The sequence below is a fragment of the Aedes albopictus genome, chromosome 3 (genome assembly GCF_035046485.1).
Source record: "Aedes albopictus strain Foshan chromosome 3, AalbF5, whole genome shotgun sequence".
Classification (NCBI taxonomy): domain Eukaryota; kingdom Metazoa; phylum Arthropoda; class Insecta; order Diptera; family Culicidae; genus Aedes; species Aedes albopictus.
Genome location: NC_085138.1, coordinates 357,165,694 through 357,309,872, shown reverse-complemented (window position 1 = coordinate 357,309,872; position 144,179 = coordinate 357,165,694). Strand labels below are relative to the sequence as shown.

At 39.2% G+C, this 144,179-nt stretch overlaps 1 protein-coding gene across 2 annotated transcripts; it reads right to left on the bottom strand.

Moving 5' to 3' along the window:
- Positions 1–32,962: 32,962 nt before the first annotated feature.
- On the bottom strand, positions 32,963–112,629 carry LOC115268227 (titin-like). Of its 2 annotated transcripts, XM_062859845.1 has the most exons (5): positions 111,706–112,629; positions 47,290–47,447; positions 46,999–47,219; positions 33,653–35,682; positions 32,963–33,586 (listed from the first exon to the last, which is right to left on the bottom strand). In XM_062859845.1, the coding sequence occupies exons 2-5, from the start codon at positions 47,422–47,424 to the stop codon at positions 33,288–33,290; spliced, it is 2,685 nt and encodes an 894-aa protein (XP_062715829.1). In that variant the 5' UTR covers positions 47,425–47,447; positions 111,706–112,629; the 3' UTR covers positions 32,963–33,287. The 2 variants fall into 2 exon arrangements, with proteins under 2 accessions (XP_062715829.1, XP_029708109.1); XM_029852249.2 differs by having other exon boundaries at positions 32,963–35,682.
- Positions 112,630–144,179: the final 31,550 nt, after the last annotated feature.

The window sequence follows — 144,179 nt, the reverse complement described above, 5'->3', positions numbered from 1 at the left end:
TTTACTCAGAAATTCCTCCAGAATTTTCTCCTGGAGTTCATTAAAAAAATTGTATAGGATTTTATTAGTGGATGCCTTTAGGATTTTTTTCCAATTGGATATATTGGACTCGAAAAAAATGAGACACTCAAAATAAAGTATAACTTTTGATTGCATTCACAAAAATATCTGATTTTTTAACCAGGAATAGCGGCTCTACCCCATTTGGCATAATGCCATTTGGCATAACGCCGTTTGGCATAATGCCATTTGGCATGAAAGCCATTTGGCATAATGGCCTTTTGGCATAATGGCCATTTGGCATAACAAATATTATGCACATTCTTACCAAGAAGGCTGTTCTTTGTGTTATGCCAAACGGCATTATGCCAAATATCCATTATGCCAAATGACCATTATGCCAAATGGCATTATGCCAAACGGCGTTTTGCCAAATGGCATTATGCCAAATGAGGTAGAGCCAGGAATAGCATGTTATGTGTTGTTGATGTCCTAAAAATTTCATCAAAATCGGTTCAAATATTGTCGATACAATAAAATGTAATTTTGGAAATTTTGGGCTTCCATTTTAAAAGTTGTTTAGGTTATAACTTGGCTGTTAGCTCATCAAGACGTCTGAAAATTTGTTGTCTGTAAGTTCTTCAAGTAAGTCATGATAAGTGGTGAAAATTTCATTATAATCGGTTCAGTACTTTTTATTAAATAATTCAAACAACGGGGTTTTCAAATTTTGGGCACTTTTTAACATTATAAAATCAGTGTGTATTATTTTGACTGTAGTATTGGCAACACTGTCCCATTTTTTTTTAAACTTGGAAAGTGTAAAATCGTAGTGTTAATCTGTTCTCAGTGAAAATTTAAGCCATTTTGATTGAACATTTTAAAAGTTAGAGCGGTTTGAATGTCACTATACCAAAAACCACATCTGCTTATTGTTACATAGTGCTACATATATGGCTATAACTTTTTAAAGGTCAATTCAAATTGAATGAAATTTTGACACAATACATCTATATACATACTTTTTGTACAGAAAAATTTTCATTGAAATCGGTTCAGTATTTTTGGCTCTACAGTTTTTGGTAAAAAATGTGATATTTTTTAAAGTGTTTGTTTGGCCCAAGGCCAAGATTCTCAAATGGTAAGTCTCTTGTTTCGACGATATCTCCGCCAACACTTAACCGATATTGATGAAATTTTTATGGTATTAGCTACACATAATGTACTATTCCTGGTCAAAAAATCAGCTATTTTTGTGCATGCAATCAAAAGTTATACATTATTTTTTGTGTCTCATTTTTTTTTTTGAGTGTAGTCTTTATCTCTAGATTTTTTGTTAGGTATTCCAACAGGGGTTCCCAGATGTTTCGTCACGTATTACACTGGAATTTTCTTTGAAAATCTATCTATGGATTCTTGAAATATTCCTGTTTTATTTTCAGAATTTTTTTCGGAAATAAGTTTTGATTTTTTTTTTCAGTTTGTTTAGGTTCATTCTGAAGTTTCTACAGCGAAACTTTCGGAAATATCTTTGGAGACTCCTTCAATATTCCTAGAATAACTTCAGGAATTTTATCAAGGTTTTCTTCAAAAATTGTTCCATGGATCTGTAAAAAACGCCAGAAGGGGAAGTATGAGATTAAGGTGAATATATAAAACTAAGTATGCCCTGAGGTATGATTTAGCGCTATTATGGTTGCAGCACAAAACAATTGATTGATATGAAGTGCTCCGCGTGTCAAAATACTGAGAACCCCTGCATTATAAATCAAGATAATACAAACTGATTGGATATTTAAAATGTACCTAACCATTAAAAAAATGTACTTTAAATCGAAGTAAAATGTACATAAAATCAGATAAAATCGAAGTATATGTGTAGTTATCCTGCTAAACTTACAAATAAGTTGTCAAAAAATTTGTGAAAATAAAGCCAGACTGAAATGATCAAATAAAATAAAATGTCAGTTTTCAAAACACAGATGTTGAATTCTCACAGCCTGCCGACAGGGATGGGTTATGATCCCAGCTAACTACGTCCATGACGATATTTATTCAAATAAACACCGTAGCATGGCATTTGCATGATTCAGACCTGGCATCGCAGATCAACAAACTGAAGAAGATGGCATCTTCTGAAATTATTGTTTTTGCTCGATGCCGGAGGATGACGGTAGCAACACAAAATTAATAATCAGCTCTTTGAAACCGTTGGATCTGAACGACAACATCGTCAAACATGCAGCATCATCTCTGATGTCGGTAAATTTTCGTTTGAATATTAATCCATTAGAATAAAATTCAAGATGTTTACGTTAAGGCAATGTGCAAACTACATTCAGCGCTATTAACGGTTAAAAGTACTCCATAGGCGAATCTGGAGTGTACGCGTGAGATGAACATAGCGGTCGCGTTGAATGAGCTGGCATTGTAAATGTAAAGTGGTTGCGTTTTCAAAATCAACTGGACGAAACCGTATGGTCTGTGCAAATACATTATTTGGTTCTTATTTGCAATTAGGACCGGGTTATAAAGAGCCGCATTCGGTTCTTTTGAAGGATGTCGAGAAGAAGATGGAACCGTTTTGTGAATTGCATGCCGATGCGAACTCCAAACACTAGTACACGAATGTTGTATCTTCTATCTTCTGTTTACTTTTTCTGTCTGAAGTTTTTTTCGTTCTCTTTATCATCCACCCCTTTTTCGTTTTTCTTCTTATTTTTTTAATACTTTTGTTTTCGTTTTTTTTGTGTTATGTATTATGTTTTATGCGTTTAGTTTCGTTATTTCCTTCTTTTATTTTATCCATTTTCCTTTTTTATGCTTTATTTCGATCTTGATTATTTATCCTGTCTTTTATTTTGCATCTTTCCGAAACATTGTGTTCTCCTCTTTGTCTACTATCGAACTTATTGTCACTTAGCATACATGGTTCCGGGAGTTCATGTCTGGTTAACCAAGTTCTGTTTCATATATTGAAAGCAATAAATACATCAACATGACTTAATCCCACAACAATCGAAACAAATCCTTCTCCGCAAACTTGTTCCAAAGTGCAACATTATTGCATAACTCGTTCATCGTTAACTGCTCCAGCACATAATTATTATGCGATCGTCATCGACATCCCACCGATCAGCAGGGAAAACCGGCCAAGCACCAACCCCGCTGCCTGGTAACGTAACGACTCACGCACTTGAAATATGTATGTAGCCTAGCTGCAATGTTCATACCCCTTCGAAACCCGTTGTTCTCTGATTTACGAAGTCAGGTCCCGACTTGCATCGAAACGTAACCATCATTTCCACCTTTTTCATTTTGCAACAATTTGCACTGATCCTGATTTGAATTCATTATCGCCGATCGATAAACCGTCCGTCGCTGCTCCGGTGCGGTGGAGCCCCAACGTTTTGACCGTCTTTTTTGTCATGTGCACTTTTAGTTGCTGGTGGCTGCAGTCGGCAACAACCAACGTGAGAAAGTGGCTCGACTGGTACTTCCGACTGACTGGTCCCGTGAACATTCCAGTTGTTGTCAGCGGCTGACAGTAAACACTGACTTGGGATTCGAAAGGGAAAGGCTGCTGTCTGTTTTTTTTTTGCGAATTCAATTGTCAAGAAAACCTGACACTTCCAGAGATGCTTGGAAAATGAAAAGCATTTCCTCGTTAAAGCTTATTATTTTTAAATAATTTCATAGTTAAATTTATTCCTTTATGAATTTCTCAGATAGTTTCTTCGGAAACTTATCAAGATCTTTTGGGGATTTCTTCTTTATTTCCCATGGATTAGGCAACTCTTTTTGGAAATGATTCATCAAATTCTTAGGACGAATTGCGACGAATCATTCAGGATCTCATAAATTAATTTGTTCGGAAATTTTCAACGCAATTTTTTTAGAATTTGTTTGACTATTTGTTTCGGAATTCCAAAATGCCATCCCATCGCCAATGTTTTTTTGGAACACGTTCGGTTTTGCCTTTAGCATTCTTTCTGAATATTTCGGCAGTTTAATTTTTTTTTCAATTTCTTAAGCAACAACTTTGAAATTTCTTTCAAACTGTTTTGGGAATGATACAGTAACTTCTTTGAAAAATTCTTCGATAAAGTAGAATGACACAAATTTCGATTTTCTCTTATGTCGGGAAAATTCCAGCATGGAGAATGCTCTGTCCATAGAACCATCTCTTGGGGATGTTTCCCTTTTACAAAAGTATGCATATCCTACTATGATACAGTTTTGGAAATTGGACAATTTTTCGAATTTTTACACCAGCGGCGGAAAAATAACTCGAATTCAACACACACACACACAAAAATTTTTATAACTAAAAATTAAAAAGACTTTCGGCGTAACTTTGTTCAGCAAAGTATATACTGACGGATGGTAAAGTCTCTGAGCGGTATTATTTTGTAATCATCTTTTCCACTTTTTTGGGAAAAAATGAATATTCATCTTTAGTCACACTTTTGCCCGACCATTCAAAGTTGCTGTTCGCCGATATCCAGTTTTCCGAGTTCGATAGAGTCATACAATCAGGAGCCATACGCTCAGGAAAGGCTAAGGGTCAATCTATCAACTGAACGAAAGATTGCATAAGCAATGTAAGGGAAAAACCATGACCGTCCTTTTATGAAGCGAGTAGCTTTTTTTCCAGAATGAAATCCATAAAGTCATCAATTTGTTCAACCCAAGCCATTGTACTCGGTCGCTCACGTCCTGAAGCTCTAGAAATTATGAAAAAAAAAAAACAAACATACGGAGCATGGCCAAAACGTTTGGGATAGGCAACTTTTTTTCTCTCTGTTTTGATGAATTTACAAGCATTAATATATTGGTAATAAACGTTCAAAATTTCATTCAATTCAGTTAACTGATCTCCGAGTTATGACAGCTCGAAAATTAGTTGTCTAAAAAGAAAAGTTTTACGAGAACGGTTCTAGCTTCGCGAAAGATTGACCTATCGAGCTCAAATTTGTACTAATGAAGCATATATAATAGGTTGACCAACAGTCAAAGCTTGAGAATTTTTGATGCACTCTATGGAAAGTTACAGCATGTTGAACTTTTTTGTGAGAGAAAAAAAAAGTTGTCTATCCCAAACATTTTGGCCACCCCCTGTATTTGCTACAATGCAGTAGGTTCACAGTCAAGTCAAAGAAGCCCTAACTCAACATTCAGCGGAAAATGAAGTTCCGACTATGCCGCTGTATACCGATACATAACATTTCCTAGAGGTTAATGTCATTTATCGTAATTGTCCAGTAAATAGTTTAATGGAGAAAAAAAAAAACAATACAGACAAATTGCAATTTCGCACTCAGCATTGCAATTATTCCCTTATTACTGGCGTTCTTTCTCCAACAGAACAATTCCTCCAGCAACCCAGCAACAAAAGAAGCTAATGATAGGTACAGCGAATCGCAAGCACTCAAGTGCTCGCAGGCAGCGTGACTTCCAATTTGCTCGGCTTCGATCAACAAGCCGCTTCTTTGTTTTTGGTCGCAGACCATGCACCACCACCGGGTACCCTAGTTTACCATCGCACACGCGCGGTTCAAGAAGTAGAAAGAAATCGAAGCCGGAATAGCAATCATTATCATCTCCGTTGGTGAAGAGACGACCGGAACAGATCCGGCAACGCTCGCACAGAGAAGCAGACAAACCGTCGTCATTGCGGTAGAATAACACCACTAAATGATCAAAGGCCACCAGCACTGCCGACGTGATGGTGGTCATTGGTGGTCAGCAGGCAGGAGTGTGTGGTTAACAAAGTGTCAAGGCCAACAACGATCCGGTCACTGTGTGGTTCATAATGTTTTGCTCTAACCGATTCGCGGTCGTTGAATTCGATATCATCCACCAAGATACGCACTTTGCTTGCGGTTAACCTTCATCCAGCCAACGTACATTTTCCACCTTCGGAAAAGCACAAAAATGGTCATAACTTTTTTTGTTTTTCGATGGATTTTGATGAAATTTTCACAACTTCCCGAAAAACTCTTCTAGTTTATGATGCCGGGGACATGGGTGCCTGGTCCACATGTTTCCGGAGTTATTCCGGATTGTCTTGGGGTACCAAAATTGGCCACATACTTTGCGCAACGTAAATCTCAAGATCCCGATGAGGTAGAAGTATAGTGTCTTCGGCGAATTTGTTCAGCAGGTTAAGAACTAACTGGCAACGGCGACTTTGGTTCGCGATTTGGCCGCTAGGCGGCGCCAGTGTCAAAAATGTTCAAATCCTCATATCTCAGAAACCTGATAAGATAGAATGATGCTGTCTTCGACAAAATTCTTCAGCAAGCTCAGAACTATCTGATAGTAAAGTCTTTGGTTTGGGATCTATCCGCTAGGTGGCGCATTGTGTCTGTAAAATTCAAACTCGTATATCTCGATACCCTAATGAGGTACAAGCATGCCGTTTTCAGCAAAGTTGTTCAGCAGGCTAAGAACTATCTGGCAATGGCGTCTTTGGTTCGAGAATCGTCCGCTAGGTGGCACCAGGGTCAAAAATCTTCAAACTTCTATATCTCAGAATCCTGATAAGATAGAATGATGCCGTCTTCAACAAAGTTCTTCAGCAAGCTAAAAACTGTCTGATAGTTGAGTCTTTGATTCGTGATTTATTCGCTAGGTGGCACCTTGTGTATAATATTTAAACACGTGTATATCGTTACTGTAATATGCTAAAAGCATGGCGTTTTCTATAAAATTGTTCGGCAAGCTGAGATCTATCCGGCAATGGGGACGCTAGGTGACACCAGCAATCAAAACACTCAAACAATTTTATCTCAAAAAACGAAAAACGTGCAGCAAATTGTTCCGAAAGTTAAGAGGAAGTAAGACGTATATGGTTGTTCAGCAAGCTAAGAGCCATTTGGCAGGATAGTAGACGGTCGAGTACGGTGGTACAAGAGGCAAAACTATAACACCGTCTTTGACCCCCTGCAGACAAGTTTTGTCGCACTACAATATTGCTACTTTTGCTCCGTTTTTTTTTCTTCCGGGAATGTCTCCGGGAATTTCTACAGGAACTCTTCCGGGATTTTTTCCAGGAATTTCTCGGGAATTCCACTGGGAGTTTATCCAAGAATTCCGCTGGGAATTCCTCAAGAAAATCTTCCAGAAAATTCTCCAGAAGTTCCTCTGGGAAATCCTCTAGGAAATCCTCCAGGAATTCCTCCGGGGATTCCTCCGGAAATTTCCCCAGGGTTTCATCTAGGACTTCTATCAGCAGCCTTCGGCAATTTCTGCAGGAATTCTTCTGGGATTTTTTCCAGGAATTCCTCCGGACTTTTTTCCAAGAGTTCCTCCGGAAATTTCACTGAGAATTTCTCCAGGAATTCGTCCATGAGTGCCTCCGGGAACTTTTCCAGAGATTCCCCTGGGATGTTCTATAGGCGTTCTTCCAAGAATTTCTCTAGGAATTTCTTTGGAAATTTTTCCAGGAATTTCTCCAGGAATATATCCGGGAGTTTTCTAAGGAAAACTGTCGTTTTTTGTTCAAGAAAAACCTCTAGGAATTTCTCCAGGAATCTCTTCGGGAAGTCTTCCGTGATGTCTTTTTTCACAAAACCCTCGAGAATTTTTCCCGGAATTCCTCTAGGATTTCCTTTACGAATACCTCCGGGAATTTATCCTGTAATTCCTCCGGGAATTGCTCCAGGAATTCCTCCGAGAATGTCTCCGGGAATTTCTCCAGGAAATCCTCCAGGAATGGTTTTGGGATTTTTTTCTTGAAATCTTCCAGAAAATCCTCCGGGAATTCTTTCAGGAACTCCTCCGGAGACTCTTCTGAAATTCCACCGGGAATTTTTAAAGGAAATCTTCGGGATTTTCTCAGGAAATCCTCTGGAAATTTCCCAAAGTATTTCTCTGAGAATCCCTCTAGGATTTGCTCCAGGAATTCCTCAGGAAATTTCTCTAGGTATTCCTCCGATAATTTCTCCAGCAGTTTCTCTGGAAAATTCTTCAGGGAATCCTCCTTCCTTGGGGATTCCCCGAAGTAAACTTCTGGAAGAATCTTAGGAGGAATCCCCTGAGGGAACTCCTGGAGGAATCCCCGGGATAATTCCTGGAGCAATACCCGAAAGAATTCCTGGAAATAATCTGGAGGAATTGCTGAAGGAATCAGTGGAGGAATTGCTTATGGGAGTCTTAGAAGAATTACCGGAGATATTTCCTTGAAGGAGTCGTAAAGAAATTCCTAGTGGAATTCCAGGAAAATTTTTGAAAGGATTTCCTGAAGAAATTCCTAGTTGAATTTCTGTAGAAATTCCAGAGAGAATTTCCAGAGACATTCCCGAAGGAATTCCTGGAGAAATTCCCGGCGAAATTCCCGGCGAAATTCCTGGAGAAAACAAACGAGGAAGTCCTAGAGAAATTCCCAGAGGATTTTCTGAAAAAAAAAAATCACGGAAGACTTCCTGAAGGAAGAGTTCCTCGAAAAAAATCTGAGAGGATTTTTTTTAAACCGGAAGTTTTCCTGAAGAAATTTCCGGTGGAATTTCTGGGGAAATTCCCGGAGGAATTCCTGGAGGACTTCCCGGACAATTTCTTGAAGAAATTTTCGAAGCAATTCCTGGTGGATTTTCTAAAGAAATTCCAGAAGGAATTCCCGAAGGAATTCCCGGATACATTCCCGGAGATATTACTGGAGGAACTCCTAGAAAAATTCTCGGAGAAATCCATCCTGGAGAAATTCTTGAAAGAATTCCTGAGGAAAATCCCGGAGGGATTCATGGAGTAATTCCCGGAGGAACTCATGGAGGTATTCCTGGGAAAATTCTCTGAGGGAATGGGGAGGAATTCCAGGAGAACTCCTGGAGAAATTCCCAGAAGAATTCCTGGCGATATTACCGAAGGAATTCCTGAAGGAATCTCCACAGGAGTTCCTGATGTTGTTCCTAGAGGAAATCCTGGCAAAACAATCCGGAAGAATTACCGGAGACAATTCCAAAGGGATTCATAGAGAAATTCCCGGAGAAATTCCTGGAAAATCCCCGGAAGAGTTCCAGTAGAAATTCCCGGAGACATTCCCGGAAGAAAAAGCGGAGTAATATTGTGGTGTGACAAAATTTGTCTGCAGGGGGTCAAAGACGGTGTAGCGAATAACCTAGCGCATAAATCACGAATCAGAGACTCAGACAGTTTTTAGCTTGCTGAAAAACGTTGTTGAAGACGGCATCATTCTATCTTATCAGGATTCTGAGATATAGAAGTTTGAAGATTTATGACTCTGGCGCCACCTAGCAGACGATTCTCGAACCAAAGACGCCATTGCCAGATAGTTCTTAGCCTGCTGAACAACTTTGCTGAAAACGGCATGCTTGTACCTCATTAGGGTATCGTGATATACGTGTTTGAATTTTTCAGACACAATGCGCCACCTATCGGATAAATCCCAAATCAAAGACTTTACTATCGAATAGTTCTGAGCTTGCTGAAGAATTTTGCCGATGACCGCATCATTCTATCTTATCAGGTTTCTGAGATATAAGGGTTTGAACATTTTTGACACTGGTGCCGCCTAGCGGCCGAATCGCGAACCAAAGTCGCCGTTGCCAGTTAGTTCTTAACCTGCTGAACAAATTCGCCGAAGACACTATACTTCTACCTCATCGGGATCTTGAGATATACGTTGCGCAAAGTATGTGGCCAATTTTGGTACCCCAAGACAATCCGGAATAACTCCGGAACCATGTGGACCAGGCACCCATGTCCTCGGCATTATAAACTAGAAGAGTTTTTCGGGAAGTTGTGAAAATTTCATCAAAATCCATCGAAAAACAAAAAAATTATGACCATTTTCGTGCTTTTCCGAAGGTGGAAAATGTACGTTGGCTGGATGAAGGTTATAACCAAGTTAAGGTTATAATCAAGTTAAGGTATGAACTCTTCCTGTAAGGTAATTGGGCACAAATGAGAAAAACTACAGTGCACCTGTTTATGTAGTAGTGCGTATGCGTAGAGGTTAAGCTAAGGAGCTATTGCAAAGGTTTAAACCTTTACGACCGAAGAGGTCATATATGACCTCAAAAAAAAATGACTGTAAAATCACCCATTCGATAAGAGTGAACTCTGTCTTCGGTAAAGTTATTGCAAATTGTATAATTGTCCTTACCACACAATATACAAGCCCATGTAATGGCAAGCAAAGAAAACCCTTCAATGAATAACTGTGACCGTGTTCAAAGAAAACTTAGTTAGAGAGAGGCAGGCCAAGTTTTAAGCAAAATTCTTATCTTTCCACAAGTAATTTTGACAACAAATCTAGTATGAGGAGTAACGTAACTTTAGATTATGGCTGGTTTCCACTTTTTGAGTACTGTGAATCATTAAAGGACAAATGAAGATTCCGCATCTAAACTACTTGAGCAGTTCAGAATTCAGATTTGCAATTAAGGAAAAAATCCGTAACGCTTACGCCTTGCGTGCAAACCAAATGGAGCCGTCACTTTTACGTGTGAAAAAATTTGCTGCTCTAATATTACTTGACCTATCTTTTTGTACAGTACTCACGAAATAGAAACTAGCCATTACATTGAACATCCTTTGAATTTTCACATTAAAAAATAGCATGAAACGAGCTCACCTATTAAAGCCAAGCGTTCGAATGTGAATCTTCTGCTGCATATAAAGATTTATTTCTGCATCCCTTTAAAATACATCCTTGTCCGTGCATTTTCAGGAAATTTCTCCGAAGATTCCTCCAGAAATTACTTCAGAAATTCCTCCTGGAATTTTCATTTGGATTTCTTCAGGAGTTTCTCAAGAAATTTCTCAAACAATTTATCTTAAACCGGTCCACGGGTTGGGGTCTCCAGTTAGTCTAGTGGTTAAGGCTATGGATCGCCAATCCGGAGACGGCGGGTTCGATTCCCGTTCCGGTCGGGAAAAATTTCTCGGCTCCCTGGGCATAGTGTCTTGCCCCACAATATACAAATTCATCCAATGGCGGGCAAAGAAAGCCCTTCAATTATTAACTGTGGAAGTCCTCAAAGAACACTAAGTTGAAGCGAGGCAGGCCAAGTCCCAGTGGGGACGTAGAGCCACAGAGAAGAAGAAGAAGTGGTCCATGGGTTTCCTCCGAAATTATTCTTTGGATTCCTTAAAGAATTCTACAGAAAAATCCTTCAGGGATTGGTACATAAGCTCATGTTTGTGTTCCTCCGTGCATTTCTTCAAACAATTCTTGAGTAATTCGCTTAAAATGGTGTCAGAAGTTTTACTTTGGGATTGCTCCTGAAATTCTTTTAGAATTTTCTCTAAAAAAAACTTCTAGAAGTTTCTCTAGGGTTTTCTCGAGGAACTTCTCTCATCTTTTCTCAAAAGAAACAATTCTTGGAGATACTTTTTAACAAAGTTTTTACTTGTAACGACGGGGAGTTCGACTGGAATTTGGTATTACGTGGGTTTTGGCTTCTCAGTCATGAATTTTGCGTCGACTACTTGGTTATCTTCGCCTACGTTTCGACCCGGGATGGGGCCTTCTTCAGGGCTCGATATTAAGACGACAAGTTAAAATATTTTTTTCAAAATATAAAAAGTCGGTAGCCAAAGGGTTGATTTCTCTCCACAACGGGCATCGGTCTGTCTTTACCGGAATGTCTCAACGGCTTCATTTGATTTTTAATCAGCTGTTTTTCGAAAAAAGGGTTCTAGGGATTTGGCACTAGTTGGTTACACCGGGTTTGGGTATGGCTCACTAATAAAACTATTATATATTTTATTAGTGAGCCATACCCAAACCCGGTGTAACCAACTAGTGCCAAATCCCTAGAACCCTTTTTTCGAAAAACAGCTGATTTAAAATCAAATGAAGCCATTGAGACATTCCGCTAAAGACGAACCGATGCCCCTTGTGGAGAGAAATCAACCCTTTAGCTACCGACTTTTTATATTTTGTAAAAAATATTTTAACTTGTCGTCTTAATATCGAGCCCTGAAGAAGGCCCCATCCCGGATCAAAACGTAGGCGAAGACAACCAAGTAGTCGACGCAAAATTCATTATTTTTTTACTTTTTAATAATTATTTCTCCAGAGGTCTTTTTAGGTTAAATAGAGTTATTTATTCAGGGATTTCTTTGTGCATTTATTTGAGGATTTCTCTAGAAAATTCTCAATAGAATTTTCAGAAAATTCATTCCAATAGCTCCTTCAGCTATTTCTCCAGGCATTGCTTCCGAATAATTTAGACCATTCTTCGTAGATTCCACAGATTTGTTTTGTCAAAGATTTTCACAGCATTTTTTTAAGAAATTATTAAAGATATCTGTCCACTTCTTCTGCAAGAGTTCACAGTACTTACCGTCTCCATTCCACTCGGTCCATGGCTGTTTGTCTCCAGTTCCGCACTCTGCGTAGGGTCCGCAGATCGTCCTCCACTTGGTCGACCCACCTAGCTCGCTGCGCTCCACGTCTTGTTGTACCGGTCGGATGACTCTCGAGAACCATTTTAGTCGGGTTGCTATCCGACATCCTGATGACGTGACCCGCCCACCGTAGTCTCCCGATTTTCGCGGTGTGGACGATGGTTGGTTCTCTCAGCAGCTGATGCAGCTCGTGGTTCATTCGCCTTCTCCAAGTCCCGTCTTCCATCTGCACTCCGCCGTAGATGGTACGCAACACCTTCCGTTCGAAAACTCCAAGGGCGCGTTGGTCCTCTTGATGTCAGCGGAAGACCGATCTAATCAGCGTTTTGTAGATGGTTAACTTCGTGTTACGGCGAACTTTATTCGATCGTAGAGTTCTGCGGAGTCCAAAGTAAGCACGGTTTCCTGCCACAATGCGCCTCTGAATTTCTCTGCTGGTGTCGTTTTCGACGGTCACCAGTGAGCCCAAGTACACGAATTTTTCAACCGCCTCGATTTCATAACCGTCGATATAAATTCGGGGTGGCGGGCGCGCTGATTCCTCCCTGGAGCCCTTTGCCATCATGTATTTTGTCTTAGACACATTAATGACTAATCCGATTCGTCTGGCTTCACTTTTTAGTCGGATGTACGTTTCCACCATCGTCTCAAATTTACGAGCAATGATATCAATATCATCAGCAAAACCAAGCAGCTGAACGGACTTCGTGAAAATCGTTCCACTAGTGTTTATCCCTGCTCTCCTAATAACACCCTCTAAAGCAATGTTGAACAGCAAGCACGAAAGACCATCACCTTTCTGTAACCCTCTGCGAGATTCGAAGGGACTCGAGAGTGTCCCTGATACTCGAACTACGCACATCACTCGATCCATCGTCGCCTTGATCAACCGTATCAGTTTATCCGGAAATCCGTATTCGTGCATAATCTGCCATAGCTTTTCTAGATCGATTGTATCATACGCCGATTTGAAATCGATGAACAAGTGATGTGTGGGCACGTTGTATTCGCGGCATTTCTGCAACACCTGGCGGATGGCGAACATCTGGTCCGTTGTAGCGCGTTCACCCATTAATCCAGCCTGATATTGCCCCACGAACTCTCTTGCAATCGGTGATAGACGGCGGCATAAAATTTGAGAGAGTATTTTGTAGGCAGCGCTCAGTAGTGTGATCGCGCGGTAGTTCCCGCAATCCAACTTGTCGCACTTTTTGTAGATGGGACACACGATACCTTCCATCCATTCCTCCGGTAATACTTTCTCCTCCCAAATGTTGGTAATGACCCAGTGTAGTGCTCTCACCAGTGCTTCTCCACCGTATTTTAGAAGCTCGCTTGGTAGTTGATCTGGTCCAGCGGCTTTGTTGTTTTTCAACCGGCCAACCTCCTCCTCAATCTCTTGGAGGTCAGGGGCCGGAAGTCTTTCGTCCTGTGTACATACTCCTAGATCTGTTACCACGCCACCTTCGGTACTTGCACCGTCGCCATTGAGGTGCTCATCGTAATGCTGCCGCCACCTCTCGACCACCTCACGCTCGCTCGTGAGAATATTCTCGTGATTATCTCGGCACATGTCGGCTTGTGGTACAAAGCCTCTGCGGTTCAGCTTCTCGTAGAACTTTCGTGCGTCCTTGGCGCGGTACAGCTCTTCCATCGCCTCGCGATCTCGTTCTTCCTGCTGGCGCTTCTTCATCCGGAAGACTGAGTTCTGCCTGTTCCGCGCCTGTTTGTAACGTGCCTCATTCGCTCTCGTACGGTGTTGCAGCATTCTCGCCCATGCTGCATTCTTCTTGTTTTTCAACTGTTCACATTCGCCGTCGTACTAGTCGTTTCTGTGATTCGGAGTCGCGAAGCCTAGTTCTGTAGCCGAGGTACTACCTATGGCGGATCGGATGTCCCTCCAGCCATCTTCAAGTGTAGCTGCGCCAAGCTGCTCTTCCGTAGGTAGGGCCCCTTCTAACTGCTGCGCGTAGTCTTGAGCCACTTCTACGTTGCGCAGCTGCTCGATGTTGAGCCGCGGCGTTCGACTTCGACGCGAGGTATTAACTGTCGAAAGTTTTGAGCGCATACATACAGCGATTAAGTAGTGATCCGAATCTATATTCGCACTGCAGTATGTGCGGACATTGGTTATATCCGAGAAGAATCTACCGTCGATTAGAACGTGGTCGATTTGATTCTCTGTTTGTTGGTCGGGTGATCTCCAGGTGGCTTTGTGGATATCTTTGCGGGGGAAGAAGGTGCTTCGGACTACCATACCACGGGAGGCTGCAAAGTTTACGCATCGCTGGCCGTTATCATTCGATACGGCGGGCAGGCTGTTTCGCCCGATTCCACCTCCCTTCCTACCTGCGCGTTCATGTCGCCGACAACGATTTTCACGTCACGCGGCGAGCAACCATCGTCACGGTGTGTTTTTAGAGCAACTTTAAAACAAAAAAATAAGTAAGTCTGAAATTTTGCCCAATAATACTTTGGACCATTCCCTTCAATTTGCAGGGTCGGTGGAAAACATCCATCGGGGGGTCTACAACAAAAAATTGTTTTGAAGGTTTTTCATGCAAAAACTGTTAAAAGCGCATAGTTTTAATTATTGCATCTCCTGTCACAACGTTTTTGTCTTTGAAGATAGAACCATAAAATTTTCAGGCGTTTCGCAGTAGTATGCGAAGATGACTGTGTGAAAATTTCATTGAAATATGTTGAATGGTTTTCAAAAAATAAGCAAAACTGTCAATCGTATTCTAAAATACTAAGCTTAGTAGCAAAAGTGCAACAAAATATCTATATTTTTATATAATAATACATAAACAATATTTAATTCTAAGCACCTTGAGTCACTTTATTATGACGGTGGTACTTTGAAAACTTGTTTTTCAAATGATGAACAGATACATGGTCAAATACATGAAAGGAAAACACATACACTGCCATTATGTAGCTTTTCAATAAAGTATTAATTATTTATTTCAAGAACGTGGTTTTGCGTATACATGTTCACAAGTACAAGTATGCCTCTATTACGAATCCTATAATAAACATAATTATCATGATTGCTGAGCATGCCGGGCTTCCCTAAAAAAAATATATATTTGAATGTTATTTGGTAAGCCAAGAAAAGCACTCGAGGATTGGGAAATATCTCTGTTTTGGGGAAAAAGTACAGAAACTAAATTATTTTGGAATTAATGTTTACAAGCTCAAAATTAAATAGTATGTCACCTTAGTCAAAGAATAAAATCAAGTTAGCTCAGTTAAAGACCTCATAATAACATTGAAGTTGTGGGTATGAGTCTACATTAAACCAAGACAGTGAAGAACACAATAACGTGAACTTAATTCAAAACTGAATACAGTTGGGCAATGTTCGATCAAGGGCAACTTCACGATACTAAACATAGTTTTTGGATTATTCCACGATATTTGACATAGCTGTTGGACCTAAACTTAAGTTTGACTTTGAATTTAATAGCAATATGATACTTATTGCTTATGCCATCATTTACTAACAAATAACTGATAATAAGTACTGAAAGAATAGTTGAAAGAACGGAGTACTTATTGAAGCATGCAAATAAGGTTGTTCAGCATAAAGCCAAGGAAAAACAATTTGATAACAATGATTTGTAACACGACGAAAAACGGAAGAAATAAACTAAGTAAGAAACAAAATTTAATAAACAAAAACATATAACAGTCAACCGTTCCGCGCGTTATCGTACACTAAATTATCATCTGAACAATCTGCCCACTTGTCGTTGTTCCTGACACGCCGTCGTCGCTTATCCCAACGATCGGGAACCGATGGTTTGCGCCACGGTGGGTGAGCAGATCTAAATCTGTTTCGCAGTAGTATCTGTGATGTATCATTTGAAAAACAAGTTTTCACAGTGCCACCATCATAATGAACTGAATCAAGGTGCTGAGAATTAAATATTTTTCATGTATTATTTATATAAAAAATATAGATATGTTGTTGCACTTTTGCTACTAAGCTTAGTATTTTAGAATGCGTTTGATAGTTTTGCTATTATTTGAAAACCATTCAACATATTTCAATGAAATTTTCACAAAGTCATCTACGCATACTACTTTGAAACGCCTGAAAATTTTATGGTTCTATATTCAAAAACAAAAAAGTTGTGACTATTTGGAGGAGATGCAATAATTTACAACCATCCAACCAACCAACCATCGTCCATACCGCGAAAATCGGGGGCTACGGTGGGCGGGTCACGTCATCAGGATGTCGGATAGCAACCCCACTAAAATGGTTCTCGAGAGTCATCCGACCGGTACAAGAAGACGTGGAGCGCAGCGACGCAGCGAGCTAGGTGGGTCGACCAAGTGGAGGACGATCTGCGGACCCTACGCAGAGTGCGGAACTGGAGACAAACAGCCATGGACCGAGTGGAATGGAGGCGGCTACTATGTACAGCAGAGGCCACCCCGGCCTTAGCCTGACCGGTAAGGTAAGGTAAGCAATAATTTACAATATGCGCTTTTAACAGTTTTTGCATGAAAAACCTTCAAATTTTATTTTTGTTCTAGACCCCTCGATGGATGTTTTCCATCGACCCAGCAAATTGAAGGGAATGGCCTGAAGTACCATTGGGCAAAATTTCAGACTTACTTATTTTTTTATTATAAAGTTGTTCTGCACAACACACCGTGTATCGTATGTTTGCTCTAACTGCGCGTAGAACGCTTCTTTCTCGTCATCAGGTCTCCCTTCGTGTGGGCAGTGAACGTTAATGATGCTGTAGTTGAAGAAACGGCCCTTAACTCTCAACATGCACATCCTTACGTTGATCGGCTACCACCCGATCACACGTTGTCGCATCTTGCCCAACACTATAAATCCTGTTCCCAGTTCATTGGTGGTGCCACAGCTTTGGTAGAAGGTAGCCGCTCGATGCCCGCTTTTCCACACTTTCTGTCCAGTCCAAGAAAGTTCCTGCAACGCCACGATGTCGAAGTTGCGGGGATGTAGTTCGTCGTAAATTATCCTGTCACATCCTGCGAAACCTAGTGACTTGCTATTCCATGTTCCAAGTTTCCAATCGTAGTCCTTATTTCGTCACGTGGGTCTTTGCCGATTGTATCGAGTCGTATTTTCTCCTATGTTATTCGCAATCGGGATTTTTACGGGTGGCTTATTGGGCCTACGCCAACACTCCTGTCTCGCCGGAGGGCCATCGTGCCAGTTCTGTTTAACGTCCCAACCAACACTGGGACGACCCTGTGCTGGTGCAGCGTTTCTTACTCAGCCGCTGGATGCCAGAACAGACGCTGCTTGAGCCGCACCTCCTTGGTGAACAGACGCTCGGATCGTACCTCCTCAATCTAGCTGGAGTCAGGAGGACTAAAGTGCCCAGGCTGCACTACCAGCTAAGCAGATAAGTGATAGCTGGCGGTCTTTGTCATCGCTTGACCCGTGGAAGCATAAGATAGGAACTTGTGAGGACCAGAGCTATGTTGGACGCTCTCCTTATCGACTCACCGTTTTGCAGCCCGCAAGAGTTCACAGAGGATTGCCCAATTCTTGCAGGTATTGTTTCAAAGACTCCTTGATATTTTTTTTTCAGTGGCTCTCCAAAGAATCCCTCCAGGATTTTTTTGTTTCTGTAGGGTTTCCTTCAAATATTTCTCCAGATAGTAGTTTAGGGATTTTTATGAACAAAAAACTTCATAAATTGTACATGATTTTTTGTGAGAAATCCTTCAGAGGTATCTCCTGAAGTTCGTTCAGGAGATCCCGCAGAGATCGCTAAGAAGTTATTTACGGAAATTTTTCAAGTGTTCCGCCGGTACCTTTGCCTATGATTTCTGCAGACATAAACTGAGACATTCCTTCAAGAATTTCTCTACGGATTTTTTCCAGGAATCCTTCCAGGAATTTTACGAACATTATACCTTGGAATTACTTGCAGAGTTCCTACAGAAGCATTTCAAGGGCGAATCTTTAAGTGTTTTAGTGTTCCCTTATAGGCATTCATCAAGAAATTACTCTGGAGATTGTTCCTCCAGGAAAAATTCTGAAGTTTTTCAAGAAGTTTCTAACGGTATCTCTAAGGTATATTTAAGGAATTTCTTTAGGCAATTCTACATGAGTTGCTAATAAAGTCCGTCAGAGTTCCTTCCAATTTCTGGAAGAACTGTTGAAAAATCCGTGGAGAAATATCTAATCAAATTCAGCAGGGATCTCTAAAGACATCCCAGGAGATATTTCTGATTGAAGCACGTGAGCAATGTCTAAACAAAAGCATTGTGGAAATTGCTGCAGGAATTTTTGTAAGAATTCTTGAACAAAATTTCCGAAGAATTTGCAAAGATTTTTTTTAATCATTTCTAAAACACTCTACGGAAGTACTTTCGACGAAATACCTAGCTCCCGAATTCTGAAGAACACTGTGGTGATAAAAATATCTCCAAAAAGAAATTCCTGAAGAAATCTTCTCTACAATCCCTGTAGAAATCTTGGGAAGTACTTTTGAATGAGTACTTTGAATGAGAAATATCTGAAGAAATATTAAGGATATTTTTGTAGGAATCTCAAGGGGATTTTTATTAGCTTCCTTTAAACCTGGGATGCTTCATGGAAAACCTTTGGTGGAATCACATATTAAGCATTCCAAAGGAAAATTCCTGGAGAAATCCTTTAACAAAATTAGTGGAGGATTTCCTGAAAGTATTCCTGGAGAAATCTGTGGATAAATTTCCGAAAAAAAAATCCTGCAGGGATACCTGGAAAAACGCATAGACAAGCGTCTGCAAAGATCCCTCTAGAAAAAACTCTTGTTATTAAATAAAAATAAAATCGGGTTAAGTACGGTTCCTTTGAATTCCACTAAGAATTTGCATACGTATTTTGACCTCAACTGTAAGGTCGTCTTCAGTGTCTTGTACTTGACTCGACTTTTTATTTACAGATATTCCCCTAACAAGCCCAGGTTAATCATCATCACTCTTGTTATATTTATAAAGGAATTTCAGTAAAAATTCGTAGAACATATTTTTGAAAAAAAAAATCTTAAAGAACTCGTGAATGATTTGTTGGTGTTATCCTTAGAGTGAGCTTCGTGGCCGTGTGGCTAGAGGCGTCAGCCATCTGGGCGTATCGTAAGCCTCAAACTGTAGGTTCGATTCCCGCTCCAACCGGGGAAAACTTTTCGTCAAACAGAAAATTTTCCAAACGGCCACTGGATGTTGTCCATTGTCTAATGTTAGTGCTTGTTCAGTTTGAACAACCTTTAGACCTGTAGACGGTGTAGTGTATTTTTTAGAGGAAATGTAGGGGAAATTTCAGGGGAAATACATACAGGAATATCTGTGGGCAACCCTGAAAGAATCTCCGTATGAACTCCTGCCGAATTCCTGAAAGAATTTCTGCAGAAATCTCATAAACTAATAATGCAAGAATCTCAGAAGAAACTTCTGCTGGATTTTCTTGATAAATCTCCCTAACCCTCTCCATCACAAATCTACCCAAAAGAATTCAAGGAGAAATTAATAGAGAAATCCACGGAGGAATATCTAAAAGAAGCTCTGGAAGCATTTCTTAACCCTTCAGTAAGCGCCATTGTAAAAAGTACAATACTACCAAAAAAAAAACCTCGCGAGCGTGGTGCAATTTCAGGAACAAACAGGTGCGCGTCCTGAACGTTTAAAGAAACCCTGGAAGAATTTCTGAAAAAAAAAAAACGCCATTGGATTTTCTGATAGAAAGCTTTGTTGAATTGCAGGAGTATTTTCTGAACAAACCGATTGAAGATTGACTTGAGCTTGGAAGAGCAAATTAGACAAATTTAAAGAGAAAACTCATTAGGATTTATAAGGAACCTCCAGAGTAATTTATGAAGGAGTCTGTGGAAGATTTTGCAAGAATTTCTCAAGAAAACTGTAGATGATTTCCTGAAGGAATTTTTGTACGAGTTTTTAAAAAAGTTAATGGAGGCCCGACTAAAAAAATATATCAAGTTTATAACACATTGCGTTATGATGTTATAAAATTTTCATATAACTTATTATGTTATAAACTAGATGCAGGATGATGTTAAAACAACTAAAATTGTCACAAAAAGAACACCGGTCCAATCAAAATGTTATCCTATTTTGTTATAATAAGATCCAAATTATAACACAATATGATGTAAATTTTAGCTACAAGAAAACTAGTTTCTATCATGTTTTGATACAATTGATTAAAATGATGTTCTGAATGTCAAAGAATCAACACTACATTATTCCACAATGAGTTATTGCACAACATTTATAACATAATATGATACATTTGAGTTATAATATTTTTAAACGCCAAAGATGTTAAACATGATTATATCACTATGAGTTATAAATATCATGGTTTGTTATATAACATAATTATATTTTTGTTAGAATTTGCTAGTCTACAGGATTTTCGGAAAAATTTCTGCAGGATCCTCTATCGAAAATTCTGACGGAAATTCTAAAGAAGATTCAGAAACAATCCACAGAAAATGTCTAAAGAACTTCGAAACAAAAAAACTATGAATACTTTCCGAAAGGAATTTCTGGACGATTTCTGAAGGAATTCATGGAAGGGATTCAGAAAAGGTTTTTCCTGTAATGTTCTCAATGGGGTCTGTATTACACGTAACCAAGCCTTTACCTTGCATTTGTAAATTTAATAAATTTGACTATTGACACGGCATATCTAGAGTGTAATCAGTTTTGTACCTTTTAAATCCTCCCTGTTACGCATATTTGGTAGTCTTGTAATGTTCCTCAGTATTAGTCCAGTGGATAACTGACACTGAGGAAGATTACAAGTGGTAGTCGAAATACGCGTATCTGTCAAAGGATAAGCATATCAGGGCTAATTACACTCATCCGAAGAGGGTTTTCTTCGAATGAGTGTAATCAGTTTTGTATCTTGTATTGTAATATGTAGTTTATCCACGAATACTCCAACACTTTTATGTGATTCTCAAACCCCTTTATAATAGTTTTTTAAGCTCCCTCCCATCTCTAGCCCTTTCGTACTCAGTTTTGTGTATTTACCACTGTTAGCGTTTCCAGATTCTGTTAGTCATTGTATACATCAGACATTATGCAATATGATGTTTACTGTCCATGGTCTCTATATATAGAAGATAAAATAAAACAACTTGTAAAGTCATAACCATTACATAATAAGATTTAATCATATAACAGCACCTGAGCGAAAATCTTCCGCAAAATGTGCCATACAAGCGTATTTAGGTCACCAGTGCCAATGAAACCGGTAATCGCCAATCATAAACGCCAGATCACTTGGCAATCTCTGAAATACCAATGCGTCCTGCCATATCAACCAGTGCGCAGCTCTAAAGTTTTCCTCTCCAACAGGTGACCAAAATTGGCAGCAAATTGCGCCGACAGACGCGCTATCAACTTCAAACGGAGGCAACGATATCCGATTTCCGTACCATGTCGGAACCTGCCATTTGACAACACATTTTGTTTGATGACTCCAATTAAATGATAGCGTGTCGTTATCGTTTGCGCGGTGGTGACCACCTCGTTGAGGATGCTATCTTGATCGGTTTTATGTAAATTAAGTGGCTTGTAACGGTGGTGGTAGCCACGACTTTATGACACCTTTGATTCGCCCAAGTTGGATCGCGCACTAACAGAGACACTAAACTCCGTAATCGATCGCGAGGATATTGAGACTCTGGGCGTTGCATAATCGTCTGATGGCCTTTTGAAACCAGATGGGAAAAATGGACGGTTGTTGTTATCTGCGTTGCCAGGGGTTCCTAATTTGTATCAGTTCACTCTAGCTCAGCTCACCCAGTATTTACACAGCTATTGAGAAACCCATGCTGAGTGTCTGGGTTCGAGTCTCAGTACGTTTCAAGATATGTTTGCAAAAAAATTCTTCGACATCCCATATAATAGAAACAGGCTGACAAGTCAGTCGAGAGCCACTGCACTGCCTCGGAGGATCCGTCTCGTGGTCATGTTTTTCTTCCTACTCAGGGAGCTTAAACTTTCCGACTTGTTTTCCAGTCGATCGATCCAATGAGGAAACTGGCTCACACGTCATTTAATGCGAGCGATCATCGATCGCATCATCATCGTCTTTCTTGTTGACCAAAAGGTAGCAGCATGTTTCTCCCCGGTATGGACACGCGGACATGAGCATGGGCACCGATGACTATGTCTAGTTTCGGGTGATCGGTTTGCTCCGCAAGTGGGTAGATATTCATCGATGATGGCTTGTTTCAGTATCGATTAATATATTTTTTCCTCCCTTTGGTAGCGGTGATTAGCAAAGCAATACCGAGCTTAGTGTGTTCACTCAGCATCTTTGCATCTTTAATCGTGATTAGATTGAACATTTCAATAAGAAAAGCCGGTACTGGAGCGAGGCTAGGGTTATTTGAATGGATGACGTCGTCGGACTGTTGGGTGAAGTAAGAAATTGAAAAAAAGGTTCGCAATCAATTGCATGGCATGGCACGGGTTTGAGACCAGGAAAGTGAGCCGTATGGGATCAAGTATCATTAATCAATTACTTTGTTTTGGGTAATAGAAGCCGAATCGGTACTGACTTTATTGATGATATACTTAACCTGAATAAAATAAGATGATGACCACATTGTGTTTTCGTAAGGTGTTATTTCTTATTCAACAACTTGAACGCGTTGCCTAATAAGAAAAATGATTCAAAAGGTTGCCTCAAAGAATCCATGCATTCAATTTATTTTAATTTACTTATGTCAATGACGCATTTCTCACTGTTAGGCTATAATTTCTAATTTGGTTCAATGTGATGCGAGGAGCCTCGTCAAACAATTTGCAGGGCTATTTCTCGAAGACCTTTTTGGCCTCAATCATCATCGAGGATGATTCGTTTAGATAACGCAAGGTTTGATTGATGTGTTTGGGTTTCGGCCCATGAGGAAATTTCGTCTGGGATCAATCATAGGTCCATGTTGCATCTCCATTCTGAATCGTTATTGAACCTAAAAAAATGTAATTGGGAAATGTCTAGAAACTCTAGCACATTTGTACAAGATTGTAGACGAATTGGTACACTCAATCCTCCATTTAGGTCGAATCCATTTAGGTAAAATCTATTCAGGTCTCTCCATTTAGGTAACGTTACCTAAATGGAATCTGATTGTGTTTAGAGTAGTTGGAGTGTTTTAGATTAGGGATAAGGTTGGTTTAACTCTCCTTTGGCGTTAGGGTCATTTTTTACCCAAACCGTACACTACGTCAGCGAGCTGTTGCCAACGTCAGAGGCGTTGGGAGGGGGTCGTCAGGGGTATTTTCGGGGAGTTTCAAATGGTCTCAGGTGCGTTACATGGGGTCCGAGGAGGTTTTAGGGTGATTCCGAAGGCATTTCAGACTGCTTCAGATGAATTTTGGTGAGTTTCAGAGGCGTTACTCAGCCGTTAAGTAGGCGTTTTGGGGGGTGTCAGGTGCGTTACATGGTGTCTGACGCACTTGCAGCTTAATGTCCTTAAACCAACCTTAACCCTAATCTAAAACACTCCAACTGCTCTGAACACAATCAGCTTCCATTTAGGTAACGTTACCTTAATAGAAGGACCTAAATGTATTTTACCTAGATTGAGGTTTGAGTATATCACAGAGTCTACAATTTGTTGTCATAATACCCGGTTTGCAGCTGCAGCTCTGGGCCTGTACATCAGCTACGTAGACTCTTAATGTTATGGTGTTGTTGCGAGATTATTGTCCGGCATTCTCACAACATGCTCTGCCCACCGTATCCATCCAGCTTTAGAACCTTTCAGAATCCGACAACGCGGTAGTCCCAAATTGAAAAAGAACGAAATCTTGTCAGTGACTAGGCCTTAGTACCGCGAATCAAACTGAACTACTTCGGTTACACACGAAGTGGCACAAAATCAACAAATGGTCGCCATCGTCGTGGCCAGTGCGAAGTTTCAAAATGCGTAGGGAAGTGAATGGAAAAGATTGCACGGGAACATCAGTCCAATTTTGTTGCTTCACGTACAGTTCTGCGCCGTTCTAAATATTTTTGGAATACTATAAACGTCATCTGCAAAACAGACAAATTGGTCGGATTTCGTGAATTTAGTACCCCGGCTGTTGAGTCCGATCCGTAGTATTATGTCTTCCAGGGTGATGTTGGGCAGATCTCCCGAAATCTTTACACAGTTTTGTACACCTTGCATCGATAAAACGAAGTCTAGTAAGCGACCATGATGAAAGATAAAATATTCTACCGGATGAGTTAAAATGATTTTACGATATATTTGAAAATTTTCTTGCTGGTCGATTACAAAGCCGTGGCGTTCGCATTTGTTTTGCTTGAGCTTAACGTTTGATGCACACTACCGTCTCCTATAGCTCACGGTTGACTAAACTAAGTCATTTTGAGCGAACGGAACCAACTGCCGTTACCATGCCCACAATTACAATCTCATGTTATCATTATTGAACGGCTTCATTACTATGACTGTATTACTCAAAATAAGAGTATATATTTCAAAGAGGGGAACGTTAGCAGCTGTAATAACAACAATCTCCAAAACAACATGACTTGAAAGAACAGCTCGTGTTTAAAGAAGGAAAAATGAACGATAGAAATATTATCACTACCTTTTTTTGTGTTCGTTGGTATGCATCATTAGTTTCTTTACTAAGCTCAGTTCCAAGTCATGCGGTTAGCGCAAGGATATGTCAGCAAGACCATGCTAAGGGTGACGCGTTCGATTCGTATTCGAGCCAGAAGCTTTTCATCATGGAAATTTCCTTGAATTTCATGGGCGTTAAGTATCTTCGTGCCAGCTACGATTTACCGAGAAGCAGGATTTATTTATGCATTTTTATATTTTCAGCCTTCTCAATTATCAGGCTTTTATAATGTAATGTTATGTTACAGTTTCCTAATGTCAGCCTTTCGTATTCAGCTTTTTCTGCATTCAGCCTTTTGAGATTCAGCCTTATGTTACCATCCCAACTAATCAGTGATTATTTTCCATAAAAAGTAAACACTACCTATAAAGTTATGGAGGTGAAAGCAATACAGTCGAACCTCCATGAGTCGATGTTCCTTGACTCGATATCGACTCATGGAGGTAAATTTTTCCATACTGAAAAATAATTTCTGGGTTACTATGATGTTCCCTCCAAAACGCTTCCCAAAGGATTTTTGTTCCACTACTCGATATTTCCTTGAGTCGATGGTCCCTTCAATATCGACTCATGGAGGTTTTACTGTAGTTAACAAAAGCTCCATAAAACCATGACATGCATAAATAGAAAAAAAAAATCATAAATCATTAATTTTTAAGCTATATGAAGCGTTGAAAAAGCAACAAATAGTCCGCAATACAAAGGGTATATGTGTACCCCCAAGAATGTTTGAATGTTTCATAAATAAATAAAATTATACCGCAATAAATTTGAAAAACCGCAACAAATATCAAAAAAGCAGTAAACAAAAAAAAACTCAATTGTCAATATATATGAAATAACGAGCGATAAACTAATGTGCAGTTTAAACAAACTGTTGGGCCATATGCCGTCTTTCCAGTTTTTCTAATCTATTTGAATCACACACATTCGATTGCTTTGATTTTCCTGAATTTTATTCTACAGAACCATCTAATCATTTTTTATTGTATTTTGTGAGTTCTTTTTTCGGAAGGGCAGTAAAGTGCGGGTCCCGAGATGAACACTAGTGTAGGGCTAAAAATCTCGTGAATGCTGAAAAAAAAGCACTTTTCAATGTTTCTTATTGTTTCTTTTTTTTAATGTTTCGTAATATGAATTTTCCCTTTTTTTACGGAAAGAGTTATTTATTATTGTTTCGACTCCTATTTCTTTACATCTAATGTTGAAATACAAAAAAAAACCAAAGTCATAAACTTCTATCAACGACCAAAATTTTTGATGCATAATTATGTTCTGATATCAAAATCGTGCATCAAAAATTTTAAGTATCAAAAATTTTAAGTCTCCTTCCGTTTGTCCTCTTCTTGTCGTTGTCTACTGATAAAGTCCTTTATTTGGTTCCGTTACAGATCTGAACAATTTGTCCCATCAATGTTTTTAGTATAAGTTAGCAAATTGCCCGTGTAGTTACCGGCTTAGAATAACACTACGGACCACCTGTTCCGGGGGTAAAAGTCCACCAAACAGGTAACCCCAATCCAAGGTGTCAGGCGACCCGTGCTGAGGGATGAATGGTTGAGGGGGTTTAAAATATGCTCGATCTTTAACGGAGCCCGTAGCGTGGGTAAGATCACCTTTTTGGGTTGCGTTGCGGCGAAAGATCTACCAAACCGAACCCTAGTCCTAACTGCTTCCAGCTAGTGGAGCAGCACATTTGAGTAATCAAAGGAAAACACTTTGGTCCTTATTACATTTCACACCTTGTTGAAGGTCTCGGTTTTAGGTGTGGCCGAGATGGATCTTGAAACAAGGAAAAATGGGTTAGTATTCCTAATCTTTTATTCGGTGTTCACTGGTTTGAAACAGAAAGGACTAGGGTTCCGATGCATGGTCAATATCGGTATCATTTCTTGACGTTCTCGTTAAGGGATCCGATTTTGACTGAAAAAGGAGCGTGTTAAAAGCGGAAACTATCAATCAGAATCCTTCCTTGCGATTATGTTGAAAATGACTACTGTAACAAAACCGAATACTTTATAACTTCTCAATGGTGATAAAGTAATACGAGATGCACTATACAAAGGACACGGGGTATACCACAATAGATCAAAATATTGGTCGCAGTGGTTATGTCCCGAACAGAGAAAAAAAAAAGTTAGCAAATAATTTAGTTTTAAACCCATAAATCCCTCCTTCCCATTTTTTTTCTTCAATCCTTAACCTCGAAACAGCCACCATTTTTTGAAAAGTGAAAATTCTGCCTGTCCCGATAATTTTGTCTATCCCCTGTAGTATTAAGGCAGTAATAAATTGTAAAATTTAAAATCAATGTAAAAACAAATGATTTCGACTCAGTTATGCCCATGTGGCGCCTGAGCCTTCCAAATAAACAAATAAATAAAAAAAAAACAAAAATTTATGTTTTTGCTGAAAATTGAGCTCTACAGTTTTTAAAAATATAGAAACTACCTAAATTTAAATATTTTACGTTGCAATCAACAAATTTTTAACCATTTTGCATAAATAGAAAGCTGAATATAATATGTTTCGTCATCTGAACATAGTTTTTGAATCAAATTAGTCAAAGTATTCAATTTGAGTAAAATTGCAAAAAAAAAGTTTTGTATTTTTTTAGTAAAAAAAAAATCAATGGATCATTGTAGCCAACTTTTTCGCTACTCACCGCATCAAAACAAAAGCGCCACCGTATATGCACTGTAACACAGTGACAGCAGTCGAGTTACGTCAAACACACAAGGCTACGGTGGCGCTATCTGTTCAATTCATAGCGGCCGTTTTAGTTATTTTAGTGATCCATTAAAAAATCTTGCTCAACGAACATTTGAAATATAAGATGTTAGCAAGTTACAGTAAGAAATTTCAGCTCAATCGGAGCATTGGTTACGGAAATAGAGTTGTATGAAGGGAGCAACTTTCCTTAAACCACAGAGAACAGACATCCAGGCTAGAACAAATTTCATTCGGAAATTTGTGTAAGGATTTGAATCTTTACTTGAGTAAGGTTGCAAACCAATACACGATGACAACACTAACGCCACCAAACACCATATTGCCACAGTCAGTGGTGAATTGAAACATTTCAAGTGGTGAATTAAATTAGTATGGGAAATTAACCGATTGCAGCGCCACGCTATTGCCACTTGTGTTGCCGATTTCAAATGGCCGTTAAATTCCTTACACAGCTTTGGAACTGGACTTGGATGTCTGTTCTCTGTGCTTAAACATAGAACAAAAATCGATTTCAAATCGACAGCCTTGTACGGAAAGACGAAAAAAAATTCTGCTCTACTGTTTTTTTTTTCCTTTCACGTTTTCGAACTCAGGGCATGATTGTACATCAAAAATGATCATCAGCCTACCGAGTTCAAAAATGCTGTAAACTAGTATTATTGAATTTGTTTTGTATGCATTTCTATTATACCGACCAGAACCACTGTCCGTGTCCTATAATGCAATTATTTGAACAATGAATCAACAGCAAAATTTTGAAAATCTGTGCAATCACATAAGGTGCAAAAAATAGATATACTTACTGAAATTACACATTGCTCCTTTGGTTACAAAATGGTTTACCCAATTCCATAACTACTCTTAGATTCTCGCAACAGTTTCACATACATGCGAACGATCACGCAAGCCTCACCTTCTCAAAGTTCCTTGGCTCAATCCGCAATAAACACCTAGTGGTGACTAGCTGTAACACATGCAACTCAAACGAGCTTTCGCCGGGCTGATAAAGCTCTCCCAACTCATACGATCCCGCCTTCTGCAGATGATCAACAAGGTACATGCTTCATCGTTTTTCTCTTCAAATTATTTCGTGAAATTCAATCAGTATTTGGATGATCGTTCGATGCGTTTCCGTAAAGGACGACTGAGGACTACGATCTTGAACAACAAAAACAGTCAAAAATGATTTGCCAGCCAAGTTATAACCCAAGGAAAAAATCAATGAAGGGAAATCGATATTTGTAGTTACACCCATACTGTATCAAACCCGAGTTTTATGGGATAAGTTATGAAGATTTTTAACCTAAATGGAAACGGTGTACTGTATAAATTCGTCAAAGAACCACTTTTAGAGCTTTCAAAAACGCACATTTTCGTGCGCGGAGAAGGTTGCTACGTCCTTCCGTTCAAAAGATATAGACGATTTTCTAGAATAAAAAAGCACTTTTCAACTATTTTTTTTCTTGAGTTACAAAAATAGCACCTCTCTAATTTTTTGATATGTTTCATAACAATATTTTTTCTTTTGAATTCTGGATAAAGATATTTTTATCTTTGCCCCAACCCGTAATATTGCCTTTTGAATAAACTATAATTTTTGAAGAATAACGTTCAGAACTTTTGAACCAAAAGAGATAACGATCGTCTCAGCGCACGAAACGAAGCGTTTTCAAATTCTCTACAAGTGTTTCTTGGGCGACTGAAAAATAGAAACTGAAAAAGTTATATCCAGAAAATCGGCTTTTCTTGAATCACCCTAAGCTAATTCAGAAAAATATCTCTAGATCGGTCAATTTTAAAGCTACAAAAAAAAACAGTCTTCAGTAAACTTGCTCATACAACTTTTCCAAATAATGCATATAGTTATTCTTGCGAATAAAAAAATTGATTTAAAATTTCTGTGAAAACATGGACTACCCTAATTTTCATGAACATTGGAAAGAGGGCCTTATTATTAGAAACAACTTTGTAGAAGTCCATATTTGTCTAAAAAATCATTTGAAGGCGCTGCATGCATCTTTCCTCGTAAATATGGTTCATGGACCATTGTGCAATGTTACATACTACAGTCTCAAACTACATTCATGCTACCGTAAACTGGGGTGTAGTTGATCAGTGGGGTGAACCTGATCACTCAATTATCCGCGGATATAGACTTTCAAGGAAGCAAAAATTATATTTCAATCACTCGCATGCCAATGACGTAACATTGAAATGGAATGGTAGCTTACTTGAAAGTCCATATCCGTGGGTATTTGAGTGATCAGGTTCACCCCACTGATCAACTACACCCCAGTTTACGGTACATTCGATGTTTGCCTTGAATACATCATATGAAAGCGTGATTGTAACACAAATAAAGATGATGGGAATACGAAATGACAGTTCCGCAATGCAGACCTGGAGTTCCAGTGGTTCCAGTAATTGCGGAAGAGTAATGCGAGTAACTCGAGAACCAGTTTCAGAATGTGGAGACATTGATTTTCGGATCAGGTTTCAGAGACGTTTTCAGGAGATTGAGGTCGGAGGATCTCAGGTGCGCTACATGGGGACCGTGAGGGTTTTAGGGGAATTTCGGAGGCATTTCAAAAAGTTTTTTTCGGAGAAGGATTTTCATGGACTCCTTTACAATAAACCTTGAAACCTCTTAAAAGCCACTGCAATGCTTTGAAACACCCATGAAACTTCTGTTATCCCATTAAAATGTCTGAAGCTCCCGTAATCCATTTGAAATGCCTCTGAAATCTCTGGGATCAATGTGACCCAGACAGCCTCGCTGAACGAACACTGCGCTATCGTGAAGCGCCTAGGACTAAGGGAGAACATCTTAGGAGAATTAAGGGTGTTTCTGAAACCCCCATGATACGAACCTGACCTGAAATGTCTCTAAACGCTCTAGGAACCATCGTAATCCCATTGAAGCGCCCTTGAAATCATCACCACAATCCATTTATAATGCCTTCAAAATCTCTTAGAACGTCTTTAAGGTCGAAGCCACACCTCTAATTTTCAAGAGCACAAATCTGAAAAGTTGATCGATTGGTTGCCTGCTGGTGGTGACCAATCGATCAATTTTTTTAGTGCAAAGCGTCTACTGATTCTTCAGACTTGTGCTCCTAAAAACTAGAGTTGTGGATCTGCCATATCTTCACCTAAAACACTCCAGAAACTCCCTGGAACGACCCTGAAAAGCTTTAAAATACACCTTAAAACGCTCTAGAAACGCCCTTAGAACGCTCAAGAAATTCCTTGAAACTCTCCTAAATGTCTCTGAAACTCCTTTTAGCGTCCTTCGAAGGCTTCCAAAACCCCCTCCTTGAAACGCCCTTAAAGCCCCTTGAAACTTTTGTTTTTAATTTTATTTTCGTGTATTTTAATTGTAATTCTACACTTCCCCCTTGAAACGCTCCTGAAATCTCTTTAAAACGCCTTGGAATACCCGTAGTCCCATTAAAAGGCCAACGAACGCCATTCATAAACGCTTTAAAAGATAGTTGCATATGGCTTTAATGGCGTTTCAGGGATCTTTAGAGAAATTTTGCTGGACTCCAAGCTTCTATGTTATATAAGAGTTAACAGTTAAGAGACAGCGCAGAAGTTGATTGTATAGAAGTCACTGTGACGTGTTTCTAACACAACGTTAGAAGTATGCTACAGTGACTTCTGTACAATCAAAACTTTCCGGGCGTTTCAGGGAAGCATCAAGGTTTTGGGGAACTAAAATTCTGACAAACTAAGAAGTTGCAAGAGCAGCTTCAGAAGTTCCAAGGCTTTCCAATGACTTCCAAAGCAATTCAGTGGGTCTTTAGGGGGATTCAGAGGGTCCTCAGGGAGAATTGATAGAACATATGAGTATGAAGGTATGTGAGCATAAACCTTATTCGTAATACAGCGAGATTAGTTACGTTTAAAGATTGGATGAAACATGCTCAAGGGAGCTCTTTGAAATATCGAACAATGAGAGAACTCATTACTTAGCTTTGGCGTGGTTAAGGAAAAACTTTGGTGCAAAGGTGATGGGACAAATACCGATTTTCATACAAAATTGTCTGATTTGAGATACTATAACTATGATTGCTGTGATAACTTGAGTTACGAATATGCGGAATCATAAACAAATCTTCAGAAGATAATTATAAAAAAGCCTAAACAAAGACTAAACAGATCACAACAACAGAACAGAACAACATCACAATTGAGCTGGTTCATCACGAAAGGAATATGTCGAATAGGCATTTTCGGAGTTGCTGCCTTGGTACCTCTCAATATGGGCAGCTTAGGTACTAAAAAACGTGTGTTTTGCAATATGCTTAGATACACGTGGTTAATAAAAAATCATCAGAACAACTTATTTTTTCAAGCAAGAAGTTGTTTTTTTAAGTAAAAAGAACTTCCTGTCTCACATTTGAAGACTTCTATTAGGATTTTTTATTAAGATATGCTTTAGCACTGTTCATCTAAAGTAAGGATAAGATAACATTCATGAGTGATTTTATGTGACAGACCTGTCCGTACATACCATAAAGCCATAGCTCTAAAGGCGTGGATATTCAGAATGACCATGCTGAGATTGACAAGGTCGATTCCCAGTCGGCCCAGGAACTTTTTGTAATGCAAATTTCGTGTCCCCTTCGACATACAGATGCAAAATGGTTAGTGGCAGAAGAAACACTCAGTTATAACTGTGTAAGTGTTCACTAAGATGAGTAGCATGCTTTGTTCCAATGGGATCGTTATGCCAAGCAAAACGAAGCCGTTCTACCCCACCAGTGCATGTTGGACCATGTCTCCCTAGTATCTTTTTCCCTTGTTAACCTAACAATGTGTCGTTACAAGCATCTTTATCGCAAAAATATAGAAGCTTATCAACACTAACACACTATAGTTTTGCCTGCTAGTCCCAAGCCTGTGTTGCTTGGGTTGCTACAACAAAGAGAATATCGTAGATCTCAATGCCCTTGTAAAACTTCATCGACCTAGTTTGGAGGAGTTTCTGCAAATAGTTATGAACCCCATTATTCATTAATTCTGGTTGATGATAGTTTCAAGGATCACTTCGAAACTATTTTACTAAAAAAATGTGACTTGGGCGATCATTTTATATTCTCTTATTACATAACATATGATCTATGCATTACACTAACTCAAAAGAAATTTCGGATCAGCAATTCAACCACAATTTAATGATACCACTTTATTCGCGTACTCATACACAGTTACTTATTACTAACACTTGAACACACAAGTGTAACAATAAATTACTAATTATAAATCGATATATTCCTGCTTAAAGTTACACTAAACCAGCTTTGATATACTTTGTTGGCATTTTGGGCTATTCTTTCACTATAACTCTTTCTTCCTAATCTAAAACTACAGCACAAGAGTCTTCGGTTCTGTGGCATCCGAATTACTCCTCGAAGAATAACAATTACGTGCAGAACACACAAAAAAACTCAACAAAAGATTCAGTCTACGAGAGGCGAGTGATCCAACCTTGGCCCCCAATGAACCTCTCAGTTCGCGTTCTGTTCCTTGTGCAGCGGCACTCCGTTCTCGTCGATCTCCAGCGATGGCACTAGCGGTGGTTTGAAACCTCCGTACTCGATCCGCAGGCTCTTGCCGTACGCGGGACTCCGGCGGAACTTGACGTCACTCTTGACGGCCCAGTGATCCTCGAGCAGCGGTGTTGGCCCAACGTAGTCGTCCTTGTAAACTCCGGGCAGAAGTTGAGCGGAGGACGTTTGGAAGTGATGCTGTGGCGGTGGCGGTGGCAGGGGAGGTGGTAACGGAGCTGCTTGGTAGGTAAACTTGCCTACAAAGTGTGATTGATCGATTAGCGGGTAATGCTGATAAGGGTTGAAATGGTACGATGATTTACCGTTGAAGATCTCTCCGGTAAGTGGGACACCGTAGATGTGTTTGGATTTTTCAGGGAAGTGGTGTGGAAGGACGTTGATGTGACCCACGTCCACGTAGGACGGAGCTGGGATCGATGCTCCAAAGTGTAGATCGTTCTTGGGGTAGTGATGGTTGTGGAAGTAATAGTGTTTTCCCGGGACTTCAACTACTGGGGGTTTCGGTAGTGGGGGAGCTTTTATGATAAAGTGTTCGGTGTAGTGCTTTTTCTTTCCTCCAAATAGCTTATGGAAGTCGAAAAGCTTTTCATGGTGAGTGGTTTTAATAATGGCGTGGGTTGGTTTGGGTTCATGAATGGTGACGGGGATGAGCTTTTCTACGGGGTACGGGATGGGAACACCAACAGGGACTTCTACGGGATAGTGAACAGGTACTTGAACAGGGACTTCAACGGGGACTTGTACGGGATAGGGAACCGGACGGTCAATGAATTTCTCCACGACCTTTTCAACGGCGACGGGCACGGGAACTTCAACGTGTTTCTCGACAACCGTTTCGACAGGACGATCAACGATCTTTTCAACCACTTTTTCTACCGGAACCTCAACCGGGTAAGGACGATTAACGAACTGAGTGACGGGGTAAGGCACTTGGACTTCTTTTGTGATGACTTTTTCCACCGGGATTGGTCGATCGACAATCTTTTCAACGATCTGCGTCACCGGATACGGGACTTGGACTTCCTTTGTGATAACCTTCTCGATAGTGACCGGTTTTTCGACAATTTTCTCCACAGTCACGGGAACAGGCACGTGATGTGGCACGGGACGATCAACGTAGTGATGAACTGGGACCTGCTTTTCAACAGGGTATGGGACATGAACAGGAGTAGGAACTGGTTTCTCAACAATCTTCTCGACTGGGTAAGGAACAGGGATTTTTTTCTCGACGATCCGATCGACAGGTTGTGGGACTGGCTTCTCAATATAAACTGGTTGGTGTACCAGGCGTTCCACCGGTTTCTCAATATAGACGTTCTGTTTGACGATCCGTTCGACAGGCTTTTCCACAATGATTGGTTGGTGCACAACAGTTGTTCTTGCACCGAATTCCGGTTGTTTTACCTGTTGAACCGGTTGAGGACCAACTACCAAGTTCTTAAGGTTGATACTCTTCTGAACTTCCACGACCGTTTTCGGTCCATTCTCGTCAACACAGTCCTCGATGTTCTTACCAGAGTTGGAAAGGCGTAGTCCTGCTTGAATCGGTGCCAAATATTTCTGCGGCACAGGCTTTGGAGTTACAGTGGTTGGCTCTTTAGCTGTGTATCGTGCGGTAGCCGTAGGCAAGCTGGCCGTGGTCGTTCGGAAGCGTGTACTCAGTCTTGAAGCCGTTGATACTCGACCTTTGGTACTGAGGCTGATTGGTCGTATCGTCGTTACTTCATGTTTGATTTCCACTGGTACAGACTTTTCATCATCATCACATGGCTCAGACGTTACTTGGTTTGCTCTATAGATGGTCTCCTTCAAAAATTGTCCCCTGTTGTGATCGTCAGATTCGCCGAGAATTTCAACGTTGATCTGCTTCAACAAACTATCCACCTTGTTTCCCGATCGGTGGTTTCTCGAAGCCGTCTCGGCCATTTCGCCGACAACGATTGGGTTATCGAAGGACGGAACAGCCACGTTATCGTTGTATCGATTCTCTTTTTTCGAACTAGCACTTGTCTCGTTATCCGAGTCCTTGTCTTCTGACTTTTTCTCCACATCCGTCGGTTTTTGTTCATCTTCCTCAGCATTATTGATACTCACAACATCCTCGTTCGTTACCAGATTCTGCGTGGATGTGACCAACTTCTGGATTCCTTCTTCGTTGATGTCCAAGTACGGTGATGGAGGTGGCGGTGCTGGGGTCGGTAAGAACTGCTGTTCAGCAGTGACGTTCTCCTGACGGATGGCCGCGTCGATGGTGGGTTGCACAAGAGTCACCAGCTGTACCGGCACAGAGTTGGGATTATACATTATCTGACTAGACTGTTCGTTGGAGTACCTGCGGGAAAAGAAGAGAAGCGGCAATTGTTGATTAAATAAGTACAATTAGTTTTTACCGGAATTACTACATAAAGTTCATTAGCACCATGCCATCTAGTAACCCGATATTGTGGGACACCGATAGATAAGAATAATTTTGTTTTACATTTCCAGTGTACATGTTTTATCAATGATTAGCATAAGAAGCGAAAATTAATCTCTACCTTCAATATCTTGCCAAGAAATATTCTAGCAATGATATTATGCATAACTACTAACATGAAACCGTGATTTCTATTATTTAGTTTAAAACATGTTTTTTTCGTACTCTCGAGAAGTGAAGAGAATTGTCGGATAAATGAGACACGATCGATTACTTTTTATCCCAACTGGTAACAGATAATGACATAATCCCGATTTTTTTTTTTTATGGGGACAAAACAGAAGCTGAATTTGTTGCGTACTTTTCAACTCTTGAATAATGTATTATTATTGCCCCAAAATCGAAACTGTTTGATGGTAGGTATTTAACAGCGTTGCAGTGTTTACCGACTAGAGGTTTGTTCTCGAAAATCGCAATGCATGGCTCAAAAATCTCTGAACACGTGATGTACGATATTTATCCTATTCAGTTGAAGTTGGGACAAACCTATGTCGCATTGGGTGGATTGTCGCAACAAATGCAGGTTGCGGCATTGTCATTATTGTTGCGCGATGGTTGAATTTTGATTCACTGCTCTCGAGCTATATATTTGGGGGTTTGATTGAACTACCGGCCATTAGCTTGGCCAGTGTTAATTGGCATCTTTATGTATGTGTATTAGGCCTGTCCACTTTTTCAAAAATGTTCTCTGGTTCTTAAGTTCACCCCCATAGTTTGATTGACATCATAAAAAGACTAACTTTCCCGAATTTTAATATTTTTTGCTCAATTCCTACAGCATTGATTTCGAATAGGCAAATCATAACAAAACATTTGACAACATGATGCCGATTTAAAATATACAACTAATTGCATATATTAGGGTGTATCATAACAAAATATATCAAAAATTCAACTTTTTAATGTTTTTTTTATTAGAAATGTGATAATTGTGAATTTTTCCTTTAATTTTATCGGCATACGTTGTTGGGAGAACTTGTAGCAAACAAGTACATATTTCAATTTGAGTTGAAAGAATTAATTTTTGACAAGTTTGAGTGTAGTTATGATTTTTTGAAGTTCAAAAATAGTCGAAAAACATAAAATTGATATGATGCACATCTTAATTTCAATGGATTTGGCTGAAATTCTAACCAGTTACTTCTTTTAGGATTCCAATAAAACTATGAGGATGGACTTAAGAATCAGAGAACATTTTTAAAAAAGTGGACAATGGTGATCTAATTTTCTAGAATTCTAAAAAATTACAATGAAGGAAAAAACTTTGTCAGAATGCAGGTTAATGCGGGAAACTGGCATGATTTAATGATGCATTCACTCTCGTTTGACATCTACATCTAAAGGTGACGGTAGAATAATCAAATTTGCATCACAAGAGAAAACTTGTTCAAACAAAAAATATGACTCATGCCTGCTTTTCTGACTATTATGCTCGGTGCAAGAAATTTAAAGTATGCAAAATGTATAGATCATAAATTTAAAAAATAGGTAGACTACATAGAAGTGGCTATAAAGCAGCAATTGCTTGTGAAAAAATCCATCTGTTAATTTTATCTTATAAGAATACACTAAAACCAGTCATATTGGAGACGAACCAACCTTGGGCTGAAAATCTCGATTATAAAGATTAAAAAACCTTTTATATTACATGAAAAAGTAAAACATGTAGGTCCCAATCGGGGCTAAAATTTAAATATTTCACAGTTTTCAAGCCTCGGGAATTATATGAGATTAATTTGAAAATTATATTTTTGAATGGTACATAAATATGTGCTATACCTTGACTCAGAAGGACTGATTCCAGGTAATCACTGATAAAATAATAAAATGTGAACAAAAATTATTTATGGATTCTATAGAAATCTTTACATTATTTCACATTTTTCCCTAAGGGACCATTCATAAACCACGTAGACTTTTTGGGGAGAGGGGGGGGGTCTAGCCAAAGTCTACGCTACATACAAATTTCAAATTTTTTGTATGGACGAAAGTCTACGAGGGGGGAGGGGGGTGTCTGGGATGTTCAAAATTTGGTCTACGTGGTTTATGAACAGCCCCTAATATGTAACTTCTATAATTAGACAGCTTGATCAGGAATTCATCTGGTAAATTATTTAAAAAGTTTTCACGCAGTTTATCTAGGAATTACTGTATCAATGTTTTTCAGAATTTCGATAAGAATTTATCCAGAGAATGTAGTAGCAATTCATTCACTATTTCCTTTAGAACAATTTAGGCAAATTCTTGGTAGTTTGGCATTTTTTTATCGCAGGAAACCATCCAATAGTTCTTATTTGGATACCTTCAGCAATTTCTTGAGAAGCCCGAATTCTACAACAGTTTTTTTTCAGAAATTCTCTCAACAGTTTCTTTTTGAACTCCTAGGTTAAATATTGAATTTTTTTTTAAACATTCATCCATTAATTTAGTCAGGGTTTTATCCCGAGTTTATCTTTAGAAATGCATACCAAAATGCCCATAGGAGTTCAACCAATAATTGATCAGGGAATATCTTCAACAATATTTTAAGTACTTGCTGGATATTTTTTTTTTTATTTCGTTACTTTCAGTGTGATGGTGTGATGAGTAAAACTCACAACTAAAATGTGAGTTCTGGATAAATATCTTCAGGGCCCATATAACCACAGCTACAAAGACGTGTGACTTCAGCTTAACCCTACAGAGGGTGATGGGGTTTAATTCCCAGTCAGACCAGGTACTTTCATAAAAGGAAATTTCCTTAAATTTTGAATATCTTCGTACCTGCCTCATGATAGACATATGCAAAATGGAGGAAGCTCTTAGTTAATAACTTCGGAGGTGCCCATATAACATTAGCTGAAAAGCTAGCTTTGTCCCGGTAGTGGGGACATAACGCGAAGAAGAAGAAGAAGAAGAAGATGAAGAATCTTCAGGAATTTCTCCTAAATTTAGGAATTCTCCTGTACTAAGACGGGCTTGGTGGTCTAGTGGCTACCGCTTCTGATTTATATGCAGAAGGTCCTGGGTTCAATCCCTGGCCCGTCCCTTTCCTCCTACTTTGTATCTTTCTATATACTTTCTCTTTGCTCTCTACATATACAACTCATGTATATAAACATGTTCAGAGCCGTCGCTAGAACAGAAACGGATTGAAAAAGCCGTTTCCCTTCCTTCCAAACTTTCACAGCACAGTGTCACAATCCTATTAGAAAACGCCTACAAGTTATGCAATCAAGCGAGCTGTGCCGCACATCTTCAAAATAATATAAAAAAACACACACAATTCTATCACCTTCCTCTGGTATCCACACACCAATGTGTGAACCTTCTGCCAACCGATTCCCACCAACACTCCAACATCCGCATGAATTTGTTCTGGCGCAGAGGTATATTCGGCCAGATGTGGATACAAACGATTGCAATCATCACTTCCTTACCCCTTCCCCACATTGACCTGCAACCTGACGTGGCAGGCGCCATTGTCGCCTAAAAATAGAAGATCACCAACGCTCACACACTGAAGATGCCTGCTAGTCCCCGGCAGTTATCTCATTGGTCCTTGTGTGAGTGTAGCTGGTCTGGCGATACTGGAGTAGCATCCACGGGCGGTCAATCAAGCTCAAGCTCAAGCTCAATTTAGGAATTCTCCTGTACGTTCAGAAGTTTATTAGGAATTATTCATGCATGTTTAGAAATTGCTTCAGCAGTTCTTCTACTAACTTATTATAGAATTTCCCTCTGGCATTATTTCTTTTTTCTTTTGAATTCCTTAAGTAATTTCTTGAAACGTTTTTTTCCTAGGAATTACTTATGACTCCAAGACAGAGCCGACCTCTGTAAATTTCTTCAAAAAATCCTCCGGAAGCTCGTTAAGGAATTGTTTCCCAAATGTAAAACTAGATACATTTCCTTATTTGTGGTTTTTGATTATTTTTTTCTTAATCATTTCAAAATCGCCAAGGTATCATTTTTTTTTCTGATGGAGAACGTTTATCAGTTTAACATAAAACTTTTTTTAACGAAATTTCCAAATAAAAGGTTCCTGGAAAACTGATTATCGTCTTCCAGAAGGAAAAAAAACAGGAGATAACTTGATTCTTCCTACAAATGTGAATGACTTTTGGATATTTGCTCCGTTATTCTTAAATCAAAAACCAAAACAAATGAGAAAACTTCTTCGGGACTCCTCAGGGATTTTGTTTTTCATTGCTTCCTCCGAGAATTTTTCAGAGAGTTCTGGATGAATGCCTTGAGGAATTCCTCCTAAATTAAGAAATTCTCCAGAAACTTGTTATGAAAATTTGCTTAGGGATATATTTGGCATTTCATTGGGAACTTACCTTAGAAATCTCACTGTGTTTTTATCTATCTTTTGATTCAGTGGAAAATTCAATACAAACATCCCTGACAATTACTTCAGGAATTCTTTCAATTATTTATAAGAACACATTTTTCTGAAGAATTGCTTACCTCAAGAGAGTTTCTTTAGAAATTTGTTCGGCAATTTTTTGAGAAATTTTGAGAAACTTCTGAAATTCCTCAGACAAGTATTTCAGGAGTCCTTTTGATAGTTTCAACGGGTATACGTTTGAAAGTTTCTATAAGAATTCATTAAAAATCTTCAGCGATTGCTGTGGCTACTTTTTGTAGTTGTTTCTTCGCTGATGTCTTCAAGAATAACTAAGTTCTTCAATCTTCTACAAAACAGAACCTTTACTAAGCCCCTATGATTTTTCAAACTCTTAGAACTTCAACATGATTAAATTTGTATCAGCCTTATTAATAATTATCAATTTAATGCCAGCTTATAATGATACTTGTTTCAGACTAATTTTAAGAATTTGGTTTTAATCGTTTATATAAAACGTTTTTCGAATTTTTAAATGGCTTGTTTGTCTTCTTGCAACCTACAAACAGATCTTTTCTATGTTGTGTAGTATACTACAAGTAGCATGTATAACGTTTTAAGGATTGGTTTTAATAACCTGTAGGATGGGCCCTTTCGGGATTTATAGGGTTTTATCACGGGTTTATTAGAGCTGTTAAGATCATTGAGCTTTTAAATGAGTTTTAATGGCTTGATTATAATACCTGGATATAAGAAAACTAAAAATGTTACTTGGATACCCACTAGGTCAAAAGGTATGAGAAAAAGTATGCAAAAAGTTATCCACATCCTTTAAGAGTTTATGAATTCCCGTAAGATTACTTATAGAAATTTCCTATGGAATTCAAGGATAAACTGAGATAAATTTATGCAGAAAATTTCTGTTTGAATCATATCCAGAACCCAGAAATTCTATAGTAAACATTTGAGGGAATCCTTCCTGACAAACCTATTGTACATGCAGCGGAAACACAAAAAAAACTTAATAATTTTCAAAGAGATTTTCTGATATCACATTTTGAGGTGCAGCTCTCACTGCTTGACAGCTCCTTACAGTACAAAGTCTGCCGACTAAAACTAAACTAAACTGAAAATGGACGCGTACTTATTAAAAACATATTGAATACAAAATCAAAATTTTGATTGCGGCCCACTTTGGCATGCAGATTCTGAATATGCAGTTTTCTTGATATTGCTAAAAAATGATTCACTCGTGATTTTTTTAAATCACCTCTAAGAGTGCCTTAAGCAATTTATGAAAGGTTTGCTCTAAGAAAGTTTTCGACAAATTATTTAGAAATTATTCTGACAATTTCTGTAGATATTCATCTTTTAGAAATTCTTCCAACGGTTCAGACTGTTTTCGAAAAGCTCTCCAGGAATTCCTTTGCAAATATTTTAGTACTCGTGCATTTTTTTACGAACTTCCTCTGGCAATTTATTGAGAAATATCTCTAAATTATCCTTGACAAATTCTTTTTCAAATATCCTTTAGGAACGGAGCGCAAAAAATGCAAAATTTCCATATAAATGGCTCAATTTTAGCGCTCCAGAACTTTTTGATTTCCCAACAAAACTACAATTGTTTTTCCTCATTTTTAAGTTTGTTTGCTCACATTCAAGTGGAAGTAATGGTTCAATTACTAAAACAATTTACATCATATAAAACAAAGACCAAACAGATGAAAAAATATGCAAAACTGTTAACGCTGAATTGCACAATTGTGCTGGTCACGAAAGGGATACATAAATTTTTGAGGTTTGTGACCGTTAGACTAACGGCGTCAGTTGTCAAAGCGCTTCGTAAGCCTCGGAGTGTCAGTTCGAGTTCTTTCCAATTCCTCCGACAATACAAGAAGATTCATCAGAACCACTGAATTTCCATCATATTTTATTCAATAAATGATCAATATATTCCTCGCGCAATTGCTTATAGAACTTCGCGGACGATTTCTTCTGAAAATTTCTTAAATGATATTCCCAGTAATTCCTTTAGAAATTCCTCTGGATATTCGTTTAGAAATGTAGGTAATTTCTTTAGTATTTTTTTTTAGAAATTCTTTTCATTACAGAAAATTCAGGCTTGGATGTCTTTTGCTATAAAAAATTAAATAATTATATTTCTGCTGATCAACTTCAAGAGTTCTACCGGGAATACCTCAGGCAATTCCTTTACGAAGTCCGAACATTTATTGGGAACTAAGGAATCTAGCATCACCATTAGGTATTCCTCTGACAATTTCTCAGAGGTTCCCTATGACAATTTCTTCAAACATTTTTTTGCATAACTTCGGCTGGATTTTTTTTTTTCAACTCCTAGAGGAATATCTTCAAAAATTCCCCTGGCAATTCTCCAGGAATTTTCCAAACAACTACTTTTGAGATTTTTACGGCTACTGTAAAAATTTCTTCGAAAAAAAACCTCCAGAACCTCTTTGAAGAATTATCCTGGCAATTACATTTTATCTGAATATTTCTTTCGGAAATTTTCCGTTTTTTTTACATTTTATTTATCTATATATATAAAAATGAGTTTGAAGTTCCTTTGAGGCAACAAAACTCAAGAACGGGTGGACCGATCAGCATGACTCTTGCATGGTTCGATTCGTATTCGTGGTGGCCGTGTTTATATGTACAAAAAGTTACGAAAATTAACTATAAAAGTAAGAAAATCGATAAAGTACAGATTTTTTATGAGCTGGGAAGAAAACCAACACGATTGAAATTAAATCAATCTAGAGTGCGGTGCTATTTTGAGCTCAACAGTTGTCAAACCACCAAAGCTTGGCAAGACAAAGTTTGCCGGGACAGCTAGTAAACAAATAAAAGAGGTAAATTGCCAATTGCTGCACGGTGGCTATTCATAACATGGGGGGGGGGGAGAGTGTGAGGGTGTTATGAAAGACCATGGTCCATACAAATTTATTTATTTTTTGTATAAACAAACACGGTGTAGGCTGTTCGAAATATCCAGAAATATGGACAGCCCACCGCTTAGAAGCTCGCCAATTGTTGCACACCTCATAGGAAAAGCATGAGAGGTGACAAAAATTGGCGATTTACCAACTTTTTTTTAAATTTAAATCCGGCAATTCCTTAAAAAACCTAAGACACTTTCATAAGGGATTCCACAGATAATTTCATGAAGCCATCATCCGTATTGGATAAAGAAATCCGCAAAATATTGTCAGAGAAAAACATTAGGAATTCCCAAAAAACTTACCGGAGAAAACTTCGACAATTGGCAGCTTTATTCAGGACTTCCCTATATATTTTATTTGGTTTGACATTCCTTCAGAATTTTCCTCAGAGAATCCATGAAAATTTTTGCTGATGTCATATCTTCAAGAGTTTCTCTGGTAATTTTTCAGGAATTTTCCATAAAACTTAAGCTATTGCACGAAGAAGGTTAAATTTTTTCCAGTAATTTCCAAAGTAATTCCTCCGGAAAAAAAACTTGCCACAATTCCTCTGTACATTTATTTGAGAAATCTCCAAGATATTGCCGAAAAATTTGCTGTAGGATTTGCCGATTCATTTTTCATGGCTATCTTATATAAACGGATAAACGGATGTCTAAACTAATTGCCAGAAGAATCTCTGGGTGATATTAAGTAATAGTTATCAACAGAACTCCCAAAGAAATTTCAATGACAAAATCCCGAAAATTATGCCAAAAAATTTCACAATAAACTGCAAGTGGATTTTTTAACAAATTACCTAAGGATTTTTTAAATAAACTGACGGAGGATTTGCTACAGGTGCTGCCGGACAAATTTATAAAGGAATTTCAGAAGAAAAAAAACATACATGCAAATAAAGTGATTTGATTGTTAAAATATTTTAATAGGAAATACAAGAGGAAATTTTAAGGAAATTGCCGGAGGTTTTCTTCAAAAAAATGTCTGGAAAATTCCTAAAGAAACCTTGAATTTCTAAGAAAATATCCGAAGAAATGCCTAAAAGAAATGCTGGAGGTAATTCTAAGGAAATATCTGGAATTCCTCAGGAAGTTTCCAGAAGAAATACCTAAAAAATTTCAAATGAGTTCTCAAATAAATTTTTAGAGGATTTCTAGGAAGCTTACCAGAGAAAGTTTCCTTTGTTGACTCAGGGGAAAAAATGCCAGTGAGTAGATGTAGAAATTGTCCGTGTAGCTGCCGGATTAGAATAGCACTACGGACCACCTGTTCCGGGGGTAAAAGTCCAACAAACAGGTAACCCCAATCCAAGGTGTCAGGCGACCCGTGCTGAGGGGGTGGTTGAGGGGGTTTAAAAGATGCTCAATCTTTAACGGAGCCCGTAGCGTGGGTAGATCGCCTTTTTGGGTTGCGTTGCGGTGTTAGATCTACCAAACCGAAATCTAGTGTCGTCCTATTTTTCAATTTTGGAATATGTGTTATGATAATTATAGGCATTATAGTATTTAGTCTTTGCTACTGGTGTTGTGATGACTTCCAGTCTTTGAATAAAACTAAGTTTACCAACTTTACTTTGCATATAGTTAAAAACCTCACCATCTGAGGCTAAACTCAATGCAAAGGAAATCAAATTGGGTTAGGGATCCATGTATGTACTAACTCTTCGAAGACTGGAAAGTGCTAATACGCAAGGAACATACTAGAATCCTTATTACTGAACACCTGTTCCATTGTTGGAATGATATTGCTGCTAATGTTAAAACCCGGGTCCTAAACTTCCTACTGGGAAGAATTTAGCAGTAAAACAAGGGTGATGCTAGGTTTCCGATGCATGGCCAATATCAGTACTCTTGTTTTGTTTTCTAAGAAAACAAAACAGAAACTGTATCAAAATCGATACTTTATTGCCCCTCAATGGCAATTGAGTAATGCGACATGCACTACACTAAGGATACGGGTAATGTCACAATAGATCTAAAAACTGGTCGCAGTGACAAACCCGAACAGGAATAAAAAAAAGATGTAGAAATTTCAGTAGTGAATCCTAAGTAATATGCCGAAGAAACTCCATAAAAAATTAGCGAAGCACTACCTGAAGTAATTGCCTGAGGAATTTATAAAAAAAATACAATCAATTATATGCAAATTTTTGAAATAATTGAAAAAAATCATAAAGGAAATCCGGAGAAGCTAAAGGAATTATCAGAGGAAATTCTAAGGAAATTGAAGGAGAATTTCTTTAAGAAAATGTTTCTGGAATTTTATAGCTTAAAGAATTCCTAGCGTTTTAAAGATTCCAGGAAAATGTCTGGAAAAATTGTGGAATGTGTCCCTGAAGGATTTTATAATGTATTTTTGTTTTCAAATAATGTCAAAGGAATTTACAAGAAAAGAGACAAGAGAAATCTCTGAAAAAATACCGTAGAGTTCATAAAGCAATAGCATGAGAAATTCTTAAGAAACATGACGAAGTAATATCTTAAGGAATTCCTGAAAATTCCTGAAGTAATTTTTAGACACATTTATCCAAAGAACTGCCAGAGTATTTGCTAAATTACCTTAAAATGTCCAATAAAAACTTCCAGAAGAATTCCTCAAAAAATTTCCAGGGGAGAAACATCTATATCAGTTGCTGAAAAAAATCACTGAAAGCAATTCTTTATGAAATTGTTATAGAAATTTCTCAGTAAACTGCAAGAGGAAACTATGAAAAAATCTACCGTGAAATTCCTCAAAAATTGCAGGATAAATTCCTAAATAACTTGCTGGAAGAATTCCTGCATAAATTTCTGAAAAAATATATCCTAAATAATTGCCAAAGGAAGCTCTAATGCATTTTCCACAAGAATTCCTTAAAATATTTTCGAAAGATTTCATTTACCTTTTTTTTTATTATAGAAATCAAAATTGCTTGAGATATTTTTCAGGGGAGTTCTTAAAAGAGTTTGCGGACGAATCCTCCGAAAAAACTGCTGGAGGAATTTTTAAATAAGGTACATTTTGGAAAATTGTTGAAGAAAGTCCAAAAATAATTATTGTTAGAAATTACAAATGAATCTACAGATAAACTGTAAAAAAATAATGAATAAAAAAACTGTAGGAACAAATAAATTGTCAAAAGAGTACTTAGATAAACTTTCCGATGAGTTTCTGGAGAATTTCTGAAAAAAAAAATAGACGGTACAGTTTTTTAACAAACTGTCAGTCGTCGTGAAGACATTTCCCGAAGGAATTTCTGTTGAGATTATCAAAGAAATTGCTGAACAAAAACTCTTCGGAGCGACAACGATTTTAATTCGTCCCTACGTTTCGGCAAGGTTTACTACCATCATCTTTGCTGAAGCGTAGGGATTAATTGATACCGTTACGACTCCGAAGAGCTTCAGGACTGCACAACGGATAAATCCAAAATTAAGTGCATAACACTAACTCTTGAATCATCGGTTGAGATCTTAAAAGAAGTACCAAAACAGTTTTTAAAGAAACTTCTTGATTTATTTGTTAAGTAAAACGACGGAAATAATCTTAAGGTAATTTTAGACACAATTTCCGACAGAATTCCGAAAAAGAATAATAAGCTTGAATGGGAAAGATTTGAGGCCAACTTTGAGTTCAGCAGGTTTTAAAAACATGACGAAGAGAGCAAAACGGTGATGCAAATGAAAAAAAAAACTTAAGTTCCCCTATAATGCTTCCAAAATTGTCCAAATACGTATAAGTTTTACCAAAAATTTAGTTACTCTTTGAAAAATCATCTGGTCATAACGTATGCATCAAAGAAGAGATTCTATTGTTCGAAATAAGCTTCAAAAATTATGCAAAATATTCTCTTGTGATATAAAATATTACTCTAGTTATTACTCAAATCGTAAACCACCTTACCCAACGAGAGGCTGATAAGCAATCGGTGCCGGAAGTTGCTGTTGTAGCTGCTGCTCCTGTTGCTCCTGCTGCGGCACACTCTGAACATTGTCCGAATAGTACACATAGTAATTGCTGTGTGGTCCCAACGCTATCGAGTGTTCATACTGGACGCCATTCCTCGAATGTGCCACCTCTGCCACCGTTGGTGGTGCCGACTGTGCGTGGACCACGGTGAACACCTAAAAGGGTCAAAACAGATTTGAGAGCAATTTGGGTTCCGTCGAAAGGCGATTGCCGAACCACACCTACCTCATCCGGTGGAACGGTCGGCAGGAGTATCGTTCGAACTTGTTTCGCCGGCGGGTCGTTTGGAGACGGACTTTGGGCGGCCGTCGTCCCGAGCACGGACGACGTGACCAGTAAGAGTGCTACCGTCGTCAGCATCCTGGATCATCAAGGCTCGGAATCTGCGAATGAAGATGCAAAACCGAATTGGTAATTATGGTCTGTTGCACTCTTGAGGGGGAGAGAGGATGATCATGACGATAATATGCGCATGGGTGTTGCAATTGTGCAGGCCAATTTGGCGCGATAATCTCACGAGCACGACGACGCGGATGAAACAAGATGATGTGCAATTACTCCGTGAGCTCAGTTTGCGTCCGATGAAGGAGGATTACTTTTCGATTACGGCTGCGAAATTGATATCTGGTGTGCAAAAATGTTCACCCCAATTGAGGAGGGTCGTCGATCGGGTTGTTTTCGCCCATAATTTGAAGCACGTTGCTCCGCATGGGCGGACTTGCGGTGCACAATTTTTAAGCATCGACGACGGTGAGCTACAACAGTGACCGGCAGAAAAAAGATGATACACGTGTGGTAGTCACTGAAGACAAAAAATCCGATGCCATAATGATGATAATTATCTGATGCTTAAATATGCTAATTTTTTGTTCATATCACTATGCCACTATTTATCTGGTTCGTGGTTGTTCAGTAGTTCCATTCAATTTTGTTCAGCATGATGCTTTTCCACAGTAGAGTGTCTTTTTTATTACTTCTGTGAACATTAATTTGAGTTTTTTGTTTTCTTTTCAATCAGAGTAGTTATTGAAGAATCTCTACATTTATTTTTTGAGCACACAACTTATATTTACATGTGTTTACTTTAGGGCATAAAGCTATAATTAATACTAATCATGTACTATGATACTAGGCACATCTACTTCCCCGATGGACCACTGATAAAAGAATATTGGACATAATTATCCGATCGTATTCAGTTAACAAACTTTACTTACGTGATTCGTCTACAAATGATTTAATTTCCTGTCTCGATATCTGGTTATATTTCGAACTATTCACTACATTCTTTTTGTTCTAACCATCATGATCCTACTACCTGCAGGGCTAGGAAACCAATAATCTTAAATCTCTCTACTTACTTTCATTTATAGATTTTTTACAGACAAACACTTTTACCTGTAATGACGGTTTCATTGCATCCTTTTCGATGTTGGCTTCGTCACGTGATATATGAAAAGCCCAAAAACAAACACACCGAATGATTACCACCTTAAGTGGATCCAGAAATGTGATTGCTTTGCCTTCGGATGTACAGCTCCTTGAGATTATTATACCTGGCATAATATAAACATCTTTACTCCGTTTCGCTTTTTCGCCCCAATGGGCATTCCTCTCATAAACGGTTCCTGCTGTAGATCCTATAAAGGATAAGGCATTAGTATTTTTCACTACCACAGACGAACAGATGCCATGTCTAGGACACATTTCGTGTTCAGTGTCATAAAGGTGATCTTTTTCTGTTTATTTTGTTTCATATGAATTATTATGGGACATCTGATCAATTTCTGAAGATCGTATGGTGCAATTCAATGAAACACGGTAAGATCTTTTTATAAGAGCAACCGAAAGAACCGAACCAGATCACGGATGCAAGTTATCAAAAAAAATTGATTATTGCAGTTACACCCTTTTGATACTGAACTTTGACACAGCACTGTGACACAAAACTATGAGAAATATCTAGTACTAAATGACTTAGTGATCCTCAAAGTTGTCACTCTCTAGGAAGCGTGGTTGGTGGAAATGATACCCGGTGTATAACTTGCAAAAATCAGAGCACAAATACAGATATGTAACTCTGCGATGGAACGGTTAAAGTTGTTGAAGATTTGTCTGGAAATATTTAGGCGTATGATGACAGTTTGTTCCAGTTTTCATGAAAAATCGGTTTAGTACTTTTAACAGACAAGCCTGGTGATGTAGCGGCTACAGCTGCTGATTCGTACGCAGAATGTCCTGGTTTCAATCCTTGGCCCGTCTCTACTTTGTATCTTTCTATCTACTTTCTTTCTTTTTGCCTTTCTCGTACACTAATTGTACTGGAAAGGCTATATGTTCACTCCAAAAATGACTTTTTGATAGAAGCCCCGGAGGGTCGAGTCATATACATATACCAATCAACTCAGCTCGACGAGTTGAGGTGATGTCTGTGTGTATGTATGTGTGTGTGTGTGTGTGTGTGTGTGTGTGTGTGTGTGTGTGTGTGTGTGTGTGTGTGTGTGTGTGTGTGTGTGTGTGTGTGTGTGTGTATGTGTGTGCGTGTGTGTGTGTATGTGTGAGTGTGTACAAAAAAACTCACATCACTTTTTGGCAGTAAACCTCAACCGATTCCAATGACCGACGGTTCATTCGACGCGGAATCTGGTCCCATTGTTTCCTATTGAAAATGGTTCGGATCGGTCCAGCCGTTCCGGAGATATGGCCATTTAGGTGTTCCGGAACGGTACCCCAGGAAGGGACCAGATATGAAAATGCATCAAACCTATGCATGCGACACATCAAACCATGGCATTTTCGATAACCTGATGAGCGGTAAGCAGAAAAATATTCTTAGACCATATCTGAACCGGTAGTGTTCCGGAACCGGTTCCGGGTATCCCGCCGGAAGTGGCCAAATATCAAAGTGAACCAAACCCATGCATGCGACACATCAAACCACGGCATTTTCGATAACCTGTTGAGCGGTAAGCAGGAAAATAGTCTCAGACCATATCTGGACCGGTAGTGTTCCCGAACCGGTTCTGGGTGTCCCGCTGGAAGTGGTCAAATATACAATTGAACCAAACCCATGCATGCGACACATCAAACCACGGCATTTTCGATGACCTGATGGACAATGAGCACGAAAACCATCTCAGAGCATATCTGAACCGGTAGTGTTCCGGAACCGGTTCTAGGCGTCCCGCTGGAAGTGGCCAAATATACAAGTGAACCAAACCCATGCATGCGACACATCAAACCACGGCATTTTCAATTACCTGATGGACAATGACCAGGAAAATCATCTCAGACCATATCTGAACCAGTAGTGTTCCGGAACCGGTTCCGGGGTTCCAGCCGAAGTGGTCAAATCTGAAAGAGAAACAAACCTGTGCATGCGTCACATCAAATAACGGCTTTATAGATTACCTAATGAACGGCAAGCAAGTGTTTCGGAATCGGTTTTGAGGTGCCGGAAGAGGCCAAATGTAAAAGTAATCCAAATCCAGGCATGTGACGCATCAAATCGTGGCTTTTGCGATAACCCGATGAACAGTTAGCAAGAAAATAGCCTTAGATCACACTAGAGACAACTGGTAGTATTCCGGAATTGGTTCCGAGAGTCCTGTCGAAATTGTCAAACTCTGCATGTGACACCTTCAATTTGCAACGTTTTTGGTTAAGCGATGAACAGTTAACAAGACAATAGTGTCAGACCATGTTTGGTTCAGCCGGTAGTTACCCGGAATCAGATCCGGGTAGCAAAATGTAAAATTCAACCAAACCCATGGATGCGGTACATCAAATCACGACCAGTCTTGTAAACATTCGACACTTTTTACAACCTTCATTTCGCTGCCGCAGTCGGATGTCAGCTTGCTTTGTTACATTCGTGCGCTACCGTTACCTCTTACACACAACACGAGCAGTAGAACGAAGATCCATAAACATAAGAAAGGGTCAAATTAATGTCATCTGACTCGATGACATTTGTCTAATTCTAGCTTTACGCATAGATGTTCAGTCAATTCCGACTGTGAATGTTAATATTAGTTTATTCTTGCATGTTGCATTAAATTCGACACACAGATGGGCAACATAGCTCTTATTATGGAAGAAGACAGGAATAACAAAAGCCGAACCGTCTCCCGAAGCCGCTATCGTCGTGAAGTGCATTCGTTTGACATTTTTATTTCGGACAGTAATTTGATTGCTTGTGTTGCGAATGTCGGAGACAAAGGAGGCCGAATATCGACGAAAAGGTTCAAATGACTGTGATCTCTAACAAGATTGATCACGACTTATCGACAACCTGATGGAAAAATAGGGTCATGCCACATTATATTCCCGGTAGTGTTGCGGGTTCAGCTGTGGCTTCGAAAGTAGTTAAAAGTAAAAGTGAATCAAACCCATACACGCGATATATCAAATCGCGATGATTAGGTAAAGGTGAAGAATTAGCAATAAAATAATCTCAGACCATAATTGGGACAAACGGTAATGTCATGGAATCAGATCCGGGTATTCCACCGGAAATTACCAAATATAAAAATGAACCAAACCCATACATACGACACATCAGATCGCAGATTTTTTGATAATCTAATGAACGGTTAGCAAGAAAATAGCCTTAGATCACATTAGAGACTAGCTGTTGTGTAGCAGAACCAACGTTCATGTGAAAAATTTAATCGTGGCTTTGTTCAATGGCCTGATAAACGTTAGGTATGAACAACAGTGACAAATACATATGTCTAAGTTATGAAAGAGAACAAAATATAGACAAAACTAAAGCGATCTCATCAAATCGTACCATTCCAGATTCCTAAGGTGTAAATTTATAGCAACGTTGAATGGAAAAATAAGAAGATGGCGGCTGTTTTAAGGAATTTTGAGCTCTAAAACTGTATAAAACTAGCTGTACCCGGCAAACTTTGTCTTGCCTACTGCGTTTTTCTACGTTTCAAGTTTCTAGCCAAAACCAAGTCCCCGATCAAAATGTATGGAAGATCGATTTTCAAAAACTCGCAATTTTTTCATGTTTTTGGCTCATAAACCTTCCTTGGGTGAAAACTAACAGAACAAAACAAAGACGACCCAAATCTGACGTTCCGTTCTCAAGTTATGTGCGGTCCCACGTATGCCACTGCATTTATATATATATATATATATACATATATATATATATATATATATATATATATATATATATATATATATATATATATATATATATATATATATATATATATATATATATATATATATATATATATAGATAGATAAGTGTATTTGGTATGGGAAATATGTTCGGAGTCCACCAGAGTATCCAATATAGCGGTCCAAAATCCAAGATAATGGTCCAGTTTCCAAGTTAGCGCCTATTTTATAGGATTTTAAATTCTTGCATTATGGGCATATTTTGTATGGAAATATGTCCACAATTCAAAATTCGTAATCAGAAAACCCAAGCTGTGCACTGTCTGCACAAGGTCTGCAATATGACTATAGTTTGAATGGGGAAGAATGCTGGTCTTCGTCCAAAACAGGTAACCAGAAAATCATAAACGACTTGCCCAAATTCAATACGGTGACTATTTTATGTAATTTTATGTAATTTAGGTGCAGAAAAATGAATACAGTGGCGTTTCGGTTTTATCACTAGTCGTTTTAATCACTACTCGCCCAAATTCACGGTTTTCTATTCGATTTTATCACGATTTTCGTTTCGTTTTTATCACACTTGTTCTAAAACATTCCGAAATCAATATTAAACCAATACAGCATTGCCCAGTCCACCAAAACTGTTAAAAAATGTGAACTACGACTCATATATTTTGCAGCTGAACGATTTTGAATAAAAAATTTACATTTTTTTCTCGTTTCACCAAATTCACGGTTTCGTTTATATCACGGTAAAATTTTTTTTGATCGTGATAAAACCGAAAAACCACTGTACCAGAATACCCAAGATGGTGTCTCAATATTCAAGATGGCGCTTAGTTTAGTTGAGGTAGATATCCGGAGTCAAAAAATGATGCCAGGAAAATCTAAAATGACCTTTTCGAAATTTTGCGGCTTCATAACACTTTTTTGATTTGAATTTTGGATCGTTGTCTTATATTTTCTGAATATTGGATGTTATGCTAATATAAAATGTATCCATATTGAGTAGATTTAGCAAGCATTTATCATTTTGTATATTTGTCAATGTCATCAACACGTAGCTTGAGTTTTGTTGAAAGGATATTTTAAAGCACAAGAAAGGCACCATCACCGCTAGGTGGATTAATTAGGGGTTTTTTTTCTCTACATACACAGGTCATGTATATTAGCAAGTTCATAGCCATCGCTTGAACAGAAGCGGGTTCAAAAGCCATCAGCAGCCGTTTTTTTTTTTTTTTTTTTTTGTCTGTATTAACGAGATTTTTAGCCCTAGGCTAGTTCATCTCGGGACCCACGCTTTACTTCCCTTCCGAAGGAAGAACTCACATTATGTGAGTATGTCGGGAGTGGGATTCGATCCCAGGTCCTCGGCGTGATAGTCTTGTGTTCTAACCACCACACCAGGTCCGCTCCACATCAGCAGCCGTTCCTTTCAGCTTTCACAGCATTGTATCAATCTATCATATAACGCCTACAAATTATGCAACCAAGCGAGTTTTACCACTTCTTCTCCAGAGAGTAATTAACACACAACCTATCACCTAAATATATCTCCAATCCATGGATCGCATCACCGACCAAAGGCGACTCCCAGATCTCACATCCTACCCTACTAACAAATTCTCCATCCATGCTGGTTGTGGGGACGTAGAGTGTTCTCTGTCTCTAGAAGCAACAACCATCACTCTCTAGCATTCCTTTCCCTTCCCAACTGACTGTAAGGACTTGGCCGGCGCCGGTATTGATCCAAATTGTATGAGCTGCCTAAATTGCACTTTGAGAATTAGTACAGTGCACAATGGTTTATTTTCCCATTTTCACGCTCTTAATTAATAACTCGTAAGATTGAGGAAATAGAGCAATGGTGTCTTCGGAAAAGTTGACGAATTTTTCTGTCAATGTAGATTTGATTGCAATTAAATCGTTGTATGGACATTTTTTATTATGGTCATATCTCCTCAGTAGACGATCGTGGACGGACAAACTAACCCTTATTTGAAAGCTCTTTAGATGTACTTTCTGATAAGGGTATCCTCAGCTGCACTTTTTTGCCCCTAAGAAAGATATGTATCCCTAAAAGTGGATGAAAAAAATCATAAATTTATCTATAACTCGTCTCATTTAATTCCTACAGCTTCGATGTCTTCGGCAAATTTGCGTACTTTATTGATACATACAACTTTGCAGAACATTGTATGGGCCTAAAAATTCAACAAATGTATGTTTTACTTAAAAAACGTGTTTTTGGGGCTAACTTTCAAACACAGGCCTCTATCTCCATTGGTGTAAAAAATACAACATTGACGTCTTCAGGAAAGTTGTTTGAAATCAAAAATGCTACAACTTTGCCGAAGACGTCAACCCTCTATCTTAACAAATTAAAAAAAATAATTTTGTATCTCACTTTTAGGGGGATTGATCCGAAAACTCTAACTGTCAAAAGATGGCGCTGGTCATTCCCGTCAACTTTTCCGAAGACACCATTGCTCTATTTCCTCAATCTTACGAGCTATTAATTAAGAGCGTGAAAATGGGAAAATAAACCATTGTGCAGTGTCCAAGCCCCTTATTCAGTTGGATCTCAGTGAAATTTATACCAGTTCAGATCAATCACGGAGGAGCAACCATTGACATGTACAGTCAGTCTGACTGGTTTGAAAACAGTAAGTATTGTAGTGAAAGAGTATTGGTGATAATTTTTCGTATTTTCATGTTTGGTGCATGCTCATTATTATTATTTGAATGTCTCTTCCAATTTGCGTAATTTTTACAGCAGTTTGTTATATATGTGTACACTAAAACTTGCTTTTTATTCTTAACCATCTAATCTTATTTACAGCTCTTTTGTTCACTTGCAGTTTGTATAGCGCCTACACTTATTCTATTCTAATTCTACTATTATCGAACTGGTTGCCTATGTGCTGCTTTCACTTTCTACTCTGTCCATGGTAGAATGATGAGCACAAGAATGATGTTGTGTGGCTGCTGTTCCTTTTCCAGTCCGATTGAGGGTCCATTATTAGTTGCCATTTCGCCGATATCTCATTATCCGGGTCCGTTAGAGCTATGAGAGCTCAAAAGTGGCTCAAGTGCCAGCCGCTATCGGGGGAAAGAGCAACTGACGAAGTGTCGGGGCTGGGACCGAACCATCCACTTATGAAGCGAACGTGTAACCACTTGCGCCAAAAAAAAAAGTCTACGGAGGGGGAGGAGGGTCGGAGATGGCCCAAAATGAGTCTCGTAGTTTATGGACAGCGCCCTATGGCAACGGTCACCAGGGGGCGTTTATAGGGAAAAGTAAAGAAAGGTTGCAGGGGTGTTTCAAAGGGTCCCTGAGTATTTCAAGGGACTACCTGAAGATGTCTGAAGCATTTCAGGGGGTCTCAGGGGTTCCAGCGTATCTCAGGGAGTCCCAAAGTGTTTCACGAGGGCTCCAGTGGTTCTCAGGGGCGCTTAAAGACAGTGATCCTCAGCCTAACTTTCTTTGCGGGCCAAAATTGAATTTTGAAAAGCCACTGCGGGCCGCAAGTCATTAAGAGTTTATTTTCAACTATTTTCAAGATTCAGTACAAAATTCATTTGTTTGATTTTTTGAAAATATTGACCAATAGCAGAAAATTTTATTTCACTTGAAAAAATCCTGAAATCGTAGGGAATCAAATATGGTTCAATGACCGTAATATTTAGGTTTTGTAGTTCTTAGTATTAAACATGTCGAGCAAATTATTTTAAACTAGTTACTGAAAAAAGATACGACAAATAAGCAATAGCGATGCTGGCTAGAACAATATGGACCTCTTTAAAAATGTTGTGGATAACCCTACTGTGCAGAAACGAACATGGATATTTCATTCATAAATCCTCTAGATCCAGTTTTCACAGATTTCCGAATGAAGTTTCTTTTTGCAGCTTATGAATTTGCTGAGAAGTATATTGAACCCCTTTATTAAAAAAAATCTTGGAACTGTGTTCCAAGTTTTTGGGGGCTTTTCGTGGATTTTGAGGAATTTAAGAATGATTTGTAGCGATTTCAGGATTCTCGTAAAAAGTCCGAAAACTGCCTGGAGATACTGTTGTGCAAATCCTTGATAACATTTATTTTATGTTTTTCTTGTGTAATTTCTTAGGAAGCCAATGAAGAAAAACCTGCAGATATGATTTTCTGAGCAATGTGTGCAAGTATTTGTAGCCGATTTAGAATAGATATTTCAAGAGGAATTTCTCAAAAATATTTCAAGGGGTATGAAAAGTATCTTACCCAATCCCTGAAGTTTTTGACGAAATTTGGGTAACATTTCCTTTAAAAAAAATCTGCGAAATGTTTTGGAATATTTGGAATTACTGGCAGAAGTGCTGAATATAAAGTATATTGAATATAAGGAATGTTTTCGCCGATAAAAACAAGAGGGACATTATTTTAATTTTATTTTCGTCAAATTAGACAAATTACTAATCACGAATTCTGCCACAAGTTCGAAATCCATGGCAGGGGGCCTGTAAATTTAACCGAAACTCATTATTTAAGCGAAACACACCGTTCTTAACAACAGTTTCGAATACTCTCGTAACAAAATTCGAAAAACTTTTACAGTTTTTTACAGTTTGTAAAACTTTCAAAAATCTTACTTCATTTAATAAACTCTCCAGGATATTGGCCAAACCTCAATAGTTAGTATTCATTCTCATGAAAGTTCTAAAATATGGTGAAATTTCTGATTTTCATAATGGAATCTATGAGTGGGCCACTTTCTAATACATTTCAAAATTGGTTCGCGGGCCGCACAAAACCTTGTAGAGGGCCGCATGCGGCCCGCGGGCCGCAGTTTGGTGACCACTGCTTTAAGAGATCTCAGGACGTTCTGGGGGGGGGGGGTCTCTGGGGCATTTCAGGGTGCTTCAGAGGGTCTCAGATGCTTTTCAGTGGTATACAGTGGGTTTCTGCGGGTCTTTGGGGTGCTTCAATGGGTCTCAAAGACGTTTCGGGGGGGTTGAAATACCATGGAACCTAAACCTAAAGTAATCTTAAGAGTACTTTAGAGGATCCCAGAGACTTTTTATTTATCATTTTTATTGATATTTTTCGGTGAGCTCACCGAAAAATATCAATAAAAATGATAAATATCAGTTAACGGTGATTAACACAACCAATTAGGATCCCAGAGACGTTTAAGATTGTTTCAGAGGCTTCCATGGGGTACCAATATGTCTCAGGGGCGATTAAAAGTGTTCCAGGGAGTTTCTTTGGGTCTCTGAGATGCTTCGAGGAGTCTCAGGTGCGTTTTGGGAGGTTACTAGAACTTCAAGGGACCCATTAGAGGGTGAAAATGTGCCTCAGGAGGTCGCAGATGCGTTCCAGGGAGTCTTAGATGCGTTTCAGGAGGTCTCATTTGCGTTACAGGGTGACCCTGGGCATTTCACGGGAGTTCCTCAATGATGTTTCAATAAATCTCAGGAGATTTCAAGGGATCTCAGGGTCTCAAGAAGTTTCATGAGGTCCTAGCAGAGATGTAAAGATGATTTTCTGTATCATTTGTTCAAAAATCGGTATCCCACACAAAATTCTGATGAAGAATCTGTACACTCGATTCATTTTTTGCACGAGTCTGGTTTATGCTACAACTCAGTCAATTTTCAACAGATTCGCATGCAATTTTGTACACGTGTTGGCACGATTAGTACTCTCTGTGTACTAAATTTCATGAGAATCGGTTAAAAATTGACTGAGTAATAGCAAAAACTAGACTCGTGCAAAAAAATTATCGGGTGTATCCTATACAAAAAAAATCGGCAAAAGGTTATTGCAACCATAACAAATTGCAAATGCTCCATAGAAAATCAAAAAGCGCTCCATGAAGAATGAACATATGTTCCATGAAAATATGCAATGTTACCCATAAATAATTAAAAACGTTCCATCTATATATATAAAAATGAGTTTGAAGTTCCTTTGAGGCAACAAAATTCAAGAACGGATGAACCAATCAGCATGGTTCTTGAGCGGTTCAGTTCGTATTCGTCGTGACTGTGTTTATATGTACAAAAAGTTACGAAAATCAACTAGAAAAGTAAGAAACGATAAACGATGAAACGATCGATCAATACTGACTATACATGTCAATGGTTGCTCCTCCGTGATTGATCTGAACTGGTACCAGTTGCAACTGTGATCCAACTGAATAAGGGGCTGGGACATTCCACTTATTCTCAAAGTGCAATTTTAGCAGCTCATGCATATTTATTTGATCAATAACGGCGCCGGCCAAGTCCTTATAGTCAGTTGGGAAGGGAAAGGAATGTTAGAGTGTACTGGTTGTTGCTACTAGAGACCGAGAGCACTCTGCGTCCCCACAACCCGCACGAACTGGGGTAGTTTTAGACGGAAAGGATGGAAGATCTGGGAGTCACCGTTGGGTCGGTGATGCGATCCATGAATAGGGGATATTTATAGTGTTCGTGATACATTGTGTGGTGAATAAGGTGAATAAGGTCAAGCGGCACAGCACGCTTTGGTTGCATAACTTATAGGCGTTATATATACACTGTGCTTAGAGTAGAAGTTGGAAGGGAGGGAAACGACTTTTTTCAATTCGTTTCTGGTTCTAGCGATGGCTTTAAACATATGAATATACATGAGTTGTATATGTAGAGAAGAGAGAGCGAGAGAAAGTGGATAGAAAGATACAAAGTAGGATGAAAAGGACGGGCCAGGGATTGAACCCATGACCTTCTGCATACGAATCAGAAGCGGTAGCCACTAGACCACCAAGCCCGTCAATCAACTAGAAAAGTAAGAAAATCGATAAAGTACTGATTTTTCATGAGCTGGGAAGGAAATCAATATGATCGAAATAAAACCAATCTAGAGTGCGGTGCTATTCTGAGCTCAACAGTTGTCAAACCACCACAAGACGGCAAGACAAAGTTTGCCGGGACAGCTAGTACTTCATAAAAAATGTACCGGTAAAACATAAAATTTTCCCATTAAAAGTGAAATTTTGCACCAATAAATAATACTGAAATGCTCCATAATGTTTATCAATTATGGATTCATTAGAATGAATAACAATAAATTGCTAAAGTTAAAAATTTATGTATTATAATCCCTATTTCAATTGAAATTCTACCTATGTAAACATTAAGGTTGACGAAAGTGTTGCCAGACATTTTAATTTTATTGTAAAAATCTACATGAGAACTTTTGTATCAAATCAAATTATCAAGCAAGAATCATAAATTCCTTTTTTACAATTTTACTGCTATTGGCAACACTGAACCTTGATAGTTTTCGTTTGGTGTGCAACTTTTTATTCTTTGAACAAACCTTTAATAAGGGTAGTGGAAAATTCAAATGTTCACTGAAATTTATTCATGGTTCAGAATTAAGCAAATTGATTCTGACTGTTCTTGGTGTTTTTTTTAGGATTTATAGCTTTTTAGTCCGATTGTGAGATCAAAAACAACCTTATGTTCTCATACTCCGACGCTTCGAAACAGATCGAAACGTTGGAGTGAGAGAACATAAGGTTGTTTTTGATCTCACAATCGGACTAAAAAGCCAAAAAATCATAAAAATAAGTTCAGCATTACGAAAAACCATTCTGGATGGCATGTTATGCCTTAACGTACAAGTTGCTATTCATTATTTTTCTTTTTATCCATTGTTTTGAACTTGTACAGGGAAAGGAAAGTTCCCAAAAGTGAGTTCAGTTAACTTCATTAACTCGCATACAGACAGAGTACTTAGAGTACACAGTACGAAAAAAATCTGTAAATTTATGACGAACTGAATGTAACAAATTGACCTCCATCGTGTTCGATAGAAATTTATGTGTGATCTTAAAATTACACTGCTGATTGCTGAGAGAAAAGTGTTAATTAAGCATCGACTTTTGAGAGAAACTTAAAAAAATATTTATACGAGAATCGAACTCAGATCTTCCGAGTGAGAGTTCACGCCCAACCCCTCTGGGCTGTCTCACCAAGCTGAAGAGATAGCAATCAAAGATAAACATGTTCCACCATAAAGGAACAAACTGTTGTACCGCTTCGGCCACAGAGAGTGAGGGAGTAGTCTCCGCAGCGAGGCATACGACTGAGCGTAGCTGTCCTCGTTTACGTTACTGCATGTAAATTTCAAGCAGATATGTCTCAAAAAATGTAAACAGTACGCATGATTGGCTGATTACTGAGCGGACAGTATCATCTCTCGGTAAATGGCTGTAATTTTGTAGCTTCTGCTATAATTTTCAGTCGATGCTTAACTTACGTGCTGTTTAATTTTCATGATTTCTTTCTGTGTAGTGACAAGGCGACGAACTCTCATGCCTACTTTTCACAAAATGCACCATGTACAAAACATGAATAAGACCAGTGATCCTCTAGGGACATTATGTTCGAAGAGGACCTGCAAGCGCTCGGAGTTTTTCAGCGACGCTTGCCAAGGACTTCCTTTGCCTTTGACAGTGCGCAGCAGAACGATGTGTGGCGGAAAAGGATGAACCACGAGCTCGCTGTACTTTACGGCGAGCCCTGCATCTAGAAGGTGGCCAAAACCGGAAGGATACGGTAGGCAGGGCATGTTGCAAAATTGCTGTATTACAACCCTGCAAAATTGCTGTTCGCTACTGATCCGGTTGGCACAAGAAGGTGTGGAGCGAGGAGAGCACAATGGAAGAACCAGATGGAGCATGATCTGGCGAGCATTGGGCGTGACCGAGGATGGAGAGCGGGAGCCTCAAACCGAGTAATGTGGCGTACTTTCGTTGATTATGTCTTATCTTAGATGTAATGTTAAGCAAATAAATGTATGTATGGAATGCTTGTACTACCACATTATATGCTGCTTTGAAATTATAAGAATCTCCTAACAAAGAATGGATTAGAATTAACAATATATTTTTGTCATTTCAAAGGGATATAAATTAATCGATTGAAAAGTTGAATATTAACAAGTTTCTTCTCAACTCGACATTAATTTTTCTACTCAAAATTCAAAGATTTGGACAAAAACAGGGGTGTCCATTTCACCCCAGGTTGATTATGCCTCAAATACCGCTAGATGAAATACATGAATTCAAGCATTCATTATTCTGTCAATTTATTATTTAAAGTTTTCCCCAAGATAATAACAGAACAATATTTTCCTAATGGTTTTGTTTTTCCTGTCGGTCTCTGTACTTTGTACTTCGTAAAACGTTTTTCTGAGTGAACCAACTGATATCTGACCAAGATGGTCACAAGTTGATAGAGCGCCGGTACTTCTCATGCTGCAGAGCACACTACCAACTGTGTACGACTGGATTGTAAAAATCCACATTTCGGAAAGGTTCAAAACTTTCTCGTTGTCACCAATTACATAGATAAAAACTTAATTTTCTCCCATGCCTCGGCGAAGGATAAGGAAGCAGAAGAAGACGCATATGCAGTGCAGTGTTTTGTTTTATCTGATTTAAGCGGGGCTGCTATACGAGGTTAAGTGTGACAACCGGACGACACTGCGAGCCTAAGTGAAGGGTCTCAGTATAATAAGGCACGATGGGAAAAAAGATGGTTTATTGTTTAGGCGTGGTTGTGCAACGAAACTTGCGGAACTGCGCGGTAAATGATGGATGAGGCTCGGCAGGAGTGATGAGATTCAAAGTTGGACGACGATAATTGGGTGATTTTGCGATGTTTCGGTGGTCGTAAATTTACATTTTTGCGAGGTTATCACTCTGAAACACAGCCTGAGGCGAAATCGGCTTCTCAGCTGAGTGTTCTATGAGTACTTTCACACATATTGACTAAGGGCTTTTTGTATTTGTATATTATGTGGCAGATACGGAGATTATCTCTTTCCAAGGAAGTCAAGGAGTTTCAATTACAAAGTTTCTGGAGAGAGTAGAAATCGAATCCGTCGCCTTCACATCCGATGCAGAACTAGGTTTCGAATTCGATTGATTATGTAAGCCACTTTTGTACAGAGAAGTGTTTAATCTAAAACGGCTATTTTTCCACTCAATTCAATTCAGCTCTTTTTTAACTGTTATCGGAGAAATAAAATTGAAGTGGTCCGTTAGCATGCAATAAAAAAAGTATCCATCTAATCAAGTTTTGACCTATCACTTTCACTAGCATGGTTCAATGGCACCCTTTTAAAATTAATAACCCCTCTTTGATCCACCCACCAATCAATAAATCAAGTATAAAATCACATCGTGGTTTCCGACCCGCTTGAATTCGATTCCTAGGCTGTTTAGTGTTTGTATCAACCAAACCAACAATTACGAAGCGTTAATCCTTCGTTCACCTGGCGTGAAACGCGACGGTGTAAATACCATTTGTAATAGATCGCATTGCGATCGATTCCACACATCACGCATCAGGGCGGTACTTGATCTTTAAAGGGCCTCTTCAATACGGGAGGGAACCCTCCTCAAGTGATCAGTGTTTTCTCGCATCCGCGTGGCTTGGTGCCACACGAAACAAACAGCTGAACGCAGTCAGTTAGGGGCTGTCCATTATTTACGTAAGGGAATTTTTCCGATTTTTTGACACCCCCTCCCACCCTTGTAAGATTTTTTGTATAAGAAACCAACAATTTTTTGTATGGCGCGTAAGATTTCTGAAACCCCCCCTCCCTCCATAAACCCTTACGTAATTAATGGACAGCCCCTTATTAGCGAGCGAGGGATTCCAACGCAACGGAAACCACAAACCCTTAACCCTCGAACGATCGCGCTGTTGTATTTTGTACAACACGTTGAAAAAATCTCGCTTTTTGTACTCAGCATTAGCGTGGTGATGGCGGTGGTGGCCAACCGCGCGAGTTACAGAAGGTTAAAGATTTTGAAATCCTCTTCCATCGGTAGGTTGGTAAATAAAAGCCCGTATTCATTAGAAGAAGTTAACAGCAATTTCACTGTTGCACTTTTTCATCGGACAATTTTATGGACCTTCGACTTTTCAACTTCATCAACTGGTGGGCAGGCGGCAACGCCTCTGGCCGGGTGCCGCCAAACACTTTCTATTTGCCAAGTTGGATAAATATGAATTTTATGACACTACAATTGCTATCGCTTGTTTTCAACGCGCGCTTTTTGTCGTCCGCGCGCCGGGCGGGCGGCTGCTAGTTATGCTGTTTATAATGCCTTCCGATTCAAACTTGTCTTATTCTTATTGATGAAAAGTATTGCAATGCGTTGGCGAACTGAATACAAGGAAGTTTGATTTTTTTTGTCTGAAAGCATAGTATACGCGCGGTTATTTACATCCCGATATCTCTCCATATATCCATGCGATGGTTTTTCCGGTTCCTACAATCTACAATAGCATTACATACCTAATACATACTCGGTTTGCGTCTGACGCTGTCCATTAGTATGGTACACGCTTGTATGGAAAAAATAAATCCTCGCTCCAGTCGACTTTTTAGATCACATTTAGGTCCCATATGAACTGTACAAAATTTCAGCGCAATCGGTGAAACTATAATTTAGCGCAAGCGGTTCAAAGTTTGCATAGGATTTACTATGGGAAAAGTTACACTTTCAGATAAAAAATCCCAGAGGTCGTCTCTTGTCTCCTTAATTCAAATCGATCAATGTTTCTTGTAGAAAAATCAATTATGAAACTTTCCTTCGAAGACCGCAAAACAATTGGATGCTTGTGGAAAAAGTTATTGATTTATTACCGATTAGTGATCCAACGAACGGCTTTTTATTTTGTTTTATTAGCAGCACTGCTGCTGCCGTTGTTGCATGGGGTGGCGGGAGGCATCACCACCCCCAGAAACAGCAGCAGCCAAGGCAGCAGCTACAGTGCTGCTAATAAAACAAAACAAAAAGCCGTTCGTTGGATCACTAATCGGTAATAAATCAATAACTTTTTCCACAAGCATCCAATTGTTTTGCGGTCTTCGAAGGAAAGTTTCATAATTGATTTTTCTACAAGAAACATTGATCGATTTGAATTAGGGAGACAAGGGACGACCTCTGGGATTTTTTATCTGAAAGTGTAAATTTTCCCATAGTAAATCCTATGAAAACTTAGAACCACTTGCGCTAAATTATAGTGTCACCGATTGCGCTGAAATTTTGTACAGTTCATATGGGACCTAAATGGGATCTAAAAAGTCGACTGGAGCGAGGATTTGATATTTGTCCCATACTACTGTCCATCCTCGGTCACGCGAAATGCTCGCCAGATCACGCTCTGTTTGGACCGCCCATCGTGCTCTCTGCTTACAACGCCTTCTTGTGCCAACCGGATCAGTAGCAAACACCAACTTTGCAGGGTTGTTGTCCGGCATTTTTTAACATGCTTTGCACGTAATATCCTTTCGGCGTTGACCACCTTCGGGATCTTGTGTTCGCCGAGGAGTTCAGCGAGCTCGTGGTTCACCATTTGCTACCACACACAGTTCTCCTGCACACCGCTAAAGATCGTCCTTAGCACGGGTCGCTCGAAAATTCCGAGTGCTTGCAGGTCCTCATCGAGCATGGTCCATGTCTCGTGTCCGTAGGGGACCACCAGTCTTATGAGCGTTTTGTACATGGTGCATTTGGAACAGGGGTGAATCTTTTCAGATCCGGAATATTTCTTCTAGAGCCCGTAGTAGGTATGACTTTTACCGTTGATACGATTAAGAATTTTACAACTCACATTGTTGTCAGCCGTCAGTAAGGTTCCGAGGTAGACGAATTCCTTCACTACCTCGAATGTATCTCCGTTTGCCGTACCATTACTTCCCATATGAATCCTGTCGTGTTCGATTTAGTTTACTTTGTTTTTAACCCATCCATCACAAATACGCTTCACGTTATAGGCAGTTATACAGCTCTGCCACCGCTCTAAATATCCTGGCGGTAATATCCACGCCGTGCACATAGAACACGAATTTACCGGATTAGTAGGGCCCAGTTTGTCGTAGTACACTTTTCAGAGCAATGTTCAAGTATAGACATGACAATCCGTCACTTTGTCACAGTCCCAGGCGTGATCCAATTGCACTGGATAGTTCACCTGAAACCTTTACGCAGATGTACAGTGTACACCGTCATCCATCGTTGGTTTGATCAGTCTGACCAGCTTACCAAGAAAGCCGTTTTCGTCCAAGAATTTCCATAGTTTTGTGCGGTCGATACTATCGTCTGTCGCCTTGAAGTTGATGAAATTCATTTTCAATTTGGGCGATCGTTAATTCTCTCAGCAGCTAATGCAGCTCGAGAATTAACACCTTCCGTTCGGAAACTCTAGAGGCACGTTGGTCCCCTGCATGTAGAGTCCATGCTTCGTGCCCATAGAGGATTACCGGTCTAATTAGCGTTTTGTGGACAATTAACTTCGTGTGATGGCAAACTTTGCACGAGCACGATTTCCTGCCACAATGCGTCTCCGACTTTCTCTGCTGGTTTCGTTGTCATCAGTATTACGGGTGTTCATGAGGTTTCAGGGAGGTCCCAAGGTCATTCCAGAGGTGTTCCGTTGGGCTTCAGTTCCAGGTGTGTTCCAACGGGTTCCAGGTGCTTCATGGGTGTTCCAAGGGTGTTCCAGGGGGTCAGGAGCATTCCAGTGGCTTTCATGGGGATTCAGGGGCATTGTAGTAGAACTTAGGGAGCATCATGAGCAACCCTTGGTATTTCAGGGAGTTTCATAGGCGTTCCATGGATTTTCCAGAATGCCTCAGGGGGTTTCATGGGCTTCCATAGGCATTCCAGGGGTTTTTGTGGGGTTTCGAGAATGTTCCAGGAGTTTTCGATTTAAACCCATACTTCCATACTGTTCTTGAGGAGTCAGGACGATTCAGGATGTTTAGGGGTGAAAACCTCCTGGAACGTCCTGAAGCGTTCCACGGTGTTTCAGAGGCCTTCCGGGGAATCCCATGGGGCTTAAGGGGCGTTCCAGGGGAACAACACCTAAACCCCGGGAACGCTTTGAAACCCCTCTTATTATCCCCTGAAACTGCCTTGAAACTCATCTGGAACAGTCATAAAAAGTCTTGAAAACCCTCTGAAACATCCATCAGTTTGAATCACAGTCTTCGAAGTGCGCCGCATGTTCTGCTAACTGCACATTTACTCGTTGGTGGTCGTCCGTTTGGACGATGCGGTAAGGCCCCAAATATGTTATTGACGAAATATTGTCACCGCCCCAAGCGTCTATATCTATCTCTTTTACACTTGTTGATAACTTTGTAACAATCGATTTGAAAATCAAATAAAAGGGACGTAAATTCCAGTACCAGAACAGTGTAGTTTTGACTCTAACGCTGGGCATATGGTCACGGCAACTGGCCCTACCACCAGTGGAGCTCGCGAGCCCACCACCAGAAAGAAGAAGAAGACTCCAACGCTATGCGTTTCAATGTACCCTGTACATACCGAAACATCCTTTGGCACCCTGGTCTCCGGGTACTGTATACTTCACGGGTAGTTTTCAGAAACAGAACAAATATCAATTAGCGTAGCCCCCGGACGGACTACGTTAAGCGAAGAAAGCCTACACACTCAAAACAGATTTGCGGGCTCGGCAAAAACGCGCACAGCCGTCTGCTCAGTAAAACTATCAGCTGATATCCCAGGAAAAAGTGACATTTGTTAGCTGACTCTCAGCAAAACGATTGCCGAAGCTCAGCAATGAACTGTCAAAATTGCAGAGATCTCAGCAAAATTGTTGTTTGCTGATTACTCGGCTGTGCAAATCTCGGCAAAACAATGGAAAAATGCTGATATCCCGGCAATCTGAATTAAGTGTGTAGGGGTGGCGAGGGCCCAACAGTAGGCTCTACCTTCAGAAATGCCACACATCCGGAAGCAACTCTGTATTTCTGTACAAGCGATACGGCACCGCTTACAAAATGTCACAGCCCAACTAGGAATGCCTCTGGTATATCAGGAACAACGCCAAAAAGTTCTTGATTACTGTATTACTGTTCTTGCATTGTAATTAGTAACTGAGATGGTACACGCTTAGGTAACTACGCACAAGTGAGCAGCTTAGTTAACTAACTGAGTGGAAGTAGATTCAGATGAACACTCCGGCTCTGAGCTCAGTCCCCATAAGGGCCTGTGCCAACTCACAGGTCAGGTGATCTCCCTGCTTACCTCAATAACCACCTGGTTTATTGGCGACTTCTTTATCAGCAGTAAGGGATAGTGACTCTAAGGGGGACCCAACAGCAATGAGTACCTACTAAAATCCAAATCCAATGAACGAATGAAAACGGAGCGACAGAAGGAGCGGTGTTGAACCCGTAGAATTGGCGAGATCGCCAATACAAGGGCTGGTGTACCCACCGGCGAGCAGGCGGCAGGAGGTTCAACATGGGGATCACAAGGCGACGCAGCACCGGCCGAAGAAGCGCAGATGACTGGTGCGGACCTCACACGGGAGCTGAAGCGCACCAGCAGGGATAGGGTGCGACTCAAAACTCTTTGCGTGCTGCACACTCTGCTACGAGACAGCACAACAAACTAGAAGGAGACGAGTACGCGCAATCGGTTGTGTGTTGCTCGCTTGCTTTGCCGCGCGCTGGAGCTCTCCTGTCTCTCACGCTGCACTCTCTCGGTGCTTGTCTCCGTACTTAGCACTTGGCTTGATACTACGCATGATTGCAAAAATTTCGAATCAAACGACCCATCACTTGTCAACCCTTGACAAGCTTAACAACTTTGCCGAAAACACAAACTCTTCAATTAATTTATTAATTGATTTTTTTCTGTTTGGAGACAAGCGCAGTCCCAAGCACCGTGCATTACTCCCTGCGCCGTAGAGCTAGTGCTGCGATTGTCTCTCGCACAATTACGAAAGCTCTCACTCATACGTCTCTTGTCTCTCGGCAAAACGGGAGACGAGCACTTGCGATTGTGTGAAGCACACCCTTTTTTCGCACCGCACGGTGCATGCCGCCAATCCCTGCGCACCAGGAGCGGGCCACCAAATATGTAGGTAGTTGTTGATTAGCCGGACGAGCTTATCGGCTACATGAGCGGGCTGACTACCATCAGCAAGGACCTGAAACAGGACCAGCTGAAGCCCCGCAAATTGCTGACTCTAGCGAAGAACGAGTATGACCTCCTAGTGCTGCAGCTGATGCGAGCAGGGAGAAGCGGTCCACCTAAACGGACAGCTTCCTTTGCTGATAACGCGTCGATGTAGGCCGAAACCATGCAGCTCACCGGAGCCGTAGCGGTGAGATCCAACCACCCTATTTATTTTTTTTTTGTTTATATTTATGTGTATTTTAACTTATAGCTAATTCTACACTAACCACCCTATGGCTAAGGCTGCATGGTCAAAATCTGCAGAGAAAAGGCGGCACAAGAAACGTCCGGCAGAGACAGCAACCAGGCTACCACGACGGTTGCGAAACGCGCAAGGCGCAGGGAACCTAGCCAAAGGAGGTCAACTCCAACAGAAACCTTGAATTAAGGTTGGGAAAAAGAAGGCGTTGAAAACATGAAGTAGCGAGCGTAGTAGCAAGAGAGTAGCAAGAGCGAAAGTAGCAATGCGCTGGTCTTCAAAACTGAGGCGTCTCTCGGCGCTGGACGCGAAAGTAAAAAGCAGCCGGCGCACCAGGACTGGAGAGATCGTGCTAGTGCTGAAGAAGGAGGCGGCCAGGAAGACCACCTCCTACAAGGCACCAGCTCAGGAGGTATTGGTCGAAATAGTGAAGGTAAGAGCCCTATCGGCGAAGGCGGCTCTCCAGTGTAAAAACTTGAACGAGTCACCGACGCAGAGGAGCTCGCAGCCGCACTTAAACAGCAGTGCAAGGTAGATGCGCCAAGTGCATCGATCGGCTTGCGAAAGGGCCTGGGAGGCACGCAGATCTAGGGGAGGTGAATAATGCGACTGCAGTCGGCACGAGTTGGCTGGTCGGTGTGCCTGCTACGAGCCGCCGGAGGCATTCTTCAAGTGCTTCGAACAATGGCAGAAGTCGTGGGCGTGTTAAGGGCCTGACAGGAGCAAACTCTGCAGGAAGTGCGGAGTATAAGGCCGCATCGCCAGGGAGGTCAACTCGGCACTAAAATGTCTGATTTGCACGGCGAACAAGGGTCACACGATGGGCGGGCCTAATTGTCCAGGCACGTGAGGCGGTCGAACGATAATGCAGATTACACAGCTAAACGTAAACCACTGTGAAGCCACACAACAGTTGCAGTGGCAGTCAGTCTCGGAGTCAAGTAGAGACATCGCCCTACTATTGGACCCATACCGCATCCCTCCCGATAATGGGAACTGGGTAGCGAATAAGGGCAAGCTAGCGGCAATCTGTACAACCGGTTGTTTTCCGGTACAGAAAATAATTTCCACGTCCGTCGCACGAGGGATTCGCAATGGCGAAGATGAACGAGGTGTACTACTGTAGTTGTTATGACCCCCTGTCGATCATAAGAGGGAAACATAAGTTCTTATCTAGGTTGGATTCGCTAACAAGCGCATTAGTAGGATTGAGTCCCGTGGTCATCGGTGGAGACTTCAACATCTGGGCAATAGAGTGGGGTAGCCGCTCGACTAACGCGAGAGGCTGCGCTATACTCCAAGCCAGAAAACCCTACAGTAAGAACGGTGCAGAGTCCATCATTGGTGTGACCTTCTGGAGCCTGAGTCTAAACCCTAGCTTGGACTGGAGGGTCGACGATGAATACACACACAGTGACCATCTGGCAATTCGATAAAGCGTGGAACACGTACGAAGACGGCTACAGCCGTAGGTCATCGACCGTCATCGGGGATGGCTAACCTGACGCTTCGATAAGCCGGCATTTGTGGAGCGATTGCTTACGGAGGGTAACACCGACGATCTCAGCGCTGATCTAGTCGGGACCCTAACCCGTGCATGTGACGCCGCAATATGAGGGCGATCCCTACCCAAAAATGGACGCAAACCGGTATACTGGTGGTGTCCATAAATCGCGGAACTGCGTGCATCCTGCCTAAGACCTAAAAGGAGGATGCAAAGAGCTCGCAGCGATGAGGATACAATGGAGCGAAGTGAGGCCTACAGGACGGGTAAACTGGCACTGAGTAAAGAGATTAAAGCATGTAAGGGGGCATGCTTTGAAAATCTCTACCAGGCAGCCGATCGCATGGAGTGATGCCTACAGAGTAGTCATGGCCAAAATGAAAGGTGCTTCACCCCAGAAAGCTCCGAAATGCTGCAGAAGATCGTGGAAACGTTGTTCCCGTGCCACGATACACGACCATGGGCCCCCGTCTCCTATGGCGAAACCGCCCAAAGTGAGGTCGCCCGGGTGACCTGCGAAATCGCAAATTGAACAAGGCTCCGGGCCCGGACGGTATTCCTACAGTAGCCATAAAGACGGCCGTCTAGGCTAGCCCTGACATGTTCAGAATGGCCTAGAGCAGATGTGCGTAGACAGAGAGGAATTTCCGGAGAGGCGGAAAAGGTTCTACTGCCTAAACCCGGGAAACCACCTGGTGACCCGTCGGCCTGCATTCTGGACACCGCCGGGATACTGTTGGAATGGATCATTCTGTCGGGGCTGCTGGTCTATACCGAGGAACCCGATGACTCTGGCCTCTCAGATAACCAGCTTGGCTTCCGGAAGTATCGATCGACGATGAATGCTATAAGGGCTGTAACCAAAATGGCTGAGATAGTGCTCTAAAAGAAGTAAACAATGTAAACAATGTGTTCAACAGCGTCAGCTGAGCCGCCACCGACTACACCATACACCACCAAGGAGTCCCGGTTAGTATTTGGGGGATACTGGAGAGCTACTACCAGAACAGGGTTTTAATCTATGACATCAAGAAAGGTGAGAGGAGCTACAACATCACCGCGGGGGTACCTCAGGGCTCCAACCTGGGCCCGGTATTATGGAAAGTGGCGTGTGATGGCGTATTGAGGATCAAATTTCCACCGGGCGTAAAGCTGGTCGGCTTTGCAGATGATATTATCCTCATGGTATACGGCGAGTCTATAGAGGAGGTGGAGCTGACAACAGCGCATGCAGTCGACATAGTGGAGGACTGGATGAGGTCGAGACAGCTGTAACTGGCGCACCTCAAAGCGGAGGTAGTGGTGGTAAGCCACCGCAAGTCTGAACAGCAGGCAGAGGTCACCGCAGGCGGGTGGACGATCAACTCCACTCACTGAAGCAATTGGGAGTCATGATCGACGATAAGCTGAAATTCGGAAGCCACGTGGAATATGCCTGCAAAAGGACAAGCATTGCGATAATAGTATTGTCAGAGATAATGTCAAATAGCTCGGTTAATAGTATCTACTAGTGCGCTAGCGAACATGATGCCCATAGCGCTAGTGGCGGCAGAGGATGAAGAGTGCTTCGAGCGATGCAGCATAAAAGGCGTGAGACGTATCGCCAGAACATCGTCTATGTTGAAATGGCAGAGAGAATGGGATTACTACAGCAAGGGCAGATGGACTGACAGGCTATTTGCACAGATTAGGACATGCTCTCTCCCCGCATGTCCGGAATGCGACGAGATCGTGGATCATGCGCTCTTTGAATGCCCACGCTTGGTGTAGCAAAGATCGAGTATGCGTTCTACTACCGATGTATTGATTGATTGATTGATTGATTGATTGATTGATTGATTGATTGATGACCTACCGATGTAAATTATCCAGGAGGACGACGAAGGGCCAGAATCAACATCTCAGCAAGATATGCGGTAGAGCTATCACTCCGGACAACATTGTTAAAAGGATGTTTACGGAGCGGACAAGTGGGATTCCTTTTCGAACTTGAATTACTGAGAAAATGGCGGGAAAATCCGGGAGCTTGAGTCCAACGGGTATGTAGTATCCTTACGTACCCCGGCGAAAACCGGCGCTCACTACAGAGAGAGAAAGGACAGCTTAAGGCGATAGCTGGTGGAACGCTAACCAATAGAGGGTACTCATGTACGGTCCCCATCCCTCTTCTCGAAGCCATCCCTAACGGGCGTACCGCGAAGGTAAGGAAAAGACATAATGTGTTTTCAGTGGGTCGAAACCCACATAACCCGAGAAACCACCTCTTGGTGGTGATTTTCTCATTATATAAATAAAATGGATAGTTAAATTATAAACAATCCTGTCTTTGGCTGTACCCTACCTAGATCCGAAAAAATGCCACTTCAAAAACACATTAATAAAATATCCAAATTCTTTCGGGATCTCAAGAAAATGTTGCCTTCCTTCAAGATGAATTAATCCTATGTTTTATGCCCGGCAATCGGTTGTGCGATTTTACGAGTGTTCCGCTCCAGGAGCTAATCTTTCATCGTCGTTTGATATTTCACAGTTCTCAATAAAAGAAAAAAAAAAACAAAAAAAAAACCGTCACTGGAGGAAACGCGCCAACTTATTACGACAGAGACCTTTACTACGGTCGTCATAAAACCCCTCAGGCGGTCCTACCGAAAAGGCTTACGTAGTCGACCGTCGTCATCGCGTCGTGGTCGTCGTAGGCCTAAGTTTAAAATGAGTGACTACCGAGCGGGGACCACGAGGGTGCTGATTACCGCACTGACCTCCGCAGGCGGAGGGCTGGGCCACTAACAGGTGCCACAGTGGGGGGAATCTGTTGACGGTGCTCTCGAGTCTCGACCAACTTTTCACGGCGTGAGGGAACACAGTTGGAACCCTGCGCAAAATTGCAATTAGAAAGGCAGACGGCGAGAATTAATTCGCGACATTATTGAATCAAACTGCGAATGATGTTTGCCAAAGTCTGACAAAAATAGACTGAGTGGTTCCTTTGTAGCGAAAATTGAATAATATCTTGCACAATGGTGCCTCACAGATAAACAGATATATGTACTTCCACTTATATTCAAGATGTAACGCTCTCACTGGGACAAATCCTACTTTAGTGTTCTATGGGCACTTCCACAACGCTTAACTGATCGCTTCCTCTGGCAAAGACTATTTTGCATGTAAATAAGTTGTAGAGCAGGCACAAGGGTACTAAGAAGAACAAACGTATGGTTAAGGTCATATTACAGTTAAAATCATCGTCGAAAAATAGTGTTGGCTCAATTCTAAAAATGCTGCCTTCAACAGACATCGAACTGAAGAAAAACGACGAGAGCACTTCTAGGGGCTGATCGGTCACCTACAATTTTATCTTTTCGTTTTCGGAATTCACTGATAAGAATTTGACCAAATGAAGAATAAGTAGAATGCGAAGTCTGTTTTTCTGTGTTTTTCGACTTAAATATTATGCTTTTCAACATTTAACTGTTCGACCTTTTGTACCTAAGCCACTAAAACGCCACTAAATACACACTATATCTCAGCAGGCCCGGATTTAAGGGGGGGCAAAGGGGGCAAGTGCCCCGGGCCCCCCGATGAAGGGGGCCCCCCAAGAATCCGAAATACAATTTATATTTTTCAACGAAACCATATGAAATCCACGTGAATGAGCGTTCATATTTTATACAAAACCCCTTCAGCCACAGCTGTTAAGGTGTGGATATTTAGCATGACCATACTAAGGGTGACGCGTTCAATTCCCGGTCGTTCCAAGAACTTTTCGTAAAGGAAAATCCTTGACTTCCTTAGGAAAAGAGTGTCTTCGAAATGGTCATTGACAAAGGAAACTCTTTGTTAATAACAGTTCCACAGTTACTGTGGAAGTGCTCATAAAACACTAAGGTAAGAAGCAGTGTCCCAGTGAGGACGTCACACTAAAGAAAGAACTTATAATAGGGTTCCTAAAGGTATCTAAACTATGTTTAGCCATTTATCTGGATTTTCTCTCAAGAATAATTCGAAATCAAAAGTTTCATAATTTTTGGTGCAGTATTTGAAAATATGCGATTTTCTCTAAAAACCCTTGAAAGTTCTTATCGAGTGGAAACACTTTTCCGTGACTTCAAGTTGCTACAAAAACTGTCTCTTAGCAGAGTGCAAGAAAGATTAAGCTTTTGAGTAATTGTACATCAATATAAATTTCAATTGTTTCACAAATTTATCTATTATTTCACAATGATTACACTAGTTTACAGCATTTTTGAACTCGGTAAGCTGATGATCGTTTTTGGTGTAGAATCATGCCCTGAGTTCGAAAACGCGAAGGAAAAAAATTACAGTACACTGAATTCTTTTTTTACACGACTTTTTTTTACGCGATTTTTTTTGCACGACTTTTTTTACGCGATTTTCTCGAAGTTACGCGACTTTTTTTTACGCGATTTTGGTCATTTGCGGAGAACAAATCGCGTAAAAAAAATTTCCTTTGGATTTATTTTGCGCGATTTCTCGAAGTTACGCGAACTTTTTTTACACGATCTTTTTTTGCGCGAACGCATCAATCGCGTAAAAACAGAATTTAGTGTAGAGTGGAAATTTTTTCGACTTTCCATACAAGGTTGATGATTTGATATCGATTTTTGTTCTATTTTTAAGCAAAGTCGCTCACTTCAAACATCTCATTCTCCGTAATCAATGCTCCGATTGAGCTGAAATTTTTACTGTAACTCGTCTACATATGATATGTCAAATAAACGTTGAGCAAGAATTTTTAAATTGTTTTTTTCTTATTAAAAAAAAAACAATTCTTCATATATTTTTTGGAAAATTTGCTAAAATTTAAGGAGATTGTCCCCAAAACTCGCCAACATCTTGAATTTCACCAGCCTGACGCAAAACCTGCATTCAGATGATCGAATTGTATTATATTCAGCTTTTAATTTATGGAAAAAGTTTTAAATTTGGTTGAACAAAACGCAAGATATATGAATTTTATTAAATTCCATATTTTAAAAAGTTGAAAAAACTCAATATTGAGCTAAAACTCAAAAACTGTTCTACTTTAAATTTTTTGAAGCACGGTTTCGAAATCAGCGCTAAATTATGCTTCAAAAATTTTGGGCTTTGACGGAAGTTCACGACTTTCGTTTTATTTTGTAAACTAGTGTTATACAATTATACATACGTTTGTTGATTATGATCATATTTTGGAAACAAATGTCTTATACTTATTTGCATCAGTTCGCTGCTATCGTGAAAAAGAAAAGATGATGAATTCTGGAGATGTTTGGGAGTTGAGGCTAGTTTTGAAAACCGAGTGTCTTGGAAACTGTAACTTTCCATATCTTTATGTTTGGTTTTACTGAAGATATTTAGATTTATTGCTACAGTTGCTCCCAAGAGACTAATCTTTATATAATCTGAATTTTGAAATACTCGTCGATCCCGTGCAATCTCAAATAAAGTTGCTGCATGTTTTAGTAGATTTTTAACAGAACGCTAAGTTCTTAAACTTGTATAAATGTTTTTAATTTGGATGAAAGTTTAAAATATATGTACTATCTGAACGAGATGTCATTTACGCTAGCATTTTGACATTTGAGTCAAATATCAAATTAAATGTTCGAATAATTTTCTATTTGTCGGAGTTTTGGAGAAGTTCAGAAATCAGAAGAATATTAGGTCTAAAATAATACATAAGATTAAGAAAAAAAAAACGTAATTGTATGGTTCATTTTTTTTCGAAATTTTGATTCTGGGGGCCCACTTTTTAGGGTTTGCCCCGGGCCCCCCGAGGCCTAAATCCGGCACTGTATCTCAGTCAAAGCCTGACAACAAACCAACGTTGCCGGAGGAAACATAAATCGGAAAAAAAGCCTACAGGGCACGGTTATGTTGGCACGGTTCCACAGTTGGTCGTTGTTGTTGCCCTGCCTTACTGAACTCTTACCGCATGTTAGTAGTCACCCGGTAGGTATCACCACTTGTAAACCGTCCAAAGATACCATATCTACAGCAGCATGTGCCGTTGTCGCTGTCTTGCTTGTTGCAGGTTTCTTCTGCTGCCGTACTCTCAGGCTCAGCCGCTCTCTGATGGGGCTTGGAAGTGATTTTACCCTTTTTTATTTTGTTTTGCTCGCACTCCCATTCAGTCGCCACACCACACTACTGTCAGTATGTTATGTCCGATATTTATGTTTCTATTTGCTCACGTTTTCCGAAGAACATAACACACTACGGGCGTGTTGCGCAGCATATTTATTGTATGCCTTTCCCATTTGGAGGCCTGCGGTTGTTGGCTGTCGATAATAGTTGTGTAAATGGCCGATAATGGCACTTTTTTGGATATCGGACAATAGGCGATGGTTGACTTTTTTGCTTATCAAAGCTCAAGTATATTCATGAGAACTGAAATACAGCTACCAACCAGATGAAAATAAGAAAAAAAAGCATAGATGAACATACGATTTATAGGTGCTACTCTGAGATGCACTTGGAAAATAGGGAGACCAAGTCTAAAATGCCAAAATGAGGTAAAATGGCTCAACTGATAAAATGATTCCTGAATGTGATTTGATTATTACTATAGGTGAATGGAATTAAGATATGTTTGCATAAAACATCATTCTAGAAGCCAGGCAGGCAAACCAACGGGAAATCTTTTGATTTCCCAATGAAAGTTGGCATCTTCCGGGTTTCCTTGCTTGCAATTAAGGTTTTGTAGTGATTTTATTATAAGCCAACACAGATAAAAATAATGAGATTTACACGTCATGTAAACTTCATTTTATTAATGTAAACTTAATGTTATGATGGTTTACATGATATATACCACAGTGTTATTTTTACAACAGATACAATATATAATATACCACAAAATATCGATATTTTGAATGGCGCTTATGTCACTTTGCAGAATTACGGCAGTGCAGGTGCATAATTGTTGATGGCTGCACAGATCGAAAAAATAGTGTAAAATTCAGTGACATATGATGCACATGATTGGAGCGTGGGATATCACAGAATTTTACATGACATATCATGTAAAAGTCATAAAATATCATGTAAACTTCCATTATATGTCATGTAATTCAGCTCGACTCTGTGTGTTTACATGACATACAACACAAATTTACATCATATATCGTGTAAATCATCATAACACTAAGTTTACATAAGTAAACTGAAGTTTACATGACGTGTAAATCTCATTATTTTTATCTGTGTGCGCTATCCATGTTAGGATTGTTAAGGGATATTCAAATATCACGACCATCGTTTAGCGGGTAGGGGCTGACACTCCATGTAATGAGCATAATAAAATAGCAGGACAGTGGAGGGAAAGGGAGTCGGAAATGCCCGAAAAATGATGGACGTAATTTTTTAATGTTTCCATAAAGTGGCATACTACCCCATGGCAGATGACCTTTTTGCACCCCTCCCCTTTTTTGAATCAACTTTTCAAATCACTTAAAATCGATGAAAATGCATTGCTTTTGTGAATATTTCTGCTCGAGTATCAAGCAAATATTGTTTAGCAACTTACCACTTTGAATTCCTAACAAATGGGGCTATTTATCGCCGAAAACGATGAAAGTTTGAAAAAACGGCATCTTGACCCACTTTCCTCTACAAATTGCATAAACATGGTGATCATGAACATAGATGACAATTCCTATTTCCCAGCATGGTACACTTCGTAGTCCTTGTTGGTCACGTCTTTACGATCATCAAGGGAAGTGAAGGAATGTCAACGCACATTCGAGAGATCGAGTATATCTCTGCATCTTCTCAGTTGCACGGCAAAGATTTTTGTTAGTAGGTATGCGAAAAACTTAGCATCGTGTAAAAATTTAAGATGGTAATTCTAGTTCACTTAAACTACCTCAAAGCCGAGAATTGTCCACAGCACTTAACATACACCGAAAGCTACCACGTTTTACGTCCACGGCTCCTGACCGTAGAGGGCTACAGAAATAATACAGCGTCTTATACAGAGCGAATGTCTGCGTTTGCAAATTACGGATCCCATGCCGGTTATGCAATCTGTAGAAGGACCTATTTGCAACTGTAATACGCCTTTACCCTTCATGGAAAACGTAATTGTCACATGTTCCAAGATAAACAAATTCTTCAACAACATCAAAAACATCTCCATCTATCACTACTAGGCCTGCCTGCCTATGTCGCCACCCGCAATCATGTACTACGTCTTGGTCGAGTTGATCGTCAAGCCCATCTTCGCTTTCTCCCTCTTCAAAGTAGTATATAATCTTCCTCCACTGCTCTAAGATAGATGCCGATGAGATCAATATCGTCTGCAACGCCGAGGATCATGTGCGACCATGTAATGGTAGAGCCATTCCTTTGCATGCCTGATCTTTTAATCGCTCCTTCGAGTGCAATGTTTACAAGTAAAATTTAAAGAGCTTCAAAAGTTAAAAACGAGTTAGACACATCGTCTGCGATCCGAATACTAGATTTTAATCAGTCCAGCGTTGCCCGTATCAGCCTAAATGATTTCACCGAAAGACCATATTCTGACATAATCTGCCAAAGCTCATTTCTTTTCGCTGAATCGTGAGCTGCTATAAAATCAATGTTAAGGACAGACTTGTTAGAATCCCAAAATGGCCGCCACAATGGTCGACTTTTGCACCTACTCAAGATTTCGAGCTCACAAATATCTTCGTAAACAAAACCAGCGCACCTGAGCTTCTTATTTTAAGCTTATTACAAGTGAGCAAGAACAGAATAATAAAATGCACTGTTGTTTGGAACTTGCTTCTTGAGATTTGTGCGTCTGAAGTTCCGTTGCACTATTGAAGCGGGATTTCAAGACGTTTGTCCTTAAAGTCAATATGACCCAGACAGGCACGCTAAACGTGCACTACGGCTTCGTGGTGCGAAATCTAACATCATAGGAGGGATAACAGAAGGTAAGTTACACTCTCGAAATGTATCTAGGAACATCTGTGCGTGGTTAAACATTTGAACGCCGAATTTACAAGAACCTGGTGGATTGATGAATGTAACTGCTCGCTTTCGTACTTAATAAGTTCGCCCGGGATCTCGTCCTTCCCGTTTTTCAGCTCCTTCTGTGTTGGTGGCCGTTCCTGGGTGCTCCTTCCTTACTACATTAAAAAAATCTTCGAAGTGCTCTTTGCACCTGGTTGCTACCTTTGTTGGCTGTTTGCAAATTTCTTTCCTGATCATTGCACAAGGCGCACATTCCCAAGTAACACAGAAAACATCTTTCAAAATTATATTTTTGAAAGATGTATTAAAACTGTGATATAACTGAACTAGAAAACATATTGTGTAGTAATTATGCTTTAATAAAGTTAGCCGATGACAACCACCCAAGAAATATTATAAACTGTGTCTTGTGTGACATGTGTAAATTTAACAAATATATAACATTACTAGAGCATCATGCAAATGAATATTGAGAGGAACAATGTTTACATGTGGAGCGGACCTGGCGTGATGGTTAGAACACTTGACTATCACGCCGAGGACCTGGGATCGAATCCCACTCCCGACAAACTCACAAAATGTGAGTTCTTCCTTCTGAAGGGAAGTAAAGCGTGGGTCCCGAGATGAACTAGCCAAGGGCTAAAAATCTCGTTAATACAGATAAAAAAAAATGTTTACATTCTATAAGAATGTAAACACATCACGAATGTCATTATCAAATCTAAATATTTTGCATATATACAAGATTAAAACCAATTGAATCAATAAAAGTTTCAAGTCACAAATTAAATTGAATCACTTTTAATTTAGCACAATATACATTAACACACTTTGCAGAATATTCCCAAATGAAGTGGACCAATTCTACTCAGATTGCTAAGCTGTAAAGATCACCGATGAAGATGTCGAGATGAAATCCTGCTTGATGTTACCTTTGTGCAGGTTGCAGAAGTCGGTGGCCAGAGAAAAGATCGGTCCAGTAAACTTGGTAATGGATTTGTTGGTGCTACTCGTCAGATTGAAAATTTAAATAGAAAGAGTTGATCTAAAGCCAATTGTTCCAGAATTTCTTGTGCGGCCGAATAATTTCTGCTCACAAACTAACCTGGACGTCATCAAGCTCTCATTGGAACTCCTCCTCTCGACACATACCGACAAATGCATTGTCCCGAACCGAATAGCGAAGAATCTGATATTTTGCCAAATTAATGCAATGTCTAAAAACAACTGTCTAGTTAGTAAAAAAAACTCAAACGAGACTGCGAATCCAGTGCGGAGAAAATTGTTCGATTATGTTTGGCATTGATTACCTTTAAAATTTGACAGATTCAGCTCTGCTATAACTAAATTGTTGGTTAGTTATTTCAACGGTTTAATTATAATATAAAAAACATAAATACAACTTATGTCGAATGTTTGTTGACAGTCAGTTATCTGAATGTTTTATAAGTGTACGAACCAGTTCTACCAAAAAATATCGTCGTGTGGATTGCTGCCTTCTGACGTTTCGTTTAGTTTCAAAAAATGTCCAGTTTACAGTACCTGGCAAAAATATACATACACAAATAAAAATAAGCAGGGAATTATTATTTTTGTTTCTCTCGATTTATGATTGACTCTGCGGAAAACTAGTTTGTCATTTAAGAACACTCTAATCTCATGTGTGTCACGAAGATTCATACATTTCAAGCTAAAAAACAATTGGTATTTTGATACTTGGATAATTGTTCACATTTTTTGAACGTTACTGTTAGCTTCATATAGAAAACCGGCCATATTGTTTCATCGTGTGAACTCAGTAAGCTGGCAAAACAGAACAATTTGATTGACTTTTGCTCTGATTTACGAGGAAACGCAGCAGCGCTTAAAATAAGGCCGAGCAAAATCATATGTTTCACCATAAATTTTGAAGCGCTTGTAAATCAGTGCTACGAGTAGTGAGAATAGTCCATTTCCTAATTGGTTACCCAAATTCTTAACTTGGTTGGTTATCCATTTTTGTACAATAACCAAGTTCCATATTTATGTGGCTAGAAATGCCAAATGTATTTATAATGTAAACTTTTGTTTGTTTTTGTTTTGTCATATATTTTTTTACTATGGTAGTTAGTTATCCCATTTGTGAAATATAAATGCTATCTATCAGTTAAATAACTTCCAAATAACTTAGTTCGAACATGTGCAAATAATATGTTGAGCAAATGTTTTTTGCAAGTTATGTAACTTACAAAATGTTTGTATAATACAAATAAATGTGATTGTTTTGTAAATGTTATTTGCAAGTTATATTACCAATAAATACCTTGATATATTTTTTTGAGTTGGATGACGTGTTCCTTGATCAAAATTTTGAGTACTATAAGTGTTTTGCGATACATCTTATATTACATACAAGATGTTTTATAAGCCGCCATTTTTTGCGCTGTTTTGATTATATAAGTAATGAAAAAGAAGTAAATAATTCAAGAAAAATACACCTCGCTTTGTATTAATAGTGAAATGTAAACTATTATATAACATCTTGTGTTACTTGGGTTAATGTTCGATCAGCTGTTAGCTCTGTCAGTGTTGGCAAGTGTCGTGGCTCCTGGTGCAGACCTTCCATTTTGTACCACCCGCCCTCTACCTTTAAGTGTACTGGTAGTAAGACTTGTGCAAGGCTGGGAATGAGTTTTGTGCAGTGAAAGAAAAAACGATAATCATCCATGGAATTATGCACGGGGTCAGACAAATTGATTAAGCCCTGATGAAGACCCCAACATCTAAATCGAAACGTTGGCGATAAGATAAGAAAATCAACGCTTTCTTATGACTGAAAGCCGAAATCTCTCGAGAAAGAAGTCAATTTCCCAGTCGAACCTCAATAGGAAAGTAGACACCTCTGAAGATCCTATAACCCCCTAAGATATACCAGAAAATCCTAAAACTCCACGAGACCCCTGCTATCTCTAAAACGTCCCTATAAACTCCAAAATACTGAAAGCCCTTTTAAATCCTCTGAAACCCTTTGAAACGCCCTGTAATGTCCCGTAAAACCCCTCGTAATACCATGAAAGGTTCATGTAACGCCGAGAACGCTCTAAAAACCTAAAGCGCAAGAGATCCCTTAAAAGGCCCCTAAATCTACCGGAAGTTTCCCAAATTGATCCTCCTGAAACCCCATGAACCTACTCAAATATCCCTGAAACTATAAGACATGTAGCTGAAATATGATATAAAAAAAACACCCTTACATGCCACTAAAATCTAATGACACGCCCCTAGAGACCATTAGGTATGACACCCACTAAAATGCATAAAAATGTGGATGGCACGGACGACCCTGAAAACGTATGAGTGACTTGAAATGCCCCTAAAACCCACTGAACGCTCTACAACACCCCTAAAAATCAGAAACCAATTAAGATCCTCAGAAATGCCCCTGAAACGTCCGTTTAACATCCTTCTGGGACTTTCGGATTTTTTTGTACTTTATTTACTTATTTTAATCTTGCAGCTCTTTTGTCCACTACGGTACTAAATGAGCGGCATATTCCCGAAATGGAGGAGAGCGTGCCTCTGGAGCTGATCAACTAATACTGTTGGTACTGATCGATACACATTGGTGTATCTAGTATTTTTTTCTGGATGGGGCCCAGGGAGAGGGGGGCTGACTTTAGATGACTTTTAAGCGGCATGGGTGCCCGATATGTAAATAAGCAATTCGGCATTGCAGTTTTGAGGAATCAGAATGACTGTTTAAGATTTGTTCCTAGTTTCGTAAACTATATGAGTATGAATAATTCCTACAGGAGTTTATCCATAGCCTTTTGCAGTGATTCCATCATGGATTCCTCCAGAGGTTCCTTCAATTATTCATCTAGGGATTTCACAAGTCATTTCTAACAGACACTACACCGTCTTCAGCCAGAGGTTGTACAGACTGAACAAGCACTAACATTAGACAACGGACAACACACATAACACCCAGTGGCCCAGTGGAGAGTTTTTCGTTTGACGAAGAGTTTTCCCCGACTGGAGCGGGAATCGAACGCACTCTGCGAGGCTTATGAAACGCCTAGATGACTGACGCCTCTAGCCAACGAATTTCTTCGAGGATTTGTCCTGGGATATCTTTGAAGATTCCTCCAGTGATTGTTCCAGTTAGTTTTGGAGGTTTCCTTCAGAAGTTTCTCCGGAAATCTGTAAATGTATCTCTGTAGATTCATTCAGAGATTTCTTTAGGGATTTCTCCATATACACCTTCCAGAATTCCGCTAGAGATTGCTCCAAAAACTCAATCTGGAATCATTCGAAATATTTCTGCAGAAATGTCTTCCAGAAAATTTTGCTAGAGATTATTCAAAAATTAATCCAGGAATTGCTCAGAAATTTGGTAAAAAAAACCTTTAGCAGTCCATCTAAGTGTTCCTTCAATAACTCGTCCAGAAATCACTGCAGACACGCATTTTTTCAGATTTTTTGTCCGGGGATCTCTACAGAAATTCTTCCAGAAATTCGATAAGCAAGCTCTCCTGAGCTCCCTAAAGAATTGCTTCCGTGATTCCTCATAGGGTTTCTTCAGAAACTCATCTAAAAACCACTCCAGGGATTCACCCGAGAATTACTTCTGTGATTCTTTCAGGAACAACTTCAGGGATTATTTTAAAAATACCTCCAAGAACTCTTCTTGGGATGTCTTCAGGAATTTAGAAACTGCTCTAGCAATTGATCCAAGATAGGAATTGTTAATAGATTCCCTTAGAAATTCCTCTTGGGAATGCTTCCGAGATTCCTCCTGGGTTTCTTCAGGATCTGCTACAGGGATTCCTCCAAGAATCCCTCTACGAACTCTTTTCAAAAATCCTCCAGGATTTCCTCAGGAATTTCAGCAATTTCTTTAGTACCTCCTGGGATTTCTTAAGAAACTTTTCCTGGGATTCCCTCAGAAACTGCTCCTTGGTTTTCTCAAAGAATTTCTCTTGAAATTCCTCCAGGAATTCCAACAGGCATTTCTCCAAGAATTTCTCAACGGGTTCTTCCAGGCATTCCTTCAGGCATTCCTCCGAGGACTCCTCCAGGAGTTGTACCAAGTATTCCTCCATGAATTACTTCAGGAATTTCTCCAAGAAATCCTCCAAGGATTCCTTCAGAAATTCTTTCCAGGAATTCTTCGTTTCCTCCAGGAATTTTGCCTCCAGAGATTCCTCAAAAGATTCCTTCACGGATTCCTTTAAGCAGGGATGGCATGTCACGCAGAAACTGTGCCCATTTACGCTCATCTTTCACTGAACTTTTCAGTTTCATTTACCTTACAAAAGAGAAAGAGAAAAAACGCAAAATAAAATATGCATACACTCATTGCACAATTATGGGTCACACACAATTATTAGTCACTTTCCACTTTAATAGATAAATACTAATAAATCGCAAGCTTTTGTTGGCCATTATCATTTTTCGTTCATGAGTTGATTTGTTTTGTGTCACTATACGTATCACACACGGGCTTATACGCCAAAACATTCATATTTTCAATAATTTTTTGTTCGGCTCAAAACCATCTGTCAAAGTAACGCTTCGATTGTAAATATCGGAAGGTGCTTGCGCTGCTTTCGTAAGCTCTGTAAAAGCGAGCTTTAGTGATTTTCAAGTGCGAAATGGTATTGTCACCAGAGCAAAGGTATAATTTACGTTCTAAATGCAGAAATTCATGTGACTGCAGCTAATTAAAGCTTATTTCAGGCAAAATGAAAGTGACTCATTATTGTGCCAAGGAACACCGAAAATCACACAATTATGGGTCACTGTTTGTGCAGCATAATATTGACAGTTCTGCGTACATGGGCATTGCATACTTTTAGGCGTTTATCGGTGGTTGCGTTGGAGACTTTGTCCCAATTTTAAAAAATTGATTCCAAATCGTGAAAACACGCTTCGTTAAGAGGTTTGAGACCAGTTTTAGATTCTACTTTAGTTGATCTATCGAGAATAAGTGATCATTCATTGGAAACATAGACAAAACATTATTGTTTAGCCGATTCCTCTTGAGTGACCCATAATAGGCAACAAATTGACCCATAATTGTTACACAGCCAATTTTGACCCATTATTGTGGTTTTCATTAATCACCAACATTTAAGTAATTTTCACCGCCTAAAGTGAATTTTACAAACAGATTTCTATATAGAACGATAAAAAGGAGTTTCAATGATGAGCATATAAAATAAAAAAAATGAAAGTGTTATTTTTGTATGAAAAACGATTCATATTATGAAATGATTGTTCCTTAAGTGACCCATAATTGTGCAATGAGTGTACCTAATTTCTCTCACGCAGAGTTTTTGTGCGGGTGATTAGAGTGCTGCGTGTGAGCAATGAGAGCCCTCAAGTCACAATCCCAGTGGCCAATTTCTGCGCGCACGCAGAACAAACGGAACCCACACTGCAAATTTTGTTTGCTGGTATTCAGCAAATTTTGCTGATTTTTTTTGTGCTGATTTCATTCGGCAATATGAATTTACTGAATATCAGCAATTATTTTTCAACTTGCTGTACCATTCAGCAATTTTGACAGTTGATCAGCAACGTTGTGCTGAAGTTCAGCAAAAATTTTGCTGAAATTCAGCAATTTATTTTGCTGATTTTTTTTGTGCTGAAGCGTTTCGAAAAATTTGGTGTGCAGTGCACACGCAGTGTGTTCAAAGGGGTCAATGTTGCTTGAGCATTTGGTGAACCAAAAGCATGCCAGTGAGTCCAAAACCCGCTAAGCAGTGAAGAGAATTGTCAGACAAAAGAGGCACAAAACAAGCAACAAAGAAGGTGCGACGATTACTCTTTATCCCTACTGGTAACAGATAATGACATGATCTCGATTTTTTTTTGTTGCAGACAAAACGGAAGCTGAATTTGTTGCGTACTTTTCAACTCGTGAATAATCAATAATTACTAACCCAAAGTCGAAACTGTTTGATGATAGAGCTTCGCCAGAATTGCCGTGTTTACCGACTCGAAGTTACCGTTCGAAAATCGCAATGCAAGGCTTAAAAATCGCTAAACTCGTGGTGTACGATGTTAATCCCATTATTTTAAAGTTGGGACAAACTTATGTCGCATGGGTTTGTTTGTCGCAACAAATACAGGTTGCGACATTGTCATTATTGTTGCGCGATGGTTGAATTTTGATTCACTGCCGCTAAGGGATCAAATCCTGTGATATCAGAGACAAGCAGACGTCTTAAGCTGATCAAGAACTTACAGTTGATGGATATTTTGGTTCCAAATTCCACCAACAGGCGGTGCTAGTGAGCTAACAAATTTTGTTTTTCATGTATATCAGGAAAATTTGCAAAAAAAAATCAACTAGCGCCGCCTAGCTGCAGAAACTCGAACCAATCGATAATTATTCTGAAAGCCCTTGATCTACCAAACAATTTTGCCGAAAACACCATCTTTCTGAAGAATCAGAATGCTGAGATATGTGAAATGTAAAATTTGTATGCTATCTAGCGCCGCCTAGCGGGGAAATCACAAATCATACGGCCCATATTCTGAAAGCTCTTCTTGACCAGCTGAACAACTTTGCCGAAGAAACCAACTCTCTAAGTAATCAGGATCCTGAGATATATGGGATGGAAATTTTGTCAGTGTTGCATCTGATTGTCTAAGATAACACATAAATCACAGACAAAAAGATATGTGACACTAACAAAATTTCAATCTCATATATCTCATGATCCTGATTACTTAGAGAGTTGGTGTCTTCGGCAAAGTTGTTTGGCTGGTCAAGGACTAACCGATAATAAGACTTAAGATTCAAAATTCCACAGCTAGGCGACGCTAGAGAGCAATCAAATTTTAAATTTTGCATATCTCAGCATCCTCATTTTGTAGAAAGATGGTGTCTTCGGCAATATTGTTTGGTAGAACAAGGGCTTTCAGAATAATTACCGTTTGGTTCAAGTTTCTGCAGCTAGGCGGCGCTAGTTGCATTTTTTTGCAAATTTGCCTGGTATATTATGAAAAACAAAATTTTTTAGCTCACAAGCACCACCTAGCGGTGGAATTTTGAATCTTAAGGACGAACGTCTTAAAATCCCGCTTCAACATTGCATCAAAACTTCAGATGCACAAAACTCAAGAAGCAAGTTTGAAACAATAATGCATTTTATTATTCCGTTCTTGCTCACTTGTTATTAGCTTAAAATAAAAAGCTCAGATGCGATAATTTTATTTACGCAGACATTTGTGCCCTCAAAATCGTGAGTAGGTGCCAAAGTCGGCCATTGTGGCGGCCATTTTGGGATTCTAACAAGTCTGTCCTTAAATCTTATCGGTTAGTCCTTAACCAGCCAAACAACTTTGCCGAAGACACCAACTTTCTAAGCAATCAGGATCATGAGATATATAAGATTGAAATTTTGTTAGTGTCACATCTATTTGTCTGTGATTTATGTGATACTTTCATACTCCTGTGGTACACACAGTATTGCACTGGAAGCACGACTGAGTGCGCTCTCAACAAGAATTTTTATGTGCACATTTTCTGCGCGCACAAAATGTGCACGCAGAAACTGAAAAATCATGTTTGTTCTAACATTTGTTTGAGCACTCATTTTGAGTGTGCCGCGATGGATGCCAGAGAGTGAGCGGCTGGTTTGTGTGTGAAAAAAGTTGCGTAGTTCACCCTCGCTCTCGTTGAAAGTCGTGTGTAGAGTGTATGTTTTCTCTTCTCACGTTTCGCACTGAGGAGCATGCCATCTCTGCCTCGAAGGATACTTTCATAGATTCCTGCAGGAACTCCTCCAGTAATACCTCCAAGAATTCCTAATAGAATTACTCCTGGAATTCCTCCAGAAATTCCACGGGGAGTTTCTCTAGGAATTTCTCTGGGATTTCTCTTCAGAAATTAATTTCTCTTCAGAAATTACTCCAAAGATTCCTCCACAAATTCCTCTAGAGATTCTTGCAAGAATTCTTTCAGGGATCCCTCCAAGAATTCTTAGTTCCACGAAACTCCTCCAAGGGATTTCTCCAGGAATTCCTCCTGACTTTGCTCCAGAAATTGTTTCCGGGAATCCTCCAGGATTTTTTTTTGGAATTTTTCCTAAAATTTCCCCAGAGATTCTCCAAGGATTCCTCCAGCAATTCCTAAGGAGTGTTCTTTATAAACTTCTTCAGGGATTCCTTCCATAATTCCTCTAGGGAATTCTGCAGGAATTCATTCAGGGATTCAGGATTAATTTCAGGGTTTGCTCCAGGAATTTCTCCAGGGTTTTTTTTCAGGTAGGAAATCGCGCCACTTGGCCGGTGGCTTCTATTTTCGTCTGTTTTCCGCTATAACTCAGTCAAATTTGAACCAATTGACACAATTTTTGGAATGCGGTGAGATAGGTATACCGAGACAACCAGTAATCGTATAAGATGATGCATAAGATGATAAAGTGGAGGTCATATGCGTACATGAGTCTCGGAGGAATCCCAGAAGGAATTCCTGAAAGAATCCCATTAGATGTTACCTTGGATGTTACTCGAGGGTTTTCGGAAGTAGCTTTTGGAGCAGTCCCGGGAGGAGTTCTCAGAGAAATCCCTGATGGAATTCCTAGAGAAGTCATGAAGGTATCACTGCAGGAATTTTGGAAGGAGTTCAGGAATGACTTCCTGAAGACATCTAGGAAAGAACTTCTGGAGGAATCCTGGAAAGAACGAAACTCCAGCAAGAATTTCAGAAGAAACTCCTGAAGTAATCTGAGGATAAGCTCCTTGAAGAATTCAAGAAAAACCGTTGGAAGGAACTCTTAAGGGAACATCCGGACTCCGTAGGGATCTAAGGAGGAACTACAGGGAGAGCTCCAGAAGAAAATCCTTATGAAATTCCAGAAGGAATCTGTGGTAGAATTAGGGAAACATTTTTTAAAGGAATCTCTGTTAGAACAAGTTTAGGAATCTCTGAAGAAATTCCAGGAAGTTTACCAAAGGGAAATTTGAAAGGAATCTCCCAGAAGAACCCAGAAGAACCCAGAATAAACTCCTGGAAGAGTCCTGGAAACATCTGTGGAGAAACTGCAGAAGGAATTCCTGGAGGAAACTGTCACAATAAAATATAAGCAAAGAATGAGCTCACTAAATCAGATATGTATCTCTGCATACACAAAATCTAATAGAATGCCGTGAAACAAACTGGCCAATAATATTTCATCAGTAAATCAGTAAATCATGAGCACTGATTATTATGTTCGAACGTATAATTTTTAACTATAACTTTTCATGCCACCTTACAATAATCACAGTTTATCATGTGTCAAATTAAGGGATATGATTTGATTATTCCGGTGGGTTTGTTTACTACAATGAGCTACTAGCACTTCCACGATTGATATATTGTCCCTACGCATGTTTTGATTTCAAGATACTGGTCAGATTATTGAACTTCTTTGCTCGATGTTACGTTTCCCATGCCTTACAGTTTTTGACAGCGTTAGAGACGTGCAAACTATTAAATTTTCATGCATCTTATAGCTGCATATTGGAGATTTCGCCTCGAAGTGTTAGTTAGAGAATAGTGCTATTAAAATGATCTGGAAGAGTGTTTACTTTTTACTTATCGTATCGTCATAATGAATAAAAACTTCGATGTAAAGTAATAAAAAAGTTAATCAAGTTTGTTAACGATCGAAGAATCTAAGTAAACATAACTAAAAACAACCGCATAACATCAAAAAGAAACGATTCGTCTAATAAATCAAAATGACCGCCTTCGCAATTAAATTCGTGCCCAACTAGAGAGCATGCTGCCAATTACGGTCAGTAAGTCCGAACACTTCAATAGACATTGTTCTCAATCTCCAAAACTAGAGCTCTACCGTCGCGTCGTAGCAATGCATAACTTTTCCCAACACTTCACACTCAGTTCGGCCTAGCAGTTTGATTGCTTTATCACTGAGCCTCGGTATATAAGTGGGTACATAAAATCAATATTTTTAGCAGAAAAAAAGTGATTCATATTGCAAACTCCCCACAAGCCGAAGAGCCTCCAAGCGTCATCGGTACACTACTACTGCTGGCAGTTGGTTCAAAATGGCTCAATAATTGATATTATGCAGATCGCCTGAGCTGAAACTTTACACTCGTCGTCGGCGCGGCAGCAGCGTGGCGTGAGAAAACCGTTCAAAACAAGCGACAACGACGTCGACGGTCGCTACACGGTCGGCTGGCTGGCTGGCGGCAATCATCAACCAACCGCCGCAGTTTTTTGCCTCTGCGTTAATTGAAAGCAAAAGAGATCAATTACGGCATTTTTTCCCCCGTTTTTGCCAATGGGTCACGAAAGTCGACAGCAATGAACCCCGGCCGGCAGCGACCCAAAGGTGAAATTAACCGAACGGCCAATCAGCAGCCAAGTAGCATCAGCCAACGGCAGGGTCTTAATCGGTGCTCGTTTGAGGGGCATCTCACTTTGCAGGTCGTCGTTGTTGGGCTACTCGCGTCGTATGCAACTTTGTCCGGACTGCAGAGGAAGACGGAAACGAGATGAATCGCAAAGTACAGTGGATGGGCTGAAGTATTATATGGGCGCTGCTCTGTAGATGAAGTAAGTGAGGAATTGCAGTTCAGTAAGCCATTCATTAAACGGTGTGTTAATTGATTCGAATCTTCCACTTGTTCGTATGCTTGGGGCGAGAGCTATGACGAAGGGGATTCCATCATTATGCTACACTCAATCGAGGTTGATGATGACGAGATGGTTGACGGGTGGAACTCAAATCTACGTGTTTTACATAATTACCACCTTGTACTTTCATCTGGCAGAATTGTTCGATGAAAGAAAATGTATCTTACAATCTGCGTATAAATGATCAAATTATGTTCAAAAACTTTTCATGATCAACAATGTACGGTACCGACGGCTGACAGCAATCAGATGACGCTGGGTGTATGCGTGCAGAATCGATAAGCAGTCATCAACGATGTTAGACGAGAGTATCGTCTGATACTTGGGACGGAGCTGATTGAACGATTAGTTTGACGAGTTCAGAGAGTTTTTGAAAAAGAAGAACGCAAAGCATCAGACATGATGCAGCAAGGAAAACAGCAGAATAAAGAGCGATACAAAAATGAAACAAAACCAACCGACCCGCATCTTCCGGGAGCAGAAATGTTGCCCAGAAAACGCAGAGTGCGAGGACTACGGGTCATTTGACCGAATGCCATTTGACCAAATACTTGCAAAGGCCTCCTGGCGCAAGCCCAAATTTGCAGAGGTCCGGACGAGAGTCTCTTGTGAGACGAACAGACGGTATCAAGCGGTGAGCACTTGAACGGCTTGGACACGTAGGCATGGAGGCCAACGTTGCATAGGAAGGAACAGGCCCGTGCACAGAAAAAGCGGCAAGGGAGGGGTTCTTCCTATTTGTTGCTAAGAGCGAGGGGCGCCTAGTGTATGGAATATCGACAATGGGAGGGGTTTGATCCCCAAAACCCCTCCCTTGTGCACGGGCATGGGAAGGAACAACTTTGACAGTGCAACTACCACGCTGAATGATGTTAAGAATACCATAAAGCCTGTATCCGCAACAATCGGGACACAGAAGTACGGCTGTAACTCCTTAGCGAATCAGTAAAAATTGCCAAATAATTGACTGAGAACTCTTTGGTGTATGTTTATTATTTGTGCCAAATTTCATAAAAATCTATGCATTACTTTTAATTGTGGATGAAAAACAAACAGACATGGTTTGAGGCATTTTGTACAATCATGACCAATTTTCATTCGCATAAAAGATGGTTCTTTTACGCTACAGTTTAAAGTTCTGTGATGATAATTATGAAATTTCGTTAGCAGTTATGATACTTATAGAGACACTTTCTTGCCAAATTCTTTGATCAATTGGTTTGGTCTTGCCATCAACTTTGATCAATTGGTTTGGAAGCTACTGATGCTGATAGGGGTGAGTGTTAGTAAAAAAATTTCGTGTTTTTCATGTGCGATGTTTGACTATTCATAACTTTTGAATTTCTCTGCCAATTTTCATGAAATTTTCATAGAAAGTAGTTGATTAAGTGTATATTATGCCTGCAAGATTTGATGATTATTTGTATAGTACTTTCAATAGTACAATCGAAACAATAGAGGGTGTTGACTAATTGCTGTCTGAGGGGCCAAAATCACGTACAATCCCAGTACATGTTTCGACTATAAAATTGTTGAAAGTGCATCGATCTTTTTGAAATTTTGCCTATGCAACAAATGTAGATTGATAGGTTTGTGTTCAAAATTTCAGCCATTTCCTTTGCCAAATTCAAAAGTTACAGCACTGATAAACAAAACTACCCAAGTAATCAAAAGTTCCGCTTCCCATTACAAAATGCACTTTCAAGTTCCGCGAAGTTTAGATAAAGTTCCAAATGGAACTTTCTGGCTGCTTAAGAGGCTAACGATGAGCCTTGCCTTCGGTCACATTCGGAGCTATGTCTGAACTTCGCTGAACTGAAAAGCTGCTTAAGATGCTACTTGGAACTTTGTCGGAACTTTCAAGTTCATAGAAGTTCAGTATCAGTAGCATTGTGTTTCAATAAAGGTTAAATTTATTTCTTTTACAGAAAACAACTGTTTAAGCATACACGAATAAAAGACAGATATGAATTTATCAAATCAATGAATAATAGGTTTGAGCAAAAAAAAATGCCACCCATCGGATTCGAGCCGATAGTCGCTGCGTGAGAACTCTATGCTCTATCACAGTACTACAGTTGCGATTGAGTGAACAGCAGGTAAAGTCTGAATTTAATCGGTTTTCTGTCGGCAGCTAGTTTTGCACATTTGTACAGTAGTGAAGTTAGCTTGACTTTGTCAAGTGTCTTCAGCAGCGCAGCGGTAAGTCGGCAGGCTATCACGCAGGAGGATCCAGTTCAAATCTACATAGCAGCGACATGTGTGAAAATATAATTATCAGAAGTAATTTCCAGACATGAATCACAAACCCACTAACAGGGTTGTGATTTGATTCTGGAAAACACATTTTTGCTTCTGCATGAATTTTGACAAAGTTCTGTCAGAAGCTGCTTAGAAGGCTATCCAGCGTGCTTATGTAAACTTTCAAGTTCCACAATTACTTAAAAATGAAGCTGCTTAGAAGGCTAATGAGCAACTTCGAACGAGCTGCTTAGCTTATAAAGTACCCTTTTATCTGAACTTTTGGTTACTTGGGTAGGGGCTGCACAAAATTCAATGGCGCACATTCTACTCTTTCATTGCTACAACAAAAAGCATTGCACCGATTCACATAAAATTTTGTATCTGAAATGTACCAATCTGAAGATGTTATTAGGCAAAATTTGAGCAATTTTATTGTATCTGTTTCAGAGTTACAGCTGTATTACTATGTCTCGATTATTGCGGATACAGGCTTTAGTGCTGTCATCCTACCATTAGAGCTAGTTACCCAAAGTTTCTAAATTTCAGCACCTCCTAAACTGGTACACCCAAAAAGTGATTTCACTATTGCGCCTAATAAGGAATTATTCCGGGGAAACCCTTCCATGTTTAATTATTTAACGAAATATTTATGTAATTATTGCGAAAAGCACATTGTAAATTGAATTTCTTTTATGATTTTTGCTAGTATTCTCCTTAAAACATCTAGAAAATTATCCTAGATTACCTCCAGGCACACTGCCAGAAATTCCAGAAATTTGAGGATTCTTTGAGAATTTATCAAAAAAAATCTGGAATGTTTATTGAAAGATGTTTTTCACATGATTTCTAAGAATGATTTTAATAAGGATTTCTTAAAATATTCCCCTTTAAAATGCATTCCTGTTCCATGGATATTCCATGGATATTTTCCTCGGCACTTGTTTAGAAGTTTCTCAAGAAATTTATCAAAAAATTCATCTTGAAACTGATTTTCGGGTTCCCTCCAAAACTTCTTCTGGAAATCTTCTGGGATTCCAAAGAGATTCTGTAGGAGTGTAGGGAACTCATTCATGGCTTGCTACATAAGTTCATGGTTGTTTTCCTTCATGTATTGTTTCACCAATTTCTGAAGGAAATCCTTCAGAAATATTGTAAGAATTGTGGCAGGAGTTTTTCAGATTTCTCCGACAATTTTCAAGAAATTCTCCAGGAATTTCTTCAAACGTTTCTTCACAAATGCAACTCCAGAAGAAATGTCTTTACAAAGATTCGTTGATTTTTTTCAGAAATTCTTCTAGGGTTTTCCCAAAGGTTTTTTTTTTCAAAAACCTTTCAGATTTTTTTTTTTTTTGGTTTCTCAGGTATCAGGTATCAGAAGGCCAGCTCCAGAGGCACGTTATCCTCTATTCGGGACATTTGTGCCATCGCCATAAATATAAGCCTATTTCATCATTTACCTGAAGGAGAATGGGACAAGGGATGGGAATTGGGAAAGGGAAAGGTGATGAAATAGGAAGGGGTGCCCTAGAAGAGGGGATTAACGCATAAGCGCAACAAGAGCTCATAGCCCAAACCACAACGCGGTTAATCAGTGCCCTGAAAAGGACATTGTAAAATGCATAAGCGTAAAGAGATCCTATAGCTCATTGGAGGTAGCTTGTGACGTCATGTGACTTTCAATATGACTTTGAGAGGCACGTCATCAAAACCATCCTCAATATTCAAGAAATCACCCAAGCAAAAACCACGTTTGAGCGGGTGCTTTCTTTGTGTAGAACAGTCACTGTGGACATCCCAAATTGGGAGGCATGTGAGTTCACATGAACAGGCATGTTAGCCAGACGAACATCACAGATGTGATAACCGACAATGCGTTTCAAGCGTCTCAGAAAGAACGAGGTAACCTGATAAATCTGAAACTTATTCCTTCTTTGCACAACGCACACACCCTTTCGGGATGAAACTACAAAAGTTCAAAACATGTTTGAAAAACTCAAATCTCTCTGAAGAAAAATAGGACACAGCCCCATTTGCTCCAGGAGATTTGAAGTAAGCAGAGCTTTTTAGTGCTCACTTAATCGATTCTATAGCTACAATCCTCAGGGCAGAAGCTAAAGATTCGTAGCTATACAAAAGACTGGTTTATCCGAAGATATTTAGAACTTGAACAGCTCCGAGTTCCATTCAGGAATACCTCTTGCGGACCAGACCGCAGAGGGCAAGCTTCTTTCAAAGCAATAGCTATGGTATACCACAATGAAGGGCATTGTAGTAACAAAACCACAAAGAAACTTGGAGTAGCAATGGAAGCGAGTTATCCATAAAATGTGGTCGCAACCAATTATTACAGGTTTCCTAGTTTGTTGAGCATGGACGCCTGAATGAGCAAAGTTTGCGAAGGAACATTCAAAAGTGCAAAAAAGGTCAAATGGAAACTCCTTATCTGACACATGCCAATCAGTCAACTCATGACAAATTCTGCTCATGCAGAGTTGGGTTAGGTGCAATTCTATGTTAAGTTATCCATGAACTGTACTACCTAAATATTCCATCAAATTGAAGCATCTCAAATTAATGCGTGTGCTGCTTCAAATGATGTAATCATCGTAGCAATACATACTGCCAAATAACAGCGAAAAAGGTTGAATCATACTGTTAACGTTATTCTAAGATATAGCATGCTCGAGGCACGACACTTCATTTATAATGAAAGGAGCAAAACTGGGTTCACAAGGTAAACTATACAGAAGTTACCCAACGAAAATGGACTTTTTGAAGTAGACCCACTTGGGCTACAAACGCTTTTACGCTGAAAATTGATCTGAGGTTTCCTAGCCGTAGCCACTACCCAAACTAGATAGGATTACACTCTTCACAATCACAGCACAAAAAGGAAATATCAACGACGAACCAAATCGGTATCAATTGAAAAACGCATTAGGCGAACCCATATAGGTAGTAATGTAAGCTAATAAACAACATTTGAATAACCCCGCCCTTATTTAGCCTCAAATTTGAGACTTAAGAAGGGCAACTGATTATCTTGGATAAACTGTTCACTGCACCATTGCTCCAGTTAGCACAGTAAGGGCGTAATACTGTGGAGGACTTACTCTCCATAGGCTCCGTTTGTGGCTAGGTTTTTATTAGACCCCCCTAACCATTCATTCTTTGGCACGGTAAGCATTCGAGTGGGTATCGATTGTATGGAAAAATGAAAAATTCAATGGTGCCCCATCAGATCAAAGCTTTTTGATCCCGATTCGGGACCCAAATAAGTGTGCAAAATTTGGGCACGATCGGTTATGTCTACGTTTTGCGCATCGCGTTTGAAGTTTGTATAGGGCTTTACATGGGAAAACACACTTTTTTGCTTTTCTCTAATAACAAGCTCGAATTTTTCTAAAACCATGTAACCGATAGAGTGAAAATATAGCCTAGGGTATCCTGAAAAACTTTGTCGAAGACCGCGAAGTGATCTGATGCTTATGAAAAAAGTTATAGCGTTGGCATTGTTAGGCGAAACAGCATGATTTTGTTGCTATTGTTATTCCTTTACATGTTAAAACATAACCACATGCATGCGGTTTGTTAATTATAACTATTTTCACAAGCATCGGATCGCTTTGCGATCTTCAACAAAGTTTTTCAGAACATGCTAGGCTATCATTTTACAGTATCGGTTAAAAAGTTTCAGACAAACTTTTTCAACTTATGGCTAAAATGCAAAAAAGTATGTTTTTCCATACAAAATCCCATACAAATTTCAATTGCAATGTGCAAAGTGTAGACGCAACCGATCGTGCTCAAATTTTACACAGATACTCAGGACCCGCAACGGAGCCAAAACAGCTTTGATCTGAGAAACAGTTCCGATGACCCACACTAGTAAGCATAAAGCCGCATAACACCATGAATTAGGGGTCACCTGTTTGGTGGACTCTTACCACCGGATCAGGCGATCCGTAGTGTTATTCTTAGCCAATTGAGACAACGGCTACTGACACTACACAGTAGGCCTGTCCAGCTTTTCAAAAATGTTCTCTGATTCTCAAGTCCACCCCCATATTTTGATTGGCATCCTGAAAGAAGTAACTGGTCAAAATTTCAGCCAAATCCATTGAAATTAAGAGGTGCATCAAATCAATTTTGTGTTTTTCGATTATTTTTGAACTTCAAAAAATCATAACTACACTAAAACATATCAAAACTTAATTCTTTTGACAGAAGTTGAAAGCTATACTTGTTTGCTACAACTTCTCCAAACAACGTGTGCCTATAAAATTGAAGGAAACATGTGTAATTATCACACTTGTAATCAGAAAAACCTTAAAAAGTTGATTTTTTGATAGATTTTGTTCTGGAACACCCTAATATACGTAATAAGTTGGATTTTTCAAAACGGCATCATATTCTCCAATATTTTTTGGTTATTTGCTTCTTTGACACTAATGCTGTAGGAGTTGAGCAAAAATTACTAAAATTCGTGAAAGCCAAATGTGGCCTAAAAACCAGCTTTTCGGGTGCAATCACGCTTTGGCGCGCAAAAAGTGGCATCGCGTCAGCACTGATATGATAGCCAACACCTGTCATCACGCTTGTTTGTTATCACCCGTAGTGGGGGGTAGCCTAGGCAAACTACAAGGAAGGAAAGCTACTACGTTCAGTACAATTTCGCGCCACAAAGTGATTGCCTCCAAAAAGCTAGTTTTTAGGCTACATTTGGCTTTCTCGAATTTTAATATTTTTTACTCAACTCCTACAGCATTGGTGTCAAAGAAGCAAATAATCCAAAAACATGAGAGAATATGATGCCGTTTTAAAATATCAAACTTATTACGTATATTAGGGTGTTCCAGAACGAAATCTATCAAAAAATCAACTTTTTAAGGTTTTTCTGATCACAAATGTGATAATTACACATGTTTCCTTCAATTTTATTGGTACACGTTGTTTGGAGAAGTTGTAGCAAACAAGTATAGCTTTCAATTTCTGCCAAAAGAATTAAGTTTTGACATGTTTTAGCGTAGTTATGATTTTTTGAAGTTCAAAAATAGTCGAAAAACACAAAATTGATTTGATGCACCTCTTCATTTCAATGGATTTGGCTGAAATTTTGTCCAGTTGCTTCTTTCAGGATGCCAATCAAAATATGGGGGTGGACTTGAGAATCAGAGAACATTTTTGAAAAGCTGGACAGGCCTACTACACAGCTATCTAGGCTGATCGGGAAAAGAAGTAAACATTGATGGTCAACTTCCAAACGAGCCCGAATAGCCGCAAGAACTCCAGAAGAAATGTGTTTACAAAGATTCGGAGATTTTTTCAGAAATTCTTCTAGGGTTTTCCCAAAGATTTTTTTTTCAAAAACCTTTCAGAAATTTTTTTTTGGGGTTTCTTTAGGTATTACTCCATTCATTCAGGATTTTTTTCTGGCATTTTTTGGGAATTCCTCCAAAGAATTCCAGTGGATCCTTCAATAGTTTCTCAGGAATTTCTCCAGGCATTGCATTTTTTCAGAACTTCAGGGATTTTTCCTATTTTTTTTTTCTTAGGATTCTTTTAACAGTCACAGCAGCAATTACTTAAATATCATGGAACTTTTTTTTTAATTTCTCATTGATCCTCTAAAGAAATTCCCCAGGATTTTTTTCATTGTTGCTGCAGAATTTTCTTCAGAAATTCCCTCTGGTAATAGCTTGGGGATTTTTGTATATAAGTCCCTTCAGATTTTTTTTTGTTTTCTGAGAGTTTCTTCAGAAATGGCTCATGCAGTACTCCTTCATAAAATCCTCCAGAGATCCCTCAGAAATTTATCGAGGGCTTTCTTCAAGAATTTCACCAGCACCTTTGTCTGCGATTTCTATAGGCATTTTTTTCGGAAAACCCTGCAGAAAATTCTCTACAGGTTTTGTGAAAGAAGTTTCACAAGCATTTGACTTGGGAATTAATTGCATTTGTCATCCATTAGTCTCTCGTATTTTTTTTTTTTTTTTTGAGAATTAAGGGGGTATCTTAATGTGTCTCTTTAGATATTCTCCTAGGTATTATCCCAGGCATACATCCAGAAATTACTCAAGAGATAACTTCAGAAATTGATTCAATGAGTTTCCAAAGCTGTCTGCAGGAGTTTTTCAGGGGATTTATTGAGGAAATCCTCCAGGGATTTCTTCAAAATTCCTCCAGAGATTCCATAAATAATTCTTCGGTAATCTGTGTGCAATTTCTTATAAATACTTCTGAAAATCCCTGGAGAAATACCTCAAAAAAATCTGAAGGTTTCTCTAAAGGTATCCCTGAAAATAATTCTGATGGCACCGCAAGAGCAATTTCTACAAAAAATGACCGAGTGTCTGCACAAATCACTGAAGGAATTTCTAAAATTCCAAAGACAATTCTGGAGATAGAAATAAGGAATTTCAGAAATAAATCCAGCAGGAGATGAACCCAGAAGAAATAGTCAGTAGAATTCCTGTTGACATCTTAAGATGTACTTTTGAATGTATCTTTGGAGGAATACCCGAAAAAATCCCAGAAAAAATCGTGAAGAAATCCCAGGAGGAATTTCTTAAGAAATTCCTGGAGAAACACCTGGAGAAATTTCTCGGGAAACCCTTTGTAGAATACCAAGAAAAAAAAAGAATTAAAAGAAAAATTCTTAGAGAAATCCTTAAATATATTTTTTGAACGATTTTGTAGTAGTATTCTTGGATACTTTGAATGAATTTCTGAAAAAAAAAATCCTTACGTGGAGAAAGTCATGAATTAACAACTTCAAAGATCCCTAGAAATCACTCTCTATATATTTCTTGAGTAATTTCCACAGAAATTTTTAGGGGATATTTTGGATTAATAATCTTGGAGAATCCGTAGAATAATTATTGAAGTTATCTTTGGAGGAAATACTGGATCAATTTCTGGGATAATACCTGGAGAAAAGTCTGGCAGAAAATCCTGAAATAGTCTCTGTATAACTTCTTCAGGAATCTTTGCAGGAATCCCTGTCTGAATCACTGAAAGTAATAATGCAAGAATCTCTGGAGGAATTCCTGCAGGATTATCTTCAAAATCTTTCAGGACTTTTCATTCATGTGGGAATTTTTAATGCAATCCCTAGAGCGATTCCTAAACAAATATCCTGACTTCCTGAAAAAATACCTGAACGAATTGCTAAAGGAATATCTGGAAAGTCTTCTGTAAAAACCACCAGAAGCATTTATTAAACCATCTTTAAAAACATGGCTATAGAAACCCCTCTAGAAATTTTTTTAACGAATCCCTACACACTTGTTTTTTTTTTCGCTGAATCTCGGCAATTTTCCTTGCTTTTTACCGAGATTGGCACCGCCGAGCGCTCAGCAAACACGTTTTTCAACGAGATCTCAGCAATCGTGTTGATTGTTTGCTGAGGTTCAGGAAATGTTTTGCCGAAATTCAGCTAACAAACGTCATTATTTACCGAGATTCAGTATAAATGTTTGCTGAGACACAGCGGTGCCGGCATTTGCCAAGCTCATCTTAGTGTGTAGAATATTTTTTAAAGTAATTCCTGGTGGAGTTTCAGATGAACCTAAAGAATCTAAAATAATATTTTGAGAAATCATGAAGAAGCATCTTAAGATTTTTTTTTGAGAATCCCTGGAAGATGGAAGAATTTCTAAAAAAACACAGGAGGAGTTATTTCAAGAAATCTTGGTAGATTTTAAGAACGAATTCCTGGAGTTATTTTTATGGAAACCATGGACTAATTATGGCAGAGATTCATGGAAGATTTCCTTATACTTGGCATCCTTGGACTGATTTTTGGAGGATCTCACTCAAGTAACATTTTGATGACCGATTAGTCTTTAAATAGCTTTGAGAACCGTAATAAAACCTAATAAATGGATGTGTGATAAAACCTCATAAAACCGTCATAAAACCGATAAAACCGTCATAAAATATAATAACGGTGATTAGTTCACGTGATCGCCCAGCAGTAAAGGCGGTGAAAATTGTTGCGGTGAACGAAATTGTCTGAGGATGACTGAAGGAAAACAGTAAGCAGAAACGTCACAACGTTAAATCAATAATTTTCATTGGATCATCGAGAAACATTAATGAAACAGATGATTATAAAACCTAATAGCTTTTGTTTTAGTTTTATGATGGTGCTTAGAACCTACTTAAGTCTATTTGATTTAAAAAAGTTACTTGGGCATAATGGATTTTTGAAAAAATCTCCAAGAAAACTTTTAAATGAGTCCTTGAAAGAGTCTCGGCAAAATTTTCTGTGGAGTTTGTGAAAGATTTTCTACAGAAATTCTTGGAGAAATTTCTGGAGGATATTTTGATCATCTTAACGAATCGCTGAAAGGAGCATTTCTGAAAAAAAACCATGGATGATTTCCTAAAAACAAACAACGTACAGAATCCTAAAAAAAAAGAACAAGTTTTTTTTTAAGAAACCCCATGGAAGCTTTTCACGGGCCATTTTTGGATAAATTTCTGAAGGATTGTCCAAAAAATCCAAATGATATTCTAAAGAAAATTCTGAAACTTTCAAAAGATACCTGTACACGATTTTCTGGAAGTATTTGGATTTGGAAAGTATAATGGATTTTCTTGGGGAATCAATGTAAAAATATCAGAGAAAATCCAAGAAAGGTTTTATGAAAGAGTTCCTAAATTGGTTTCTGGAGTTAATTCTTAAGGAAAACTTTGGATAAATTTCACGGAAACAAAGAGTTTTCTATAGATGAAAGAATTCTTGAAGGATTTCTCAGATAAATCTCGTAAATCGCCAATTGTTGCACGGCTTAAAAACTCGCCAATTGTTGATCAAAACAACGATGGCTAGTGTGCAAAGTGGACATCCGGTTTTCAATAATAACAAAACACTCCAAAATCACGTTTATCTCATATTGGCCCATTATGATCAACCAACAACCATTATGAACCAATAAATTACAATCATTAGTGCAGCAAATTCCTAGCCACTTATAACTTTTTTCATCACCGTCGTCATCATGATGTTGAACCACCCCTCGCACAGCGGCCGCCGACGACCGAACGCGTTTAAATCGTCATTTCCCGACAAACCGTGCAACCGACAGTTACCTAGTGCAAGGAAATCAATTATCACACTCTTTGGGTAGTATACTATAGTAGGTTCCAGTCTGAAATTGCATTTTAGGAACGCACCCCAACACACAATCACGACCATTGCGTAATGCCCTTTTTCGGGTAGATTGATACTTCTGTGTGGCCTTATGCATATGTGTGAATTTCTCTCGCTTTCCGACCAGCTCTGATGTGTTCACACTACAGAGGGTAGGTAAGAGCAACAAACGAAATGGTTAATTTACGGAACGATGCAAATAGGCTTTTCTCGCAGCCCAAAATTTCTTTCTAAGCGGGAGCTTACCGAAACGTTCACAATGGAGTTTGCTGGTGATTGCTCGATTCGTCTAATGTTGGTCATTATACTATAGAGATAGAGGAGTACGAATCCGGAGTGACGCAGATGCACAGCAGACGACGATGCACTGAAACACTTAAAGTTAAATTACGTTTGGGAAAAATGCCGCTTCGCAAAGATAAGCCAGTGAGATTGTGAAAAAAACAAAGAAGATGAACTTACTGCGATCTTACATTTGAAGAAATCGGATTTGTCAAATGTGGTTCTTTTTTATAAGGTTATGAAGTTAGTTGACTGAAATTTGTCACAGTCAACATTAAGAATAATAAATTGAAATGGTATCCTAAAATTTAACTCTTATTCATACATTAATTTCTTTAGTTTAGTGAAACATCATTACATAGATAAGACTGAGTTCTCAATTCTATGCCACAAATTCCGGTTCGTCGCTGCTTTTCTCGATTCTCGGGAACGCCCTACACTCGCCGAGGAGCGATCGGCAAGATAATCGAGATTACTCTGCATATCAGAGCGTCGATGACCTTAAATATCAACATCATCAGCCTGTTCGAAGTTATTTAGGTGGTTCATGGTAGTGGGCTGCCACAGCAACCCAGGATTTGGTTCACGATCAATTGCACCTACCAGGATCTCTTCGATTACGATGAGAAACAGAAGCGGTGATAGCATACATACATACTTGCCTCACCCCAGCAATGACCTGGATGGGTTCGAACAATACACCAGAGTGAATTCTACACGAATGTGCCCTGTACAGTGCTTCAATGAGGCCGATGATTTTCTCAGGGACACCCTTGCGCCTTGTTCCACTCGTGTTTATTCTTGCTCTCCTAATTACACCCTCTAAACCAATGTTGAACAGCTAGCACGAAAGACCATCACCTTGCCGTAACCCTCTGCGAGATTCGAAGGGACTCGAGAGTATCCCTGATACTCGAACTACGCACATCACTCGATCCATCGTCGCCTTGATCAATCGTATCAGTTTATCCGGGAACCCGTAATCGTGCATAATCTGCCATAGCTGTTCTCGATCGATTTTATCATACGCCGACTTGAAATCGATGAACAAGTGATGTGTGGGCACGTTGTATTCGCGGCATTTCTGCAACACCTGGCGGATGGCGAACATCTGGTCCGTTGTAGCGCGTTAACCCATAAATCCGGCCTGATATTGCCCCACGAACTCTCTTGCAATCGGTGATAGACGGCGGCATAAAATTTGAGAAAGTACCTTGTAGGCAGCGCTCAGTAGTGTGATCGCGCGTAAGTTCCTGCAATCCAACTTGTCGCTCTTATTTTTAGATGGGACACACGATACCTTCCATCCATTCCTCCGGTAATACTTCCTCCTCCCAAATCTTGGTAATGACCCAGTGTAGTGCTCCCACCGTATTTTAGAATCTCGCTTGGTAGTTGATCTGCTCCAGCGGCTTTGTTGTTTTTCAACCGGCCAACCTCCTCCTCAATCTCTTTGAGGTCAGGGGCCGGAAGTCTTTCGTCCTGTGCACATACTCCTAGATCTGTTACCACGTCACCTTCGGTACTTGCAACGTCACCAGGTGCTCATCATAATGCTGCCGCCACCTCTTGACCACCTCACGCTCGCTCGTGAGAATATTCCCGTGATTATCTCGGCACATGTCGGCTTGTGGCACAAAGCCTCTGTGCGAGCGGTTCAGCTTCTCGTAGAACTTTCGTGTATCCTTAGCGCGGTACAGCTCTTCCATCGCTTCGCGATCACGTTCTTCATGCTGGCGCTTCTTCATCCGGAAGACTGAGTTCTGCCTGTTCCGCGCCTGTTTGTAACGTGCCTCATTCGCTCTCATACGGTGTTGCAGCATTCTCGCCCATGCTGCATTCTTCTCGTTTTTCAACTGTTCACATTCGCCGTCGTACCAGTCGTTTCTGTGATTCGGAGTCGCGAAACCTAGTGCTGTAGCCGAGGTACTACCTATGGCGGATCGGATGTCCCTCCAGTCATCTTCAACCCAAGTAACACACTTGTCACCGAAGAGTCACGGCGGCGCAGGTTTTTGTTGCGCAGAAGTCACTGTGACTTAATCCTAACAAATAAATGCTTACTTGCTAGAAGTAAGTCACAGTGACTTTTGCGTAACCAACCTGCGCCGCCGTGACTCTTCTGTAACAAGTGTGTTACTTGGGAAGTGTAGCTGCGCCAAGCTGCTCTTCCGTTGGTAGGGCCACTGCTAACTGCTGCGAGTAGTCTTGAGCCACTGCTACGTTACGCAGCAGCTCGATGTTGAGCCGCGGCGTTCGACTTCGACGCGTGGTGATAACTGTCGAAAGTTTTGAGCGCATGCATACAGCGACTAAGTAGTGATCCGAATCTATATTCGCACTGCGGTATGTGCGGACATTTGTTATATCCGAAAAGAATTTACCGTCGATTAGAACGTGGTCGATTTGATTTTCTGTTTGTTGGTTGGGTGGTCTCCAGGTGGCTTTGTGGATATCTTTGCGGGGGAAGAAGGTGCTTCGGACTATCATACCACTGGAGGCTGCAAAGTTTACGCATCGCTGGCCGTTATCATTCGATACGGCGTGCAGGCTGTTTCGCCTGTTTACCGGTCTGTACATTTCCTCCCTTCCTACCTGCGCGTTCATGTCGCCGACAACGATTTTCACGTCACGCGGCGAGCAACCATCGTATGTTTGCTACAACTGCGCGTAGAACGCTTCTTTCTCGTCATCAGTTCTCCCTTCGTGTGGGCAGTGGACGTTGATGATGCTGTAGTTGCAGCGTGTTACACTATTGAAAAATAACCCTACATGAAGTAATCTACGTACGCAGTTACCCCGGGAAAATTATCAGAAGGAATCCAGCCTCAGGGAAAACTCCAAGATTACTATAGGAAGATATCACTGAAAGAATCCAGGAGAAATGCTGTCAGAAATCCCTGAAAAACATCTCAAGAAAAGTCCCTCAGAGAATCCTGAAGCAATCTTTGGAGGAAGAAATACCGACAGGATTCCTGAAGAAATCATCTCGGAAAATGTGAAGAATGGATCACTAAAATAACTAAAACTGCCGCTATGGAATGAACAGATAGCGCCACACCGTAGCCTTGTGTGTTTGACATAACTCCACTGCTGTCACAATGTTAATGTCCATATACGGTGGCGCCTTTGTTTACATGCGGTGAACGCTAGAAAAGCTGGCTTCATTGATCCATTAGCTGATAAACACATAAAAAGAAATTAAAAAATAAATCTCGGAAAGATTCCCTGAAAGAATCTTGGGAGATTTCCGTGACTCTATCTCTATTAGAAATGTAGGAATCGCTGGAAAAATTATTAAGATGAAATCCTTGAAGTAACCCCAAATAAATCCCCTGAAAAATGGCCTGAACTATTCCCGGAAGAAATTAATGATAGGATCTCGCAAGAAAACCACACAGAAATCTCGGAGGGAATCCTTGAAAATATCACTGAAAGTATCTCGAGAGAAATCCTTATAGGAAACTCAGGAAACCCGGTAAAAATCAATGAGAAAATCCCGCACAGAAAAAATATGTAATTAAAATTCAGCGAGAGTTCATGCACATAAAGGGAATGCTAGAGTTAGTGCATATTTACATTACGTTACGTTCGTGTAAATTTCCGTCAATAGTCGCGTAACCGGTTGGAGACCATGATGGTTTACGTGATGGTTGGCGGAAATTTACTCGATGGTAATGTAATTTTCCTATATCTCATGTTAAAGTGTACTAACTCTAGCATTCCCTTTATGTGCATGGTTTCTCGCTGAAATTTAATTACATATTTTTTTCTGTGCGGTATAACTCAACGAAGGAATCCTGGAAAATAACTTGAAGAGAACCTGGAGGAAATCTCTTAAAGAAGTCCCAGGAGAAATTCCTAATGGAATCATTGAAAAAAAAAAATCTGCAGGAATAGAAATTTGTGCATTATGCAACGGAGTCTCGAGGCAAATCGAGCAATATTATTTATTTTGTCCAAAGGAAATTAGTGCAGGAATTCCCGGAAAATTACCTGGAGGAACCTCAAAAAATTACAGGAATTCTCCTGTAAGAGCAGAGGAAGGAGTCTTTGAGAAATCCCTTAAGGAACCCCTGAAAAAAACCTTAAAAGACTCTTGAAGTTATCATTAAAATAATATCGGGAGTAGTTTCGAAATAAAATACCGGAATAATTTTCTCGAACAAACCCTGCAGAAGGACCGACGGGATACGAAAACCCAGGAAGAATCTCTGAACAAATATCAGAAGGAATTTCTAAGTAAACCTAGTAAATCAATGAAGAAAGGAAATCTGATGCAATCTCTGGAAATATCCGTGAAAAAACCCCGGAAGCAAACCCGGATAGAATCATTGCTGGAATCCCGGAAGTAGTCCTTGATCGGATTCGGAAAACATCCATGAACGAAGCTCGGAAGAATGCCCTGTAGGAATCCCTAAAAGTGTCTCAGGAGGAATCAATGATGGCAACCCGGTAGGAATTGAAAAACGCATTCCTGATGGTATCCTTGACAGATTCCTGGAAAAATCCCTGAAGGAATCCCGGGAAGAACCTCGACAGGATTCCCGGGGAGATTCGCGGAACGAATCCAGAAAAAAAATGCCGGATTAAATCTATTGAAGAATGTCAGGAGGAATCTCTGCAGAAATCCAGGAAAGATCCAATGAAGGAATCTCTAAAGAAATCCTTGAGCGAAACCCAGGAGAAATTTCCTAAGGAATCCCGTGAGAAATCAATCAAGAAATCTCTTAAAACAATCCAGTGAGAATCCCCCAAAATATCATTGATTGAATCTCTGCTGGAATATCTGATTGACACAAGCAGGCATAAGTGCCAACTAAGGGGGGATTTGGTGATTTTTTTTTTTCCATGCAAAGGCTCATAAAACCAGATTTTGTCTGCCTTCTAATTCATCCACTTCAGGCCTGAATGCCTGAAGTAATCCCGGAAAAGCCCCAGCAAGAATCCCGACAGAAAAACCAGGAAGAATCCTGGAGAAATTCCTGATGGAATCTTATGAAAAATCCGTGAAAGAGTCCGAAAGAAATCCTGGGAGAAGTCTCCCTGAATCCTTCCTAAATAAATCCTAGAAGGAATCAATGAAAGAATCCCAGGAGGAATTCCTTACGGATTTCTAGAAAATATCCTGGAGGAACCTATGTTAGAATCCTGGAGAACAATATCTAAAGGAAACTCCGGACGGATCAATGGAAGTATCCCGAAAAGAATCTCAAAAGGAAACCCTGAAAAACATGGCGGAAAAATCCTTACAAAATGACTAGCAAAATCAATGAACGAATCCCGGGAGAAAACTCTGAATAAATCTCACAAGTAATCTCTGGAGAAACGCTTGATGAAAACCCAGCAAACATTATTTTTTTTCAATCCCGTGAGAAATCCTTGAAAAAATCACGTGAGAAAACAATGAAGGAATCCTGCGTGGAGTCCCTGGGAGAAGAAGAATACAGGAAGATATGTCTCCGGAAGAATGCTTAGAGGAAAACCGGGAACAATTGCAGGTGGAATTCCATGAGAAATCTTGGGACGAATCCCTACAGGAATCTTGGGAGGAAAAACAAGATGAAACCTGATAGGAATTCTATAAGAAATTCATGTAGAAATATCGGAAGAAATTGTTGAATATTTTCATAGATAAATCCTTGCAGGAAGCTTCGAATTTAAACCAATATATTCGTGACATCTAGTGAGATAATTTTAAACTGGGAATCTTTTCGACACATGACTCTTCTGTACTTGAATTGTTTTCCCACGGCTCCATATGCTCGAAGGATCCCTTATTAATAATTACGTAATTGAAATAATTTTAGTCAGATAAACATGAACAAATTGAGATTTGAATTATGAAAAGAAATCCACGTACTCCGGTGAGACTCGAACTCACGACTCCCAATTCGCTAGACGGGCGCTTCTATTCCTTCAAGCTACGGAGTCACTCGACTATCTCGGTCGCCAGCAGGCCTAGAACTGAACTCGATTCCACAGTCACCCGTCTAGCGAATTGGGAGTCGTGAGTTCGAGTCTCTCCGGAATACGTGGATTTCTTTTTATAATTCAAATCTCAATTTGTTCATCAACCACAAGTTCTGTTGTGTACATGGATGTCAAAGCATTTTCAACAGTGTAATTTTCCACATGGCTTGGTCAGCCAAAGCAAAATCAAGAAATTGACACAGATAAACATATTTGCGGAAAACATCAATATGGTATCCTTTTGTTGGGTCGAGATATTATCAAATCAAATCAATTATATTGCAGCACGATCCGTTGAAAAAAATCTAACTAAAGATCTTTTCAATATAAGATTCACATCGGTATCAACAACTACTCTGCATCAATTTCTACACCAACAAATTAAAAACCATTATTAATATATCAGACAAAAATATACTTCTCATTTGAATTTGGATTCATAAACGGAGGCAACACATTATCCTCGCAGCAACGTTTTCGCCACTTAGTGAGCCAATTCTGCAGTTATTTGTCCACAATGCAAAAGGTATGGATCATCTGAACAAGTTCTTCGAAGACTGCATACCGAAATGTTGTGTAATTCTCAAGGTATTCACTTAACAAAACTGTCTTATAAATAGTACGCTGAGCGGGTATGGATTGATAAGTCAGTAATAACAGAACATGATATCCAAGCTGAGTATGAGATGTTGAAGTTAATAATTTGTAATTCTCCACTGCTCTTCATTAAAATCCTAGGCGGATGCATTTCCGATATCGTGCGAAGCACTTTTGATTCTACTTCAGGATAGAGCAACATCAGAATTTATTTACACTGTCATCGATTTGAACAATTTGACATGACTTTTTTGTAGCTCAACTGAAAACTTTTAATTTTAACTTTACCAAAACTCAGCATAATTGTAGATTGCTGTCCAATTTTCAGCTTGTCAAAGTTGGCAATTTTGTATGGAAATTGGCCTTTACTGCTATTTTTATGAACATAACTGTACATCGCCTTTTGAACCATGTACAGGGGATAGATAAAATGATCGGGAAAGGCAAAATTTTCACTTTTCAAAAAATGTCCAATTAACTGTAACTTTTCTAAAAGTGCATAAAATATTCTCAAATTTTCACTGTAAGTTGATCAACTAGTTGTATATCAGTGGACAAAATTTGGAAACGATCGTGCTATTCTGCACGAAGTTATAAGCATATTAGAAAAAGGTAGAATTATCCGATAGCCAATTTTGAGGTGTTATATTTCCGGATTCAATGATCCGAATGCAATGAAATTTTGTCCATTTATGACTTATATAATAAGGTCTGAAAAACGTTTGACTCAACTTGAAATTATTAACAAGAGAAAAAGTTAAAGCGATTTAAATAAATTTATGATTTTTTTAGTATATTGGTTAATTTTTAAAATGCATCCCATTACTTTTTCAATGAATTGCCGCCTATGTTATTACGTTCTTTCAAAACAATTCAAGACAATCAGAGGGAATTTGAATGAACTATAATTAGCATCTTGAATTTTAAAACGATGATGAAATTTAAGAAAATTTGTTGGAAAAATAATTCAATCGTTATAATTTTCTTCCGTGTTAAGAATGTTAAGTTAATCAAATAATTATACGTTTTTTTAGAATCTTTAAAACTTCGTACAGAATAGTTCGATCTTTTCCAAATTTTTTCCACTGATACACAAATAGTTGATCAACTTACAGTGCAAATTTGTTAATCTTTGATGCACTTTTCGAAAAGTTACAGCAATTTGAATTTCTAAATGTTCCTGAAACATCTGAACAATATCAAAATTTGATATTTCATGATCAAACGAATAGCTCGCTGCTATTGGTTAGATCTTACAAAATCTAAATAGCTTTACGACATTTCCCCGAATTCCATTACCCCGAATGACCCATTTCCCCGAATGGCCCAATATTCGAATTATTTATCCACAAGCCTACCTCGAGACCCGCCATGGGTAGTTATCGGTACACCAAGTGTTTCACCACATTTTTAACAAAAAAATTCCTTCTTTGAGCATAATGTTGTTTTTTCTGACCCTACTACCAAATAACTTTCATTCAAGGACATTCTAACTACTATGTGGTCATCACATATGTATCCTTCTTTCAAACATAGGCTATTCTTTCTAGTCATCTATTTAAGCTATTTGTTGGCGTCGCAACTGTTATTATTTATATCAGAGATTTTTCCTTCTTTTAATCATAGGCTGTTCTTTCAAGTTATACTGTTATATGGAAGAGTGACATGATCACATTAGTTTATTTCTTTCGTCGATATGATCCGAAACCAATTGTTTAGTAGAGATTTTTTCCTTCTTTTGGTTATTGCCTGTTCTTTTAATCATACTGGTTAGAGTTCTGTTCAAAGGGTCCTAGGAGCTTCACCGCAAAAAATAGGCAGAATAAAGTATGATCGACCAAGCAAGTTCGTTCCGGCATGAACGTCAGGATTTTCCTTCGTATTGGAAAATACGAAATTTATAATTCAGAAAAAATATTCGGGGAAATGGGTCATTCGGGGTAATGGAATTCGGGGAAATGGGTCATTCGGGGTAATGGAATTCGGGTTAGTGTCATTCGGGGTAATGGAATTCGGGGAAATGTCATAGAGTCCAATCAAACCAATCTCACTTTTTGATCTCCATATCAAAATATGATATTATTTAGCTCTTTTCCTCTACCCGGATTGTCTATCCCCTGTATGTACAAACCCTTTGTGGTGGTAATTGACCTTCTAGAACTTCTAGACAGTATCTCGCACTACTTACAAGTGTTACGCTGGGTGGAATAAAAAATACATTGCAGTTGTTTACTTACGACACCTGGTCACTGATAATCATCGTCGATCTTCCAATCGGTCTGGACGGTCAAGTTCGACAAAAAAAATATTGCGGATCTTCATAAACATTGTAATTCTGAACGAGAAGTGGCTTTGTGCTGCTATGCTTGTTAACTACATCTTATGCAGTCATGTATTTCATCACTTTTCTATTTTATCGAGCAGTGTATGTCAACTAATCAATACTTTATTAGAATAAGTCTTATCTGAAGTTTCTACTTTAGGTCGGAAATTTTCTAATTTTCATTCACTATTCTGAGTATAAACTCAGAAGCACATTATATAGAGCAAAAAAAAAATATCAGAATAAATTTAGGATGGGTATAGCTATCAATAGTAATAGTTAATATCTCTGAATAAACCTTTGTAAAGATTTCAAACGAAATCAGGTTGCAGTGATTAAAATATTAATGTAGTTAAATATGCTGTCCATTTGAACAATTCAAACTACTACCCAATGCTTTCCATTTTATTTGACATCACTGATTTGCACTTTTTATCACTTGAAATTGTTATTTTCCAAAAAACGTTGCATTAAAATCTTTTCTTTAAATCATCCTTTCCTTGGTTCACCTTCTGTATTGCAAACCCACTACACAATTATCGTTGAATTAGACATTCAACAATCCCATTAAAATATCTTACCCTTTTGGAGATGTTCATCAACTTTTCCACGATTCACGTTTTCTTCAACTGGCTAGTTCAGCACTTCATAACACCTCACCGCAACAAAATCGTTTCTCCGGCAGATTCAAACCGCAGACAATCCACCTTCTAATCTGCGTGTACAAAACGACACTGACTTGTCAGGCACTTGTTTCCCAAATCTCACTTTGCGACCTTTCCAACGAAGAAAATGGTAATCATATTCCCTTTCACACCAAATGAACTTTGTCTGCATTCGACGTCCGAATGGTCGTACCCAACCAACATTACCCACTTGGGGTCCGTCCGTCCGACCGTCTTCTCGGCCACCACTGACAATGTTTAGAAATTCACACGCGCGCGCACCACGCACCACCCGTTCCGACCGAAGAGGAAAAACTTTTCGCCTCCGAACCGTCCGCGATCTCGAATCGATATGAGATTGCCAGGGTCTGATGCTGCACCGTGGACCTCTCGCACAGATACCCGGCCCAGGCCGGGTGACGACACTCTCACTCTTTTTCTTGGGTACTGCCTCCGATGATGTTTTTCTTCACTCACTTCTCACCGAGGGCGGACGGGCAGCCCAAGCCAGGGGTCCGAAAATCTAGACACTTTTCACACATGCGCGCGCTCGCGCGCCAAACCTCTCCGATGCGATGCGATGGGTGGAATTTTCAAAGATCGTGCCTCATTAGCGCAGATTGCGCGCCAATCAATCGTGACGTGATCCCGTCTAGACTTTTGCACGCGGCAGGAGAAATTGATCTTTTCCCCGACGACGAGTGACAACAACCACACGAACTGGCGACCACGACGAACCCTATGACGACGTGCACGCGTTTGATACCAAAGGCTACGGCCAAATGGTCTTCAGACCCCCAGATCCGGTGCTCTATATTAAACTTTTCACCCCTCTTTGGGTCCGCCATGGTCGTACTTGGTGCACAGAGCACGGTCCAGCACAGCATCCGAGTCGTGTTGGTTCATAAATTTCTTTCCGCGAGTTTTTCTCGTTGATCAAGTGGGAGTGTACCGAGCGGAATTCCTGGTAAATTTGAAATACACATCCATGAAGTATGTCGTCTTGGGGAGTTTAGAGAGTTTTCTAGGGAATTACAGATGATATCAGAGGGGTTCGGATGGGCGTTTCAGAGGATTCTAGGAGCGTTTTAGGGTTGTTTCAGGAGATTTCAAGAGGTTTCATGGGAATTTCTTTGGAGTGCCAGATGGGGTTTCGAAGAATTAAAGTGTGCCTTCAACAGGAATTTTCAGGGTGTTTTTTAGGCGTTTTAATGATCTTCAAGGAGTTTTAAGAACGATTGATGGCGTTCAAGGAGCTTCCTGCCCTCGATAAATTCCAGGAAAATCATCTTGTAGCTCCCAGGTGTAGCGAGACAACATCACATTGCACCGTGCACTGCTGCCAAAGATAAACGACTTTGTCACACCGAATGACCGACCGGCTCGATCAGTAGCAGCGCAGCGTCAAGTGACCAAACAAGTTTCACGCCTCCGTTTCTTGCAAAGGTGTAACTTGTTGCAGCAGCCATGCAGACGGACCACAGACCGGTGTGGTGCGATGGTGGGTCCATGTTTTGGTTCAAAGCTTGATACACTCACCGAGAGTGAGAGTATTTTCCGGTGTTCGTGGTCTCACTCTCAATGAACTCCTTGGTTGGTCGGTTGATTGTAAGTCTGAGAGGCGTACGTTGGGGCCACACTGGTTCAACCAACCGAGATGTAACCGGATGGCTTTTTCGTAGGTAGGTAGCAAGTGTACCTGAATTTCCCTAAATGGAGTTTACGGTAGTTGATCTGTGAATTGGAAGGTGTGCTCGACATTGTTGGGAGTAATTAACTGCGATCCAAATAGAGTGTTGGTTGGAGGAATTTTTCTATCATCTAACCAACCACTTCCGAGACGTTCACCATAGTCGAAGATTTTTTATCGAGGAAAGTTGGATTGGAAAACTACTGGGAAGAAATGAACATTTCGGTGAAGAGTGAATAACTAACCTAGTTTAGTAATGTTAGCATTAGCATTAAGCAAGTCGCATAAATTCGTAGGTGATATAGTCCTAGACTGCTGTTATGAGGGTTGCCTTCTTCCCGTCCGAACCAAAGCACTAATCTCTGACAAGAATGACGCAATCCTCCACAGGTCGAGAACTGTCTTGGTCACGTCCTTAAAAGTGACGAATCAGAGCGTAGTTTTTTATATCGACTGCTGTGGCGATCACCAGGTGTTTGTTTTGTCGATGACACAATACCAAAATAAGCTATTTTAAATCAGAATAACCGAACAATACCTTGTCTTAGTATAATATCTGATTTTGGTATGTTTCAGGACAGGATGAGAGAAGGAGGTTCCAGGGGAGATGTCAGGGTCGTTAAAGGCGCAAAGGGGACTTTAGACGTTTTTAGTTTGATTCAGAGAATTTTAAGGACTTTTAAGAGGGCTCAAGGCGAAACTGGAAGCATTTTCTCACGTTTTGGTTTTTGATTTTTTTATTAAATAACGAAGCAATATTTTCAAAATCGGTTTTCGTGCACTTGTAGAGTATAGATCAAGGTATCTTCTGTTTTTTTTTTGTGGTGGAAAATGTTTTTCGTTTTTGCAGAAACCATTTTTGAACAAAATTTCACAAAAAAATGGTTTCTGCAAAAATGGAAAACATGTTCCACCTTAAAAAAAAATTAGAAGATACCTCGATCCATACTCTACATGTGCACGTCAACTGATTTTGAAAATATTGCTTCATTATTTAATAAAAAAAATCAAAAACCAAAAAAAATGAGAAAATGCTTCCAGTTTCGCCTTAAGGGGAGAATTTTGATGACTATTAAGAGACGACCTGAAACACTTATAGCCACCGCTGAAGACCCCAGAAATGCACCAGAAAACTCCATGAATCACTCCGTAATGCTCTGAATTCCCTTGAAACCTATTACCCTGAAACGCCATAAAATATCCTAAGAACCTCTTAAAATCCCCGGAGACCTGCTGATACGGTCATAAAACCCCCTCAAACTCCCTGAAACGGTTTGAAACTTCCCTGAAACACCCAGTAATTTCATGAAACTGTCAAGGACGACCTGAAAATCCCCTGAAACACCCTATTACAGCCGTTAAGCCTCCTGAAACAGTCATAATCCCTCTGAAACTTCCTGAGACTCACTAAAACACCCCTGAAACTCCATGATAGAGACTTGAAACCTCCTAAAACGCCTCTGAAATCTCTCTGAAACCTCTCTGAAATCCCATGACACCCCCTTGAAAACTCTTTAAACCCCTCCCGAACAGGAGAAAATAGCTGAAGAATAACTAAGTCAGGTATAGAAAACCGAATACCTACAACCTGAATGAGGTATTAAGTAGCCCTGCATAAGAGGTAATATACCTAAAATAATAAATGGTGTGTATTTTTTGCATAACGCTTGAATAATGACATGAGGTATGACAATACCTAAATAATAATCGGCGGTTTTTCCATACAAATGACGATTTTTCCATAATTGAATAATACCTCAAGCAGTCCTCAACACCAAACCAATAACTCGTTGAGGAATTGTATCAATACTTACAAAATACCAAAATAAGTTTTTTTTCTATACCTTGATAACCGACCAATACCTAGTCTTGGTATGATACCTGACTTTGGTATGCTCCAGTTATGTGGCAGTTGTTCATTCCTGCTCGGGCTGTATTAGCCATATAACCGTCTAAAAACTCCAAAAACATCACCGGATTTCTCCAGGGACTTTTTAAAGAAACTACCAAAAACTTCTCCAGGGATTTATTAAAGAAACTACCAAACTTTATTTTTTATAAACTTTTTCAGCGAATTATTCAGAATTTCAACAGCACCATATCACAGCAATAAAACTTCCCATAAAACTGTATCAGTAATCCACCGTAGAGAAAATACTCTCCCTGCTAATACCGATCTCTACAAAATACTACCTGTGCTCTCCTTATCACCACCCCGCTGAGCAACAGTAGAACACTCACCGATATCATCATAAATCTATTCCCGATAATGAGATCATCCTTCAGTTGCTAGTTGATCATCAAGCAGGCATTCTTCTTCTTCTTGGCGTAACGTCCTCACTGGGACAAAGCCTGCTTCTCAGCTTAGTGTTCTATGAGCACTTCCACAGTTATTAACTGAGAGCTTCCTCTGCCAATGACCATTTTGCATGTGTATATCGTGTGGCAGGCACGAAGATACTCTATGCCCAAGGAAGTCAAGGAAATTTCCTTTACGAAAAGATCCTGGACCGACCGGGAATCGAACCAGTCACCCTCAGCATGGTCATGCTGAATACCCGTGCGTTTACCGCCTCGGCTATGTGGGCCCTGCAGGCATAGTGCACCCGTATTTTTATTAGCCTGACTAGCTAGGATATCTTAAATCGAAAGTTTTAACAAGCTACATCATTTTGATGTCCAAGAAGCCTGCCGAACACGAACAGCGCACGGAAACCAAGTGCATTCCAACAAGCACTGAGGTGAGTTAGAATGTCATGACATTAAATCAGTGTGTTTCATAAGTAGTGTTTGGTGCTAAGTGTGAAGTGCGGCTCGATAATCCAAAGGTTATTAGTTCGATACTTAGGTGACAAGATTTTTTTATTTCGAATATTTTAAGTCGCATAAGGTGCTATATTACGTCGCCATTGTACATACCGTACATCGCATAAGATATCGCTTCAAGTCATAAAGCGTCATTATTTTCCCGTCAATGCACGTATAGCGCCTCCACTTTTGTACGCATAAGGCACTTTTACTGCATCTTATGCGATGTAACTTTACCGTATAAAAGTACGTATAACATCGATCGATCGATCGATCAATTCTGACTATACATGTCAATGGTTGCTCCTCCGTGATTGATCTGAACTGGTACCAATTGCACTGAGATCCAACTGAATAAGGGGCTGGGACATTCCACTTATTCTCAAAGTGCAATTTTAGCAGCTCATGCATATTCGATCAATAACGGCGCCGGCCAAATCCTTATAGTCAGCTGGGAAGGGAAAGGAATGTTAGAGTGTACTGGTTGTTGCTACTAGAGATCGAGAGCACTCTGCGTCCCCACAACCCGCACGGACTGGGGTATTTGTTAGACGGAAAGGATGGCAGATCTAGGAGTCACCGTTGGGCCGGTGATGCGATCCATGGATAGGGGTTATTTATAGTGTTCGTGATAGATTGTGTGGTGAATAAGGTGAATAAGGTCAAGCGGCACAGCACGCTTTGGTTGCATAACTTATAGGCGTTATATATACGCTGTGCTGTGAGTGGAAGTCGGAAGGGAGGGAAACGACTTTTTTCAATTCGTTTCTGGTTCTAGCGATGGCTATGAACATATGAATATACATGAGTTGTATATGTAGAGAAGAGAGAGCGAGAGAAAGTGGATAGAAAGATACAAAGTAGGATGAAAAGGACGGGCCAGGGATTGAACCCATGACCTTCTGCATACGAATCAGAAGCGGTAGCCACTAGACCACCAAGCCCGTACGTATAACATGAACATAAACTTCATTATACGTGCAAATTGGTTGTCTGGGAGCTCGCAGCGCACCACGTCTTCTTGTACCGGTCGGATGACTCTCGAGAACCATTCTAGTCGGGTTGCTATCTGACATCATGATGACGTAACCCGTCCACCGTAGCCGCCCGATTTTCGCGGTGTGGACAATGGTTGGTTCTCTCAGCAGCTGATTCAGCTCGTGGTTCATTCGCCTTCTCCAAAACCCGTCTTCCATCTGTTCTCCGCCGTAGATCGTACGCAACACCTTCCGTTCCTAAGCTCAAAGAGCGCGTTGATCCTCTGTACGTACGGTCCATGTTTCGTGCCCATAGAGAACTCGTAGAGTTCTGCGGAGTCCAAAGTAAGCACGATTTGCTGCCACAATGCGCCTCTGAATTTCTCTACTGGTGTCGTTGTCGGCCGTCACCAGTGAGCACAAGTACACGAATTCTTCAACCGCCTCGATTTCATCACCGTCGATATAAATTCAGGGTGGCGGACGCGGTGATTCCTTCCTGGAGCCCTTTGCCATCATGTATTTTGTCTTCGACACATTAATGACTAATCCGATTCGCCTGGCCTCACTCTTTAGTCGGATGTACGTTTCCGTCATCGTCTCAAATTTACGAGCTATAATATCAACATTATCAGCGAATCCAAGCAGCTGAATGGACTTCGTGAAAATCGTCCCACTCGTGTTTATCCCCGCTCTCCTTGTTACACCTTCTAATGCAATGTTTAACAGCAAGCACGAAAGACCATCACCTTGCCGTAACCCTCTGCGAGATTCGAAGGGACTCGAAAATGTCCATGATACTCGAACTACGCACATCACTCGATCCATTGTCGCCTTGATTAATCGTATCAGTTTATCCGGGAATCCGTATTCGTGCATAATATGCCAAAGCTGTTCTATCTGGGCTGCAAAACGGTGAAATCGGTGAGTCGATAAGGAGAGCGTCCAACATAGCTCTGGTCCTCACAAGTTCGTACCTCATGCTTCCACGAGTCAAGCGATGACAAAGACCGCCAGCTAAGAGTTGTGTGCTTAGCTGGTAGTGCAGCCTGGGCACTGTTGTCCTTCTGACTTCAGCTAGATTGAGGAGGTGGGAGACACGAGCGTCTGTTCACCAAGGAGGTGCGGCTCAAACAGCGTCTGTTCTGGCATCGAGCAGCTGAGTAAGAAATGCTGCACCACGCCCAGCTAGATCCAATGTGGTAGCCCCATCAGCGTGGTCGCCCCAATGTTGGTTGGGACGTTCAACAGAACTGGCACGATGGCCCTCCGGCGAGACAGGAGTGTTGGTGTAGGCTCAATAAGCCACCCATAAAAATCCCCATTGCGAATAACATAGGAGAAAATACGACTCGATACAATCGGCAAAGACCCACGCGACGAAATAAAGACTACGATTGGAAACTTGGAACATGGAATTGCACTAGGTTTCGCAGGATGTGACAGGATAATTTACGACGAAGTACATCTATTGTAGTGAACTGGAAGTATTTAGAACATTGCAACCAAAAGCTAGAAGTAAAAAATAAACCATATAAACACAGCAGATTGCCTTCATTCACAAAATTAATCATGACGTACACAATTCAAATCGTTTCCGCCTCAAGGTATCATTACTCCAGATCCTATCGTAATAAGCCATCAAAAGTCCCTAGAGGTGTGCAGCGTGCTTTGCGTGTCATTGTATAATTGACCTAATATTTGCAGATTACGATAATTGCAGGTCTGTGCCATGGTAGACATATCCGACACGATCCTACCGATTGGTTGTAGCTAGCGCAACCAGCAGCCACTATGACATAATCTCGCACGACCCAATCAATCAAAACGCAGCGTCACAAACACACAGCCTAGAGATAGAGAGAGCCTCGCATATCGCTGCGTGCTGACAGATTAACCGACGACGAACCTGTTCCTGTACTTGGATCTGGTCCAGACCTGTGGAGCTCCGACGGCAGTAAAATCGTTTATCTTGGCAGTCGGCATCCGAATAAGATCGCCTTTTAACATCGCATCATTACATCTACAGATGAACTTCTATATATTTTCATCGGTGCATGTAACGCTTCGTTACATTACGTACATATTCAACAAATTATGATATACTTCATCAATGATATCCAAATATGTTAAGAAAACTATCGATTTTATGACAACTAATCGATGTATATATGAATGTCTATACTTGGCAATTTGTACTAATTTAAAAGTACGTCATACCGAAGCTTACCTGTAGCAAGGCCGCCACCGCGGCTTTGTGAGCAGATATTACATAAAGAGCACTTCCTAATTCGATCTCGACCAAAACAACAACTCCGACCAGGAGTTATAACACCACACGCAATAAAACATAACTTTTAGACCCCCTCTAGCCAATATTGGGGAGGGCATTTAAACTATGACGGACGGGTGCCAAGCAAGAGTCGCCCAATAGAAAGTAGCTCACTACTCGCTCATGCTGCTATGGGTAATTTCCCTTTATCGGGGGTGCAATTTTGGACCCTCTGGTGGGAGGGAGGTTACCTTATGGTTCAAAGTTTGCTGGGCGACACCATGGTCCCTTACCAGTAGTGTATCCGACGCTGCCGCCGCCACCATGGATCATCAATCAGCGGTCACTTATTAAACAATCGATGATTACATAAGGGCAGCTCGTTTTCGAGGCGAAACCGGTTTCAGATTATTTCGGGTGAAGGGAGAGTAAAAGTTTTTTTTGGGACCCGCTGTGCTCCATTTCACCTTCGTCAAGGCTCTTTGGGCAGGTCGTTGGCAGACGAAGGTGATGCCCAGCTTTTTTTTTGTATCACGGTACATGTCGCTCGTTAGCTTTTTTGCCCCCCAACAATCCCGACCATTTCAGCGAAAGCATAATATCTAGCAAACGAGCTTGATCTCCCTCATCATATAGCAGCGACCACCGAAGGTCTTTAATTATGCAAATTTTAGTTTGGTTCCCTGGAGTAGGTCATAAAATATCCGCGGTTCCAAAACAGCTCGAACCACATTTATTATTGTTGACGTCTCTGTTGATGTTGTTGTTGTCGTCGTCGTCGTCGTTGTGTTCCGTAATTGCCATCGTTGATTAAGGTGTGGGACAAAACAGCATCCATCCAAATAGATCCATCCATTGCCGTCCATCTAGCTCTACCCAGCTGTGGACAAGTGACAATGAGGAAGTGGAAGAAAGTTTTTTAAGAGCAGGTAAAGGGTTCAGTAAAATACCGGTCACACTCCTTCAGTCCATATTTTAGCCTCGGTGGTGCTCAGCTTCACGGATTGTTGTAGATCCACGCCGATGATGTTGACTAGCGGTAGTAAAGTTGTTTTACCTTACTCTGATTTACTTGATGGTTGCGTAGATATATTTAGATACACTCCTATCTCGCTTTGGATTGACTATCATGGCAAAAATATTGCACAATCAGCTCAATGTAGTAGTGTTAGTCAACTTGGTGTGAACTTTGTTAACATTGAGACAGGTCAGGAATTACCATCCAAACGGTGTAGGACTGGAAAGGATGAAATTAAAGGTTTTCTTTGGATCATAATACAATTGATATTCTGCAGGCATAGAAAAATTTCAGGATTTCAATCAAAATTTGATCTTGAGTGTCGTACGTGCGGATAAACCAAACGGCAGGGATTTGTTTCTGGAGAAAGAAAAGCTGGGGTTAGTTTTCAAAACTTTCAGGAATTAGTATGTACCGTCTACCTCCGTTAGTTTGACCGCATCTAATCTGAACACTTTAATTTGACCCCCTCTAATCTGCACATCGTTTCAACTTAAAAATGGTTCAAACGTCATACTGCTCATGGAACGGGGTGAAACGGAACGCAGAAGCAAAACAAAACAGCAAAAAGAGTTACCATCAGTGTGTTTTTCGATGTCCACAGGGTTACTAGAAGTTCAAATTAAAAATGAACCCCGTTAGTTTGCATGAGGTGTCGTTCAAACCAACGGGGGTAGACGGTAGTCCGTTGATATAGTCCTAGTTTTACCCTTTACCAGACGGTAGATTGCAGATCTACTTAAGCAGATCTGGGAGATCGTTCGCTCGTAACTGCCGTCTTTGGTCCACACGGCCACAACTTAGCCCAAGTAGCAATCTTGATTCTATTTGGTTTTATTTATTTTTATGATAGTTTTATTAGAACATTATATATTCTAGTTGATCTTATCGGAGTTTCAGCTGAGTACAACTGTTCTTCATCAATATGTGGTTTTAAAAACACCTTCAAGAATCCCAAGTTCAGTTCATAAAACCAAAAACTCAACAAGAACTGTTGAACTTATTTTCAGTTTTATAGGGCTCTCGTAGTTATCTTCAATTAATTATTCTTGAGCAAGAGCAACTGTTCTCGCATAAGAACAGTTTAGCAAATGAAAAATATAAAAAAAATCTCAATCATCCAATTTTGACTCTCATCGTTTTATTATCACTGCCAATTAGGAACACCTATCCAGAAACCCAACTGCGACGCGGTGCAGTATCAAATTCCTCCGGTTGCAGCATCCGAAAAGGTTGGTTTGGTCATCCAGGAACGTGAATTCCCGTGCAATCTGGGATCAATTTATCGGCCTGCCGAGCATGATAAACATTGTGAAAAACACTACTTACCTGTTGAAAATGCTGACTGGAGGAATGAGGCGCTGCACCGCGTCAAGGCTGGTTCTCAAGAGAGGTGTTCCTGGTTAGCAAAGGTAGCGTACCGATAATTAAATTGGTCGGACGAGGCCCACATAGATCGCCGCGGTTCGATAAATTATTGTTTGTTTACAATTTGGCATCCAAGATTTATGACGTTCTCGGCGGAGTTTGCATAAACCTGCATCAAGAACGTTATAAACCTGAGTACTCTTGATCAACACTTTTTATCCTTGCTTAAGTTGATATAAATTTAAGACGTTCTTGATAGAGGCCAATTAAGCTGCATTGAGAATGTTATAAATCCTAGTACACTTGACTAATGCTTTTAACTCTTGTTTGAGTTGAAAGCAATTTAAGACGTTCTTATGATGGTGCTGATTAAAACCATCGATAATGGACCGACCACCGACCTGGATTTCAATGGAAGCTATGTTGAGAAAACTCAAGAACAATGTTCTCATGACCAGGAATAATAATTTTAAATATTTTATCATCGAATTATTTTCGAAGCGCGTTGCAATTTTTGGAAGTATCTTGCAACATATATACGATGAATTTGGCTTGACAGTGACAACCTTGTTAGACCACGGAAATATTCCCAATTTGTGTTATAAATTAATTCCGATTACAATAACGTATCATTTTCATAGTATTTTTTCGATTTTATTTCACTTATCTTCCAACATAAAAGCTGTAGCAGCAGCAAAAACTGACAAATTTATTATCGTTTTATCGTGCACTTGAAGAGTTCTATAATGAGATATCAATTCGCCTACAGGACATCTTGGGAAGTACAACAAGTTTTAAGAGAATCTTATAATCAACTCTCCAAGAGCATCTTAGGATGGGCCTCTTTAGTCTTATGGCGGGTTTATGGCTGAGTTGACGTCGTTTCGCAGAGCAATTTAGTTTATGCATGGTTTTAAAGAACAGGTGTACAAGAATACTTCAAAAGCATAATAAAATTAATTTTCTTACTTGGGAGATGTTCCTGTCAGACCCATGGTGGACTTCGGTCATCTGTGACAGCTTCCAGTTTAGGTTGCGCATCCTTGAGTACAATCATATTGTGAATAGCTGTATTGTTTCTCTGCATTGTTTGCCTTTGTTTGATTGTAAAAGATGGACAGGCACTCTGGTGCCAGATGATAATTGCACGGGTATTCAGCGGTAACTGCACGGATAGCAAGACCATGCTAAAGCTGACGGATTCGATTTCCGGTTGGTATAGGTATTATTGGTTTAGGAAACTTGTTTAATTTCTTTGGCATAAAGTATTTTCGCGCCAGCCATTCGATATACACATAGTTAATGGTCTTTGACAGAGAAATAACTATTATGCCCATCCATATAGAATAGTAAGCTGACGAGCAGGTTTTGTGTCAGTTGGGACGTTACATAATTTCAAAAATAAAAATAAATTTGCCTAGAGAATCCGGTGGTAGAATCCCTCAAAAAATCGCTTTGGAAATCGTTAGGAATATTCCTGGGAAATTCTCTAAATTACAAACCTGAAGAATTTTTTGAAAAAAAAATAGAAAAAAATCGTGGAAGTATATCTCAAGCCATCCTTCGAGAAACACCTAGATAAAGCTTGAAAAGATTCTTGAAAAAATAATTCTTGAGAAATTTGTAATGAAATTCCTATGAAAAGGTTAAATTTGTGAATAAAGTCCTGACAAAAATTGGAACGAAATTTTACAATATGTATACTTGGAGAAAATCCTGGACGATTTTTGGTGCAGGAATAGTCGAGGAGATTCCTGAAGTAATCTGTGTATGAATTTCTGAAAAAAATATCTGGAGATTTTCCTGCTGGATTTATTACAAGAAATTATATATACAAGATGCACTGATTTGGAAGAGATTTCCTGCATGAAATTCTGGAGAACTTCTAGGGAAATTTCTTTAGAAAGTAATGTGGAAAATTTTCAATGGAATTCCTTGAGAAATTTCAGAGGGAATCCCTGAAGAAGTTCGTGAATGAATAGCGATACCATTTTGTGTAGGAATAGGGTCATGTGCCATTTGGGCAGGTGTACATATTTTGAGCACTTGCCGCTATTAACTAAGTCAATTATACACCAAATAATCTAGTTTTTGGCACACGGTAAGATACGTACAGTAACTAATTCTATACAAAAAATTCAATCAAATTGAATTTAGTTATAAAGCCACCTGCCCAAATGGTTGAAGACCCTACCTCAAAGATTTTTTTGAAGAAACAGCTAAAAAAACAACGCTGGATGAAAAAGACAATTAGGGTGCCTGTACCAGTTATCGCACCACCTAAGAAAAACTATTTCTACAAAAATAAGAAGAAGACCGACGAATGTAAACAGTAAGTCAAATGATTGATTAGTTTTCATACTTTACAGGAAAAATATAAAACCGGAGCCAAAACTACTTTTAGTATTTATTACGGCGTGTGCCAATGATAGGAACCCTATACCAGTTATGAACACATTTGTTAATTTGGGTTCCACTTCGCACTATTTACATGCATTCCTTATGGGATTTGCCATAACTGGTACACTATGGCGAGATAGGGTGCAAGGAAGCCGAAAAGTTAAGGAAAATGATTTATTTCTACCATAATTTGAGCAAATTGTGAAGTTTGAATGATTGCAATCATCTTTTGTGATCGGGGTCTATTGTTCACGAAATTTTTCTTGTTGATTTGTATCTTTAAAGGTTGAAAATCAACTATGGCGAATTTGAGGTACTATAGCTATAACTGGTACACTGAGCCTACATCGTCTTCGATCTTACGGCCACTACAGACTGAACAGTACAAACATTCGATAACGGACAACACATATAACACCCAGTGGCCCAGTGGAGAATTTTCCGTTTGACGAAAAGTTTTCCCCGCTGGAGCGGGAATCGAACCCACACTCCGAGCCTTAAGACACCTAAACGATCTCTGAAGCAATACCTTCTTGGTGGTTCCGGAGAGACGTAGGGTTTGGCGACCATAGGAATGGTTTAGTGGGTACGAGGATAGAGTAGTCCTGGCTTTTACTTTTGTTGTAGAAGACGGCCTCAGACCTACACTACCCTAACCTTCCTGTTAGGGTGTCTGTTGAGCAGATTATCCCCCTATGGTTTAGAAGGAAAAAAAAGGACACCTAAACGACTGACGCCGCTAACCGGTCGGCCACAAAGCCCACTGAAAGATTCCCTAGAGACATTTTTAGATGGATTTTGTAAAGGGATCCTTAGATTTTTTAAGTATTCTCTGGAGCAATTTTGGATGGAATTCATAAAAGAATTTCCACAGTAGTTTTTGGAACAACTTCTGAAAAAAAAAACGTTAGAAGATCATCTGAAAGATTTTTTGAAGAACCATTGGGGGAATTCTCAATATAAGTAGTGAATCGTGTTAAAAATGTTCATAATAGCCCAAAAAATAATTCAATTCGATACTGAAGTAACTGTTCAAGATACTGTATAAATCTTCGAAAAAATATATGCCAGGGTAAATTTTCAAAAAAATAATTATTTAGTCGGAACTTACGTTAAGAATATTGAAGACATGTTTTTAAAATTTTGCACACAAAAAAAAATTCGAAAATGTGCGATAATCTATGAAATTTTTTATTTATTTTGCGCAAATACATTCTTCTCCAGAATGAATGCTCATGATATAAATCTCCCTTTTTCCATACTCCTCCAAGTTTACGTTTTCGCAAATGTAAGATATTCAAAATTGAAAATTCGCATTTTTTGAATTGGGCATGTTTTTAAGTTCATTAACGAGATGGTTTTAGCAAAAAGAATAGTACCGTCGTGCGGGGTGTCATTGGGCCAAAGTGGGGTGACATTGGGCCACTATTCCGCACATTTAGAATACGACGGGAATACATATTGTATGCTAAACTACTAGAATACATAATTCTAAGATACTTGGCATCCACCATAAAATACTCTGACTTATATTGAATCGGTAGGATCGATGGACCAATGTTACCCTCTAGGCCCAAAGTCACCCCGAACGACGGTATTTCATATCCTTCGAAGATGTTTTAAGCAGAATTAGGGGTCGCAGTACCGACCACTTTTGGTGAGTACCGGTATTTCGGTACTGAGGCTCTCAGTACCGGTAGTACCGGTAAAAAACCGGTACTGGGAAATTTTTCACTGAAATGAAGAGTTATCTATTTTGAACAATAAAATCTGCCATTTACCATACATTTGTGAATTCCGGTTTTAAGGGATGACATAAAATCGAATCATGAAAGTATAAGTAGAACAAAAATAAAAATAGATAAAAATATAAAAGAAGTTGTAATATACTGTTTTTAGAGCTATTGTTTAGCTTCTGACCAGTTTCCAAGGCAGTACCTTAGTCAGTCTAAAAAAACAGGAATAACTTCACATATAGCAAAATACGATAAATGGCTACTATGTATACTGCCCCCACTCGCAAAACAGTCCCATATGAATAGGAAACCCAGCAAAGATGGGACTGTTATGCGAGTGGCGGTAGTATAGAAGAAGATCAAACTGATTTTTTCCTAAATCTTTCTTAAAAACTGAAGAAAAACAAGAAACCAAAATCTAACAAGTTCAATTCAAAGCTAGTAAATCCATTTCCAACATTTGACATTCAATAAACCAGTTATTGCTATGATTATCATGGATTTCCAGAATTGTTTAATATATGAAACGTTTGTTTGTCATAGCACTTGGATTTCCATGTTTTCGTATATTTCTATTGCATATAAGCTATACTGCCCCCACTCGCATAACAGTCCCATATTTGCTGGGTTTCCTATTCATATGGGACTGTTTTGCGAGTGGGGGCAGTATACCAATGACCGGATTTCAATATTTTGGGAGAGATTTCCCAGTACCGAAAGAACCGGTACCAAGGCTCAGTCAGTACCGGTATTTCGGTACCGAAAATTGATCGGTAATACCGGGATTTTCGGTACCGGTACTACCGGTACTACATCCCTAAGCAGAATGTAAAAGTTTGACATAAAATAGAGTCTTGTACCGACTTTTCGAACCCTCTAAGCAGAATACCCTCTATGAATGAGTGTAATCAGTTTCGTACCTTTTAATTCCGCCCTATGTTGCTTATCCTTTGACAGATACGCGTATTTCGACTACCACTTGTAATCTTCCTCAGGATAACTGACACTGAGGAAGATTACAAGTGGTAGTCGAAATACGCGTATCTGTCAAAGGATAAGCAACATAGGGCGGAATTAAAAGGTACGAAACTGATTACACTCATTCATAAAATAGAGTATTTTTAGGTTCGACCATTTTTAAACGTTGGGGATTCTTCCATCACTAATATGTTATTCTTAAGTTGGTGTTGAATGGTGTTTTATGTATACAAAACTTCTGACAAAAAATAATATTTTCCAGATTTTTACTGTACAAATTTTATTCGCTACAGTTTTTTGAAAAGCTGAATAATCATTTCAGATCCTTATATTGTGAGATATTTTCATTCAACACATTTTCCAATACTACTAAACATTTTTTTTCAAATTCAGTGGATCCTCGTAGCCGTGTGGTCACCAAGTGTTCAGGAATACCTGATGAAAACTTGAGAAACATTTCAGCAAGAATTTCCAATTCCTGGAATACCTGGAACAGTTTGTGAAGAAATGCCTGTAAGAATTTGTGGAGACTCACTGGAAGTATGTTTGAAAAGATGCTTGGAAGATTTTTTGAAGGAATTCCTGAAAAAAAAACTTAAGGAATCTCTGGAGGATATTCTAAAAAGTCCCCAGAAGGTTTTACGAAAAAAATCCCTGGTGGAATTTCTGAAGAAATCCATGTGAGGGTTTCAAAAGAAACCTTTGGATAAATTTTGGACGAAATAAATAGCGGATTTTCTAACGGAATACCTGGGGAAATTTATGAAAACAATCCAAATTTATGATTTTCTGGAGGAATTTATGGGAAAATTCATGGTTTTATAGAGGGATTCCAGCAAAAATTTATGGATAAATCTTTAGTAAACATTGAACAATTTTCAATCAATGGTAGTGTTACGGCGAAAAGGAGGTTCTGAGAGGGGTAGTGTGAAGCTCGAAGCCGAATTCTTCTGAGCAGATCGCAAACTCCAATCTGTGGGTGCGAGTACAGCTAAAAGCTGGAATGCAGTGCCCGATTATTTCAATAAGTGTTTACAATTACAATGGTTACTCACATAATTCGGTCAAAGCGATATCAGACCGATTTTCATTCGTTATTCATAACATAACTTTGGATCCATTTGTGATAATAGTTGTTAATGCTAGAATTACGTACTGGTAGATGACAAGCTAACTTACTGTGATAGTTTCTGTGATATATAGGTTAATTCAATTATATCTTTATAAGCACAATTCAACTGTTAGCTATAAGGAAAATTAGGTATTTAAGCAATTATATAAGTAATTCCACTATAAATTGGCTTCATTACAATTGTACGCCTTTGCACGTCACTACACAGATCTACTTTGACAGATCTCCCTCTGTCATTTCTCTTCTCAATGTTCATATCATTTAGTTGCAGTGCTGCTGCTAAAAACTGTTTCAGGTATCCTTTTGGATTGTTTTTCCAGGGTTTTTTTTCTTCTTAAATTTATCGAAGCCTTATTTCAAAAAAAAGGTTGCTTCAGAAATTCCTTTACGAATTTCATTAGGAGTTCCTCTAAGCATTTCTTCAGAAGTTACTCCAGAGATTCCACCACAAATTCCAATTAAATTTCATTAGTAACTCCTTTGGATTCCTTTAGGAAATCCTCCTCCACTGGTTTTGGAAATCTTTGACAGGTTGTGTCAGAAATATTTGTCCAATGATTCCTGAAAGCGATTCCAGAGACTATTTAATAAAATCTCCCAAAAATTTCTTTACAAATTCTACTAGAAGTTCCATATATATTATTTCAGAGATTCCTTTATACAATCTTTCATTGAATCGTTAAAAAAATCCTTCAACGTTTCCTTCAGAAGATTTTCCAAAGATTTCTTAAGAAAATCTTCAACTGATTCCTTTGAAAACTCCGCCTGGGATTCCTTCAGAACAGAGATGCCAGAGATACAGGTTTTACTGTATTATACAGATTTTTGACCTTCTATACAGACAAGATACAGAATACAGAAAAATTCAGATTTTTAAAATGTGATACAGATTTCTCCAGCAAGCATAGAATTTGAAGTTAAAACTTCAAAGAAATTATGGAAAATTGTAAATTTTTATTCATGTTTTAGAAAAAAAAAAATACTAGTAAAATTTAAAAATCATTATAAAGTTGTACATTTTTGTTAGTTTCTTTTGAAATCTAGGAATCTCGGTGTCTGCTATACCCTCAAATACGACGATACAGAAAGTCTATATTGATACAGATTTTTTATAAAAAATAATCTGGCATCTCTGCTTCAGAACTCAAACCACTAATTCCTTCGTAAACGAATCTTCCAAAGAATCGTTCATAAATTTCTCCAGCGGACTATTCATAAATTCTCCCAAGGATTCTTCAAGAAATTGACCCAGGGATTCCTTTAGAAATTTCTTCAGAAATTTTCATCAATTCAAGAAAGTCTTCAATGCATTTCTTAGAAAATTTCTCCAGGGATGCCCTAAAAAATCTTCCAGGAATTCCTTAAGAAGTTTGTCTAGAAATTCCTCCAGATTTTTTTTATCAGGCGCGAAAAGTATGATTTGGCTTTAACAGTCAACAAACGTGCATTGATTACTTTTAAATCTTTGCCCTGAAGAAGGTCCACTCCCCGGATCGAAACGCCAGCAAAGATTAGAAAATAATCAATGCAATTTTGATGATTGTTAAATCTGAATCACACTCTAAGCGCACCAATTCCCAGTCGAAACCAACCAATCAGAGATTGTTCCGAAAAATCTTCCAAAAATTCCCTTAGTTTCATCAGAATTTTTTTTTCAGAAATGCCTACGAAAATTCGTACAGCCATACCTTAGCGAAGTTAACCAAGGACTGCTGCAGGAATTTCTCGGGATATTTAATATTGAATTCCATTGGAGATTCCAGGAAGAATGTCTCCATAAATGTCTTCAAGGTTATCTCCACTGATGCTTGCTTGAGTTCTTTCAGTGGCTCAAGCAGAAATTCTTCTGAGAATTCCTGCAGAAATTCAGACAGAGATTCTCTTATCAATTCAGCTAGATATTTCTCTATGTAGTTTCTCCGAAACTTTGTCCAGGATTTCTACCAAGAACACATTTGGACACTTCTCTTTGTTTTTTTTTCAGGAATAAATTTAAAAATTCCTCCAAAAATAATACTCAAAATTTCGCAGGAGATTTTTGTAGGAATGTTAGAAGATTTTCATCAACTTGTTTCCTCAGATTTTCCTCTAGCAATTCCTTCAGCAGTACGTACGTCAGTAATCTAAAATATCTCCCGAGCATCCCACCAAGAGTTTCCCATCGAGTTTCTTTTAAGCACTTCTTCTAAAGATTCTTTTTTGATTTCTTTGAAAAAAAAATCCTTGGAAACCTTCAGAAATTCTTAACAGGATTTAACAAAAACTCATCCAGAGATTTGTACACGAATTCGACTGGACATTCCTTCAGGAATACATTTAGAGATTCCTTTAGTTATTCATTCAGAAATTTCTCCAGGAGTTCCTTTGGATACATCTTCAGAGCATGTTGCAGCATTCCGAGAATTTCTTCACGAATTTTAGCATTTTTATTTCTATCTTCTATCTTCTATCTTCTATCTTCTATCTTCTATCTTCTATCTTCTATCTTCTATCTTCTATCTTCTATCTTCTATCTTCTATCTTCTATCTTCTATCTTCTATCTTCTATCTTCTATCTTCTATCTTCTATCTTCTATCTTCTATCTTCTATCTTCTATCTTCTATCTTCTATCTTCTATCTTCTATCTTCTATCTTCTATCTTCTATCTTCTATCTTCTATCTTCTATCTTCTATCTTCTATCTTCTATCTTCTATCTTCTATCTTCTATCTTCTATCTTCTATCTTCTATCTTCTATCTTCTATCTTCTATCTTCTATCTTCTATCTTCTATCTTCTATCTTCTATCTTCTATCTTCTATCTTCTATCTTCTATCTTCTATCTTCTATCTTCTATCTTCTATCTTCTATCTTCTATCTTCTATCTTCTATCTTCTATCTTCTATCTTCTATCTTCTATCTTCTATCTTCTATCTTCTATCTTCTATCTTCTATCTTCTATCTTCTATCTTCTATCTTCTATCTTCTATCTTCTATCTTCTATCTTCTATCTTCTATCTTCTATCTTCTATCTTCTATCTTCTATCTTCTATCTTCTATCTTCTATCTTCTATCTTCTATCTTCTATCTTCTATCTTCTATCTTCTATCTTCTATCTTCTATCTTCTATCTTCTATCTTCTATCTTCTATCTTCTATCTTCTATCTTCTATCTTCTATCTTCTATCTTCTATCTTCTATCTTCTATCTTCTATCTTCTATCTTCTATCTTCTATCTTCTATCTTCTATCTTCTATCTTCTATCTTCTATCTTCTATCTTCTATCTTCTATCTTCTATCTTCTATCTTCTATCTTCTATCTTCTATCTTCTATCTTCTATCTTCTATCTTCTATCTTCTATCTTCTATCTTCTATCTTCTATCTTCTATCTTCTATCTTCTATCTTCTATCTTCTATCTTCTATCTTCTATCTTCTATCTTCTATCTTCTATCTTCTATCTTCTATCTTCTATCTTCTATCTTCTATCTTCTATCTTCTATCTTCTATCTTCTATCTTCTATCTTCTATCTTCTATCTTCTATCTTCTATCTTCTATCTTCTATCTTCTATCTTCTATCTTCTATCTTCTATCTTCTATCTTCTATCTTCTATCTTCTATCTTCTATCTTCTATCTTCTATCTTCTATCTTCTATCTTCTATCTTCTATCTTCTATCTTCTATCTTCTATCTTCTATCTTCTATCTTCTATCTTCTATCTTCTATCTTCTATCTTCTATCTTCTATCTTCTATCTTCTATCTTCTATCTTCTATCTTCTATCTTCTATCTTCTATCTTCTATCTTCTATCTTCTATCTTCTATCTTCTATCTTCTATCTTCTATCTTCTATCTTCTATCTTCTATCTTCTATCTTCTATCTTCTATCTTCTATCTTCTATCTTCTATCTTCTATCTTCTATCTTCTATCTTCTATCTTCTATCTTCTATCTTCTATCTTCTATCTTCTATCTTCTATCTTCTATCTTCTATCTTCTATCTTCTATCTTCTATCTTCTATCTTCTATCTTCTATCTTCTATCTTCTATCTTCTATCTTCTATCTTCTATCTTCTATCTTCTATCTTCTATCTTCTATCTTCTATCTTCTATCTTCTATCTTCTATCTTCTATCTTCTATCTTCTATCTTCTATCTTCTATCTTCTATCTTCTATCTTCTATCTTCTATCTTCTATCTTCTATCTTCTATCTTCTATCTTCTATCTTCTATCTTCTATCTTCTATCTTCTATCTTCTATCTTCTATCTTCTATCTTCTATCTTCTATCTTCTATCTTCTATCTTCTATCTTCTATCTTCTATCTTCTATCTTCTATCTTCTATCTTCTATCTTCTATCTTCTATCTTCTATCTTCTATCTTCTATCTTCTATCTTCTATCTTCTATCTTCTATCTTCTATCTTCTATCTTCTATCTTCTATCTTCTATCTTCTATCTTCTATCTTCTATCTTCTATCTTCTATCTTCTATCTTCTATCTTCTATCTTCTATCTTCTATCTTCTATCTTCTATCTTCTATCTTCTATCTTCTATCTTCTATCTTCTATCTTCTATCTTCTATCTTCTATCTTCTATCTTCTATCTTCTATCTTCTATCTTCTATCTTCTATCTTCTATCTTCTATCTTCTATCTTCTATCTTCTATCTTCTATCTTCTATCTTCTATCTTCTATCTTCTATCTTCTATCTTCTATCTTCTATCTTCTATCTTCTATCTTCTATCTTCTATCTTCTATCTTCTATCTTCTATCTTCTATCTTCTATCTTCTATCTTCTATCTTCTATCTTCTATCTTCTATCTTCTATCTTCTATCTTCTATCTTCTATCTTCTATCTTCTATCTTCTATCTTCTATCTTCTATCTTCTATCTTCTATCTTCTATCTTCTATCTTCTATCTTCTATCTTCTATCTTCTATCTTCTATCTTCTATCTTCTATCTTCTATCTTCTATCTTCTATCTTCTATCTTCTATCTTCTATCTTCTATCTTCTATCTTCTATCTTCTATCTTCTATCTTCTATCTTCTATCTTCTATCTTCTATCTTCTATCTTCTATCTTCTATCTTCTATCTTCTATCTTCTATCTTCTATCTTCTATCTTCTATCTTCTATCTTCTATCTTCTATCTTCTATCTTCTATCTTCTATCTTCTATCTTCTATCTTCTATCTTCTATCTTCTATCTTCTATCTTCTATCTTCTATCTTCTATCTTCTATCTTCTATCTTCTATCTTCTATCTTCTATCTTCTATCTTCTATCTTCTATCTTCTATCTTCTATCTTCTATCTTCTATCTTCTATCTTCTATCTTCTATCTTCTATCTTCTATCTTCTATCTTCTATCTTCTATCTTCTATCTTCTATCTTCTATCTTCTATCTTCTATCTTCTATCTTCTATCTTCTATCTTCTATCTTCTATCTTCTATCTTCTATCTTCTATCTTCTATCTTCTATCTTCTATCTTCTATCTTCTATCTTCTATCTTCTATCTTCTATCTTCTATCTTCTATCTTCTATCTTCTATCTTCTATCTTCTATCTTCTATCTTCTATCTTCTATCTTCTATCTTCTATCTTCTATCTTCTATCTTCTATCTTCTATCTTCTATCTTCTATCTTCTATCTTCTATCTTCTATCTTCTATCTTCTATCTTCTATCTTCTATCTTCTATCTTCTATCTTCTATCTTCTATCTTCTATCTTCTATCTTCTATCTTCTATCTTCTATCTTCTATCTTCTATCTTCTATCTTCTATCTTCTATCTTCTATCTTCTATCTTCTATCTTCTATCTTCTATCTTCTATCTTCTATCTTCTATCTTCTATCTTCTATCTTCTATCTTCTATCTTCTATCTTCTATCTTCTATCTTCTATCTTCTATCTTCTATCTTCTATCTTCTATCTTCTATCTTCTATCTTCTATCTTCTATCTTCTATCTTCTATCTTCTATCTTCTATCTTCTATCTTCTATCTTCTATCTTCTATCTTCTATCTTCTATCTTCTATCTTCTATCTTCTATCTTCTATCTTCTATCTTCTATCTTCTATCTTCTATCTTCTATCTTCTATCTTCTATCTTCTATCTTCTATCTTCTATCTTCTATCTTCTATCTTCTATCTTCTATCTTCTATCTTCTATCTTCTATCTTCTATCTTCTATCTTCTATCTTCTATCTTCTATCTTCTATCTTCTATCTTCTATCTTCTATCTTCTATCTTCTATCTTCTATCTTCTATCTTCTATCTTCTATCTTCTATCTTCTATCTTCTATCTTCTATCTTCTATCTTCTATCTTCTATCTTCTATCTTCTATCTTCTATCTTCTATCTTCTATCTTCTATCTTCTATCTTCTATCTTCTATCTTCTATCTTCTATCTTCTATCTTCTATCTTCTATCTTCTATCTTCTATCTTCTATCTTCTATCTTCTATCTTCTATCTTCTATCTTCTATCTTCTATCTTCTATCTTCTATCTTCTATCTTCTATCTTCTATCTTCTATCTTCTATCTTCTATCTTCTATCTTCTATCTTCTATCTTCTATCTTCTATCTTCTATCTTCTATCTTCTATCTTCTATCTTCTATCTTCTATCTTCTATCTTCTATCTTCTATCTTCTATCTTCTATCTTCTATCTTCTATCTTCTATCTTCTATCTTCTATCTTCTATCTTCTATCTTCTATCTTCTATCTTCTATCTTCTATCTTCTATCTTCTATCTTCTATCTTCTATCTTCTATCTTCTATCTTCTATCTTCTATCTTCTATCTTCTATCTTCTATCTTCTATCTTCTATCTTCTATCTTCTATCTTCTATCTTCTATCTTCTATCTTCTATCTTCTATCTTCTATCTTCTATCTTCTATCTTCTATCTTCTATCTTCTATCTTCTATCTTCTATCTTCTATCTTCTATCTTCTATCTTCTATCTTCTATCTTCTATCTTCTATCTTCTATCTTCTATCTTCTATCTTCTATCTTCTATCTTCTATCTTCTATCTTCTATCTTCTATCTTCTATCTTCTATCTTCTATCTTCTATCTTCTATCTTCTATCTTCTATCTTCTATCTTCTATCTTCTATCTTCTATCTTCTATCTTCTATCTTCTATCTTCTATCTTCTATCTTCTATCTTCTATCTTCTATCTTCTATCTTCTATCTTCTATCTTCTATCTTCTATCTTCTATCTTCTATCTTCTATCTTCTATCTTCTATCTTCTATCTTCTATCTTCTATCTTCTATCTTCTATCTTCTATCTTCTATCTTCTATCTTCTATCTTCTATCTTCTATCTTCTCTCTTCTATCTTCTATCTTCTATCTTCTATCTTCTATCTTCTATCTTCTATCTTCTATACTCTATCTTCTATCTTCTATCTTCTATCTTCTATCTTCTATCTTCTATCTTCTATCTTCTATCTTCTATCTTCTATCTTCTATCTTCTATCTTCTATCTTCTATCTTCTATCTTCTATCTTCTATCTTCTATCTTCTATCTTCTATCTTCTATCTTCTATCTTCTATCTTCTATCTTCTATCTTCTATCTTCTATCTTCTATCTTCTATCTTCTATCTTCTATCTTCTATCTTCTCTCTTCTATCTTCTATCTTCTATCTTCTATCTTCTATCTTCTATCTTCTATCTTCTATACTCTATCTTCTATCTTCTATCTTCTATCTTCTATCTTCTATCTTCTATCTTCTATCTTCTATCTCTATCTTCTATCTTCTATCTTTTATCTTCTATCTTCTATCTTCTATCTTCTGACTACTCCGGCTTTCTTCTATTATTCAATTTGTGTATTCTAAGTTTGCCTTTTTCTTAGCTACTATCCACTGTTTTTTATCTTTTTATCATTTATTTTCTTTATTTGTATGTACAGCTTTTTCTATTGTCTAACTTCTGTTTTTTATTACTTTCATCTTCTATTTACATAACCGAATATCGGATTCATTGTACTCTATTCTCTCAAACATTTCTAGACCAACAAAAAAAAACTTCGGATCAATGATTCAATGCACCATTGAACCCCCAGCTGAGGTTGCAGAGCTAACAATTGTACCAGTCATGTATTGCGTCATCAAATGACTATCGGATAGTACCCACCGCACCGTGTGCTGGCCTCACCCACCAGCCACGTCTTACTTTACTTTCATCGAGCTTGCCGATCGGCCAAGAAGACAGGGCAAACTTATCGCACCATTCTTCGAATGTTTCCACAACCGGGGGGCCGCATGGTTTTCTTTTGCTCCAGTTTTGCCATGTTTATTTTTTTTTTCTTCTGATCTTTTACTCTTTTTTCGCACGCTTTATCCAACTTCCGCGGAACTGTTTTTCTCGTCGTCGTCGTTTCACGGAGCAGCCCCCTATGCTAGTGTTATGGCTATTCTTTGCTATTTTCTGCGACACGGTGTCGCACGGAAAAACAAACACAATTACGACATGTGAACCTTTCGTACTGGGAGTTGGCTGATGTGGAGTTGTCAACTGGGTAGTGACAGTTTTCCCACTGCATCTAATTCAACGAAGTTGTGAACTGCGAAGGATCATTGTAACGAATAGAAGACGTTTTGTGGTCGGCTGTTGTTTCTCTATATGTATGCCAACTAATTCAAACGAATTTCAGTAGTACAGTTCATTGCCAATTATTCTGTTTATAGATCTTTTACGGTCAAAGAGCCCTCAGTCTGTCAGAAACTCTACTTCGTCCCAAAATAGTACCTAATATGAGTTATCCCTCTGGTTGGCTTTTCGGTCCGGATAAATTATAAGCGGGGTATCGGACGTTTCGACCCTTGGTTTGGGTCTTCTTCAGGGAGTTTATAGGGATACCGCTCCCTGAAGAAGATCCAAACCAAGGGTCAAAACGTAGGATGAAATAGTATCACCCCGCTTATAATTTATCCGGACCGAAAAGCCAACCATAGAGGGATAACTCTGCCAATCCGTCAATCGTTTCCACAATTACCTAATATGTTTAGTGTTTATGTATAAAAAATAAAGATATTTGTCTCATTTGGATTGCAGGGCTTAAAAACAGCATTAATGTTTATAGCCCAAATGAATCCTATTCAATCGGAAATCGAACACTCAACGACCGGTTAACACCTCTGTTGGAAACCTCCAGCGCACATTTAATGAGTATCTTCAACCTTGGTCATTACCACATCCCACTGACGACCGGACTACACCCAGACTGACCACCCTGAAATCCCATAGACCTCGACGCTTGACCACCACACGGATCCGCAACCTGCCAAAGTAGCAGTCAATAAAACCACGTCTAATCTCCAACCTTCGTTTAATATTTACCCAGGTCGTGGCTCGGCACCACGGAAAAAAAGTTTATTGATATTTCAGATGTAAAGTTTTAGCGCGAGGTAACTTTCAATTTCCAAAATCATTTGCCCGTGTGGCGGATACTGCCTTGCCGCGCTGCACTGCTGCCTTCTGTGCTTGGTGCACAAGAGCGCACGCTGAAAGAGGAAAAACAGGTAATTACATACTGTGTGTGTGGCATGTATAGCGAGGTAGGTAGGTTGTACACACGGTCCCGGTCTGGGGAGACCCCAACGCCAGAAACAGTCGTCTGTCTGCTGGGAGTTGTTGCATCGGTTTGATCGGGTTTTCGGTGGGCAAGTGTGAGCCTCACCGCGTCATATTGGCGCGTTGAGGCGAGCCTTCCGACTGACTGGGGGGCTGCGTAATCGCGACCGGCGCTTCTGTTATGCTTGTTATACTGAAGAAGGCTAGTGGAACAAGGAAGCTTGATAGCATGCCAGATGAGAATTTCCTCAAAAGCACGAGATAAATTTCGTTGCGCAGACCACAACAAGTGCGGCTGCTGTCCAATTAACGACGTCATGACGATCATAGAAGACCTAAAACTCTTCCTCATCAACAACATAGAATACCACCAAACCTCAATTTAGGTAATGAGTCGAGGCTACTTAATGCTATTTAGGACCTTCTATCTTCTAGGTAAGGTTGCAAAGAAGTGTGAGAAGGGCGAGTGGCTAGAAGTTTTACAGGGAGGTGATGCGAGGTTCCAGAAGGCTTTCCAGGGAGTTTCAAGACGAGCGGTCATAAGCGTAACAGGAGCGTTTTCGAGGGATTTTAGAGGGTTTCAGGTGATTTACAAGGGGTCTGACGGGATTTTAGGAGGCATTTTTGGAAGTTTCAGAGGATTTTCAGGAGGTTCTGGAGGCGTTACAGAGGCGTTTTCCAGGAGTTTCGGAGGGCTTCACGTGCGTTGCAGGGGGTCCAAGGCTGTTTTAGGGGATTTTCGGAGGCATTTCAGGAATTTCTCTCTTCCGTCGGAAGGTCTCGGGTGTGTTACATGGAGTCTGAGGGGATTTTTCAAGGTATTCTAGGAGGGGTGAAATTATTTTAAGCGAATTTCAGAAGCGTTACAGGGGCATTTTGGGGGTTTGGGAGGGTTTCAAGAATTCAGACAGATGAATTGGCTGCAACAGAGGACAGAACCCATGGAAAGGATAGGCGATACGGGACAACTGGGTGATTTCTGGCTGGCCAACAACTGGATGTTCATTGAACGGATAGAGCTCGTGGTCACAACTGGATGAAAACCTAACCTAATGGGTAGATTCGGACAAGAGGTTAGCGGCAGAACGAGTAAACCAGAAGACAACACGAAGCAGGAGCTCAATCAAAGATGGTTAGAAGGAAAAAGATGACCGACTCTTATTTTTTCCATACATTCCTCCGGAGACACATTATGCATGCTACACTACCGCCATCTATTGAGTGAGAAGCGCAAAAACATCCTTTTTGGCTAGATTTAAGTTAGAGTGTACCATTTTGACGCAATTAAAACACGCTAAAACCGCGTAGCACAAAATTGCGTCGAGTAAATCTGATTCAACTTTTTTTGTAAATATTTTGTTTATAAAATATTGTTTAAATGTACCGAAATTATATGGCACGATTCAGTAATTTAAATAATATGTAATTTTCCATGATTTTCGACTACATTAGAATCATCACGTGTATGGTTGCATCTGTTTTTTTTTCCAACCCAGGTAACCAATAAGCAGTTTAAATGGCATTATTTCGGCACTATATGCGCTTTTACAGCAGGTCATTAAATGCTAATCAGCCAGATATGCGCCATAAGTGCTAATTAAATGCAGATTTTGGTCCGATATACGGCTGATTAAATGCTTAACCCTCCTATCCCCCAGGTTGTCAAAAATAAAAACAAATATTTTCCCCTGCCCATTTTACGGCTTTCTTTTTCTCTTCTATTCTTTTTCTCACTCCTGTGGAACTTTTGAGGCACGGGGCACGTTCTGAACTGATGTTGTTGCTCTTTTTTTTTGCTGATTTCGGCCAAATTAGCATTCGATCCCTCCATCTTCGGGTCGACGATGGTGCTGCACCGCGCTACAGGGTAAGCTAGAGATGATTAGATAATGTGCACTGGATTTTTTTTATCTATTTTAGGCAACACCAGCAGTTGCGTCGTTGTGCTTTGAGCTCGACATGTGTTCAAAATAAAATCAAGCATAGGAAACCAACAATGCAATTCATTTGCCAAAGCGTGTTATTCCCATTGATTTCCTTTGTTGTTACCTATGCATGTCAGTACATGTGAATGATAGTGGCTTCTACAGCCGCACACTGGGGCAGGATTGAAAATACACGGAAAAAACCTCTAGCTCGTCGAGATGTTGAGATACGCACTTGGTGTCTTCAGAGAAAATATTTCTATGAACAAGGTCGGTATTCTGAACGGTGCCATATTTTTCTTACGTTATTCGCATAAAAGTCCTATGAGTCATTTTGGCCATCTTTCATTTTAGCGGTATGGTGTCTTCGACAAAGTTGTTCGGCTATTTATGCTAAAAAAGTTTGCCGAAGACGTCAAATTTCCAAAGCCTACTGTTCTTGAGATATTAGTCATTTTATAAAATACCTACCTAAAATCGAGTTTTTTCATTAAATTACGTTTGTAAACAAATTTAATGTCCGTTTTCGAGTTATAATAATGAAAAATACTAAAATAAAACATGTAAATTAAATTAGTTGGAAAAAACAAAATATGCATTGATTTTTCATAGAAAGTTCCTGAAAATCACGCAAAATGTATATAGGACGTTCTTGCAGTCGGGCAAGTTCGGGCAAGTTTTTTCATCGGCGATCACCTAAAAAATACATAAGCTTTCAGGTAAATTTTTTTCACCGACATGATATTTGATGATTTTTTTAAATAGCGTTCAAAGTTTACTGTTTTGTGTGAAATAGAACAACATTTTTGCACATATTTTACCATGTTGTATGTTGCCAAGTGAATCATGAGAAGTATAAATGCAATCTAGTTAAAGGTTTAGTCATTTTTAAGCTCCAAACAAATTGTAAAACACTAAAAGGTCCTAAACACGCCATTTAGCCTTTGTTTTATCATTATCTTATATAATTTTATTGAATAGAAATATTTTTTGTGTGTTCAATGGACTAAAAACTCTCTTTTATTGGCGTTTCGGACATTTTTGTGTTTTACAATTTGTTTGGAGCTTAAATATGACTAAACCTGTAACTAGATTGCATTTATACTTCTCATGGTTCACTTGACAACATACAATATGGTAAAATATGTGCAAAAATGTTGTACTACTTCACACAAAACAGTAAACTTTGAACGCTATTTAAAAAAAATCATCAAATATCATGTCGGTGAAAAAAATTTACATCAAAGCTTATGTATTTTTAAGGTGATCGCCGATGAAAAAACTTGCCCGAACTTGCCCGACTGCAAGAACGTCCAATATACATTTTGCGTGATTTTCAGGAACTTTCTATGAAAATTCAATGCACATTTTGTTTTTTCCCACTAATTTATTTTACATATGTTTTATTTTAGTATTTTTTATTATTATAACTCGAAAACGGACACACATACTTTACTGAAAAAATCAGCAAAGTCGACTGAATTTCCGAAATTTCAGCAAATTGTTCCGACCGCTCGCCACCTCGAACGACCATCTGTCAAAATAAAAAAAAATCTGCACATCATGTGTTTTCGCGGAAACTAAAACCTGAGTTTTTTCTTATTTTATGAGTATTTTGAACATTAAATTGCGTAAAAATCTGTGTAAATAAATCATCATAAAGTGTTACACATGTTCATAGGTATGTATCAATGTTTGACTACGTAATATTGTTATTAATTCCGGAAAATGTTTGTTTCAGATGGTAAACAATGACCACAATTTCGAAGCAACTAAGTTATTTGCCGACCCAACGTTGTTCCCGAGATGCTTCTGAATTAAAGCAACCGTCGATCCAGCTATTATAAACAGAACACTTGTTATTAATCTTGAATAAAACTCTGGAAATCAATCAAGTGTATGCTTTTTTTCAGTTGATTTCAATTAAAACAGCGAATTTCTTTAATTTCGATCCAATTTGCTGAAATCCATCAGTAATATGCTGGCAAATCACACGCCGGACGAATTAACTGAACTTTCAGCAATCCTCAAAAATTTACTGAATTTTTCAGTAATTTTTTGACAATTACGATGACATCCGAGATTACTGAAAATTTCAGCAATTTTTATTGCTGAACGGATTGCTGAAATTTCAGCTCGGCAAAATTCAGCAAAACTTTGCTGATATTCAGCGAAAAAAATTTGGTGTGCAAAGCAACATGGGTTTTTTCCCGGGCGGAGCGTAACGACTAACTTGGTTGAATTTTCGTCGCTATGTGTACGCACTATTGCGCGTGGTAAGCAGCTGGATGCTGTGTACACCGATTTGAAAGCTGCCTTCGACCGCGTCAGCCATTCGATCCTTCTGGCTAAACTGGAAAAGCTCGGGGTTACTGCTCAGCTCGTTGATTGGCTAAGATCGTACCTATGCAATAGAAAACTTGCGGTGAAAATTGGCTCGTCTGTCTCTGATTGGTTCACGAACAGCTCTGGTGTCCCTCAAGGAAGCAACTTGGGTCCTCTTCTGTTCTCGCTCTTTTTCAATGACGTTGTCCTTGAAATCGGCGAAGGGTTCTGCATTTTATACGCTGACGATATGAAAATATTCATGATGATTGAGGATATGTGCGACTGCATGCATTTACAAAGCCTGATTGACCGGCTTGTCGTCTAGTGCCGGGCGAACAACATGACGCTTAGTGTGCCTAAGTGCTCCGTCGTAAGTTTTCAAAGAAAAAAACGACCAATTTTGCATGAATATGCCATTGATGACGAACCACTCCTGCGCGTGGAATCTGTACGTGACCTCGGAGTTACACTAGATAGCGAAATTACGTTCAAAATGCACTATGAGGAAATACTTGGAAAAGCTCGTCGCCAGCTAGGATTTGTGTCCAAGATCACAAAAGAGTTCCGTGACCCGTATACACTGAAGGCTTTGTACGTTTAACTAGTTCGACCAATACTGGAAACCTCTTCGGTTGTGTGGGACCCGTATCATGCCACAATTATCGACCGCTTGGAAGCTGTTCAACGGAAGTTTGTAAGATTTGCTCTACGCAGTCTTCCCTGGAATGATCCCTACAATCTGCCACCGTATGAAGAGAGATGCCGGCTGATAAACATAGAGACATTGGAACATCGTAGGAAAGCTGCTAAGGCAGTGTTTGTCTTTAAAATCCTGGCCGGTAAAATAGATGCTCCTTTTCTGCTGGCGTCGTTGGATATAAATGTGCCCGCTTTAGGGAAGGTTCATTTATTACGTCCATCGTTTTTCGGGATTTCTAGACCCCCCTCCCCCCTCTGTCACGCTATTTTCCTATACATTATGCATGCACTGTCACACATTCCTAGACCCCCCCCCCCTCCCCCAAATGTTGGACGTAATTTTTGAACGTTCCCTTATAGGCTTCGCTCAAACGACCTCTTTCGCCTTCCTCGTCCTTTTTATAACTATGATGTTAATGAGCCCATTCGCTCAATGATGAGTATTTTTAATGAAGCGTATCCTAATTTTGACTTCGGAATGAGTGTAAATAGTTTTAGAAATAGTATATAAGATTCATCAAAACTAATAACTATTGTCAGATGAATTAACTTACAAATAAATAAATAAATAAATAAAATTGAATCCAATTATTTTTTTTCTGCTAGATGCACTAATTTTCACGTGAATATGTCTAAATTAAATGAACTGCATAGATAATTTCCGAATTTCATTTATTTTGAGAGGCCTGGCACACCTCCCCCAACTACGTCACAAGTTGGCGCGTATGTATGCAATTCTTATGTAATGTAACATCTTGATTTACACAAAAAGTGAAGACATTACTTATGAATTGAAATTGAATTATTTGTGCATACATATTCGTGTTGTCGAACATTAGAACATCCAAATCAAGCTAAACATTGGTTCACCCATCACTGAATCGATTGATTGAATTAAAAATCGATTGGCGATTACAATAATAACCTTTGAGATTTTTCCGAAAATTCATTAAGCGTATATTAGTTGAACGTTGGCTCACCAGAGCGGCGCTATTCGTGTCGCCTGTTAGGAGCGGGAGTCGTTCATCTTTTTCCTTCTAACCATCTTTGGCTCAATGATAAATAGGCGTCATCGGAGATAGGAAGCTTATGCAGGGTTTGTGCAAGCGTCGGAATCAGACCAGTTGCGTAAGACTTGAGTGTTAAGAAGCTTCGATTTAGGAGTAGTTGCATACCATAACGTGCCTCTGGATCTGACCTACTGATACCATACCAGGAACCACAAACCATACCACGGGGTCGCCAAGTAGGCTATCACAACTACAACGACATAACCGGAAGTCTTCCGCGTGACTAAATGTCCAGTAGAAGGGCTTCGTGGCCGTGCGGTTAGAGGCGTCAGTCATCTGGGCGTATCGTAAGCCTCGGATTCCCGCTCCAGTCGGTGAAAACTTTTCGTCAAACGAAAAATTCACCACTGGGTGTTCTTGTGTGTTGTCTGTCTAATGTTAGTGTAATGTTCAGTCTGTGCAGCCTCTGGCTGAAGACGGTGTGAATTGTCTTTTTTACCC

Excerpts from the sequence above, each read along its gene's own strand:
- LOC115268227 (XM_029852249.2), bottom strand. The coding sequence starts at position 47,424 with ATGCTGACGACGGTAGCACTCTTACTGGTCACGTCGTCCGTGCTCGGG. Across the intron at positions 47,220-47,289 it reads CGACCGTTCCACCGGATGAG|GTGTTCACCGTGGTCCACGC; the intron begins GTAGGTGTGGTT and ends TGACCCTTTTAG. Across the intron at positions 35,683-46,998 it reads GCTTATCAGCCTCTCGTTGG|GTACTCCAACGAACAGTCTA; the intron begins GTAAGGTGGTTT and ends CTTTTCCCGCAG.